This window comes from Filicampus tigris, chromosome 19, assembly GCF_054856515.1.
Source record: "Filicampus tigris isolate MCC_2025a chromosome 19, RoL_Ftig_1.0, whole genome shotgun sequence".
In the NCBI taxonomy this organism is placed as follows: domain Eukaryota; kingdom Metazoa; phylum Chordata; class Actinopteri; order Syngnathiformes; family Syngnathidae; genus Filicampus; species Filicampus tigris.
Window position 1 is genome coordinate 1,250,001 of NC_141235.1, and position 113,647 is coordinate 1,363,647.

At 47.5% G+C, this 113,647-nt stretch overlaps 3 protein-coding genes across 6 annotated transcripts in view; all 3 read right to left on the minus strand.

The window, feature by feature from the left end:
• kat6b (K(lysine) acetyltransferase 6B) overlaps positions 1-24,170 on the minus strand; it is a 29,745-nt gene extending 5,575 nt beyond the window's left edge. Inside the window, exons 1-15 of one of the 3 annotated variants that reach the window (XM_086017357.1) lie at positions 23,976-24,170; positions 20,687-21,550; positions 12,434-12,542; positions 11,375-11,490; positions 10,633-10,714; positions 10,126-10,255; positions 9,085-10,049; positions 7,198-7,319; positions 6,496-6,608; positions 6,250-6,391; positions 5,953-6,114; positions 5,011-5,104; positions 2,969-3,200; positions 1,944-2,103; positions 838-1,110 (exon numbers count right to left, since the gene is read on the minus strand). In XM_086017357.1, coding sequence (XP_085873483.1) covers positions 838-1,110; positions 1,944-2,103; positions 2,969-3,200; positions 5,011-5,104; positions 5,953-6,114; positions 6,250-6,391; positions 6,496-6,608; positions 7,198-7,319; positions 9,085-10,049; positions 10,126-10,255; positions 10,633-10,714; positions 11,375-11,490; positions 12,434-12,542; positions 20,687-21,307 — 3,321 coding nt within the window. In that variant the 5' untranslated portion in view covers positions 21,308-21,550; positions 23,976-24,170. Of the gene's footprint in view, positions 1-837; positions 1,111-1,943; positions 2,104-2,968; positions 3,201-5,010; positions 5,105-5,952; positions 6,115-6,249; positions 6,392-6,495; positions 6,609-7,197; positions 7,320-9,084; positions 10,050-10,125; positions 10,256-10,632; positions 10,715-11,374; positions 11,491-12,433; positions 12,543-20,686; positions 21,551-22,903; positions 23,918-23,975 lie in introns of those variants that run through there. The other 2 variants (XM_086017356.1, XM_086017358.1) reach the window with 2 other exon arrangements.
• A 2,281-nt stretch (positions 24,171-26,451) lies between these two features.
• Positions 26,452-90,155, minus strand: LOC147128764 (adenosine kinase-like). 2 transcript variants are annotated; one of them, XM_086017363.1, is made up of 11 exons: positions 89,974-90,155; positions 88,236-88,310; positions 88,080-88,133; positions 79,945-80,023; positions 62,713-62,885; positions 61,593-61,701; positions 38,842-39,012; positions 33,640-33,675; positions 32,286-32,400; positions 26,873-26,959; positions 26,452-26,727 (listed from the first exon to the last, which is right to left on the minus strand). In XM_086017363.1, the coding sequence occupies exons 1-11, from the start codon at positions 90,021-90,023 to the stop codon at positions 26,603-26,605; spliced, it is 1,074 nt and encodes a 357-aa protein (XP_085873489.1). In that variant the 5' UTR covers positions 90,024-90,155; the 3' UTR covers positions 26,452-26,602. The 2 variants fall into 2 exon arrangements, with proteins under 2 accessions (XP_085873489.1, XP_085873488.1); XM_086017362.1 differs by lacking the exon at positions 89,974-90,155 and adding an exon at positions 88,932-89,083.
• Positions 90,156-90,917: 762 nt separating this feature from the next.
• LOC147128765 (vinculin) lies at positions 90,918-111,245 on the minus strand. Its single transcript, XM_086017003.1, has 21 exons — positions 110,895-111,245; positions 102,452-102,522; positions 100,503-100,653; positions 100,323-100,431; positions 99,950-100,072; positions 99,722-99,882; positions 97,984-98,074; positions 97,754-97,901; positions 97,354-97,507; positions 97,083-97,258; positions 96,409-96,599; positions 96,132-96,331; positions 95,797-95,925; positions 95,449-95,598; positions 95,253-95,361; positions 94,299-94,601; positions 94,110-94,234; positions 93,844-94,029; positions 93,196-93,399; positions 92,954-93,058; positions 90,918-92,488 (listed from the first exon to the last, which is right to left on the minus strand). The coding sequence occupies exons 1-21, from the start codon at positions 111,060-111,062 to the stop codon at positions 92,342-92,344; spliced, it is 3,201 nt and encodes a 1,066-aa protein (XP_085873129.1). The 5' UTR covers positions 111,063-111,245; the 3' UTR covers positions 90,918-92,341.
• Positions 111,246-113,647: the final 2,402 nt, after the last annotated feature.

The window sequence follows — 113,647 nt, forward strand, 5'->3', positions numbered from 1 at the left end:
TTTTCAAAAGCCTTGAGATTATTGTCGGTTCAACGCTTTGAAATCGAATGTTTGTCGTTTCAAATTGGCACTAATCCGTTTGTGTATGGAGTAGTCTGATGGAAAATACGCATCTTATTCAATACTTTTGATTGGTCACGTGCGTGTCTTCACTGAACAAAATCGAACTGAAATGCAAAACAGTTGTCGGTGTTCCTTTTTTCAATGAATTGAAAGCAAACTCATTCATAAAATTCTCTAATTAAATGGATGTAAGTTTTAAGAGTCCCTCCACAATGAAATAGCTCTTTGCCATCTTTAAAAACGTACGCACATTTTGCGGGATCTTGCATGTGCAAAAAATCATTTCTGAAAGTACCTCGGATTGCTGACTTGACGTTTTTCTAAAACGTGTTTACTTGGCTTCATGATACTTTTGTTTTTGCCAATTCATATAGTCTCTCATCTGGTGGGGACGAGCGCCATACAAAAAAAGGATGGAAACGGTTTTGCCACGCGACCAACTCGGAAGTCACCCGCGATCGGCTGACAGGCTGCGTTGGAGGTTCAAACGTGCGCAGTGTGGACACCAGCAGTGAACACACCAGCAGTGAACACAAGCTATTATCCACAGCTGCAGGCAGCGCGGAGAGGCTCCGGATGACAGCGGGACTGAATTCATGAATATTTACCCCAACTTTCATCTCGCCCGAGCGCGCCGCACGCTCGCTAGCGATATTTGAGGACGCGCACTCGATCCCACGGCAGGCGATCACCGTGAAACTCCCACTTGGGGGAGCATCTGATGTGAAAGCAGCGCCGGTCCTAGCGACGGCAAACAACCAAAGAAAAAGTCACCTTTCTCTTGGCCGCCAGCACGGCGTGCGCCTTTGTGAGGACGGGCGGCGAGCCGTCCGAGTCCAGGTCATGGTCCGCTTGGTCCTCGTGGTCGCTGACGTTTGGCGGCGGCAGGGCGCGTCGGCTCCACGACGGAGCGTGGCGCCGTTCGTACGTCCTGTAGGGCACCTTGCAGTGCATCTTGGTGAGCGTCTGTCTGCGGCCGTGAGGCGCCGCGTGGCTTCCTCGCTCCTCCTTCGCCCAGCAGCTGGCCTGCGCCTTCAGACGCTCAGCCTGCGAACGGACGCAAAAACAAGACATGGCCATCGGTAGGGCTGTGCAATTAATCGAAATTCAATTACAATTACTACACTCCACCATTACAAAATTGGCATAATGATTATTGATATGCATCTATACACTCTGTTTACACAAGGAAATTATACTTGAATTCATACATTTGCACCTTCTTAAAAAAAAATCATAATAACTAATTATATCAATTTAGTTTGGTCCAAAAGGAACTTACATTACTATCGTGTTTCAAAGAAATGTATTTGTCCATTTAAACATGTTCTTGTTTTGTAACAGAAAAGAAATGATCGTGATTTCAATTATTGCCAAAATAATTGTGATTCATATTTTTTTTCATAATCGAGCAGCCTTAGGCCTTAGCGACAACTGGACGCCTGGCAGCTTGTACAGTAAACCGTTAGCAACTTTTGCTCGGACATAAAGTGACGAAAGATGCACCTATTGGTAGTGACGAAAGATGCACCTATTGGTATATTTATGTGTGTGCAATGATACGTGTAAAGTGTCTATCTGTATAAGTCGGGTTTTAACTGCTGACAGGCAAATCTTAGTGGAGGGGGTGTTGATTAATTGCAGATTTTTTGCCGTCTCCTCATAGTATGAGCGCGAGATCCAGCTTTCAGACCTGATGTTATCCCATCATTGAAAGAGTGCAAATAAAGTGCTGTCAAATGCGCTCAAGTGATTTACAGCAATGTTGACGGCGAGTGCGCGCCGCCTGCTCCTGGCCTCCATTTGAACTCGGCAGCTCATCATGCAAATATTCGCGGCGGCGGGCCAGCGTAAACACGGCGTCCGAGCGGGGGACCTACATCCATCCCCGCCTCCCGCCCCTCCTCGGACAGGACGGCGTTGAGCGAGGCGGAGCGCGTCCAGCGCAGGGCGTCGGGGTCCACCTGGTGACGACGCGGCTCGGCCCGCAGCCTCTCCATGTGCCGGTGGATCAGGCGCTCTCGTCGGATCAGCACCACCCTGAATGGCGGACAACAAAGCCCGTCGCCTCAGTCCTTCACAATGCCAGACTAGTCGGCGCTTGCCGTAGTGCACTTCACTTTTCGCAGTCTCAACGTGTCGCAGGTTTTGAAATTGGACATAACTCATTTTGCTGATTTCCGGTCTCTACTGTAATTTGTGTTTTAATGTATTGCTTTCACTCTCTTTGAGGTTGTATTATTAAATTATGTTAAATGCAAAGTGCTTTGTTACAGTTGTAGCTGTTGTGAAATGCGCTATATTAATGAAAGTTGTATTGTATTGTTCAATGCACATTTTAAAATTCTCAAGAAAGAGAATGTCCACATTTGGGATCATTTCCCACAAAAAAAAAAAAAAGTGTAACACATCTAATGCAAACAAGAATTGACTTACACAACTGCCCGTCTACTGTGAAGCAAATATCGTTTGCCAATTTCATATAGCCTACAAGAGCAACTTTACTAATAAAATAAACGCGCAACAAATACATTCTTGCACTAGCTGCACAGACAAAACGTACGGCTGGAGGAACACAACTGTAGTTTTCGGACAAAATATGTTCTTACTGTGTGAAGACGATATCACGTTAATATTCAGCCAGGGATAATATCAGGATACACTGATATGCATATTAAAGGAAAAAAACAAGAAAAGATATACTTGAATACACACTGTCCAAATGTCTGAATTTGCACAGGAGCAGGTGCTGCTGTCCTTGAGGGTGCCTAACCTGACTTACTTTGGTCAATATTCCACCGCGCTTAATGGATACGCCGTTAAAAATACCCGCCGGCCTGGATAAGTCAGACGACGCACACGAGGGAGCCAACGCCAGCCCGGCGGCGGCGGCGAGAAAACTGACCGTCCATCCTGTCTGTCAATCATGCCGAGGTGCTGCAGAGTGGCGGCGATGTCGTGCGGACACATCCCCGTGGCCCTGCTTATGCCTCTCACGCTGACGCGTTTATCCGGCTGCCGATAAAGGTACTCCAGGATGACACTTTTCCAATACGCCAGGTAGGATAAGCGACCCAGATCTGACAGCGGCTTCTCGGGGGAGCCGGCTTGTCCTTCTTGCCTGGTGAGAAGGTAACCTAAAAAAAAAAGAAAAAAAATAGAAGAAATACATGCTGTAGTCAAGCGAGAAGCAGTTTATGTCAGCTTGCATTTCAGTCGTCGCGAGGAAGTGACATTGCGCCCTGCTTGGGGTTTCACCTTCAAATAGTCAAAGAGAAGCAATCAGTTCTCCTCTCCTGCAAAAGCGCCGACGGATGCCAGCGGGAGGGAAATAAAGATGTGACAAAACACAGCGAGCTTTCAAAGAGACTGCCTGAGCGACGATAACGAGCCTAGCCAAGAACAACAAATATGGAAGCGCGTGTAATTAGTTTCACGGCAGCCCGCCCCCTCCTTCCCGCGACAAGGGTCATCCGTTACGAAGTGCACGGAATTAATTAACACTTTTTACGGCGCGCGCCCACCACCGAGAAGCAAACAAGCAAATCTGATGGACAAACACACAGCGCGTCATGCTTGAGTCAGGATGAAAATACGCATCACGGGAGGATTCATCACACTTGCTTTTAATGGAGACATATTATGCACTTTTCCCACAAGTGGAAAGAGATTGAATAACACGTGACATGCTTTTGTCAAGATACCCCAAGGACGAAGGATTGCAGGCATACAGTGCCAGTGCCTTGAGATACAAGTTGAATTCATTTTGTGACCACCATTGCAACTCAAGTCATCTTTTTACATTGAAATAAATGCAAATGCCATTAATCTGCTCGAGCCGCCACACGAAAAAAAGGCAAAAACATTTTTTACAATGCTTCCTTCGATAACTATATAATATTGTGCTTTCTAAAAACATATGGTGATGACACATTGCAATAGAAAATGAAGAATGAACCAGTTTTGACACACTATGCTTGAAGTCAGTGGACGTTGACTTATGATTTCGCAACAGTGAAGCGGCAGAAGGGATTTGGCAAAATGGGCAGAAAAGGAACAATCTACTTTGTTGTTTCCCACCGGATGGGTGGCCGCGCGCTCCGACGATTTGGATGCAAACAATAAAAAGTTAATTTCCCATAATATGTCTCCTTTCTAAACAAACGACTACACAGCCCTGGGATCTTAAAAACGTCCCCTCGGTACAATCCCACCAAAGGGAAAACGCGTTCGTCCAAACAACTCGGCGGCTACGTCTTCCAACAAAGTCCTGGCGGAGTTGAGAATTCAGCTGCGTTCAATCTCCCTTAATCCTCCCCGTCTTTGTTACCGCCGCGCTCTCAATATCACAGTGTGTGTCTCAATGGCTCCCCAAAGTGAGCAGGAAATCAAATGCGCCATTATCCGTCCGCCTTATCCTCCGTGAATCAATTCTTGAAGATCGCACCAAGGGAAGGTCTTGTGTTCCACAATTTCTATTTTGGCAGTGACTCCTTGACTGCACCAAACCCCGAAAATATAGTCACAGACACACCAACGCGCAAAAAAATCATTATCATTGGCTGTATTTCACAGTTTAAAACGGTTCCCGCTTGTCTAAATCCAATAACGCTCACAGATCAAGAATCGTAACACCCTGTTATAAATCGCGTTGAAATCAGGAAAAACAGATGACACTTTCCCCACCACTGCAGTGGTGTGGGGAAAAAAAGGAAAAAGGCAAGTCTAAAAGTCAATTTGGCATAATACCGTGTGACCGCTTAAATAATGTTTGCCGTTCCTTCCTTTAATCGTGTTGACGAGCGCTCTCGATTAGGCCACTTGAAAGCAGACAGCAGCACCTTGCCACCAGCGACACGTTGCCCACTTAAGCGGCTGAAAATGCCTTCTGTTCCAAAAAAGAGACTGATGGCGGAGGCGGGGAAAATGGAGCCTTGAGTAACTTACTGAAATCAATCAGGAAGCGTCCAAATCCTTGCCGTTGGTACTGAGGCATGATCATGATGCAGGAGACGTTGTACTTCTGCTGGCAAAGCTTTTCCTGCAGGACGGGAAGGAGAAAGGGATCAAGTGTGTCAGAGAGCTGCGCTCCAGCCGGCGCGATTTACCGCGCCTGCCGTTGTCCTTGCCCGTGACGCCGCCGCTTCCTTAACACACGGCCAAAAGATTTCCATACAAAGATGAAAATGCCTTCGAAATGTCACCTTTTTTCGGGGGGCCGTGGAAGTGTATCACGCCGCATGTCAGTGCACCTCACCAGACCTCATTTCAGCTGGCATGAAATGATTAACTGCTTTTCTGAGTATTCAGGGGTTTTTTTTTCCTTGGGATTTCTGCACCCTTTTGTGACACGTTCCCGAAACAAGGACAATGGGAGGACACCAGACACTTTTTAGTCCAGAATTGCTTCTGTTTAACGCTGTTACTTTTATTTTGACAGGGCCGGGCGATGTGCATTTCAAATAAAACTATTAACTATTAACGAATAAGGTTTGGGGTTTGATCCGATACTAGACCCTTTGCTAATAGAAAAACCGCAACAGAAGGGATAAATGACAAGGTGTCCAGACACACTTATAGCAGGCACCCTCAACTGTCTCATGCTGGCCTGTTAGTTTGGGTTTCAAGGGCTTTGCTGGAACTACGTTGGAATATCCACCTCGGGGATCAATGCAGATATATAATCATATCGAGAGTTGCTTCAAATTGTGTTTGGGAACTTTGAGAAAACAACGCCAATCCCAGAAGGAAGAAAAGAGTTGAGATTGTTTTCAATCACCAGAGAAAAATGGATGAATTGACATCGACAAAAAGGCCAAATTGCCCAACGCACATAATTGATTAGGATGGGAAATGTGACATGACACAAATGTGCGTGGAATTGCTTACCTTGGAGAAGTAGCCCACGAGATGACAGCCCTTGTGGTCGTTCTTTGTGAGGATGTAGAAGAGGAAGGGCTCCACGTCGTAATACAAGGTCTTGTGATCCAGGAAAAGCTTGGCTAACAGGCAGAGGTTTTGGCAGAACAGTTTGCTGACATTTCCATCAACCTAAGCGGCGCGGAAAAAGAGCAAGAGGACACTCCAGAGTCAATTTTTTTTTTTCCCTCCCTCCCGCCCTCCGCCGCCCACAAATCTCGCGCGGCGTGCGCTTCTTGCTTCATTGCTGCAAAAGGCAAGGCTGACCTCAAAGACGGAGAGGCCGTCCTTTCGGTAGATCTCATTGGCCGGCGGGTGGAACCAGCCGCACTTCTTTGTGTGCCTCTGGAGAATGTTTTTGCTTCTCATGTACTTCAGACAGAACTCGCACAGGTAAAGCTTTTGTAATCTGGCAAAAAGGACAACAACAAAAACAACGGGAGGAACGCTGCGGTTTTGTACCGACACCCCGGCCACAAAATTGACGGAAATGACGGAAAGAAGAAGACATACCTTGAGTATTCGGGCGGGTACGGTGACGAATACCAGGTTTGCACTTCGTACTTCCCAAATTCAATAACGGCAGGACATCGTGTGGCGTCCGAGTTCGTTTGACATCCTGTTCTCTGTGAACAAAAGCAACAACAGAAAAAAGGGGAAAAAAAGGCTTAATGACGGTATTCTACTGCACATTTATTTGGAACATTCTTCCTGTTATGTCATAAAGCCACTCAAAATGTTATTTTCTGCTAACAACCCAAGATAATGAGGAGATCAATAAAAGCCCACGACAAGACACACACATTAGCTCCTCGGTTAGCATTTAGCGCAAATTGTATATTTTCGGAGCATTTCTTTTATTTCCCTTTATATAAAGGTGACGATGATGCTCACAACTAGCAGCTGAACGTATGAAAATGAAGAGCAAATATGAGGCCGCTTGTCCAGTTGTGAGTCTTAGCTTGAAGAAAACCATGAGCGCCTCCTAGGAGCGAATGCCGTTTTAAGGCTAAAGACAACGTATACAAATACATCAGAGGAGGTCATCAAACCTCACAAGGTTCACATGAAATGTCAACAGTCTCTTTTGAAATACAAATCAAATCAAATATGTGCTATTGCGGTGAGAAATAATACGTTCATGTTCAGCACAAGTGGAAAGCCAAAGTTGACCTCCGAACGCCGCGAGCGAAACCCCAAAGTACTTCCACTCACCTGCGCGGCGACTTCTCGGACGCTGGCGAACGTCTCCACGTCCTCGCGGGTCACGTGCTCTCCGGACATGGCCGCCGAGTTGGGGCGGGCTTCTTGCTTCGGCCGCAGCTCCCCGTTGTGGCCTATTAGGCGGCACAATCAAGCCGTAATGAATCATCCCCTCACTGCATTCTATGCAAATGCGCATCGAAAGTGCCGCACGGCCCGGGTGTCTCGGGAGGAAATGTTGCTAATGTATCATCTTTGCATGTTTATGTGTGAGGGAGGTGGGCGGGGGGGGGTGTTAGTGGTTGGGTTGAAATCCCTAATGGAATGAAGTGAAACTAAATCACTCTAATTGCATAACGGCTTTCATGTGCTTAGTCATCCTCCGAGACCCGCCGAATTACGAAGCAGAGTCGGCGCGAAGGCGGCGCGGGAATGGACGCCGACGCCGGAGAGCGGGCGGGGCGTCGTCGCCGGGGACACGTCGTGACTTAACCGCCCAGTCCGAAGCTACGTGTCAAGTGGGAGGGATTTGTCATTAAGACGCACTATTACGGCGCAAAGCACCGAAACGGCAGAGTTAGTAAGACAACAAGCTCCCTGGAAAAGTCACCTGAGAGACGTGCGTTGACGTTTCATTGGATGGTGGGGGGGCCGTCTATTTGGGTCGGCGCATTTTTGAAATAGGACCACAGTTTCATTCAACTTTAGGTGACGGAATTAACTCATTCACTGCCATTGACATTTTTATTTGCCTTTTCACAGTCCAGCCGTTCAGTCCCGGCAATTTATTTATATTTTTTTCAAAAATTAGGGTAAAAGAGGTGAATGAGTTAATAATAAATCAAGTTTATTTTTTCAGGAATCAACTTTCTTTTGCGGCTTCTTTAATTCAAAGTGCGTCGCTTCTGGTGTGCACTGTTTGCACTAACAACATAGCTGGAGTTAGTTTGCAAAATGGGGGTCAGCGTCGCCAATGAGCAAATTTGCCAAGAAGCGATGAGCGACTTTTCCAAAGGCACGATACCCGTTTCTACGTTGCAAAAGCAGCGATTTGTCGACGTATTGCACATTTTTGCGTCAAAACCGCAAATATTTTGCACTTGCTTCTCCTATGCAAGCGTACGCGAGAAAAGAGCACAAGGGAGCTGGGGGGGGGGGGGGAGTAGCAGTGTTGACATTAACATTTTCTAAAACCGAACAGGAAAAAAAACGCTTTACATGCTTTGGCCGGAACTGCTGTTTTGGTTAGCAACAGGTGGGATTAGCAGTTATCATTTTGTGAGAGAAGAATGTTGAATTCTATGAACTGCAGTAACTACAGTTAGCAAACTGTTTTTTGTCCCCCCCCCCCCCCCCCGAGGCAGGCGTTTATTACCCGGCAACTAATTGGGACACTATTAGATGTACGGTATTTATGAGTGCCGTTTGTATGCTACTTTGTTGGTGAATTAGCGTTTAAAAATCCCGACTCTTGAGCGAGGGTGAAGAATAAGGTTGCAGCAGTGGCTTAAAGTCATCCTGTCATGTGCGCGAGTCAGCCCACGTGGCTGACTCACTGGCTTCATGACTAGTGTGAGCCAAGACGAGGGCGCGGATGAGGAAGAGCGCAGATGCGATGACGGCGGCCCCGACGTGACAATGCGGGGGGTGGGAGTGGGTTCAAGGACAGAGCGGGGGACGACATGGAGGGAGGGGGAGTTAGTGGGCCATGCATCATGGAGGACGGAAGCCACGTCAACTCCGCAGCCAAGTTAGGAAAGTCAAAACGGATTGAGATTAGTCAGTCGGAGGCTCGTCGGGAAGACAAATCATAATTGCAAGCGTTGAAAAGAAAGTCAAGAAGAAGCGTTAAAAGTGTGGAGGCGCAGGCCTGGGCTGGCGCCGGGGAGCCTTGCTTACCATGATTACTCTCTGGCTTAACTCTTCCGTGTGTCAAGTCTCCCTTCCCTGGCGAGGGGGCTCCCTTCGGGGGGCTCACTTTATACCTCAGCCTGCCTAGCGTCCTGCGTTTTTTAAGGAAGGGGTTGCGCTTGAAATGGCTGAGCAACTTAAAGGCGTGTCCTCTGGGTCGGCCCGGCCCGGTCGACGTGGAGCTGAGGCGCTTTTGACTAAACTCGTTCTTTCGGTGGCACTGGGGCGGCGCTTTGGACGCGTGCGGCGAGTCCCGCCTTTGCCGCGCGTCCCGCCTTTGCTTGGGCGGCGCGTAGCACGCTAGCCTCTTTTTCCGCGACTGTCCCTGAGTGGCGTAAATGTGCGAGAGTCCGTCAAACAGTCCCTTGAGCTGGCTGCTATTGCAGAGGCTGCCCAGGGAGGGAACGCTCGACTGGCTGGAAGAGCTCTGGGGCGAGTTAGCCGACGTGGAGCCGGCGGACGCCTGCGAGGGCGGGCTAAATCCCGGCGATGTCGGGGCGGCGGCGCCGGCGGCGGGGGGGAGTGCGGACGGGGCCGCTGCCTTGTGACCGGCGGCCGCGCCTAACCGTTTGTCGGCGGGCGACTCGGCGGCCGCTACGGCTCGCGAGCGACGCCCCACCGGGGAAGGGGTGAAGAATTTGGAAAGGCCGTCGATGAGCCCTTTGGTTTTCTTGTTAACGCCGAGCGCGGCTGGCGTGGCGAAGGAGGGCGTGAGGAGGGGAGTGACGGTGGTGACGACGGCGGCGGAGGACGAGGAGGAGGAGGAGGAGGAGGAGGAGGAGGTGGGGGTTGGGATGGTGAATTGGGTGGCGTCCGGAACAGCCGAGCTGCCTCTGGCGTCCTTCGCCGATGCGGCATGACGGGATGGTTTACACGCGCTAAACTTCGGATCCCTACCGGGTGACCCCCTTCCTCCGAGCGCCACCGTGGAACCATCCGCGGCGCTTAGACACCTACAAGCAGACGGCCGAGGTTCAGAAAGCGCTCGAGAGACACAGCCGCCGCGCCGGCCGACTTGCGCGCACATACGTTGCTTGCGCGAGCTTATTCCGGGGCCTCCCGACGGGCTTTGCGTATCGCCGTTTGATCTCATCGGCTTTTCTGTGCAGCAGCTTCTTCCCGTTCTCCTTGGGCCTGCAGACCTGGCACAGCCACGTTCCTGGAGGGCATCCAAGCGCACACACACACGCACACATCATGTCGGGGGTGGGTTTATCAACTCCGAGGACAAACAGTCCCTTCTTTTGATTTTTTGGGGAAACATTTCCTTGAGCTGGCCGGCATCCGCTCGGCTCACAATGACAATCAATTACTCAGCACAAAGGCGGAAATCCATACGGGACACAATGGCTCCGTTCTGCGCGTCCACTTAAATCGACTTCCAAGTCAGCCACGTATGAAGTGCACGACTACAGTGGGCGCGTTACTCGGCCCCGGGCGCCGTACTGCTCAGCCCCTCCCCCAGGGGAAGCCGCCATCGCCGGACGCGCGCGAGCAGCGAGCAGCGAGCAGCCAATGTGCCGGTCGGCACCTCACCTTGAGGCATTCTGGAAATGGCCGGCTCGCAGCACTCCATGTGGAAGCCCCGGTCACACGAATCGCAGAACAGCATCTGGTCCTGTAAGGAAGAGCGCACGCGTGTGAGGCGGGCGGGACGCCGTCCGTGCCTTCAAAGTGGGGCAAAGCAACCGGTGGCGGCAGAGGAGACAATCGGGACGGTAAGCTCGTGATCGACAAGACCCAAATGACATGAGAAGGTGGAAATATTATGTAAAAGGAGGGAAACTGACTTTTTAATGCGTGTACAAACAGCCTCAAGAGCACCCATCAAGAGTGAAATCAAGCAACCGAGTCCATTTTTTTTGCCAGCCCTTGCGACCAATCTTCTACCTAATTCAAATAATTAGCCCGCACTCATAGTTTCCCCACCAATGACCTGGCAGCTCGCGTGGCACATGTTCCAGAGCCAAAGGGCCACTTTCAGGCAGCGACCAAAGCATTAGCATATCGAAACCAAAAGGTAAGCAGACCTGCAGTGTTGGCACTTTTTAAAACATAATCTAACAATCTAAACTACTAATCTTAAATCTACTCATGTCAACTTTCAAAACATGTAGCTGCACACTCAATAGCGGTTTTCTGAAGTTCTCCAGCGGGGAGAGTGTCTTTTGACATCACAGCAACGTGGAAGTCACTAGGCGTCACGGCACAGGTTGTGTTCGACTTTGGAGGTTTGGCTGCGAGGATGGACTCGACGGCGTTCGGCGGGCGTACTTACTGCGTTTTTGCCCTGTATTCGGCAGGAACTGCAGGTTTTGCACTCGATGCACTGCCAGCGTAATCGCTTCACGTGGGAGGTCAACTCGGGCGAGAACTTCAGACACGACGGATGTCCTGGAGGAGCAATTGAAAACGGCGTCAATGTTGCAATCGCCGCTTGCTGTTTAAATATTAACGCGGCGGCCAGCCCTGAAAACCAATGACTGGCATCCGTGGCACGCACGCATGGCTTTTTTTCTCGACCCTTTCCTGCCACAGTCGGCGTGGCGTGTAAAAGCAGTCTGATCAAAACATGCCTAATTACAGGTAATCTGTCAGAAAGCGCCTCATCATTCTTGTAAAGCGCGGCCACCGTTTGTGTACGCTTAATGAAAACCACCTCGACGCCAGTTAGTCAAATTTGCGCCGTAAAAATGTCACGCCGGCAACGATCCCTTGCGGCATTTAAAATAATTGCTCAGACATGGCGCTAGGCATGTAAACGCCTTATTTGCTGTTTGAAAAAAAGTGCTGATCTTTCATCCCGCGCGTGCGTATGAGAGCAATGGAAATCATTCAAATCGAGCCGCCCGATTTAAACGTCAGACAGACTTCGGGGTGGCAAAAGAGGACGTTTTCCACTCGCAGACCGTCCATGCGAGAAAACGGGGGCAATGGCTTCAATGGCCATTTTAGCCTCAAGTTGAAATATAGCTTTGTCGGTCAAAAAGATGACGTTACTCGAGCTAAATTGCTTGCGAGGGAGGCGAAACGGCAGTAATTTACGGTCGACGGTTAAAAAAATAGATGTGCTAGAAATTTAAACAGTAAACATGATTGAGGGGCCGGCTAATTGACTTCTCTGCTGCTTGGATTATTGACACTGTGCTACTTATTGTCTACAAACAGTCAAAAAAAAAGGACAATGAATCGAATGGCTCGAGAGAGCCTACAGGGGACCTCCGCTGAAATGATGCGCCTCGACGTGAGCCATCGAGGCGCCGGTCCATAATCCTTTACGGCCGCTATCGATTTTACAATCCGACGCTTTAGCGATATGTTGCAAGTGTGGACTTACCGCTGCTCCCGCAGTCGGCGCAAGAAAGAAGCTCCTCCGGACGCTTGTCTCGGTTGGACTCTTTTGTGCCCAGACAGAAACTGCATATTGGGATGGGGTCCACCCGCAGCTGAGCGGAAACACAAACAGACAAACTGTTCAAGATCGGCGGGTGCAAAACGGTGCGTTTGTTTGGTCAGGATATCTTCGACATCAATCTCAAGGCATAGTTGAACTATCACAGTGACATGCCCTAAAGTCAAAGTGGGCCAACCCAAAAGTCCTCAGCAACGCTTGATGATTCAAACAATACCTCAAAACTGACACTAGGTGGCAGTATTGCACAACAAGCTGCGAATTCGCAAACTTGTTTTTTTTGTTGGTAGTCTAAACCCCAAAAAAACCGAATCGCTTGGGCGCCATTTTGTGGCATCTAATTCGAACAGACATCGGTTGACTTTTCTTTCCACTTGTTTGACAAGTCAACAGAGTTACAATGTTATTTAGAACACAGGCCTGGAACATTAGAATTCAATAACTCACTTCAAAATAAAAATCAAACTGTATGAAGATTCACTGCACGCAGAGTGAAATAGCATCTCCAGCGCTCCCACAGCCATTTTTTAATTCCATGTACAGTGGAGTTGCACACGTGAGCCGTGTGGGCACACACACACACACCATAGGTGAAACGTGTGTTGCAATCACTGCTTTTGCAATATAGAAACGGCCGGCGTGTCTTTGGAAATGCTCAGCGAAATTGACTTTGTGATTGCCTTCCACTGGGCTCCTTTCTTGTCATACACACACCCCCAAAAGAAAAAAACAAACTGAAAACGATTCCACTCACGGTGTCTCAGTGGGAATTGAAGTCTTATAAACTTGCTTCAGTCCGCTGTTAGCGCAAGCAAAAGCGCGTAAGCGTGGACCTGCTTAAAACTACGGAAGCTTATAAAAAAAAAAAAAAAAATGTCCAGAGCATTAAATGAATGAATCACCCATCCTGAACCTGTACATGTTGGTCATGGCCACAAGATGATGCAAAACCACCACCGATTTACACACAGGATAATCTTGTGGACTGTTTTCAAGCTAAGCACCATAAGAGCGGTCTCTATCGAGTTTGCAGGGGGGGTGCTGGGGGGGGGGGGGGGTTGGTAGTAAAAATCACCCCCAAAAATGCCTATCAAATTGAGGCATTGGTTCTATACTACTCGTGAAAAACCCAAATCAAAGTCTTCCATCTGTTCAGCACAATAGACAATTGCAAGAACGACAAATGCAAGGCCGCCCGGTGGGAGACGACAAAACAACTCCTGTTATCCCTTCCATCCAAGTGGCCCTGTGATCTTAGTCAAAGTAGTCCGAGGGCTTAATCCGATTCTTCTTAAGGGTTTCTACCCGAGACCAAGAGGATTAATGAGCGTATGATCAAATTACCGCGCGAGTACAGCGTGCAGTCGAAAACGCTGCCCTTCCTGCAAGCCGACGTGACGTTTTGCATAGCCACTGTTGGGTTCCGAATGGGATTCCCCCCATTACAAAACGACAAGACCTTTAAAAAGACACCAAAAAAAAAAAAAGAAAGAAAGAAAAACGTGATGCCATCGGTAAAGCCCCTGGAGGATCATTAAAGCAAGTGCTGCCGTCCGGCCCGGCCGGCTTGTGAACAACTGGCAGATATGATCTTTACTTAAGGCTGCGCCGATGCTATCTCATCACGGCTCTGTCAATCGAGCTTCAAACGGCCACTCGGGGGACGCGCAAACAGTTGTCGCTTGCTGTGAAGCACATCCTTGTGACCACCTCCTGACCTACGGATGAATGTTGTTTTCCCCTCCATCCGACAAGAGATACATGACAGGAGCGCTCTTTCAAAACGCGCTGCGCCCCCTGGGGGGAGGCGGGAGGGGGGAGGGGGGGGTCGGTACGGGTTAGCAGGCATACAGTGAGGATGTTGTCCTTGTCGAAGGCTTCCGTGTCAATTAGATGCTGAGTGTGTTGGGGGGAGGTGTTTGCTCCCGCGTCAATGATGACTCTATTTTCCAGCCGGCCTGGTCAATATTTGACAGCGGGCTCCCGCACCGGAGGCGGACGGGAAAGAAAATGGAGCGACTCGCACCTTGAGAATGTCCCTCGGAGGCAAAAAAAAAAAAACAAAAAAAAAAAAACAAGTCGATCCCTGCCAGCTTGTGCACAATTTATGAAATGCGCTACATGCATAAAATTGTATTGTATTGCATTGTATTGAAAACTCAAGCTCAATATCTGTTGAACTCCAGCCATCCGCGCTGGTGAAAACAGATGCGGTACCTTATTGTTTTTGAGATACGCCGTTACGCTTGAAGGGCTTTTGAAAAGCACGGCGTCCCTTCAAAGCGCTAGCAAAGTACCGACACGTGCTCAGGAAGTTTGTAGAGCATAGACGTCAAATTCTGCTTCACTGTTTGGTTTTGGTTCTGGAAGTCTTCTAAAGAAAGCAGTGTCGTATTTTCCCCAACCTTCATTGAGCCAAGACACCCACCAAAATCTCACCAAACACCGCCAAGCAACAACGTCATCCAAAGTATAAATATTGAAATGAGGATGTCGTTGGAATTGACTCACACGGTTGCAACGGGATCGCCCAAATGGCACACTTTTGGTTCGCCTGGACATCCCCTTAGTAAAACTTGTGTAAAATGCTCATTTTCTGTGGTATTATTGTCAAATTTGAAATGGCATTGGAGGAGCCTTTGAGCTGTAAGCCTGTTGTGTTATTTAGTCCACCACGCTAATAGAAAATTTTCCAGGCGGATTTTTTGGAAATGCCTTCTTTTGTGTATTCAAACTTCCATAATTCAGTGCCAGTAGCACTTAAAAAGATTCTGACAGTTGAGGAGAAAAAAATCAAAGTGTTATCTTCAAAAAAAGACCAAAACTATGCTGATACTCCAAATGGTTTAAGTACAGCTTCAGTTTTACTTTGGGTGCACCTTTTTAGGCGTTCCGGTAAAAATGCCAGGAGAATTGCAACGGGATAAGCAATTAAATCCACTTGTTTTTAGCCATCTGAGGGGGCGGCCATTTTGTCACTTGCTGTCGACTGAAAATGACATCACGACTCAGCTCAGCTTCAGAAAACAGGTGAGCCGCGATCGGTCGTTACCTGAGCAACTGTGATGTCATTTTCGGTCGACAGCAAGTGACAAAATGGCCGCCCCCTCAGATGGCTAAAAATGGGGGGATTTTGCTGCTTAACTCATATTTCATATTAATCATATTGCCTCGTTTCAACTAGAGGGCCTGCACGGAACATGCTCTTGAAAAAATAGGTTTACACTTTAAAGTACGCAGTTAATTAAACAGCTACTGCATACTCCAAAACAACCACACACTCCTGATTAAGATCTGTTGATTTAATCAGACAAAGATGTTTTTGTTCTTGGCCATTCTTGAGTTGCTTTATAAATTATAGTCTTTGCCCCCCAAGCTCCTGCCCGAAAAAAATCCAAAGTACCATCCAATGTTAATAACAACAAGATGTCTGTCATCTTAACTAGCAACAGAAACCACTGACAACAAAGACTTCCATTGATTTGTGCTAAAAAGACATTCCGCGCCAAGAGCTCATAACATCTTCACAATGCACAACTTTAATCATCTGCGACAGAAATTCAAAGCTAATGCTAAAAGTCAAAGCTAACGCTAAAAGTCAAAACAAACGCCGAAGACTGATTTGAGTCAATGCTGTTCCACGCAAGTCCTGAATGTCGATGCCAAGTCCGTCTCACACTGAGAACCGGATCATTGCCGTAGTCTACCGACCAGAATGCTAACACTAACAACAACAACAAGGCAATGTGCTTCCATACCACTGAATCAAGCTCGACCTCCGTTGAAAACCCAACAAAATGCACGCAGCCCTCCGTTTACGAGGGTCCCCACATACGACATTTTAAGACTACATACGTAGTGCAGCGTAAGAATACGTTTTGTATTTTTATGTGCAGCGTGACAAGTGGCCACCATGTCTGTGGAATTAGCACTTCAAAAGCCTCCTTAATCTTACGTAACAAATACATCCAAGAAAAAAAAAAAACAAGTAGATGACCTACTTATTCTACTGTCCACACTTCTCTTCACGCAGGGCAAGTGACGCCATTGAAAACGTCACAATCATTTTAACGCATCGACTTAAGAGAACCTGTTCGGGATTTCGGACTGTACGAGATTATTGGAGGATATTTTCAAATGAAACTTGTCAGACAATCGGAGAGTGGGTTGTCCGACTATTACGTAAAACGAAAAGGTCAAGAACGTTCCACAAAAAGATCCCCCCCCACCACCACCACACACAGAAAACTCAATTTTCTACAAAATTTCCAAATTCTTACTGCATCGTACTAAGGTCCTATGCGGCCCTTCCAGAATCATTTTAGATAGCTAAGACGTATTTGTCCGAAATATGGACTGTAGTCCCGACTTTACTAATGTGTTAGCATAGCTTCACGAGAGAAATTTGCCTTAAGTCTTGCCATTAGACTGTAAACCGAAGATCCCGCCAGTAGACAAAGGTACGTGCAGACCCTGATTCCCGCGTACAAAATGGTAAGCTGTTGGCCATATGACACATCGCAAACCGGGAATCAGGCTTCGGGCATTTGCAAATAAAGCCTTATTTGCATATGCCCGGTTTTAGAAGCTCTGCCTTCCAACAGTGCGTACAAATCGCTCTGCTCTGAATTAGTGTCGGCTATGTTTTTCCGTCTGCTTTGCTGTTGTCAAAAAAAAAAAAAAGAAAAATCTTTAGCGTATGACATAATCCGCCTCAAGACGGGAGCACAAAGAACCTTTAGGAGCTTTTCCATCTGCACTTGCAGGCCAGTCTGCACACCACCTGTGTTTGGCCCGCAGGATCCGCCCTTGGTAGACAACTCGCTTGCGAGGTTTATAGAGCAGGAATAAATGCCTACCGACGGGGCAGAACCACCCTTAAAAATGGTCAGCGCGGCGCACCAAAAGGCTGCAGTGGGAGCTTTGGATTCAAGACAACTACGAGAGGAGACAACAAGTGCGGATGCGAGAACATTTTCTGACAACAGTATCTATCATCTTCACGATCCCGAGTGACAAGACCTGGTCCCGGCACAAGGAATTATTCCTGGTAACGGCATTTCACATCAAGCAAAAGGAGAAAACGGCGCTGATGATTTTCTCGGGCAGTCTAAATTAAGTACATGACAGGAAATGGTGGCGCATGAAAAGAGCAGGCTGTCCTGAGTGAGGGGGTGGGGCTCGATTAGAACGCTGCTGGTGGAAAGAGAGCTCAAGTGGTTGCATAACACAGCGGGGGGAGAAAAGAAAAAAAAAAAAATCCAATTCCTCGCCTTTGTTCCTGGCACAGTCTCTTCATACTCTTCTAAACTCTGAGGCAACGCTGCTCTTTTGCACCGGCAAAGTACCTGTTTTTCTCAACACATAACACAGCCACTGTGAGGCTGCTGGAGTCTCAGCAGTTTCAAGTGCAAAGGTAAACCTTGGCCGGGCTTGGTGATGTCAACAACAACAACAAAAAAAAAAAAGGTTACAAATGGAAAGCAGCTGCAAGAAGTTAGAACCATCTCTTTCTATGGTCAACTAAATATGTATTTATTTGATTTTAGAGGCGGGGGGAGGGGGCAGGGAATGGGGGGTGCCCGACCACAGACGCAGTCACAGAGATGTGACTGCAGAATTGGAGGTGTCGCTTCCTGATTATTCACTGCGAAACTGGCGAGGAACGAGGCGACATCCCTATAAACACACAAAATCTTGACACCGCCGCTCATCCCGAAAAAGGGAGAAAAAAAAATGCTTACCGCTTAATTCAGTTTCTATGGCAGCGACAAACCCTGAATTTGTACTAGTGCTGCAGCTATCAAATATTTTCAGCATTAAGCATGCGACCGATTATCTCATCAATGAATGTGAGAAAAATGCATATTTCATTTTTAAACACGACGTTGAATGACAGCGTAAGGCTTTAAAAGGCGGGTCCTGGCCTGGTGAGTGATGTGGGCGTCTGCAAATGAGAGTGTAGAGTTGGCTTTTTTTTTTTTCTCTCTTTTTTTTTTTTTTAACTGTCTGCTTGTTAAGTTGTACGGTGAGCTTGAGTGACAAAGGCTCCTTGAAATAAAATGCATTATTATTGTTGTCATGAAGTCACAAATCGGGGCGATCAAGTGGATGTTTGTTTACTTACTGCACCTTCAGTAACGCGATTGAAAGCAAACCTGTGGCCATGTCTGTCTTGACCATTTGTTTACAGTTTTAAAAAAATGCGGAGGTTACAAATGTCACGCAAAGAACGAGTTTGATCAAGATGTCGCGGTTAAGTCTGTGCTTCCGATTTTTTTGTTTGATTGCTAAACATTTCTCACTGAGAAGGCTTTTTTAATACAAATATTCATGAATCATGACTTTCAATAAAAAAGAAAAATCAACTCTACACAATCATACTTTGCCGTTTCTCGCATTAATTAACGTCCAGCAGCGGTTTAAATGTCTTCTACTTCCATTTGTTTGACGGTCTGCAACCGTGGCAAACGCACGCTAGCGACAACCCAAGGACTTGAGCGGAAGAGCAATTGCCAGCAAGAGAATAAGCACGGCGCCTCTCCATGCCTTTGTCCGGCATTTGTTTTCACTTGTTAGCTTTGAGTGTCGGGCAGCGAGCCGTCATTTAAGGCAATGTTCTTGTCAGACGTGCCGAAAGCGAGAACCCAGCAGTGCTAGACGGCATCGTGCCGCATGCTGTCGACCACCCCCGAGGCGCTAAATGCAGGGGAAACAATGCGCCCTGCAGGAATTGAGCACAATCCTTTAGTGGCCCTTGGGGCTGGATTCAATTTAAACACCGCGGAAAACGCACAACGTGCAAATGCACTCGAGCTTGCACTTCTCCACAAACTAGCCTCCACAGTTGATTTCAAATTGGTCAAAACAATATTATGTCTTAGTACATACTCTTTGAGGCACATTAGCGCTTCGCCATGCCCCAAAACACGTACTTGATATGTATTCACTGCTCCTCACAAGACGGCCGACCACATCCTTTGTGGGTCACTTTGGCCGCGCTTATGTAACATGTGGGAAGCCTACAGCAAAGTGCCTACCACACAAGTGCAGCAGGACTTCCTGGCTATTGGTGCGCTCTTGTTATGATGATGACGAAGATGATGATCAGGCCCAGCAACAGCAATAAACATCGGCGCAATTAGACTTTTTAGTCAATATTTTAACACGAACGCAACAAAATGCATTCCGGGGTCCTACGAGGTCCACATACGTTGCTACATTCCAGAAAAAGTATGACTAATCCTTTGGGACTTATCATGAGAGAAGCAAAATGCCAGCTCAACAAAAGCGCTTTTGGTGGTTTGCGCAGCCACTTGTTGCCGGGCAGAATTCATGGGGCTCAATCTTAACCATCCCGGGGAGAAAGGAAGCAATTCCAATGTCATGCCCACCAGGATATAGCAAGAAAATTAGATGTCTTTGGATTGGGGGGGTGGGACAAAATAGCACTAGAGACGCTATCATTATCAATTCCGGTCACTAAGTATTGTGTAATCAATTGATGTACCAAACAATCCTCAAAGAACCGTTTGACCTTCCTTCGTCGGTACGGACACACACCGATACCAAAATAATGACGACAACGAAGGACATTCTCGCCATCGTTAGAATTACTTTTAGAAATGCAAGATGCAGATTCAGTTCGCTTTTGTTGTTTTATCCTTTACCACTTGTGGAGGCATTACAATGTTTTCCAACTAGCGAGGGCTATATAAAATAAGATAACATTGCTACCTTGTGTTGGCCATCGTCGACGTACAGTTGTGGGGTGCATCGGTTCTGATTTGCAGTCGACACATTGTACTTCATCTTTTTTTTCCAATGATGCTCAACTTTGGACTGTCATTCAGGCATTCACTCTTTTGCCCTGGCTCGTCATCACTGCACCAATTCTCACTAGGCGGATTGGTGCTCACTACAAAAGTAATCTTAGTCCAAGTGCAAAATAAACACATGATCACAGCAGAGATTTTGGATCGACTTTTTTTTGCCATCAAACTAAGTTATTTGAGCCAATTGTTTGACAACAGTAATATCTATGAAAAACTCAGCTAGGTCTTTCATGCACACTTTTGGAATCTGGAAACGTCATCTGTCGGTATCGTAAAGAGAGTACGGCCTGAGTATCCATTCTAGCCGCCGGTCGACATCAACACAAAAGTCACGCAAGTATACCTGCTCTCGCTCATGGGGTAGGAGCGTCGCCGACATCAAGAGCAAAGGGCCGGCCATCGGAAACCTGGGCGTCCTGCCCTCGGGCCCGCCACGCCCTCCGAGCTGGTAGCGCGGGCCGTTTTTGAACAGCCTGCCGCTGTTGACCGAGCGCTTGGCCGCCAGCCGCAAGCGCTGGCGGAAGGCCGGGTTGTCGGCCGCCTCGGCCAGGTCGTCCTGGTTCCTCAGGTACCTCTCGATGTTCTTGAGCGAGGAGCCGTGCGTGTCGTCCAGGCCCTCTATGGCCCTGCGCAGGATCTTATTCCAATCCAGGTGGCGCAGATCGCCGGAACTCCACATAGATTCCTTTGACGGCACGGGCGAGGCGGGAGGCGGGATGGACCCGGCTCTCCCGGCGCTCCCCGGGTCCTTGTACGAGGCGCTCCCCTTGTTGGTAACCTTGAGAATAGAGCCATCGTGAACGCTTAAATCCAACTGCTCCAGGACCGTCTTCCGGTCCAGTCCGTGCGACGTGCCCACCGCGTGGGAAATCCTCTCCTCCGAGGGCCGCTGCTTCTGCCTCTTGATTTTCTGTATGGCCTCCAGAATCCACTCCGTGTACAGAGGGTTGGCGAGTTTCACCATGGTTGGACCGGGAGACTCACAAAAACGCCATCCATGCGGAATCCCGCCTGCTGCCAAGCGCCAAAGGGTACATCCACATCCTTTGGCGAGGTTAAAAAAAAAAAAAAAAAAAAAAGGTACGTTCCACAGAGACGTCCAAAATGGCTCGTCGAATCCGGGCTATTAGACGGCCGACGTTCGAGGGGAAAAGTTGCCACTGAAAAATTCCACAACCTGGAACTGACCTTGATGTTGCCCCTAAATCTGGCAGAAAAACACATTTGGTGATTATATGGCATTTAGGAATAGCCTATAAACTAGACAGAGACACCTGGTTAGCCATGGATTTAATAATGAGCTCTAAACAATGATTATTGCGAGGAACATTATTACTGTTACCGACAAACAATTGTAATACAGTATGACACCAATTCTAAGTCAGACACGGAGGGAATTTTGTATGTGTTAGTACAATGACTCTCGGTATGGGGAAAAACTATCCTCCGAAAAGCATCTGCTTCAAATGGTCACTGATAGGCCAGAAAAAAGAAATTGAAGCATAAATGTGACAAAGTAGTGTTTACACTTTACATGATCTTCCTGGATTTAAAATGAGCCTGCAGTAAGGTCAATGAGTCATACTGATCCATTTAATATTTAATGAAGGACATTTGAAAATGCAATTACAAGTAGTTTTGTGGTGTGAGATTTCTACTTTGATTAAGCAGTGCAATCAACAAGATCAGTGTTCACTTCAAACATTTGCAATTTGGTATTTGAATTCATGCAAAGGTGATTTTCCGACTGGTGGTAGGCGGAATCCATGTAGTGGTATGCGAAAGAATCACTGCCAATTACAGTTCAGTTGTGTTTAACTTCTAAACATTAGCATTTATCTATAACAACTTGTTTATTATGAACCTGTATGTAGTTACTATTTTTGACGTGTGTATTTTCAGTGAATCGTTACTGAAGTACAGTTTTATTTTCCTGTATTTAAACGCAGTGCTAATATTCAAACAGTGTATGCTACAGTGGCTAAATAAATAAAAATAATATTAATACATATTGATACATTGTGTAAAACGCTTTCGACAACAAATGATAAACAATAAATAGAGACTTTCCCTCCAAAAAATAACGCTGGAAAATTATTGTTGTTACTGATAAATGAACGTAAGAGGAGCTTTAAAACCAGTATGGCAGGAAATTCCTAATCTGGAATAACTTCATAAACCAGACACGTTTGCGTATAGGGCAGAAAAGAAACTCTTGGGTCAAACGCCTGCTTCTAGTTTGGCTTTTCTGACACAACACAAACACGACAAACTTCGCGGGCCACACAAGTGCCACTCGAACGTTGTCACGGACGTCCGACAACGGCACAGAAATGACGACGACCAAGTCGACAAGGTGGACATTCGGCGCGCCGAGCTGCCCCGCGCGACACTTTTTCTCGTCTTTTCTTTTCTTTTCTTTTCTTTCTTTCTTTTGACAGCTCAATGGCCGCCACAGCAAAGTGCTCAACGCCATCCATCCGCACAATCGATGCTGGCTCCCTTGACAGCTGACGGCCAAACCCCTCAACAAAACACAACAACCCCGCCAGTAACAAACCTTGTGCTCCAAGTCAGTGCGAGCTGGATAATAAAAATAATAAAATAAAATATTTAAAAAATACACACACCACAGGACAGACTGTGCTCTACAGAATGCCAGCAGCGTTCAAAAGTGGCGTCACCTAAACAGTCGCCATTTTGTTCCACTGTTGTAGTTTACGGCGAATCCGACATGACGCTGATTACAATCCAATGGAGTCTCATTAAAGCTCGCCGACACTAATGTGCCCTCCCCTAACAACTTCATTATTGGCTGGGAACGGACCACATCCGATCGCTGATTTGATCGAGCGCCTGTCAATCTTCACTCGTCCGCCGGTGCCATTGGCTGGCCGAGCTGTCACTTCCCAGGCGCTCGACCCGCCCTCTTAAGGTGGCTCGGCAGTCGTGTCCGCACCATTTACCGTCGACAACCGGGAAAACGTTTTTATTCACACGCCTATTTATTTTCTTCACTCGAACGTGGACGCCGAGGGGACGCCGTTGCTATTTGACACCGCGTTACATCCGAACAAGGGCAATATTTTGCTCAAACATCATCATTAAGGCCGTTCCACCTTACGGACACATTCCTCCTTGAAACAGTTGGTCGCGCTTGAAAGTGGCTCGTTTATTTTTTACGCTCTTCAATGATTCATTACGGCGATCTATCATGGCGTAAACGCCGATAAAAAGTGGGACGCCGATCCAAGGTGGCGCGTTTAACGACTCCTAAGGGAGGAGGGGGTAAAATAAAAACGTGTGAAGGCTCGTCGCGAAGGCGACCACCAGCAGCAGCAGAAGCGGCACCTCCACCTACCGCCTCCCTTTTGAGTCTTTCCCCACCGTTAATTCCCCCGACAATTCCCCATAAACGCCTCGTTAAGCGATTTGAAAAAAAAAAAAAAAAAAAACACACGGCCGCTTGTGTGTTTTCTGATCGTTCTTGCGATGACAGCGAACGTCCGGCGCGGCGTACGTTGCGCAACGAAGGCACGCACCAGCCGTGTTTTATCGCCATTAAAGTCGCAAATGAGCCCCGCAGCCCAAATAGTGGAGAGTTGCATGCAAAGAGACAACATCGTTTTTACCTCCTCAAGTTTGCCAGAGTGCTCTCGTCTCCATGATGGTGACGTGATGACAAAAAGATGCCCAAGAAGGAGACGAAGACATAATCCGAGATGCCGAGCTCGCCGCGTGGAGAGCAGCTGATAACAACTAATTGAAAGGTTAATCTACATAGCAGCCTGTGACAAAATGGTACCCTCCCCCTCCTCCTCCATTCCTCCCTCCCTGCCTGCCTCCCTCCCTCCCTCCATCCCTCCTCCTCCCCACCCCTCCTTCCTTTTTCTTCAGTGGAGTGCTTCACATATATTACACTGTAGGTACTCACCTGCACAATCCATTGAGCGCAAATGCTCAAGTTGGATGTGAAAAGGACAAGATGTTGACTTCCTTCCAACATTTTGACACTCTAAAGGAGTAGTTCCTAAAAGTTTGTACACCAAGTACTGTACCTCCTAAAAATAACAAACTGGACTATTCAAATACCACCATCATGACCAATTAATGACCAGCCATTACAACACGGTAGCATAGTATGCATAAGCATTCATCCCTCCCCCCCAAAAATGACAAAAGATTTCGTTGGTTAATTGGAATCAAAAATCACATTTTTGTGAGGAGGGAAACAACAAATATTCCCAAATTGTGGGGGCCCTCCAAGAGGTGGACGAGTTTAAAAAGTTGTCAAGGCGAATCAAAGCTTCATCACCGGAATTGATCATAAATTCATCATTTATCACCCAAAACCTGCCTCACCTAGTAAATCTTTGGAATGACATACACTTTATCCAAGAGGAGACTTAGGGCCATGAGAAAAAAATATCTGCTATGTCAAAAATAAATAAACAAATAAATGAGCATTATTATGTTTTGAAGCAATTCCACGGAGTGGGGGACACGTTTTATCCAGGAGGAGACTACGGGCCGGCCTGTGCCGCTTTATTTGCGTTTGCATGTGTGGCGTTTGGCGGCCAGCGTTTGTCACGTTTCCACAGTGCTGCCGCCACGTCGTCCAAACGTGCGTGCGTGCTAATTGTCCGCCAATGGGACGTGTGGCCGCCGCCGGTGGGGGGCAGGTGGACTCAAAGAATAGAAGCGGGCGGGCGGGCCGCTGCGTTTCGCAATGAACGGGGGCCCCGGCGCCTCCTCCATCATTTCAATTGGTCGAGCATGTGCCACCGACCGATGCGGTCTGCCCGCATCCATCCCCCGAGCCCACCGTGACACCCCCCGCCCTGTACCCCGCCCGCCCCCCTCTCTCAATCCTTGCCAACTTCCACTGCTGCCCATCTGCTGAGGGAAAAAAAAAAAAATCAGTGGCCAGAATCTCTCTTTCTATTACAACTTGCATGTCATGATCATAATGCACATCATTTGTTTGCCAAATCAACTTTCCCCATTGAAATGAATGCAAATGCCAAGAATCCGTTTTGAGTTCCCCATAAACACCAAAAATGTTCGGTAATATGTTTTTTTAATAGTGAAAGTAAGCTTTGCACAGTTGTCCATTACAGCTGTAAAAACATATTCGTTTTAAAACGTTTGGGGAAATAACGATAACTGGAGCATTGATTGTAATCTGTACATAACAACAATGGCTCAGCTGCTCGCGTTTTGCTCCTTGACCGAGCGAGGCGAAAAGTTCCGCGGAGAAAGTGAGAGAGGTGTGGAGAGAAAAAAGCTGCTTTGGCTTTCATTGTCATGACTTCATCATGTCTGCCTCCCTTTTTTGTGCTTGTCTTTTGCCATCTGTCATCTTGAGGGAGGCCAACGAGCCAGCTGCCATGTGAGTGGACATCTTGCCCAATCACAAATGCGCAAACACCCCCGACTGCCCCCCCCCACCCCCAACATCCCCCGTTTCATTCAGGGCGCATCTGTGTGGAAGAAGCAGGTTGGCTTTTTTGGCGGGAGTAACACAGGAGTAACATGTTAAGATAGGAGGAGTGATGTAAAATGTGAGTATATATATGCATATACATATATATATATATATATATATATATATATGCATATACATACATATATATATGCATATACATACATATATATATATATATATATATATATATATACACATATATTAATGTACATATATACACACAGTGTATACATATATACACACATATATCCTCTTATTTTCCATCCATGAGTAACAATTTCTTGTCAGTACAATAATTGAATTTAATTCTATTTTTCGAAACCAAAATGTTTTTTCCATGTATATTTTTGAACACGTTTTTAACCCATTCATTGCCAGCTCAGTGAAAATGGATTTTTGACATCTATAGTCGACAATGACAGCGGATAAGTCAAACTGTAATCCAAATGACTTGAATTATCAAAACAGGAATTTTCTTGCGACATCTCTGAATCTGAGTAAAAAAGACCAAAAGGTCATCGAACTCGAATTAGTTGAAATTCTCCAAAATTACATTCAAACGGGTATCGTATTTAAATTTTTTTTGTTTGCTACCTAAAAAGTTTGACAAGAGAGTAGAATTTTCTTGACGCTGGTAAAAACAGACGTTTATTGGCACTTGCTTCCGGGATGCTCACTGTGAGTAGAAAAAAAAACCCCCAAAACAACGTACATAAAATGCCAGGGCACCATTCGTGCATGAGCGCCTTCGGGAGAAGGTGCGCGACGCGCCTAGTGAAAGTCGGGCTTCTCCGGGAAGGTGCATCCGACTCGTCGGATGATGACGTTGGCGGCGTAGTGTCCCGCTCGGATGCACTCCTCCAGGGGATGTTCCTGCACCAACGCCGACAGGAACCCTTCGGCGACCACACAATGACCAACAAGTAAATAGCGGGCCGCGATTGGCGCACCCCCGCCCTCCGATGCACACTCTCGAAAAAGAACAGAAATACACTGAAATGCTTTTTTCCCCCCCCCCCCCTTTTCTTTTCCCCAGCGTACCTCCGACAAAGGCGTCTCCAGCTCCGTTTGTGTCCACGATGTGGTTCTGGTCGATGTCCACGACGGGGAACATGGTCACCTTGTCCCCTGCAAATGAGACACAAAAAAAGTTGAGCTGGACTCGCTTGGAGGTGCACGGTGACAATTAGTCAGTCAGAACAATCAAACAAAATGACATGGAAGGTGGATTTTTTATTTTATTTTTTTTTCTGCCACCCGCAAGTCCGCGTGAGGTCACGGTGGTGAAAATGTTCCCAGACTGAACAAGCCGCCGTACCGAGGCAAAATTTGTGTCGTTTTCCTGCGGGGCAAAATACACAACAACACGACACAATGTTCTTAAACAAACACAATAATCTCATTCTATTAGCAGTCAGGCGCTGCGGATTAATCACACTGTTAACGTCCTTTTTTTTTTTTTTTTTTTTCCAGGGACACTGATGATAAAGAGCTGAAAACACGAGGAGCGGGCCGATTAGTGGCGTGACGCAGCCCTCTCCGAATCATTTGGACAAAACAAATGCCACGCTAGTAACGACACGCAAACCAGACGCACGAGACGCTTTTGATGCTCCCAGTGGATTTTGGCAAGAATATCCTCAGAGTGGCTGCCTGCGTCAAATTGTGAACTCCAGATCTTCTCTTCATTTATCGATAGGCTGTCTGAAATTAAGAAACGGATGAGTCATCATCACTACTTGATAGTATTTAGTAGCAAGTACAAGTGGAACCTTGGTTTTTGCCTGCACTAGGCTTCACTTTTCAGCTTTGTTTTCATGCCAAAAACAAAAAACGTGGCTATTCATTTCCTGGAATCAAAGCATATTTTGTAAATTGTGTATAAAGGGCTCAATCAAAACAAAGGCGTATTCCACAATGCAAGCTTTTATTAACAACCGCTATGCAACATTCAGGTAAGACATCCTGTCAAAAGTCAAGCCTTCAAAATAAAAGCGCACGTTGTCGGCCACACTCCAAAATAGTTTGAGCACAACCACGCGGCCAAATCAAGGGTGGTGAAATTGTTATCATCACACTACAGGGCTTTTATTTTGAGGACTTGACTTTTGACAGATTTGGAATCACAGTACCGGTACTTCCTATCGGAAATATCGCGTTGGATTTTGTACGATTTTCTTTGCGTCAGACTTTCTGGAACGGATTAATCGTGAAAAACGGGGCTCTGCTCATTTTTTTTTTCCGAGCAGGGCGATTTTTGTTCAAGGCGCAAAACAGGTTGCACGGGTCACGACGGGATATCATAGCTGGTCAGGAGAGCTCAGTTTCACTGTTCGAACAATGTCCAACTGGCCCGCTTTCGACACGTACGCCGTAACAACGGAGAGGAAACGAGCGCCGGCTCATTGTGTGTCTTTTGCCGCTAATGGCCTCATTACAGCTCTTGTGTGGCGCCGATTCCAATTGAGAAGCTCTTTCAACAGGAGTCTCTTTGAAATTAGTATCAATTAAGCCCTTTATTAGCCAGCATTCTTTTCAAAAGCGCCAACCGGCGGAGAACAAAACGGCTGAATGTGCAGATGAGGCGAGCGGCCAGCGCGCCGAGGATTTGATCAAGTCTTTGACGCCAACATCAGCAAAAAATTGCCAGCGTGCTCCGCCTACGTGAGCGCGTCTGCTTCCGACCGGGGCTCAATTGGGCAAATCCCAAAAGCACTCGGAATCCGTCCAAAATGGTTGCAGGGTTCAAATACTTTGGGATTTCGCATTATACTTTTTGTTTGTTTCTCCCGGTTACATGTCATTCGTTTGTTAGGTTTGTTCGTTTAGATTAGTTATTTTTTCGAAAAAAGGCTTTTTTTTTTGTTTTAGTATTCATTTTTATTTGTTGCGCGAAAAAAAAAAAAAAAAATAAAAAAAAAGGACACAAATTATTGTGTAATAAAGTCAAGTAAAGCTCAATTTTATTCTGTACGCACAAAGCTCAAGACCAAAAGGAATATATCTGGAATGAAGGCTCAATGTTTTTCATTGAAGTCATTTTTTGTCTGGAATGCCAATCACGTCGCAAAACTTGAGGGTCATATTCATTTGGCTTTGTCATGATCATGTCATGGTAATTTGGATTCCGCGAGGCATCCCCGCCGTACGTTGTGGCGCTCCCGTGCGAGTGCAACAACACGTGAGAAAGTTGTTGTTTGTTTGAAACGCTTCCCGTTGCGCGGCGGCCCCCAAAAATGCAAACGCGGCGAGAGGATGAAAGCGCCTCGTTGGCAGAGGCCGAACGTTGGGAAGCCAGTCGACATTGGATACGCTACAAGCGTCAACTTGAAAACATTACACATGCCTGTATTTAGCGCAACCGCCGGCACGGGGAACGTGGCCAACGCGTTATCCTTAAACGCAAGACATGAAAGCAAACGTTTCAACGTGCCGCGCCAGGACGGCTTTTTTTTTTTTTTTGCCGTAATTGATTTTGGCTAATAGGATGCACGCAACATAAACATCCTTCTGCCCCTTCAATCCGAGCGGACGCGGCGGCCGACCGACAACTAACGTTGAGCCCTCCTAAACATCGTAACGGTCTCCTTGATCATGTAAAAAAATGCACGTCCAATTTGTCAACACGGGATAGGTCTAATTTCTTCTGATTAAAAATAAATAAATAAATAAATAAATAAATAAATAAAAAACATAAAGCCAAACAAGTACTTACAGTTTTTACACACACAAAAAAAATGCGTGGCTGCCGTAAATGCTCTCTGTGTAATTTTTAAGCACTGTAACATCAATGCTAACTTCCATTAGCCCATCTTATGTTAGCATGAAGCTAATGGACTATTTCGAGTGATGTGGTTTGAGTGAACATTTTGGTTTATAAATATTATTGAAGTTGTTTTTTCGCTTATCGACTTGAAGTGGAAATCTCTTTTTTTTTTTTTTTTTTTTGTCAACTAATTCCCCCTGGATCCATTTCAATCCCAGCAAGCCAGTTATACGTTGTTTCATCTGATGTATCAGTCGAAGGGCAGCTGCATGCTAATTGCTTGCTTTTTATTGTTGGTTTTCTTTAGCCTGTTCGGCGGCCGCCAGACAAACAAGACTCGTCCGCACGTTTGGCTTGACACGGGTCAAAACGATGTTAAAACGACAAAATCATGTTACGCTAGATTTGATCAAGTAGTTCAGCGACAACAAGGCCGCCAGCTCGTTTACAAAAGCGCCGTCAAGTGTTGCCAACTTGGCCATTTGGGTGACTTTAGCGACAACGTTTTTTGCAAAAACGCAACTAGTGAGTTGAATTTCAGAATCAGAATCAGAATGAGACAACATGAGCAGGGATTATTTGCACACTCTTTTCTGTATGACAAGAAAGAAGCCCGGTGGAAGGCAACTGCAGAGTAAAAGTCGCCTGAAGTTACATTTTTATTATGTAAATTGTTTAAAAAAAAAAAAACAATCAAAGCGTTTTTGGTATCAATGAAATAAAAACGAAATTTGTTTTGAAGTGGTGTCATTATCTCTTTACAACGAGGGGGAAAATCGTTTGAAATTGGAAATCGCCGATTTGACATAACGAGTCAGGTGGAAGGAAGCACTTATTTTCTCATTATCCGCAATGAAAAACAACTTGCTCATCATCACACTCGTTTGCTTTTTCTATTGGCGAAGGGGAATCGATTCAAATTGGAAATCGGACATTTTATCCTAAAGCCATAATGTCTCGCCCCAGACAGAAGGGGACACGATTTCCAAGAGGAAGCGCGTCTTTTCTTATCGGTAAAGAAAAACAACGGTGGCATTTGCTTTTCCGTCAAGCTAAGCGGGGGCGATTCAAATCAGAAATCGGATTGTATTTGGTTGTTTTTTAAAAAATCTGAGACTATTTTTAGGCAGGACCCAGCCCAACTTCCCGGTCGCTCGTCTGACTTGCTCCTTTGGCATGATCTCATTTTTCAGATGACGTTCATGCAACTCAAATCCCAAATTGCCGGCTCGTAAAAAAACAAATCGGCGTGTCCAAAAGGCGACACGGCGGTTACGCCCGTTGCCGGAACAATTACGGACGCCTTCACCTTTCTTTTATCCCGAGCGAAAAGGGCAGACGGACGATAAAAGAGAAAATATGCTGGTGAAAAAAAAAGTGGAATCAAAGACAATGAATGTAGCAGAAAGCGTGCCGAGCGAGTGTGGCGCTAGCGGGTATCCGGCGGGGGGCGGGGGGGCGGATGATGTGATGGAGTCCTTACCTGAGGCCAGCGAACGCAAATAAAAAGCGCAAGGGCAGCAAGGAGAGCAGCCCGCAAGGCCAAACGCTCCCACCGGTAATCACTAAGCATTGTTTCTGACAGGTAGGGTTTCAAATGAAGGTTTCGAGACAGAAGTCGGGCTTTAAATAAGGCTTCAAAGTGCAGGACAGGCTTTCAAATTACCGTCAGCATTGTTGTACGCACTTTCCACGTATGTTAAAGTGGCAGCTGTTTGAAGGTCTCCAATGACCGTGGTGGCATTGATGCTAATTTCTGTTAGCCCACCATCAAGCTAGTTGACTTGAGAATTATCGGCCTTGGTTGACCAGTTTGGGATTGATCTATACAATTTGTAATTTTTATGCGTCACTCCAGCAAGGGATGGGGTTATAAAGTAGGGCTTCAAATCAGGGTTACGAGGGTCAAATAAGGGTCTCGAAGAAGGGTTAGGGTTTTGAGCCAGAGGTAGGGTTTCAAGCAAAGTTTTGGTTTCACAGTATAGTTTTGAATTTGGGTTACTGTTTTGAAACCAGGATTAGGGTTTCAAACGAGGGTTTTAAACCTTGCCTTGAGTAGGGGTTTCAATTTAGTGTTTGGGTTTAGGGTTTCAAAGTAGGGTTTCAAGCCAGGATGGCTTTCAAGACTGAGTTGAGGTTTCAAACTAGTTTTAGGGTTTCCAGCTTGAAAACGAGGAAGGTTTGAAAGCAGCCCAGCAGAGGAGAAGAAGCCTTAGAAAAAAAAAAAGCGTCTGGCGTGCGTCCAAGTTGCAAGTACTTCACAAATCAATGCCTGCCCGTTGATCTGTTCTGTCCCGGTTTTTTTTGTGTTTTTTTTCTTGGACATCTGGCGTCAATACTGGAGCTTCACTTCAAAGTCGAGGAGGCCCGATGGAGATGGCCTCTTCCATGTCGGCCATCTTTTGAGGCCGCGACGCCACACGCGAGTCATGGACGCACAACCGGAAGAGGGGGGGCGTCCCGACATGGGGGGAGGGCCTGCAGGAACATTTACTGAATGGACTCAAGGATTCCGACAAACGCCTTTGGGAAATATCACAGATGGACAGATGTGCGGCACAAATCCCAAGGAGAAACTTTACTGCAAGGACAAAAGTGTTGGGACAAACTGGAAGGGAAAATGTTGGATGCGCGGGACCAGTTTTGTCTCCCGGCCTTCAACGCGTCGCAGAGTCGGCAAAAGCCTACCGGTGGTCGCCACGGTGTCGTCCTTGCCCTGCGTGAAGACCACCACCCTCGGCCTGGCCGGGTTGTCCTTGGGCAGGTTTTTGGTCAGCCTGGCGATCTCACCGACGTCGTCCGTCTGCAAACAAAACGCCGTTCTCGATTTTACAAGGCCAGCGAAGCAGCGGGAATTCTATCGAGCGCGCTGGATCAATATGAGGAAACGATCGCACAAGCTTGCGCCTGTCAGTGTCGCTTTATGATCTTTATTATTTATTAACTCCCGGTGATGTACAAGCGGGGTGTGATGGAGCACCCCCAACGCAGCCGGGGAGTCCTCCCAAAAAAAAAAAAAAAAAATCTTGTGTACGAGCGCACTTTGCCACCTCTGAACACTTTCCGACCGTCATTTAATCAGGCCCGAGGGGTCCGCCGAGGCCGGAGAAAAGTGGGTGTAACGCTCTAAGTAAGTGTTAATGGTGAGGTTCATGCCGAGGCTGTTTGTGAGCCAAGGTAAGGAGATGGGAGGGGGGGTGGGGTTGAAAAAAAGAAAATAGCAATTTGTCAGCGTGAGTGCATATAATCACAAGCACTCCCCCAGACGGCCGAGGCAAAAGCACACGAGGCTTTGGCACGTTGTCGCCCTTCACTTTTATGTGCTCAACATAAAAAGAGGTGCTGGACTCAGGTTGAAGGTGCTAAGAGGCACCGGGCAAGACAGGCCAACAGGCAATCGCAGGTGACGCGCAGCTTAAAAACAGAATCCGAAAATCAAAAATTCTGGACAATCACATCCATTTGGAGGGACGCAAAGTTATCGGCTGCAACCAGGGGAGGCCAACTCAGGTCATTATTCTGACGCCAATGGCGAATATGCGTCAGTAGAACCCTACACCATCATTGCTTCTATTTTGGTCAAGGAAAACCAGGAACAACTTCTCCAAAAAGGAAGATAATATCACCCCCAAAAAACATAAAAGCGTGCAAAAAAAAAAAAACCCCAGAGTGGTTTCTACGTGTGCTTCTCAAAGTAGCTTGTAAATGCTCGGGTATCGCACGCCATCGCGCTTTGGCGACCCGACGGGCCCGCGGCGGCTTCCCTAAAGGCTTTTCAAATAAAATTCAATAAATAACATCTGTACACGATGTCGGGCGAGCAAGAGTGCACGGAGAGAGGGAGAGAGAGAGAGAGAGAGGCAGCTGAACAAAGAAACCATGACGACTGCCCCATTGCCATGGCAACAGCAGCAAGGCCCGGCGAGTGTAATAGCGCATCAATCACTGTCCAAAAAAGAACTTCACTATCAGCAGAAATCACCAAGAAAGTAGCAAGCGTTAGCACGTTAGCGTGCTAGCGCGCTGCTCGCGGACAACTCACCTGGAAGCCCAGCTGCTTTCCGAAGGCGGCCGCCTCCTGAAAGCCAGAAAGAGAAACACAAAACGACAACAAATGAAAAGAAGGGAAATATAGACAAACATTATGGTCAATATGGATAAGATACGTTTTGCAACGCAATGGCGCAAAGCCGAATTGCGCAAACTGTTGCGGGTCAAACTTGATGTGCCAGAAAAAAAGGAACGACATCTTTGAAAATAAGCGTCAAAAATATATTTTGAGAGACAAAGCCATCTTTAACTAAAATTTGCTGTTAACCAGTGTTATCATCTGAAATAAATATACAAGATAAAATGCAATAAACAATCAAATCCAGTATAATCAATGAAAATAACTACACTGGATTGTGGCTACTTGCAGTGGAACTGCAATTATTGTGTACTATACTAAAAACAATGAAATGAACATAAATGAAAGTCAACGAAAAAAAATACACAACAGTATCTAATAATAGAAATGGATTTATTATTGTAGGCGTTATTTTCCCGACAGTCTAACGTGGACAATGAGTGCATGTAATTACGTGACCATAAGAATATTGAGGCTACATAGGGGGTCATAAATCTCACATTATGGCCCATAAAGAGCAAGCTCACATTAAGGAGCTTGTCGCACCCATTTTTGATGGCCTCGGACGCGCGTGCGTGCCTTTCACATGTCACGCAGGCCGTTTTGGGATGTTGCGCTCGACAGCTTTGCCGCGGCGCGCCGCCGCAGCTGTCGCCGCGACGCCGACGACTTCAAGTGACATCTGGGCACCGGTCGCCGGCCAAAGCGGCGCAGCGATTTTTTTCGCCGGGCCAAAGCGGGTTTGGTAACGAGGCGGCGCGCAGCCAAAGTGGGCTCAGGAACCGTCAGAATGTGCGGCGAGAATGTTGCCGCTCTCAGAGGATTAAACAGTCCAAGGGCTATTTTTAGAGCGCTTAAGCTAATAATCCACACTCGGCAATTTCATGCACAGACAAATGAGAGAGCACAGCGCAAATGCGCCACTTTTCATCTTCACTTGCCAACAAAGTGTGCTGCAATTGATCAAAAAAAAAAAAAAAAAAATGCAAGCGGAAGGAGACATGCTCACAAACACCCAAATATAAGCGTGCCCTTGCCCCGTCACTTCAGAACACCCCTGCGGCGGCGGCGACCCGGCTCGCCATCCATCTCGGTCGGCCTGACTGCCACAAGGGCAGCGGTGGGGGAGGGGCGGGCGTTAAACACCCGCAAACATGTGCAGTGAGAAACTGGCCGACGGCAATTACGGGACAGGGGTGCGCAGAAAGGGAGGTTGCGATGAGCGGCGTTAACCTTAGCCTGCTGGGACCTTGCGCCGTTGAGGCAGAATGTCGCTCCCGTGGCCTTATCAGCGCTAAAGGCCTCTGTCGCCCATCTCGCCTCGCGCTCGGACGCGAGGTCAGAGTGCGACGGTGGCCGTTATCTCCCTCAAGGAAGTTTGCCGATATCCAGTTGCTCGACAGGCTTTCTACCGTTTCACTTATACGGTGTAAACGTGCAGCTTTCAGAAAATTCAGCCCCAAAGGCAGTTTCACTGGGCAACGGGACATTTGGTGGACACGTCTATCATGCGCGGAGGACCCTCAAAAAAGGCTCAAGAACCCAAGCACAAAAAGACACGATGAGTACATCATTTTGCTTCCAAGTCGTGCTGAAGTCGAAATTTACATTCAGTGGTGGTCGCGGCATTTTGGAAGATTCACGCCAGTTTTACTTTCCGACATGAAATTTGACAAGTAGGCCCACAAATGTTTGAGTGATGTCTACCAACTGAAGCTATGTACAGGCGGGCCTCGGCTTACGAACGCGTCGCATTCCTACGTTGGTGATGTAACCCAAATTTCCACGTGAATCCGAATTAAGGCTTTAATACACCCTTAATCTCGCAATAAATATCCGACTCGCCATTCGGGCTCATTTCCAGGGCTCCTTCAAAGTGGAACTCTGCGATTTGATCGATTTGTGATCACATTGGAAACACTCACACTCAACAGATGGACGATGCTAAATTGTGAGCGATTGACGCGGTCGTCATTGCGCAGAGCACGTCAGCACCTTTCGTGACTTCTATTCGAGGAAGAGTCCACCGACCTGCCTCCGGCTTCCCTCGGCAACTTTTTGAACTCGATCAGGGAGATGGCGCTTGTCGATTGCGCTTTTGACGGCCTGCCAGTCGTCTCCCAAGCACGCCGGCGCCAGCGAAGCCCCGCAAACGTCAAAAGCTGGGAACGCAATTGACAAAAGGAACGCGCAGCCGCCAACTCGGTGAGGATAAGAGGATTGCGGGAGCGAGCGGCCAAACTCCGAGCGCCGGTAATTAGGACTGGAGGGTATCTCGCGATGCCCGCCGGAAAAACACCAGCGTCAGCGCCATGGCGGTATCTCCTCTTCCATCCGCCGTTTTGCTTCCAGGACCGGCGTGGCCAAGCGTAGGGATTGTTTTTGTACTTTCCCCGGTTGGCGTTCTGAAAATATCCAAATTCCCACATGGCTGGGCTTCAAACAAGGCCAAGTCAAAGAAACACTCCAATTTTAATGAGTTGCAATGTTTCAGTGACGTGAGCGCCGTCACTGCAGTTTTCCTTGTTGAGGCCCCGAAACGACAAAATTCACAGATCAAGGCGGTGAAAAATAAAGACGCCATTTTATTGTGTCTTGACGTTAAAACAAGAAACAGTTCATTTTTCTCACTGGTGGTGGGAAATGTCCACATTTCCCGTTCTAGGGCCAAAATGAGGAAAAAGCAAACCAGTAATTGTTGCCAGTAATTGTTGCGGGTTGCATTGTAGCACCCCCCAGGAGGCCCCTTCCATTTAGCAAATGATTCCGGCTAATATGCAGCGTGACTCATCTGTCTCCGGAAGTGTACGTCACAGCAAAGGTGAGCGTCGGGGTGACTCATGACGGCGAAAGCGAGCGAGCGCCGCTTCGATTCGAGGTGTGCGGCCCCCGCGTCTTTGCCCGCGTCCAATGACACCTTGCCATCGCTCTGCCGATTGGCCATTTAGTCCACTCGCACGGCTCCGTACGGCAACGTGGCCTGCTTGGCTTGGGCTGCGGCCGAGCTGTGAAGGGGGCAGCGGACAACAGCTTGAACGCGACCGCCGCTCCCTCATGTTTTGCAACGCCGCTAAATGCCCATTCAACCTTTTCGCTCGCCTATCGTGTAGCCCATTCAAATCACGGTAACTTCAGTCGGCTGAAAATGACATCGCAACTGCTGAGCCGTGATTGGTTGTTACCTGAGCATCTGTGATGTCATTTTCAGCTGACAGAAGTGACAAAATGGCCGCCCCAGATGCCTAAAAAGGGGTGGGTTTTGCTGCTTAACTCTTATTCCACAACCGCATTATTGGTCATCAGAATGCCGCGTTTCAACTAGTAGGGGGCCTGCTGGGAACATATTGTTGAAAAAAACGTGTTTGGCTTGATTTCCCCTTTAAGTTTGTGTCATTATTGATTGTAATTTCATTGGAGGAGGCTTGCTGTAGTGGCTAAAGTCGTGCGCAAAAGACAAAGCCAAATTTGGAAAGCAAACGTCTATATTCCCACAGCATTTTTAAAAAGTCCAAGGGAAGCTGATCGTTATTATTATTGTTGATTACTTCTTATTTCAAAATAAGAAACAGGTCAAATTCATTTTGTACCTTCCCATGGGAACGGAGATGAGTCATCATGTGCACACTCCTCATATGTCTTGTGGGATTATCATAGCGCATGCACACAAGAACGCCGGCGGATTTGAAATGAGATGTTTCAGGCAATGGGGTCAAAAGTCAAAATGTTTTTGGTTAATGAGTGAAACGACTTTACAGTGCATCCCCAAAGGAGCGCAGATCGAGATACAGTAAATGGCATGCAGACATTACCAGTGAGCGCTTAAAAGCCCAATCAGTCAGGGAGATTAATTCGGTAATGACGGCCGGGTTGCTCTTAAATAGCGCGACGCAAAGCCGAGCGTGATGCTGCCATCGCCGCTGCCCTTCTTTTATGCGCGTCTTTATCTCCTACGCTCAAGAGAGCCCGTTGGTAAATCGCGGCTAATTTTATCGCCGCTAATCATTGCTCTCGTCGGGGGCCGTATTAACTGCTGCCATTAAAAAAAAAAAAAAAAAGTGCAATCGATGGTTGTTTCGGTGTCAGGTGGTCAAAAGGCGGGAGGAGTCAATTAAAGTTGGGTTATTACACGACATGTTAGCGAGCTTAAACTAGGCGCCCTCACTATCCTCCCATGTCGTAAATCTCAAATCTACAAGTGGCAAAAAAATAAATAAATAAAATAAGGAAGTCAAGTCTCGTCCCCACTAAATGTCAAACTCGTCTCGTAATGTAAATATTTGTGTTAGGTCAAGTCATACAATCTTGCTCAGTCATATTCACACATGAATTATTTGCACTTGCGTTAATTAGCTGTACAAACACATGCATGCTAAGAGTTTTTTTTTTTTTTTTTTTAACGCTCCGGATCCAGTCTTTGTAAGGTCTATTATTTTATTGTCCTCTCAAGCGCCCTCAAGTTGAGTTCATGTTACTTGTCTTTTTTGGTTTGAAGTGCAACGTCAATAGTTAGGTTGCGTTTGTTTTTCTTGGAAAGTCCAACATCAAGAGTTTAGTCTTGTAGTCCAGGTCATGCCCGGCCAGCCCTTTTGTCTGTCACTCAACAAAGTGCGCAACGGGAGGTCTGGGACTGGACCGGACAAGCGGAGGGAGGCCAACAGGAGTCAAAAAAAGAGCGCAGACGGACATTCGCGGTGGGCTCGAGGCGTCCGACGGCTGCGTATCGGCTCTGTTTGCCGCCGTTTGCTCTTATTTTGGATTCCCGGAGAACGAGTGCTGACAGAGTGTTCTGCCGGTAATCCGTCTACAAACACGCGATTATTAGCCCGAATCATTAAAGTCAATAATAACTGGAAGTGTAAGAGAACTTCTTGAGGCAAACGCTTACAGTAGCCACGAATGCAAAACACACAGCGTTTGCAAAACACACACACACACACACACACACATACCTCAATGCAATTAGGGAAATTGCCATAAACTAAGCCATAAATCTGTGTTTTCGTTCAGATGTCACACTAGAGTTGAGATTGGACTTTTTTTGCCACACTAACTTGGAATGTCGCGGTTCAGACTTCGCACATAAGCGACTTACAAAAAGTAGCAGTCGGGACTTACCGTCTCGTTGCCAAACAGGATGTCCACGTAGGGCATGAGCTCCATCATGGCGGCGTTGAAAAACTGACAGATGAAAGGCGCCGACAGGTTCACGCAGAAGAGTTTGTTGTTTTCCGAGGCGTGCTTGGCCACCTTGAGCATGGACGCCGGAGACACGGTCAGGAAAAAGCCCTGAAAACAACACCCGCCGCAAAAAAATGGACTTTCGCATTTCAAAAATTCACTTGCAACGCATTAAGAGCATGAGAGTAAAACCTTGACTGCTCCAAAATGTGTTGTTCCATATACAAATGTTAGTAGGTTGCTGTTGTTTTTGCATTTTTGCCGCTGAGACTCTTGTCCAGCGTTATCAAGCAACCTTTTTTTATGAACCAAGGACTTCATCTCAACCCGTGTTCCGTCTGTTTGTGCTGAGCACTGAGCGACAATGTCGACTGCTGCATTAGCTTCTTGTGCTAGCAACTAGCACGGCAAAATCGTGCAACTTTCGGCGTGTCCGAACGTCAACTTTTCACAAACTACGAACGAGGACACTGACCTATTCTTAGCTGTATTTGCGCTACATCACTCGTGACGGCATAGCTTTAGCATTAGCTTCGTGCACTTTCTAGCGAGCTGCCCCCCAACCACACACACACTGTTGGTCAAATTCCAAATTGTAGCTTTTTGGCTCGTCCAAAGTTTTTGGTATTACCCGTTGTGGCATGACTGGCGAGCGTAACACATTCCAGCATGGCTGCCGCCAACCAAAACACTTTAAACTGCTAATTTGCGGCTTTGAGGGCGGAATGATTGAATCTGAATAAGCGCTTTTGGAGCACAAAGGAGGGGAGGGAGGACAGTGGTGAGGAAGGGGGAGAGTCAATTTGGAGCAAACCCTGTGGTGGGGAAACAACGCGCTCGTATCCGATGATGGGCGAACAAAAGTCTCGTCTGGACTCCCCTTACTCGGAAACAAGAGAAGCATGCTTGGCCATTGTGTGAATGAATACAAATCGGGTAAGAAAACACCTTTGCGTTTCAGGTGGAAACCCGACACGGGGCGCACAGAAGCGCTGCTCTCCTTTGATACGGATCTGCGTAACCTTGTTTTCCAGCCGCAAGCTGCTCTGCAGAACCGGGGCACCCCAAAAAAAAGAGAAGGAAAAAAAAAAGAAGAAGGAAGTTTCAGATGATCCATTTAATCCGGCTACTTTCTCTGGGGCTCATTAAAGCCCCATGACATCGGCGACTGAGCACTCAATTAAAAGGGACAAGGTAAGACGACACAGTCGCTTTGGCGGCGGACAAAGGCGCTCGAGTGAAGAGCCGTGATGGCGCGGGGGCCGTCTGCCTCCGGGCAAAAGGAAACGCCGAAGGTGGCAAGCCGCACTGCGTCCAGCCGCCGTCCCGACGTCGTGGGCCAGACATTCTCTTCCGACACGAGCGCTTCCAAATCAAAGGAGGCGGAGTGAGAAAAACTTTGAGACGCTCACTGCGGTGCGGCCACGAGTGGCTTCGCCTCTGCCAGGACCATGACGCCACCTTTCCCCTCAAGTTAAGAGTGGAAATGACCCGAAAGAGCATCCCAGTGATGGATGGGAAGGCTGCATTTGAAGGACCGCGGATATTTGAAATGTTTTTGTTTTAGGAAAGAGCAACGATCGATACGTTCTTTTCTTTTTTTCTTTTTCAGGACGTTACAACTTCAATAGTTTGTTTTCTTTTCCAAACAGTTCAAGTTTAACGGTCTCAAACGTTTTCTTTGATAGGGAAGTGGAACTTCAATGGTTTGTCTTCTCTTTAGGCAAAGGTCAGTGCAATAGTTTGCCTTCTTTTTTGAGCCAAGTACAACATCAATAGCTTGACTTCTTTATAGGAAAGTGCAACATCATTTTGGCCTCTGCTCCTGCAAGTTGGAGCCAATATCGTCAGAGTTTCGCCTTGGTCGTCAAGGTAACGAAATCTGAACTCGCCACTGGCCCGCCACCGTTTGGGACCGAATATGCAGTCGCTCACTTGCGTGAGACACGAGAGAAGGGGTGTGTGCGCTTTCATTCTTGATTCTTGGATTCTTTTTACAAAAGCGCGGCACAGACATGCAATTAGGAACTTTTTTAAATTGTAAAAAGAAATGCATATCCAACACAGAAGGCATTGGACAAGATGGCTTGATTTGGAATTATGAGCCAGGGCTGAAGTCCAAAAAACGAAGAAGGTTGCCGTTGTCCCACTTTTAACTGAAAAACACTTTGGCCAGCTAAAGTGAAAATGTCATAACAGTAAGTATTTTCTTCAGGGCGACCCTTTTTTTTTTTTTTTTTTTATAGCGAAAGCAAAAACTGCCCAGCGGAACGTTATCATTGTGCAATGGGAATCCAAGATGTCTTGATTCCCAAGTGCCTGCCTTTCAAATGAAGGGAGTAGCGCAGCAATCCCGTTCGGCAAAGTCCCCCAGCCCGAGCGCCAAAGGCAAATAAGCATCTGGCCCGGCGGTGAAACGGAAGACGCTCAAGTCTTTAGTGGTGCGGCCGGGGCACGGGATGGAGTGGCGACGATGCCGGGGGGTCTGCTTTCGCAGGTGCCAGGGAATGAGGACAAGTGCGATAAGAAAAAAAAAAAGAGGAGAAAGAGAACGGATGGAAGACTTTGCTCCCAGTGGGAGAAGTCAAATTGTTGTGGCAGCGGCTCGCCATTGTGTGGGTGTGTGCGCTTGATGGGTGCTTGGCTGTGATGGATGGTGAGGTGTCACCCGGCTTAAAATACAAGTGGACGGCGGAACGGTGGGGGAAAAAAAAAAAAATCTACTTTAAGAAGGACACTTCGGGGAAAGTACGATTTTATTCCCCCACAACTCCCCCTCACTGAAGTTCTCTTCATTCCACAGCCTGGAGAGATTTCCAGTATATTTAGCGGCAGCTGGGCAAAAAGCATAGTTGCACTTGCTGTGTTGTGCAAATCTTGTACAAAAAAAAAACGTAACTGCGACTATCTCACATCTTGTCACCCCAAAGAAATCACTGCTGAGTCCATTTCAATGCTGTTGCAATCCAAAACAGCAGTACAGCAAAAGTCTCTCAGAGGAGATACTCGGCTTATTATTGCGGTAACCCATAATATCATTTCATTAAATTTAAAACAATATTAGTTAAAAAAACCAAAAAACATTTATATATTTTATATTTGAAAACTGACTTCATTTAATAGGCAAAATATTGTTCAATAAGATAACAGCATCTCACTGTCCAATATTCATAGTCCGAGTGGGACTAAATAACGATATCGGGATGTATCCGATCACTTATCTCTAACTGCACGGAAATGGTACTACTGATATTTTGCACCACCCACTGCAGCATAAAATTAAAAGCAAAGGTGAACGCTTTGGCGATGCGGAGCATTCGGACGTCTTTTACACGGCCGCCGATAACGTCTGCGTCTTGGTCTTGCTTCCCGGCTGCCGTCCAGGCGTCGCGTTCCGCTCCAGCTTATCGGATCACTTGGAAATTCATCCACTGCTGCCAAAGGGCACTTGAGGGCGAAGACGATTGCAGCCCAAGGCATACGGGCGGGCCTTTCGCTTTGCCATCTCATGCGGCAACACATTTGGGATTTAACAACCTGGGCGCGCTTCTTTAACTAACTGCTTTATCTTTTCCTAAAAAGCAGACGTAAAGAGGCGGGAGCTCAGGAATGATGAGGGATCGCACCCGGTCAAGGTTATCCTGATAAGAAGGGAGAGTATTTTGCGAAGGGGAGTTTAGGGACCAAGCCCCGTTGCATAACCCCTCACCCCGAACCCAATTGTTATTTTTTTTTTTTTTTACAACTGCCTGTATTAATATCCTGAACATTAAATATACGCCCCAACTATGATCCTAAGACAAAGATGATGTAAAAAACACCAATTAGTAAAAAACAAACAAACAGGCGACGTCATGGTGAAAAGGTACTGCGACACTGCATCAAAAAGGAAGTCCAGTCGCCCGTGATGATCACGGTGACCCGGCCAGGACAAAATGGCTTAGAAGCAGCATCGGCGCTGCGTCGTCCTTGTGTGCCACGTTGCACTTAATTAGCATTTTACTGCCAGCGGCTCGCTCTCCTTCAGTGACTCTGAAGGGGAAACGTCAAGTGCACAAACAGACACTCGTGGAGACACACGCTGAGAGAAAATGCCAGATATTGCAATGCATCCTATCTTGACTACTTCGGGTCCAAAATCAGTACTGTGGTACAAAATATCAACGTGGATATGTACGGTATCGTTAGCTCCCACGGTACAATATCGAAACCGGCGGTGGGGCGACACGGCAAAATGCATCATTAGCTTTCATGGCGCAATATGGACATGCGGGATAGAGAAAAAATATCAATGTTGGTTACTAGCATCATAGAGCATCGTGAGAGCTTACGCTACAGTATCGATACTCGGGGTTGGATACGGATACCAATATGCGCCATATCGTTAACTTTCACGGTGCATTACTGACATAAGGGATTTGATTAAAAATAGCAATATTGGTCTTTTTCATATCGTTAGTGCTCAAGGCACAGTCTCCATGCTAGGGTGGGACAGAGCTTTCACAGTACAATATTGATATAATTCATTGCCTGGTACTGTACCGACGCTTAAGACAAAATATCGAGATGTATTTCTAGCCGTCACGGAACAGGATCAAAGTGAAGGGCTGGGACAACAAATGCTGTTTCGTTAGCCCTCAAAGTACGATGCTTTGACATTGATAAACATGGGAGTGTATTTCAATTCCTAATCAAACCATATCGGAACGTATCGTAGTGTTGGATCACGCAGTACCGCATCGATACTGGCAATGGGACGTGACGGCAACTCTTAAATCACTTGACATCACTTTTGGGAAATACATCTGCAGTTGAGTGAATAATCACCCCGGGTTTCTGGTTTCCGAGAATATTTGCAAAAAGGTGCTACTGCGATGGATACCAACGAGTCGAGCGGGGGTCACTTGAGGTTGAACGCCGCGACGGAGCGGCGGGAGACAGTGGTCCAGTGTTCGCCGCCGGCCCGGCGAAAGCCGGCGCAGCGGCTCGGAAAATTACAGGTAATTGGCCGAGCCGTCGAATCCAGTTTGGCTTCGCCCGAGAGCCTAAAATAACAAAGCTGTGATTGCTCCGAGGCCCCAAAGAGTTAATTTGATACACATTTCTTACACCCACCTTGAAATGTACTAGCGCTGGGTGAGAGCCCCTCTTTCCCTCTGCACCCCCCCTCCCCCTCCCCCTCTTGCAAATACTCTCCATCTGTCAGATTACGCTGAAGCAACGGGAGAAAGGGGGGCCTTGCACAAGATTGTGTGAAGGCTGTCAAACTCCACGCAGGCCTAATAAGACACTCGGACTGTTTGCGTTTGCATCCAAGACGATGTGGCGTTACACATAATTGGCGGTGGGCCACATGCTTCAGCAGCTGAACAAAGGAGGGTCTTTTCCTCACCTGATTGACCGATGGACGTCCACCACCTCGAAACTTGACACCCCCCCCAATTTCCCCCCCGAGTTTGCTCAAGAAGCTGCTCATTAAAGAGTCGTGAAGAGGTGGTGATGTCACAGGATTGACTTGTGAGGGTACGAGCATGGTTTGCCCCATTTTGAGGGGCTTTCCCACACGCAAAGTGAACATTTTTAATAGCCATGTCTATCATGAGTGGACGCAGAGAAAATTCTCAAGAAGTCAAGCCGGGAAACAGAGAGCGTGGGCCATTTTGCTTCCAATTGGCCAAAGCAAACATTGGGCAAACCTGTCCTAGAGATTTTGCGCCACGGCTACTAAAATCGGACCCACGTTTACAATGCGGCGCAGGGTTGACTGTGAGATCCCTTTTTGGCAGCAATCAATGGTAGTCACTGTAAAAATCAGATTGGAATCGAGTGCTTTGCCAAATAGTGAGCCGCGACTTGATAAACGCTCGTGAGCGCACGCCTAGTTCCAAACACTTTACGAGAGTAGACCTGCTGTAAAGCAGCACATTTCCTACAAGGCATTTGACGATGGGCTCCCGAAAAAAATGATTAAATTCCGCCAAAGTCACGCTGAGGTTTTCGACCCCGCTGACACTAACAGCATGTTTTACACTCACAACAAGCAGCAACTGCGGCTCCGGAGAGAGCGAGCGGGAGGAAAAAGAGAAAAATCGATTGCCCGCAGGCGAGAAGTGTGAACTTTCATACCCTAAGTCCAATTTCCTTGAAAGCGGCGGGCCCTAAATCACATCAAGCCGAGGCGATGCAGCTGTGGAATTATGCAAAAGACACATTTGACTGTGCGCAAACTCTCAGGCGGAGAAAAGTTGAGGCTTGTTTATTTAGCGCAGATTGTTTTGGGGGAATATTCCAGCCCAAGAGGGGCTGAGACAGAGCACGGCTAATTGTCATCGAGTTTGCGTTTGGTATTTATGCCATTTACTTCCTCCCCTCCATAAAAGCGGTCAAATATTTGTGGCGGAGTGTTCCCTCCCGCTCGAGAGTGCGGCGCGCGGGCGGGCCAAAGAAAATTCGGCATCCGGCGACGGTTCGCGCAATCTTCGGCTTGGAGGCGCCAGGCTGCTGTGCCAAAGACGCTGAAGGCAGAATATTGAAAGTTAGATGAAACAGTTGCAGGTTAAGGAGGTCGTCTCAAATGCTCTCTGTCTGGATTTCAAGTCATCAGACGCCACAACGTTTTTTTGTTGTTTTAAGTTTTACAAGTGAAAAACGGAGGAAAAAACAAAAAAAATCTGTGAAGAGGCAAATGTATCCTTTCATTTGATATAAATCAGCCCCGATAAATGACACAGAAAAAGAGCCCAACAAAACAAAAATCAGCCTCCCTCACTTAGCCCACGTGTTGAGCCTGGCCGCCACATGAAAAATGTCCACTTAAGGAGAAAAATCACCTCCCATAAAAGCCGGTGTGAGGAGCAGGGAGGTGCAAGGTTGCCTCCTAATTGCGGCAGAAGAGAGAAGCCACGTCGGAGTAAACAAAGTCTGATCGATGGCGGGGATTATATCGAGAACAGAGCCTTTGGTCTTTGGCCAAGGCGAGCGCAAACACACTCAGAACAAGGTGGCGGGGGGGGAGGGGGCGAGGGGCGGGAGTCAAAATAGCTGAGGCAAGGAGCTGGTTGAGTTAAAAGCATTATACATCACAAGGAAAGGGGGGCCGGACGGAGTGCAGCGTGTGACCACGTATGACACGCAGTCAACTTTTTTCACGTCTTGCTTATTTGGATCTGACGGAGGAGCCATGAGAGAGCCGCGCTTCAGGTCAGGCCACATTCCCAACTGCATTCTCCACTGCTGCGGTTCGCAAACATCTTACCACACAAACAAAAAAAAAAGAAAAAAAAAAAAAAATCCCACTAAGCGCTCAATCTACCGCCAATATGACCAACAATAAAAATCAGCAATGTTGTCGGCCGAAGTTTTGCTCCTAAAACAATTTAAAGTCCCTGTAATGTGAAAATAAATTGTCTCGGAAACTTGACACACCACAGAGAAGGGTTGAGTGTTCTGGCAAATTTGAATGAGGGAAAAAAAAAAAAAAAAAAAAAAGCCAAGTGCATAAAACGGGGCTTCAAAATCACCAAAAATCAAGACATTGTGCTTTGCAACAACGAGGCACTCTAAAGTGGCAATGCCAGCGCAAAGCTGTACACACACCGGTTATCAAATCAGACTTCAGTTTTTTGTCTTTCCAACCTCACTTTCACTTTCTCTCAGTCCTGTGCGCGCACTCACAGCCAACGATGAGGCGCTCTAAAGTGGCCACACCAGCGGACAGGGAAAACGCATTTCAAGGTGTAGGCACCGCATGTGCGTTTGTGTATTTAATGGACTGCTAATTTGAAAAAAAGAACATTTTGTTTTTATTTTAATTTTTTTAAAACTAAAAACATGTTCTTGAATGTTGTCGTAAGCCACACTAACATGACGCGCATTCGAACAACACCGCGCCCAAATCTAGGCCAATGGAAAAAGTCTACTTTGGCCTGTCGCGTGCACGAGCCGGGCGGCCTTAAACAAGCCGCACGTAAATCACCAGCGTAATGCACCGGCAGAGAGTCTCCTTGAACCGCTGCGATTTGATTATAAAAGAGGTTAAACAAACGTCATCGTCAATCTGTCATGTTTTTAAGAGGACGGGCCGCGGCCATTTTATATCCGGCCAGCGGCCACTTACAAATTGCCGCATCGCTTACGTCTTTTGTTGACCATCCGAGCTCAGTCACGACTGCCTCCCAAGGACAAACAGTCCGTTGATGGGTTTTCAGCGTTAGCGTTTCCTCATTGATCCCTCGTGAAAGAATTAAGCAGGTAAACACCACATTTGGCGCTCGACGTACGGACACCGGTGACGCAAACGCCCTCTTCACAACACGCGCCATCAAAAATAAAAAGTTGGGTATAATCTGCAATTATTCTACTAGACTAGCCATTTACATACTTCATTTCGCAACCCCCCCCTGCTCAAACATTCCGACAGAGTCGCCGGGGTCTTCTTCCATCTTTCCACCAGACAGCGCAAGAAGACGAAAACGATATGAATGCAAAATGGAAGCGCAGAAATGGAGCAGGAGACATCAACCAAAATGTTGTCTGTCTTTGATTGCACTGGGCCGAGTGCCAACAGTTTTAATGAGGGCCGCGCGCAAAGATATTTTGGTGTATGTGCGCGTGCCCAAATCCTCGCAATTATATCGGATTGCAGCACGTCGAGTACTGAGGATGTGCTGACCTAATTCCAAAGACTGCGACCACCTCCGGGGAGGAGGATGTTGTTATTTTGGGGGCATTTTAACTCTTGATCATTCAATGAGTTGGAATGTCAACGTGAAAGCTTACTCGGCGCGCACGCACACACACACACACACACTTCTCATTTCAGTAGCGATGGAGGCATCGGGGCAGAAAGCGCAATTTGGATGCATGCTTTGAATGGGGAGAAAGTAGCACCATCTGCTGGAAAAGCAGAAAAATGCTCAACTAAAAGTGAAACGTTAAAAGGTTGGCCTTGGTTGATAAAAAGAATACAATCAGTTTCAGTGGCCTCGACATGTTCTGTTTTGAGCAGCTTTAGGCCAATTCAATCGGCGTAGATGTCATTTGTAAAATTGGAGAGAAAACACAGGAGTTGGGTCACCTGAAACAAAGAAAAAGAAAACACCTATTTTCAATAGTAATCAACGAGGCATGAAAGACAAACGTTCGATGAGTAGCTTTGCCCTTTCATGCCAAAGGAAAAACAAATGAGTGGAAATGAGCCTTTATTCACCCATGGAAACACGAAATGCAGCCTTAATTGACTCTTGTTTATATTCCATCATCGGCAGTTGAGTAATACGGCGGTGCCGTTTAGCATCAATATTGTCTCCTCGACTGCTCTCCGCTACATAATTAATAGGCGCGCTGACACCACGCGGATGGGATATGAAACGACTATCAGGAGGTAAAGACGTGTAAAAATAGCTTTTTCAAAAACGGCAGACGCATTTTGCATGAGCTGCAGCCGAGCTCCGCGGCCACGTTTCACTTTCAGACAGTCCAAAAAAAGGGCCCCGAATTGCATATTCGCTCGCTCCATTTACGCACAAGCCCAACCTTTGGAGCTTGCCGCGAAAAGCATGCTTGCCAATTACGGGAAAGTGCTGTGTGGGATTCTGCTCCGCTGTAAAATGTACGCTTGTAAACAACTTTACTAATGCACAACCGCCAGTAGATGGCATCGCTGCCCTAGTAGCTTTTTTCGACTGCCGATTATCAGGGGACGGAAACAAGGCAGAATCCAACTTTTTGCCCTGACGAAAGGACAGCGTCTACTCTTTGGTTTGGCCCTGACAAAACGATTGTGAAACAGGCTCGGTGTAGAGCACAGCTCGGAACGCTATTTGAAGTGCGCAAGACTGCAATTTCAAGCCTTGGTGGAGGCATGTGGTGGGTTTCCTCGCGCGGCGCACGCCAACCGCCACCTGCCGCGTGTTTACTTGCCACGGCGCCTCCTCGCAGGGAGGAAACGCACACTCCGGTTACATTGTCACATGTCGGCGTGACACTGCCGCACATCTCGCGCTTGAAGATGCAAAAATGTGTCGGACACATGCGAGCAACCACCCGGCGGGAGGCTCTGCCGACGCACCGGCGATACCGCTGCTCACTGCACGCATTTGTTGTTTTTTTTTCCCACCGGGGATGCGGAATCATTGAATTAGCAATTGAGTTAACGACAGAAACGAGGGGGAGATTTTCAAACCGTATACATGGAAAATGATCCAGTAGACGTCTCACATGCGTTTTTCTGTCACTGTGCTCGTAACTCTGACGTCTCTGTCTTAACTTTCCTCATTGGAACCAACAGCGCTATTTTTTTCGTCGAGAGCGTTTATGTTGATATTCCGAATTGAAGAAGACGACTGATTACGTTACTTTCAAATCGACTACGTACGACGGAGGATGATTAGAAATGGTCGCGCCTTTTTAATTTTTGTCTTTCAAGTTGTATGGTTAGTTTGTCTTTTTTCCCTCCTGACATTTGCGTGTCTCGCAGAGGAGAAGGTTTTCTTGATCCGTGCCACATGCCAGAGAAAGGTCCTGTGAGGATTACATTGGCTAAGCCCTTATCACTCCGGGAAATTGACTGCAAAGTGCTCCGAGCCCAAAATCAAAGGAACGTGTTATTCTTTTCAACTTCCTCCCCGCTCGTGGAGAAAACTTATTTCGTGTTCGCCACTCGACTTTTGGGCTGGCTGGAATTTGTCTTGCGGAAAATGGAAAGGCAGGTGATGTGGACCAAAGGGAGGGAGGGAGGGAGGGAGGGAGTGAGTGAGCGGGGCCGGTGCGCGTTGTTGAACGTCCTGGCCAAAAGGTTTCTTATTTGGATAGGACAGCGCCATGGCGATGGCTCCGAGAGGCTCCCCAGGCTTTTGTCCAGAGTGCAAAGTGATCAGCACGTCTACGAGTGGGGGAAAAAAAAAAAGAAATCTTTGCAATGATGAGCTAATACGGCGGGGATGAAATATTGTGAGCAACCGTATCGTCCAGCGTCAATACACATATCCAATTGTCCGATACGGGTGGCAAGAATGATCAATGTACACTAAGAGGCTTGAAGATTTTCTCCCAGGAGGCTGCGAGAAAACACAAGTGTCAAATATTATTATGGCTGAGAACAAAATATTGATACTGCGCTGTTCAGCATCATTTTCTCTTGCGATACAATGAATATGGGCGATTGTAAACACTTGTCTGAGTAAAGGCCGAGGGTCAGGGTCCAAATGCATCACAATTATTGGGTTTCCCGCACGGTAATTGGGCGGCGAGTTTGACGGTGAAGCGAGCGTGTCATGTGGCCTGCGGGGAGACGGCGGCCATTAGCCGCAGGACACCCCCTTGATTGAGTAACGCGGCCGAGGAAAAAGCAGCCGGCGCTTGGACGAGCCCGATCAATAGGCTTTGATCTGGCGGAATGCAAATAGCAAGGGCGCTCGCTGGCACGGCGGGATGATGCCACATGACTTATTCCGGCGCCATTCAATGTCACCATTAGCCTTTCTTACCGTGTCAAAAGCGCTCAATAAAAGGGCATTATTTCTGAAAGGACAAGCGCTGCGTTAATCCTTTTATGCCGCTTTCAGCGGGATAGTCTCGCGTAGCCCATATGAAAAGCGCAACGTGTCAAGAGCAAGATGACTCGGCCTGATAGCGCGCCGTCAACCGTATGGCCCGACTGCCAAAATGGAACACAGCCCGCTGTGCAGTCCTGCGTCGTGTGGTTAACCTCAATTTATTTTATTTATTTCTTTTTTCAAAATCATGTCATGGTACTTAATTAACTCTAGAAAAGTGCAACGTTTTACATTTATTATAAACGTGTAGCCTCATTATTTCATTTTTAAAAACGTATAAACATTTTACCCCCACTATCACGAAAATCCGCCGCATCTCACTTTCATTATTATTTTGCTTAACCCCTTTTTCAGAAGGGGAGGAAACAATCGATTAAAATTGTATTTTTGTGAAAACAACTATCGATATTATTTGAAGGCAAAATTGCCAAGCACTGCGATATAGTTTAAAACTGGAACATGAACTTGATCAAATATACATGAAGTCGTATTCTTTCCAGCGTTGGCTTTTTGGATGCAAATCCTCATCCATCCGCCCAGCGTCCTTAACTCAATCCCAAATGTACTTTTGCCGTAACAAATCCGCCTTGGCAGACGCCGTCATGTCGGCAGTGCGGGTGACGGGCGGACGGGCCGTCAACATGGCTCCTCCTTTCCTCCCGAGGTGAGCAATCAGCACGTTGCGATGGATGCCTGCCAGCGTCCAAACAAGCCCCGCAGTCTGTTGCGCACGATAAACAAACCAATTAGAGGGGAGGCGTGTTATTTCTCCGGCAGTGATGGGAAATAATCAATTTGCTCTTGTTACTATGAGGGATGAAAAACGAATGTCGGAATTAGAAGAGAGGAGGAAGTGAATTGATTAACGAAAGCAGGGCTGGCAACCTACAGCCCGTGGGACATTTTTTTTTTTTTTTTTTCACTTCTTAATGTGACATCTGTCAAATACGCGGAGGACACGTTTGACAGCCACTGGACAAAATCTCGAGGACGAGTTTACTTTTGAAGGGAAAGCGCGCCAAAAAAAATCCTCTTCGATGGAAAATGACAGCCTTCCTGTCACTTTTCTGGCATGGCATTTTTTTGTTGTCTACTCAAGATACAATACAATACAATTTATATAGCGCATTTCACAATAAAAGCCTGTGGTGCATGTATTAATAAATAGAGACATAAATAATATATCAATAAAATATGAATAAGTAAAGCCAATAAATTGACATAAAACACTATTTACAATTGACACCGGAAAAGAGCCAAATTTTGCATTGCAAAGTGAAAGGCTTCAGAGGCGGAATGTTCCCAAAATGTCGAGGAGAAATTCGTTCCACGGGAAAGCCGAAAAAAAAAAAACTAAAATGGCTGCTTCGAAGCAAAATGGCAGACTTCCATGGTCATTTTTTGTGGGTCAACTCGTGATAGCCATGCCCACCAAAATGAAGTTGCTAAGTCAAATTGGCTTCAGGGGCAACATTTTGTCAATAATCATGGCGGGCACAATCCAAGAAGAGGCCATTTTGTGCTTGTTTATGAGCGGGAGGGCCCTTTATTCAACCTAATAATAACATCACAGCGCATCACATGGTGGCATAAATTTAGCATGTGGCTCCAAGGTCTTTCATCAACTGAAATGGCCACTGATTCAAGAAATAAATAGCAATGCCAAGCTAACCACTCGTAATTAATCTGTGCAAAAGCAAGGTTTCCCCCCCCCCCCCCCGTTAGTTGTGTGGTTTTTTTTAGCCTCCTCCCCTCGCTCGCAGGGTGACATGCCCTTCTTGGCATGAGTCAGCTTACATCTTCTGACAATCAACGGCCGGCGGGCTTTGTCAAAAGGGGGCCGTTGTTATTGTTTTGATTGCCCGCCGCCACCCCTCCCCCCCATCTGTGATTGCGCCACAGCATCTGCGACAAAGGCACGCACATGTGGAGCATCAAAAAGGACCGGAGGTCTGCTTTTTATTTACAGCGGCCGACAGTCTTGTTTGGCGGGATGCGGTCGGTCGTGATGTTCGAGCAGGCGGGCGCTAACGGCAATGTCCCGCGGACGTGCAGATGCTCTGGCAAACAATTCAACACCCCCCTTGCCGCCTTTGCCCTCGAGGCTCTGGGCACCGGCGTAACCAATGGCACAAGAGTCAAGAGTGCTGAGAGGAGTTCTGGAGACTTATTGCATATTTCTGCCCAAATGCGGCGCAGTGGAGATGACCTTTAGTCATGTTCTGATCTGGCTGAGTTATTAAAATGAGTTTTTGTCAATCTGCGACTTATCAAACTTTTGCCCCCCCCCCCTTGAAAATCAAAAAAGCGATACCTGCCAATTTTGCGTCATCCATCCATGTCGTGGACATGGTTCAACTTTGGAAGCAACCGTTCAAAATATAACAACAACTTTGGAAGGAAATGGGCAACATGAGCCGAAATTGGACACTCGGAACTAAAATGGCAGCCTTGCTGTGTCTTCTCAGGATGGATTCTGGAGACTTTTTTTTTGCCAGTCTACACTAGTCAATTATACACAATATATCGGTCCCTGTTCATCTGTAAAACATCCAATGTCAAGAGCTCACCCTAATTTTGCTCCCTGCTCACCATGCATACCACCACCTGCAAGTTCTGTTCCCGTTTTATTTAACTGCACTTGCTCGTTTCAATGTTGTGAACCTTTGATTCGACGCACTGTATTATGTGCAGATGTGTGTGCGCCTGCTCTTATTTTGCTGCCAGGTTGGCATTGCAAATGAGAATCTGTTTTCAATTGCCTTACCTAGACGTGCCATGGTTAACTCAATAAAAATAAAATACACAAGCCTCCCAAATGTCACGTTGCTAAGCGAAACTGGTTTCTAAATGTTTGTGGTTTCACGCCTGTGACTCAAACCGAGTTTTTGAGGATGGCGAAGCCCTGAAAACGGCTTACAAAGAATAATAACGACAAAGAAGCAAGCCTTTTAACGAGAGCCTTCGTACGGCATGCCGGGGCTCTCGTAAAAAGTGCCAGAGAGCCAACGAGGCCACACGTGTAAAATAGATCACTGGCAACTTGTTAGTATTGTGTAGCGGGAGGCCAGCACAGAAGAAAAAGTAGGTTAAGATGTGATTTCATGTGTGGCTGAACATTTTGACACTTTCCAGACAGTCCAAATGCTCCACGACAAGAACCTGTGAAGCCTCCCAAGCTGCGAGGAACAAACGTCTCGAGGAAACAATCTCTCAGTTGATCAGATTAACCATTTAGTAGGAACACGAAATAAGGCTAGACGGCAGGGGTGGCGCAGGTTTTTTTTTTTTCTAGGAGGGGCCGTTTCAAATTTTATCCATTCAACAAGTGGGAGAATCGACACAAAACTTCAAGGAACAATATTGTGCGGCATTTTGTAATCGGAAAATCAGATGACGTCTGGTGAAGCCTAGCAAATTATTTGGGGCCACTGTGCAGTCCATTTCCAGGCTGCGTGAAAGCGGCTACACAAAACCGAAGCGAGGAAGAAAAGTGTCCAAGTGCCGCAAGTGGCAAGACCATTTGAGTGAATTACCAACAGAGGCGCAGCGTACAAACTGAGCAGGTCAAGAACCACACTTTTCATACGTCAAAGATTATTGATGTACGAAAAAAACAACTCAACCCGATATGAAGAATTAGCAACCAGTGGTCTGCACCATCTTTCCCTGCGCTAGCTTGTTAGCTGCAACTCGTAACTGCTGCGGAGCAAGTTAGCTCAGCACCTAGCAATCCCCGGTTGTTCCCGATCAGCCGGCGAAGCAGAGAAAATGGCTGACTGACTGACCCGGTTAATAGGTTTCACTCTCAAACAACTTTCCTCGATTTGTATTATTTCAACCGCTGTATTAATGATTCAATTTTACGAGTTGTAGGTTTCGGAGCCAGCTGTCCCAAGACTTCCACCTGTTGAAGGTTTGCCTAAATTTGTAAGGCAAGCGTGTGTGTAGATCCACAGTGTTCTCATCCCACCGGGAAGTAGGGGGAAAAAAGAAAAGAAAAAAAAAAAAAAAAAAAAAAAACACCCGAGGCGCTATATTTAGTCACATGGTGGCATGTGAGCAGTCGCCATGACAACAGAGCAAAAAATGTCATCCTCCTCCACTCAAGATGCATTCAAAGACGTCAGGGGAAAAAGGTTAAGAGGTATAGAAGTCCGCTCAAACTTGACTGCCGTTAACAAAGCAAAGTCAAGTCAAAGTACCGCCGTGTAATGAGGGGCTACGCAAAGTCGATGGAGCGCGAACGCGCCGGTTGTAAACATTACGACGACGCGATCGCTTCTCCTCAAAAGCCGACGAGAAAGAAAGTCAATGAAAAGTATTGGCAGCGGAGAATGGAGGGAGGCCAAACTGGCAGCGGGGCTCTCGTGACAAAACGGAAACACAAAGCGGGAACGTTAAGAAGAAGAGGGGGGAAAAAAAAAAAAGAGGGGGAGGAAAAAAAAAAGGGGGGGGTGTAATCACAAGTTCAACATCTGGCAAGCACACACGCACGTTATGGTCAGGATGACCCACATAAATCAACATATGGCCGCGGCCAAAAGAATGTATTTAATGATGCACTCCAAGTACTTTTAGTTTTTTGAGTGTTGCCTTGTTAAATGTATTTTCACAAGCAAACATGAGATGAATAACGTCCGATTTTATTATTCGACTGCTTTTGTGCAGCACAATAAAAACACGCATTCATTGTGCTCGCTCGAGTCGTCGTCTTTGTTGAATTTGTTTTTTTTCATTGTTTGCCCAAAACGTTAAAAAATGACGAGGGCGATTATGCTGTTAGGCGAACAACATACCGCCTGACCGCGGCACCGCACGCGCCTTTCGAGAATATTTGCAAACCGTACGACATTTCGGGCGTTCCGGCGTCTCGGTCCCAACTGCATCCGCTGATATCGATTCAGTCGAGGCTCGGGCGGCGTAATAAAAAAAAAAAAAAAAAAAACACACGGCCCGGCACTCTTTTTGCCCAGGAGACGCGCTATCCTCAAACTGCGCCCAGTGAATCTTAATCAGGCACTCAGCCCGCTCGAGCAGGTTCGCCACACTCCCTGGTGAGAGTATCAACACATGGCCATCAGGCAACATTCGCCGCCGCAAAGTGGCTATTTATTTTCCCTCGCCTCCGTATTACTCGGCAAATAATTACTCAAGTCTATTCAATTAAAGCTCGCGCCAACGGCGGTTGGGCGGGCGGACGCGGGCCGACACCGAGGCAATGAGAGTTGCCGATGGCGACCGAGGGAGGGCGACGAGGCGAGGGCAAAGCAAAGAAAAAACGACGGTCATCCGGGGTGAAGGAGGACAGCCGGGTTGAAGCGCAAGTCTTTGAAGCAATGGAAACAATCATACGAACAAGAGCCCCAAACATAAAAGCCGCCACGCCGCGCATTGAAGCATTTTCCTCCCCGGTGGATCAAATGATGGCGCTGGCAACGACAAGAGGCAAAAGCCGAGCTGAAAGTGCTTCCCATGCAGGATTGATCAACGATATTGCTCAAGCAAACGCAGATGCGGATGGGAGCGCTGGTGCCACGCCCATGTTGCTCGGAGTGCCAAAAGGCCATGTCGTCAACAACAGTGCCACTCCTTTCATGTTTCTTTCCTTTGGACTTGACTTGATGATTGACTGGCGCATTTTCTCACTTTGTTGTGGTGATGGTGAACCATTATGGCCCCCCCCCCCCTTTTTTTTTTTATTTACTTCTGTGGTGAAGGACAGTTTGTCCATTTTTTTGTTTTCACATTTTACTTCTGTGATGCAGTTATGACGTCTCTTATTTTGGTTTGACTTTTGTAATGATGGATACTTAGCGCTATTTTCTGCTTTCTTGGTTTTACTTGTGTGAAGACAGACATCCGATTTTGCCCCACGTTTTGGTTTTAAGATGATAGACAGTTGGGACAGTTTATTTGCTTATTTTAACAACTAACACCTTTTCTCATTTTGAAGTTTTGCTTGTGTTTTGAACAGACATTTTCTCCTGTTACTTCTGTGACCGAGGACAGTTTTCACATATTCGAACGGTTCCGCTTTACTTGATGTGATCGCTGTGAAGACATTTTTTTTTTTGTTTGGCTTCTATAATGCTGGAACCAGACCATATTTTCTTGTTCCTTCGTTTTGCTTCTGTGGTGGATACAATTTCTCTTTTTTTTTTTTTTACTCCTGCAATGATGGACAGTAACAACATTTGGCTTTTTTCCTATTTACTTCCTCAAGACAGCCTATCTCTCCATTTTTGTTTTGCTCTTGCGAGAGTCAGTATTCAGATGAGATGCAAAGCAGCATAGCAAACGCAGAATAAATGTGTCTGCTCTAATGGATATACGGCAATATCGTAAAAAAAAAAATCGTATAGGCACAGCAAAAATGATGACTATAACGGACAAAAGCTATGACAAATATGAACATATTAGACGGCGGAGGCGGGCGTTTATTTACTGAGGTTGACGCCTATTAGGGAGGATGCGTTCCGGAATAATAGTAAACCATGTTAGCTGACACATACTTGAATTGAAATAGTAATAAATCAAGCAGTACACACGCTGTACTTAAGTGGAGGATGCCAGCCACCCCCGCAGGCCTCCACCATACTCCCGACAGCTCATTACCACTCAATTAGGCAGGTGTGGCCCAAGCGCGCACCCACGACGGCAGCGCTCCCGCACGCGTGTTCAACACTGGCGGAGAGTGAACGCCTCTTTTTAGACTTGATTGAAATTCCGTAATTGGCCACACGTGCCGATTTATCAGGATGCCGTCGCCGTGCATTCGGCAAGACGTGTGCAGGCAATTAAGGAATGATGTCAGCCTGAGTCTCCAGTGAGGCGGCGCTGACCTGGTGGGCTTTGCCAGTGAAGGACCAAATGCAGAGCTATCACAATATCCGTACGGGAATGATGATGGGATTCAGTATCCGCATCACGCCTGTCCACTAGGGGTCAGACGGAATATCGGTACGGTATCGTTTTGGCTTACAACACAGCATTGATACACAAGCGACCAATGACTCAACAATCGAGGTGGGACAAAATATCAATAGTAGGGTGGCGCCAGCGTATGTTTTTTTTGTTGTTGGGATATGACCAATGACGGTGGAGCTAAATATCATTTGATGGTATCGTTTGCTCTAACTAGACTGTATTGATCCACAAAGGCCAAATATTGATATTGTGCCAAAATAGCATTATAATGACGCTTCATGTTGTCCAAAAGTGTATTGTTTACTCTTGTGACGCAGTGCCCGTATCATGACTGCCTGATAGAGGTGAGAAAAGGGGAGAAGAAAACACAATTGTGATGCTTTGTCTCATGTTCGTTTGCGATTCAGTCATGAAGGAGTGCAGAAACTCAAGTTCAATATTTTGGGTCAATTGGCGGGAATTCGCCTCGAACCGAATCATCTCGCTCGAAAAATTAGTCCAACCTGGCGCACGCCACTTGTTGCGCCCCCCCCCCAAAAAAACGATTGCAGAGATTTTGAATGCCTCCGAGCAGCTTGCACAAACAAACACACACACACACGAGGGGAATGTTGACCATTGGGAGAGACGATTTGAACGGAGATGAAACGATGTACAAATGTATTTAATAAGCCTGGCCACAAGTCCAACTTGGCATGTAAATGCGGCGGGGATTCGCTTTTGGTGGGCGAGCGGCATTGTAACTGATCGCCTGCAAACAAAGCGGGGACACAGCCAGTTTTTGCCCCCCACCCCCACCATTTTTTCCCCTCCCACCCTTCCCTTCCCTGGCTGTATTTTAGCCTTGTGTTCCCGCCCAGGCAACATGGAAGAACCAGTGTGTGATATTGATTTTAACCGATCCTACAGTCATAACATTGATATTTAAAGCACTTTAATACAAACCGTATGACAAGCAAAAAACATTTTGAACATTCCGATGACAATATGTGCCACCACTAACAAACCGTGCGAGCACTGACACTCGGAAAACGATATTTTTTATATTATCTATTTTACTTCATCTCAATATTTATTGACACTTAATGAATGCAAGGTTATCAATACCGCACCACAAGAAAACGATACCTGACATCATGACATCGACATTTCACCCCACCCTGATTGGACATTGGTCATAAAATGGATAATTCACACTTCATTATTTGTCCCTTAGTCTATAATATGGATCTCGATATCGGTTGTTTTCTCTTCACTCCTTCCTCCCGCCTTTCCCCTCCCAAGCTGAATTTTGTCTGGTGATCCCTCCTGGGCAACGTGTAAGGACAAGGGGGAGTTGAAGGGGGGAGCTGAAGTGGGGGGGAGGGAGGGTGTCTTTGCACAGACTGGCGCAGCGTGGCAAGGGAGAAGGAAGAGGCAGGAGGAAAAGCTGTGCCGGAGACAAACAGCTCAAGGTCAGCGTGAGGACGCCGGCCCGAGTTCGGACCAGCCGAGGTTGCTCATCGTTCTCCCGCTTGCCACTTAACCGGTTGGTTTGCAGGCTTCAGGCGCACCTCCCACTTTGATTTCATTTGGGGTTTATTTTGTGTGTGGGGGAGACTAATTGCAGGGGTTGGCAAGGCAGAATAACAACGTGTGCACGTGTGCGAGTGAATAAGGTCGAATGGAGCCTTTTCCCTTCAGTGAGAGCAAAAAACAACAATGTAAAAAAATGAAATCAAAATAATCGAGAAAAAAAGTCAAGACTATTTTGAAATCAGCCTCAAAAAAGGTGCAGGGGCACCAAATCAAAATTGCTGTTGTAGACTGCTGTTATTTTTAGAATGGAGCGTTCTACCAATGATGCCATTGATGAATGGAGTATTTGTAGAAATATTGATTTTATATTATTAAACAACAATAACATGCACAGCTCAGGTGCAATATTGATATTTTGTCCTCCGATCGCCCCCCCAAACCCCTCCGCCCCCATAGAGGTCATTATATCTGCATGATATTTGACGCGTGTATCGATAGTGTATCGCAAGAAAAAAAAAACGATAGGCTACATCCTGATATCGGACTGCCGTGATACCAACAACAACAAGTGAAAACAAAAGTACAAAGCGCAATATTGAGGAGTAGTTGCGTGCAAACGGTAGTGCCGGTTATCGATTGGTTTTCTTGACTCCAAAGCTGCCGCGTTGGCTCATCGGCGGTCCGAACGATCCGCAGCGAGGACGTTTACCTTGCGACTCCACTCGAATTTTGTGACGTGTTGAAAACAAAGCTTGCGTCCTTGTCCCGCATGGACACTGTTGATGTTTTGCTAGCGAGCCGTCGCTTAGCTGCCGTCGGAGTGGGGGCCAGTTGGCCGAGGCCCGCGTCTCCTCCATCTATCCTTGGCTGCGTTCGGACCATCTGCGCCCGCCGCTAATTAACGGGGTCTTTTTACAGCCAATTGCCGTGCTCGTCTAACGCCCCGCCTCTCCATCATCATCCCGTACGTGAGCGGAAGGTGGACTTTGTTTTTTTGTTTTTTCAAATACATACATCGTTATGCTGTTGGTTTTGTATCTGTGCCTGCACATAGCGGGCAGGTTGATTCAAAGCGGCAAGCTGAAGGATGCGCCCAGAGAGTGGAGATCATATTACAGGGCAAAGCGCTCAGCGGTAAGGAAAACAAGCTGCTGGTGATGCTGCCGAGTGGATAAAAGAAGAACATGGAAAAGGGGCGGTGGGGGGGGTGTTGGCATTGAGAGGAAGGACAGGAGGGAGGGAGGCAAACTGGGCCAGCATGAACACATCATCCCGAGCAATTAGAGTCACTCACACAATCCGTCAATACATCAGCCTCCCTGTCTGAGGCCGACTGCACGGCCGCCGCCAAAGAGCAATATCGTCACGTCTCGTATTGTTTGATCTCGCACCGCAGCATCCATTTCATTCGAGAAAAACGCCAATATCGGCTTGGTTCAAGCATCCCGTAATCGGTCTGGCGGGCGTGGGATGGAACAGCCGTAGTGGGTGGTCGCATATCGTTTGCTTTTAGGATACAGGTGTCAAATGACGATCTGACGTTTTCTGCCACACGACAGAAATGGACCAGGCAAAACCATCTCCTTTTGTCTCCCGATCCAGTCTGGACGCACACCCGTCAAATGTGGATATTATGCCTGTCAGTCTGCACTCAGTTAGTGACTGAATGCCGGGAGCTATAGAGTCCACCCCCCAGCCCCCCTCCCTTCCCATCCTCTCCCGCCTTTATTAGTCTTTGTGCAATGCTTTGCCTAAGGAGCCACATTTCCTAGCAACAGCCTGCCACCGAGCGTTTGGCAGAGCTTCAACATTCTCTCTCTTTGTGGGAAACGCCGGCGCTGCCTGCCTGCCTGCCCGCTCGCTCGCTCGCTCGCTGGCTGGCTGGCTGGCTTCACTTCCGCCACCAGCCATGAGGAGGAGGAGGATGATGAGGATGAAGGTGATGATGATCCTTTGATCCAATCGCAGCAAGGTGGCGGCAGCTGGCGCCGCGCGAGTCGATCATAGAACAAAAACCAGGCGAGCGCGCGTGTCGTGATGATTTCAGACAAGGAGTTGTTCAAACAGCCATTTGAGGCCCACCCCCGCCCCCGCAATTCAAATCTCACGGAAGCTTAAACCCCCCCCCCCCCATCCCAGGACCATTTGGCTCAGCTGCCAATTGACAGAGATTGTGCTGTGCTTGCTAATGAGACGTCCAGGCTAAAAGGAGGGAGGGCACCTTGTTGGAACAAAAAAAAAAAAAAAAAACTTTTCTCTGACAGCGCCGATAGCCAATCTGTGATATGGATATTATATCGCGATTGAGATGGCCCAGACGAAATATCAAAAGAATTCTCCTGTAAATCGGTCGCCGTCTCAATTTCCCTTTTGACTTGCTTATTACGCAACAAGCGCAGTCCGGACAAAGCGGGAGGAACGCGGTGCTCTTTGCTGATTGTTTTCCAGGCTCGGCTGGGCGACCAGCGGGAACGCGGCGACCTCTCCAAGGCAGACATCAAAGAAAACGCAGATCCGCGCCAATGGGGAGGAAAACCCCGAAGAGGAGAAAATCATTTGACACTTGAGCGGCGCTCCAGGAAGGCCACGAACGACACGCCGACGGCGAGCGGCGCCGCGATGCTGTCGCCCTGCTAAAAAGCGCCCGGCTGGCCCGCCTGGCCCGGTGGCAACGTTGAGACTCACTGCGATGTAGTAGACTTTGGCTTTGGTGACCAGCTCCCAGTTGCTGTCCAGGTCCAGGTGTTGCTCCTTCTTGTAGCATTGCGCTGCAGCCAGGTTGGCCACCAGGGACCTGCGCGCCGCCGTGCATATCATTACAAACAATCTCAATTGTGCTCATTTGGCAACATTCAATGTGTGGCGGCCATGCATGCAAAGTACATATTTTGCATATTCACAGATGATGTTGGGTGCATCATAAATGATCATGACATTCTGCATCACTGTCAATCAAATGATATTTCCCACCACTGGCGGAGCTAGAAGGGGGGCTGTGGGGGAACTGACACCCCCCCCCCGCCTGAAATTTGCTTGCACCACCCCAATGTGCTATGCTTTGGGTACATTCTGATCGTTTTTTTTTTTCATATTTGCTCTTGTTCTCAGAGAACATATGCTGAACGTTCATCAGCGTTTTCTCAAGAATTTTGGGGGTTGGTAAGAAAAATAGTTTTTGTGTTCTAAGGCAAAACGATACAGATCCAATCTGATGCATTCTGCTCATGTAATACGAGTGTTTGCATGGCTAGCGGTGAGCTCGCAACGCGGAAACGCATCAAGGCGTGGTGGGTGCCCCCCCCCCCAAAAAATAGCAGCAGCACATCATGACCACTTGAGTGGCGAGCGCTGATGGTGGCGTTTAGTTGGGAGTGGCGGATATAAAAGGGAGGCAGGTGGCATCCTCTTAACACGGGCCATTAGCTAGCAGCCCCTCCAAAGCGGCCTCTTGATGAGCGCCTATCAAAGTGAGTGCAACAATCAGAGAGAGCGACTTGATGAGAGCAGGTGCCGCAACACAAAGCGCTCGCTGCCTCGCCAAACATCGCAGGAATTGCAACCGAGGAATCGGACGCGGGCAGGCAAAATTGCAGCCGTTTCTTTTCATGGGGATTCGGCGGAAACTGGGGAGCAGCCCATCATGAAAATGTTGGCTTGCTGGACCTCCATCTTTCACCCCCCTATAACTTGAAATGGATACACAAGTATTCAAACTACAAGTGCGCCTTTTGTATTCTGTTTTGAGCTTTTGTGTCACACGTGTTGACAAGTTGAAGCGTCGGCGGCGGCGTTGGCGCCAACTGACCGGTTGTCGCCGGTGATGCAGGCGGCGCAGGTGCCGGTGGGCTCCTCGCTCTGCTCGTAGTAGCGGGCGTCCACGTGCGCCTCCTCCGCCTTGGTCTTCAGGATCTCGCCGAAGCGGTCGGTGCCTATGCAGCCGAAGAAGGTGGCCACCTTGTGGGGCTTCTGGATCATCCACTGCGGCGGCCCAAAAAACAACAACAACAACAACAACAACGTTAAGCAGCGCCGGCGACGACGCGTTCGAGGGCCATCGTAAACGAGACGACTGGGCACAAAGGAGCTGCTGTCGTCGGCGAGCTGCCGCCTTCAAAGCAGCCTCGTCTCATCTTGTTTACGCAAGTGGCAGAATTCAAGGCCTCGTCCTCGCTTACACAAACACCCGCTGCACCTCAATGTTAACCTTTCTTTTTTTTTTTTTACACACACTTGTGATGTGACATTTTAGTCTCATTGGCAACACTGAAGCCTTGCAAGAGTGTCTTAAAGCGAAAGTCGACCCAAACATATTTTTTTGTGTGTTCCCAGCAGGCCCACTAGTTGAAACACGGCATTCTGATTCATTTTGCGTTTGTGGAATAAGTGCTAATCCACTCGTTTTTAGCCATCTCCGGGGGCGGCCATTTTGTCACTTCTGTCGACTGAAAATGACATCACGACTGCTCACAACGACCAATCACGGCTGACCTGTTTTCTGAATCGTAGTCGTGATTGGGCCTTTGAAGTCTCATGAAATTTGTCAAAGTATTTTGGCATTTACTTCATTTTTATTTGATTTTTTTTATTTTTTTTATGATTACATTGTGATTTTGAGGTAGTTTTCACACCACACCAGAAGCGAGCACGTGAATGTGGTTTGAATGGACGGACGGGGCAGGTGGACAGAGTGCTTCCGTCTCTCGGGCCGATGCCACCCGTGCACTTGTCCGCTCCCTCCGCTCCCCATAAACGTGCGCGCGCAAATTAGCGGAGAAAGCCAACACGCGTGCACCCGTCTCGGTCTTCCTCCTACTGCTGCTCTAACCTTCTTTGCTGCGGGCGCCTCGCACTTATCAAGGTCAGCGGCTGGGGTACACGTCAGGTCCAATCCGATTCCGCCGCGGCCGCGATGAGCCCAAGGTTAGGCCGTAAATAACGACATGTGCCGGCCACTCAGGTGGGAATACGTGACGGTCGCAAAAAAGCCGCCCCGCCAACGTCCCTCTGATGACAGCGCGGTGAATCACAGCGGTGCCCTTCTTCATCTCCTCCTCCTCCTCTTCCTCTCTCTCTATGACCCTGGGCTGCACTCTCGCTGCCAACTCAGCTTGTCATTTTGCAGGGTCGTTAACAGGCACACATACACTAACATGCGCATGAGTACGCGGTGCGCCCACGCAGAGAAAAAGCCTGACAAACACACGAGCACGCGCGCGCGCGCACACACACGCAGAGATTCCAAACACCTTTGCTTTTTGCCAGAAGCTGCCTTCCTACACTAATAAAAACAAAGCAGCAATAGATAAGAAGGAATTGTCTGCAAAGCTATACGTACGCTTGTTTCCACCCTGGAGACAAGCCATCTCCATTCACAGATTACGTGTGATAATAACGCTGCTTTTTAGGCTTTCAAAAGGCTCGCAAAATGACGGGTAAATTTCCACGGGAAGTGAAGAGAGGCAGTTTTTGGACGTATTCCAAAGTGGAAAGCCGCCATGGGGAACCGAGTGGGAATTCGGGATCATTTCACGGGAAGGGATCACGTTCAAGCACGAGTGTCAACACTTGGTTTTGTCATAAGCAGACATGCAAGCGCAACTGAGAGCTTTTCTCCTTGCACACATGCAAGGACATTACGAGCAACCTCCAATTTGGCAAATTCCTGGTTTATGCCCACGGATGCCCATTCATTCCCACAGAACGTTTAAAAATTCCTGCAATTTTATCAGGCTTGCTACGATTTGGCGGATGATTACCCTCCACTCAACTATCTCGGACAATCTCGATTCTTGACTCGATTTATTCACAATTAATGTGAAATCTGGGCCCGTTCAGTTTTTCCCCCCGTATAAACGGCAACAGGTGGATACACAAGCGAAATGAACCTTTGTTCACGAAACATTATTGCCGCACATCGACGAGCAACCGTATAAGTGTAATTAATCATTTTCAGACGGATGAAGTGAATTGTCTCATTTCCTGCAGTGGCGCACTGCAGCACAGTGGCTGGTTGGGCATCGTTGGCTTCAAGCGTCATGGCGGTCAAGAGGATTCAACCTGCAGTGCGGACCGCTTCACTAAAGCCCAACGTTTTTTCCAAGAACAATCTGTGCACCTCAGACACGCCGCCCCCGTAGGGCTCGTCTCATCTGCTGCTTCGTTTGACCGGCGCGGCCCGCCTGGCTAATGAAGTCGCCTGCATGCGCGTTGGCCCGTCCCCGCCTGGGGCCTTGCGCTATAATTGGGCTTGTGACAAAGCGTGAATAGCCGGGAAGCAGGATTGCTTGACCTCTGGCTGACTTGACCCCCTGGCCGCGTTATGCTGCGATGCTAAGCGATTGTCTGCGGGGTATTTATTAGAGGAGGAAGCAGGGGTGGAATCGATTCGTCGACATTACTATTCCGCTTCAACGTTCGATGCCATCGTTGAAAAAAATAATAATAAAAAATGGAATGATATGGTCTCTGGCTGTAGCAGATTTTCGCCGATCGTGTGTTCTGTCTGGAGCGAAACTCAGCGTATCCACTTTGGGATGTTTCCTTTGGAGATTCTTCTCATGTCAAATATGTGCCTTGGCTCAATAACGGTTGGCAAACCTACTTCTTTCAGCGATGATATTGCTTTTGTATGTAGATGCCGCCATAATGGTCTCACTTCCAGTCCCCCCCCCCTCGCCCCCCCCCCCCGGGGCCAATGCGCTCTCTGCCAGTTGCCGGGAATCATTTCTGCACTATTAATGACGCAATTCTCACGCAATGAAAGGAGGTTGAGGGAAGAGTGGCAAACAAAGCGGCGCTTTCTGGAGGTGGCCGGGAAGGCCCGGCGGGCGCCTCTCCAAGCTTCCGATGTTTCAAAATGAAAAACCTTTCTGCTCACCAGGAGCCTCTTTAGAAGGAGAGCTACTGATGTGTACATTTCCCATTGGGTGAGAAGCAGGCTATACCCTCGACTGGTCGCCCGGGCGACACCTGCACTGTTAGCTTTCGTGTTTCAAAAGGCATTTCTGATGATTGCTTCTGTTTTCATTTGGAATTCAGGGTTGTTTATTGTGCTTTCAGTCAAATGTTTATCTTAAGGCTTCATTCCGTATCATCAAAACGGAGCCAGGGTGCATTTCGCTGCACGTCTCAAGTAAAGTAAGCCCGCGTGAAAGGATGTCAGGCCTATTTTTTGCACATAAAATGCAGTTGCCGGATGGGCAGCGGGCCTGTTTAGCCATCCAAAATGTGCTGTCACACACACGCTGTGGGTGCGCATGTTTGCCAATTTGCGAATCAACTTTTATTGAGGAGAATCATAGTTTGGGTTGTAGTTAGCGTTTGAATGAATAATACGGGCAAAATCCTTCCGCCAATGTGGAAACGACTTTAACAGGCGGTCCCCACATCCAACGCTCGGGTGCACACGAGCGAGTGCGTGGGAAGGGATCTTTAATATATCGTCTGCACCTTAACCTGTACACTTGACTTTGACAATTCGGCTTCGGATACGATTGGTCCTGCGGGTCCAGGCTGAAAAAAAAAACGAAAAAAAAAAAACCATCCTGCTATCGAGTTGCGGGCGTCTTTATGTCCTCTGCAGACTTCGGCGGATGGAAATATCAGCGAGGAGCTTCTCGACTTACATTTTGTCTGCACAGGTAAGCAGAAAAAAAAGAAGAGAGAGAAAAAAAAAAGCTCTTAGCTGCTGTCTGACCTTGAGCCGGACGCCATTCAATCAGACTGCTTTCTGCGCATTGCAAGGAGAGTTGATTCAACGAATTAAACAGGCTGTACATTAATAAGTCATCCTGTCACATTGAAACGCTCCTTATGAATGTTTGTGACTATTCATATATATAATATACAAATTCTTAAATACGTTTTTTTTTTTTTTTTCTTTTCTTATGAAAAATAACTTGGTAAACAGTATTTCTCAAGTGTTTGTAATCTCCTTTTGGAATTATGTGGACATGTCTCCGGCAGAGTTCCTGCCAGGTTCGAGAGCAGAGCGATGAAAGGCCGGTTTACCTCTCATCCATCCATTTTCTCTCTTATCTATCCGGCAGGTCTTCTTGTATGTTTTCCTGACAGCTTACGGCGAGAGGCTCGAGGAGCGACGCCTCGAAAAACTTTGGATTTATCGCTCCGATAACCTTCCACATTCCTTTTGGCTGGTGCCGACGCGCCAGACAACGCCGCCGGAGCCATCCATCATTCACCCCAGCCCCCCCTAAGTCCTACTCCCCCCCACCCGCCCGCGTGTGAGCCGCCGGTGATAAATTATCCGATGCCCCGTCTCTCGTGAAAAATAAGGCAGTTAATGCCAAACCATAAAGAAGGGGATTCGCATCATCACTTCGAGCGGCTAATAAACAGCGAGATGCGATATTACAAGGAATGCGTCGTAACTCTGCTCTCGTTAACGCGGCGCCGGACTCCGCCGGTAAATCAGCGCACTTGAGCAAAACAAATGGAGCAACATCTTTACATCGGCGAGAGGCTCAATCCATCAGCGGGCAAACAAAGACAAATGTCATCTTGAAGACGGCAGCGACATCATCACTCGAGTGGCTTTCTGAGGCCTTTTTCCGGGGCGCTGCCCTCTACAAAAGGCTACAAACGAATACTCTGCCTTCAACGTTAGTTTTGCAGCCGTAAAGCACACCGGTGAATAAGGGGATGCCGCGATATCTACAAGTACCATTTCTAGTTAGGTCAGTCGATGCATGAATAAATAATACATTTGGTTGACATTTTTCATGTTAAAAACTAAATTGTTCATTTCTTTCATGTGCATGTTTTTCCATATTTCACATTTTTGTTTTTTTTTTTGGTGCATTTTTGTAAATTTGCTACACATTTTGTACCTTTTAAAAAGTTTACAACTAGGTTTTACATTTTGTGTTGCAAAAAACACTGGTAGATGTTTTAAATGGGATGAAGGTTGAAAAAAATGGTATGTTCACAGTTTTAAATGTTTATTTTATTGCATTCAATTTAAAAAAAAAAAGTGTATAGGTACTTGTTTTGCATTTGGTAATATTTGAAAAAAAATTGCTAATTATTTTCCATTAATTTTTTTTCACATTTTGTCAATTAAAAAAATGTATTCCCCTACGTGTTTCTTCTTTAAAAAAAAGTTTTTCCGCACAATTTGTGCATTCATTTGTTTAATTCTAATATTTCACATTTGCTTCTTAATCTTTTAAAATTCACAGAGACTTTACATTGTTGACAATCCTCCACTTGTTCACATTTTCAAAACAGCTATGCAGTTGTTTCGTAATTTGTATATTTGCGTAAAACCTCCACCAGGCCCCGCCTCTTAAAGCCACATGCATGTACACAGACACAATACGCATAGTATTATCTGTGCACATTTTCACGATGCTTTCAAAAAAAATGATTTAATCGCGTTAAATGTCTTTGCAGAGACATTTTTTGTATTGCAATTTTTTTTTTTTTTTTTGCCTATTGCAGGTGTGTCTGGAACGCAGCCCCCCCACACCGTCCGCTAACTAAACCGGGGCGAGGAGACAAGGAAAGGTAAGCCTGTGTTTTGTTTCCTACTCGTGCGCCAACTTTGGTGAAAATCCACGGCGCGGTCAACCGAGACCTCCGCGGCAGCCGTAACACAAGCGTGCCTGCAAGACTTTCTCCCAGCGCTCACCACTTGAGCGGCTTCCAGTCAACACAGTAATGTTAGATCCTGCTTGCTGCAGGTGGACACTCTCAGGAGGGGAACCCCCGTTTTGCTCCGCCAGCCCTTGTGCTCCGAGTATCGCCGCCCTTTTTTCCCCCCTCGGCGGAAGGTTCGAAAGGCACATTCGGACGGCGCTATAAATCAAAATCTCGATTTTCAGCCGGCCGCACTTTCCCGGGAAGGCCTGCAATAACAATGTCATCCGACTCGGCCTGGTTGCCATTAATGCGCTTGGCCGGCGTCCACGCGGCCGATGCGGGCCCCGCCCCGCGTGTCGTGTGTGTTTTACAAAAGCCCACGAGAGCGATGGAAACGTGATTGAAGCGTTATACGCCCGGCCTGTTACGCCAAGGGCAGCGCGTTTCCAAAAAAAAACAGCGCCGCCGGCCACACACAACACCCGCCGAGCCAACGGCGCGAACGCTGCTACGGCTTTGTCGACGGCCAGAAGAAGACAACGCGCTCCAGTTTAACGGAACCCGAGTGACTAATGTGATTGCTATTTAGATTATTGCTCTGCGCGCCAGCGAGGCCGCCCCTCTGCCAGAAAGTGAATTTGATCTAATTCATGTGTGCTCTCCCATTAGAGCGAGCGCTGGAAAACTTGAAGAAGGGCGCACAGGGCCAAGAGTGATTGACCCAGCTGCCCTCTTTCGTGGCTGCAGAGGCGCTTTGGTAACGTCGACTACAACAACAGACCTCCTCCAAATTCTGGACAATCCTATCGTTAGCTTCACGGACATTAAAAGTGGCAAATGATTTCAGGAGGAACAAGAGAAACCCCTTCACACTTCCTCCTCAAGCCTGAGCCGAAACCGCCACCCGCTAAGAGCATCCCGTCGCTGTCGGGTTGCTAAATTGGCAAATAAGGCGTAAAACGGCGTGGGGACACGCCAATAGTATCGATTTCGGAAACAATATGAACGTGACCGTATCGGGTCATGGCACCCGTCTGCCTAAGAGAGAGGATATCCTATCCCGAAAACATACGCTTGAAACATGACCTCCAACCATGACGACAACAAACCTGAGGCCAAAGACGAACCCTACCTTAATACTTGACCTGAAAACACAGCCTTCAACCCTACCCTGGTTGAGGTTTAAAACCCGTCCTCTACTTGGAACCCAATCAATCCCCAACGCCAAACTTAAACCACCTAATCTACCTGAACCTTAAATTTAACCTTAGCTCCAACCTACTGAACACCATCTTAACCCAAACGAAAACCTTCAGCCTGCATCCAACACTGAAATGAAAAATCAAGCAGGCTCCCTTCAGTGACACGACCGAGCACAATTCAGATAGATTTCATTTTTTTACTAAACTACTAGAGATGAAATCTTTACGGACAAATTTGAGTTAGGTACGATTTTCATGTGACTTTGACGTGAACTACATTTGGAATGTAAATAATACAATGACTTTTTTGTTTTCTTCCAAACAACGCGTCCTGTAACTAGCCTTATACTGTACAAGGCTTGGACGTCAACCCTGCCCCGAACTGAAACCTGACCTCAAGCCCGAAGAACCACGAAAACAAGACGCTCTTGGCAAAGGCAAAAACAATACAAATCAGATGTTTGTCTCTCCGCCAATTTATGGCGGCGAGAAACAGTGCGAGCCTGTTTTCAGCACACAAATGGACCGTAAAGTGCACATTTTTTCATTATTTTCTTTGGTGCAGCGGCGCCTCCTGTTGGCTTTGGCAGCCGGACGCCGACTCGCTGGCCCGCACCGCAGCTCTTCAAGAGAAGAAGCGAGGTCGCGCCGCTCCAAGTGCTGCGGAAATCTCTCCTAAAAGGTCAATCAACGTCGGCGGGAGGACGATGGAGGAAAGAGCGCCGCGGGAGCGGCGTACGAGACGACAAATCCTCCGTGGGCCGTTACTCTCCGGCCGCGCTCCAAGCGGCGGTGAAGCGTTACGAGCGAGGCGCTGCTGTTTTCTCCGTTTGTGGAAAATGCAGTAAGTCACACAGCGGAGCTCAACACAAATATTTGTGAAACGTGCCAAGAGGCTCACTGGAAGAAATGCACCTTGGCGTTTATGATCACAAACTTGCAAATGTCAAAGTGGAGACAAAAATAAATAAATTGGTGTGGGGGGGGGGGTGAAAGGTCATTTAGCAAAACTGCCCTTGTCCTTTGTATCGTTCTTATTCGAATACGGAAAATAGCACTCTATAATTAATTATAAACATTTCCGCGGGCAGTGTATTACAGTCATGCAGGCAAACAAAGAAGAGTTTCAAAACTACTACTATTATCTCAGTAATTAGCAGGAACATGCGCTGTTTTTTGCAGATGATAAAAAAAAAATATATGCCTGTAAGTATTGTGATATTGTCTGTTTACATGTGTCAATGCACCGTTTGTTGCTCAAAGTTTTCTAACACCCTAACTAGCGATGCTATTTATCAGCATATCTATGGCAGTTTGAATTGAGTGCTAGCATTATGCTAGCTGAAAGCAAAGCTGTCAAGACATTGGAAATATTAAATAATTCAAACATAGTTGTTTTAACACAAAAAATATCTTGAATGGAAAAAAAAATATATCAATAAATACTTTTTTTTTTATCCAATAAATGAGCAATTTTTTTCCCCAATTCAAATGGATTGATTTGTGTTTTTTGGTGTATTATTGGTGAAATGTCATTCTGTATTTGAACCACCTCTTTGATGTTTTAATCATATTCAATAAATGATCATATTCATTTTGAATCGTATATTTTAAAGTTTTGTCTGCTGACTATATCGATTTGTAGGACTATTTTATTGTCGTTACTTATTGGAATAGAGCAGCCCACCTCTGTCATGCATTGCACGTTGTTATCATGATTTCCTTTGACATGGAATAATAATCGTTGCATCGGCTTTGGCCGATGGTCGCCGAACACCAAGACGACGTTCTAATCACGGACGACGGGGAAAACGGCCCCGGGTTGCTTTTCTCGTCTTTCTGCGAGAGCCGTCACGCAAAATTGCAAACAGCTGCCAGCCGCGGCACTGCAGAAACGCCAAAGCAGCACTTTGTGACTGGCACGGGGAAGTTACACCCACTTTGCAATAACATGTTTAGCTGCAGCGGGCGGGCGGGGGGGGGGGGGGGGGGCGGGGGGGGGGGGCGCGCGGAGGGGGATGGGCGGGCGGCGGACGCCACGCACACCTCGCATCACTCAAAAGAGGCCAAACAAAAGTCTATGGAAACGCCAATGAATCGTCTGAGGCCAAGGTGACACCGATTAATACTGATTTACATGTCGCGCATGGATGCGCGTGATTGTACAGCATCGTATTTTAGGCTGCTCATTCATTCATCACATGAGGTACTTTCAATCAGAGGATTCCTTGTTTTTATTCAACTGGGGCTGGAAATGAAGACAAATTGTTCACTGTCACAGCCATATCCAGGATAAATGTATTGCGCTAGCACAATCTTGTGGCGTGTTCCGATGTTGAAGTGAGGAGAGGAGCGTCATTTAGTTTGGCAACTGAAACCTCTGCTAGAGTGGACCGCAATTCTTTTTCTCCAAATCTGTTTTCTAGGGGCTTTTGGGCAAATGCATGATTCTATCTATTATTGTCAAAAATACACAAAAAGAATTCTTGCACGTAATGTTAGTTTGTTCAGCAGTTTGTGCCGTCCTTGAACTGTCTTTTTTTTATGCAAGGGAGCCCTTTGCATTGGGGAGGGAGAAAAAGACAAAATCACAGTAGGTGGTTATTTTGTCGTTTGTGGACCTTTTATCATCATTATGATTACTATATATTATTATATTTATAGTATTATTATTTACTGAACTGTCATTTTTGCGGTGTCGTTCCCCCTACATCATGGAAGTTGAACATCCCTGAGTCATGCCATAGCTTTGTCTAATACCAAAAAAAGCGCATTGCCGCCATCTTGTGACGTCTGCAGGCAATTATAAACCTTGTTGGGTGGATGTCAATTAGTGGCGATTGTTGCCAATTCCACAATTTATTTCATTGTGTCACTTTCAACGTGTCGTGGAAAATATTCAACGCAGGCGCATTTTTCAACTTGACAGTCGGGCTTGAAGCGGCCCAACTGCGACGGCGGCCGTTCTCCGTCTGCCTGCGAAAGGCAAAGCGCCCACTTCCCCGAGCGACTTGTAAACGTGTGCTATTTTCATGGCGTAATAGTCGCCGTGACAAAATTCATTATGCTCAAAGGTCTGTTTGCTCTGCGAGTGTTCTGTTTATGTACAGTACATTAGTGCCATATGGAGCCATGCGCGTGGAAATAGTCCACGCTGGCCGCAGATGGTGGGATGCAAACATACTCGCATACAGATTTGTGTTTGCAAATCTTCTGCTATCTCCAAGAGAAAGGACAGAGAGAGCATTCTTTTATGGCGAGTGTTGCAAGATGACTTTCAAATGACATTTGGGGATCCTAAGTCCAATAATGTGCCAAGTATATTTAGAAAGTAGATTACGGGCTTCGAGCAGTGTTTCTCAAGCCTAAATGAGCCGAGGCACATATTTAAAAAGGAGCAAAATTTCACAGTGCACCACCAAACAATGTGGGATGAATCTTAACTGGATATTGCAAATGATGACGGAGGGTACACAAAGGGGTCCCGTTCCTACGGCAACAAGTTTGGGAGCATTGGCATTTCAAATGGAGACCCCAAAAAGTTGGGGTGGGGTTGAAATGGGGATAAACCTATGATGAGTATTTTTCACGGAAAACAGGAACAAAAAGCAAATATCAAATTCACTCATTCATCGATGAATTTATGTGTCTTTTCAAAGCCCAGGAACGTATTTATTTGTTTTTTTATTTGTTGAATAGGCGAATGCGCGAGTATGCGGGGGATCAACTGTACTAAATAAACGGACACGCGAGATGAGCTTGGTCAAGGGAAGAATGAAAGACTGAAGCGGGTGTGTGACTGCGAGGATGCCGAGGCCTCGCCTCGAGACGGATGACGACGTGCCCGTAATTGAGGCTTTGAAGCGCTGAGTGATTGGGCAGCGTCTCAGTTTCTGTGGTAACAGCTCGAGCGGAGGAATGGCCCGCCGAACGCAAGCCTCCCTTTGGCTCTTCCTCCACTCTGGATCTCTCTTTTTTTTTTTTCCCCTCCCTGCGTCTTCTCACTCTCCCGCCCACTCGGTGCTGAAGAGGCTGTCACGGCGCTTCGCCTTTTGTTGTGGAGAGGCGAGCACAACGTGTCCTAGTTTAAGACAGCCGGCCTGCCCAAACCCAAACCATAGATTGAAATCTTAATCTGAAATCCTACTCTGAGTTCAAAGCCTAAATTGAAAACCTAACCCTGGTTTTAAAGCCTAACCCTGGCGTTAACCTCAAACCCTAATTTGAAACCCTAATATCCAATTTGTGAGCCTCACATCAAAACAATCGCCTGCGACTGTTGACTGACTTTGCGTACGAACATGGCCGACAACTGCGCTGATTAGCGTCGCCATCTCATCAGACAGCCACTCAGTCAGGCGTGAAGATGACCAAGGCGCCGATTATTAAAAAAAAATCTCACAGTGCTAAATTCAAACTCTACTTATCTTAATTGGCGGGGAGATGCGAATGGTGGGAACCGAATGGGCCTGCTTTGACACGAGAGGCTGTCACCATCCTCGCCGCCAGCGCAGGCGACAACGACACCCTCGTTGTCGTGCTCTGGTTAGCGTTTATTGCGGCCGACAAAGCAGCCGACGGCTCATCGGCAGCCGCTAATCCCGCGGGGGCTGCTTGACGTCGAAAGGGCGACATTCCCAATGCGCTCGGCGAATTGTGACCACTGTGAACACTGGCAGGTACGCAATCGCATTTTGTGTGCGTGTGACGTGGCACGACTCGCACGGTTGGCATTGCAACGGGGCCGAGTTCGAATCTCATCAAAGTGCAGCGCTGCTGTTAGCGCAAAGACGCGCAAATTTGAAACACGAACTTTGGCTTCAAAAACCCTAACTCTGCTTTGGAATGCTTTTGATCGAAACCCTACTTTGTAACCCTCACCTTGGCTCCACAGCCCCAGTTCAAATCCAAAAGCAGGCGTCAAACCGTCAACCTTATTTGAAAGGAAAATGCAAGAACTAAGAGCAAGTTCACCAAATTAAAAAGAGAAAACAAACACTCGAGAATTGATTCGAAGTGGTTTCCCGTTTGAAACACGAGTTGGTTTACCTCACAGTGTCAGGAGAAGGACAAAGAAAAAAGAAAAAAAAAAAAAATCAAAGACATTAGTTGCTTGCTGACGAGCATCTTTGCGGTGTCATGTTAACTTTTCAAGCACCTGACAACTGCAAGTTGAACACATTGTTGTGAAACGCGCAATTTGCTCGCTAATTTTGGAAGAGTCTGTTGCCACCGATTCCGGTAATTGGAGTCGCTTCGCTTTGGTAGAGCGGCTCCCATTTCTCCCGAGGTTGGCACAGCCGGCTAATTACATCACGCGGCGTGACACAGACATTTCGGAGACGTCAAGAAAATGAGATCCCCACTTTGGAACCGCGCTTGCCGATTGCCTTTGACCACTTTTCTGGCTAAGCTGCTTTTGAAAGGCGGCTTTCGCAACAAAAGCTGCTCTTGGACGCGACGTTGGGAGTTCGCACTTGTGTCTCAATTTGACAACAAAATCCAGCCGGGACTGAAAACGCCGGAGTAGCCTTTTCGCCTGGTAGTACAAAGACATGACGGCTCTGATGAGTCTGGGGAAAGCAAAGGCCTTCCCGGTATTGCGTCGTGGCCACGTTCAACAATCTTGCTCAGTTATCAACAAAGCAACGTTTCCGCGGCAGGTTGTTTAACGCGACCGGTCCGTGCCCCGGTGACCGCGCGATCAATGCGTGGGCGGAGGGGGGGGCGGGGGGTCGGATGGTTTTAAAATGGAGTCCAAGAGCTCGGGTGAGAGAGCTGTAACTCAAGAGGCTTTGCTCACCGATCAAGAGACTTGCGCTATTTCCTGCGGCTGTTACAGGCCAAAGCACAAAAATAAACGTTGCTTTACTGAACGCTCGCCGGAGTCAAATACACCCCCCCGGCCCCCCGGAAGCCATTGCCCCCCCCCCTTGCTCCTTGCTCCTATGACTGCTGCTCGGCTCGCCCTCCAGCAAAAGTAAAAGGTTGGCACTTTTTGTGCAAAGGAGCCATTTGTTCAGGTGAAAAGGAAACTTGCATGGTAAGCAGAAGCCGGACAGTAGCGGGTGGTGGGAGATGGAGGGCGGGGGCGGTTGGGGGGGAGGGGGATCCCACATTAATCACATGGACTCAACATCGCGAGCATGTTCATTGAAGAATAATTGCCGAGGGGTTTTATGTAGCGTTATGTACTCTCTCTCGCCGTGAGGTAGAAGCGGGCGGCGGAGAACGGGGATAATAGAGTAAGAGGATCATATTCAAATGTTTGCCGCTTCAACCTTTAACTCGGAGCTTAACCCCGACCTCGGATAGTAATCGCAAGTTAATTGCCTGCTGATCTGAGGAAAGGGCGGGGCGGGGGGGGGGGGGGGCAGGACCTACGCAGCTACAATGAAAGAGTTGCCACTTTTACGGGTTCACAATACAATACAACTTTATTTATGTGTATGTCAAATCTGAGCATTGAGTTACCTGCCGAGAAGTAGCTTTTGCACAATTTCCATCTGAAAGTTTCAGTTCGTAACTCAGTGAGCATTGCAACTAAAAGTGCCTGAGCTAGTGAGTGAAGCCACGCGGCCCCATTAAACTTGGCGCCGCCCCCAAAGAGTTGCCGTCAGCGGGGCAGGTAATGAGCCTCTGGTCATCCTTTTTCTGAGTTTGTTTAAAAGCTTCAGTAAGAATAGAAGCAGCACAGCCGCCCCCCGCACCCCCCCCCATCCCGCGGATCCGCTCAAGAAAGTGGCACGTCTTGTGAGTGTCAAGCCGCTAAGTTGAGCTGCCGCTGTTGCCGCCATAAACCCGCTGGGAGAGCTCGGAATAATCCCGCCAATGTTAATGATGCAATTTATATGTGAGGGCGAAGCGCCGTTTTGGCAGAGTCTTTCCGACTCAACGGGCCGCAACAACCCGCCGCCCCGCCCCCACCCTCGCTAGTTGGGAGGGCGGCGGCGGCGTGGGCGGAGGATGTCAGGAGCACCGCTAAGTGCCATGACTATTTGTGTCTGGCTGTCACTCGACTGCGCCTTTTTCTTCCCCGCGCTCACCGACGCGTTTTCCATCCGGCCCGGTCGGGTCTGAAACGACTCAAAAGCAACTTCTGCCGGGTTTTACTTGATAAACAAAACAGCTGTTGATTAAGTTGAACAGGCGCGGTGTTCTGTTCCAGACGCACCCCTTGTCAGGTTTTCCATCTGAACCCAAAAAAAAAAAAAAAAAACTCATTTGGGTTTCATTTATTGCCTGGCACGCCGCGACAACTCGCTCAACTTTTGAACTCGCGAGGGAGAAACGGTGACGGTAATTGCAGGCCGGTCTTTGTTTCCTAAAGAGAAGGAAAAAAATGATGGTTTTAAACCCAAATATTGAAATGTGTTTTCTCCTCTCTTGTTGCTAGGCGACACTTGAGCCACAGAAGGAGAGAAATGTGACCAATAAATTCTACTGTCAGCTATACTCAGTAAAATCGAAAAAAAAACAAGCCCACGGCAGCCCCTCAATGCGCGTCGGCGACTGTGGCTCTCCTTGCCTACATGTGAGGGCATTACGGTACCTGGATCGCAGCGATCACTGCCAACAGCCTCTCAAAATCGCCACACTCTCCCCTTCATCTCCTCTTCTTTGTGGCCGTCTATTTATTCCTTGACAATCACGCCATGTTTTTGTGGTTCAAAGAAAAAAAAAAAATGAACACAGTTCACGTGGTGTTTTATTGCTCCGCGTGTGGCCAAGAAATCGCAGACTGTAATTTGATTGCGATGGTCCACTTCAGTCGCTTTTGGCCGCCTCGCTCGGCGGGCCTAACGTGCCGTCAAATCATAAACTTGAATCTTTTCTCGCAAGCACGCGCTTGAGAAGCCGCAGTAACCGAAAGACTCGCGAGGGTTTTAATGGGCTCGGCCGCTGCTAACGTTGATGAAGGCGCAAGGTCGGCGCTCGTAGGAAGACCTCAGCCACCAATACCGAACGTCCAGTCACAAAGAATGTCGGCGCTAACACGAGTCATTAGCTAGAAGTAATAATAAAAAGGCCTAATGGCTTCTCCTTTTTTTTTTTTTTTTTTAAGTGGGCAAAAGCTCGTCCTACGCCGGCGGTTGGCAACACAAAAGCTCCACTCTTTCTCCTGCGGCGGTCGTCGTCGTCGTGGCTAAGTGTTACCAGGCGCAGGAATTTCTTCATTTAGCCCGTCACTGCTCTTTATTTATTGAACGGAATGAGCTGTAAAAGCCAAACATTAGGTCATGGCGTATTTTCACCCGGAGATATAAGTCAATGAGACATCAAACCTTCTGTTTCCTAAAGCGGAGCCGCTGCAGTGTGGGATTTTGTTTTTCTGCTTTTGAAATCAAACTTTCAACAGCGCACATGCCTTTCCAATTAGGAGCTCCGAAGCCTGGGCCCCCGTTCAGCCCCCCTGCAATTGACCAGGTCTGAGGAAATGTTAAACAGGCATCATAACCATAACAGAGACGGCGTCCCCCCCCGCCACCCCTTCTTCCTTCCAAACGGTAATTAAGACATCGCTGCAAACGGATGATACGGACTGCGAAGGCTGCAGAAAAATCGGAATAAATCACAAAAAGCCTCATCACTTAGTGACACGTTAACAGCGCCGCCAAAGTCATTTGTCTTTTTGTTGAAAGTCTGTTTGGCAAATGAGGCAATGAGGCCGATTTGTTGGGGATTCCAATGAAAACACCCAATTTGCAGACGCACTTCCCCGGCAGAGGCAATCGCTCCAAAAGCTGCGGCGGGTCCGACAACATGGACGCTTTCAATGCAAGCTCAGTGAGGCCAACTGAGACTTATCCGTCCGTCTAAGCTTGCGTTGGGTCAATTCTCATTTAACCGAATCCGATTCCCACCGATCGGGCCTCTTCCTAAGGCCCGGCCGGCTTCAGGTTTTCCTTGATCCCCGACTTGGACGCAGCGGCGCTATTTAACCCCCGTTCCAACCTCTGACGAAGCGCTCCAGTCGGCGTGTCGATCATTGATCCGTGTGGGGGTGCTCCGGCGTCGGCCGAGATTTTGTCAAGTCGTCTAAAAGCGCTCATCCGGTTGTGAATTGCTGGTTTCAAATAGAAGAGCAACTCGAAGGTGTGGCTGGTGGGCGTGGGAGGGAAACACTCACTGGCCATCTTTCCTCGGGAGGAAGCTCTGCAGCGTTGGAGCGGGCCGCGCCATGCCGATGGAGGAGCAACCGAGTTGACTTGGCTAAAAGGGGAGCATGTCCAATTTCTCCCATGAGGACAATTTGCGCCTGATTTGACAGCGGAGCTTGTAACGTACTTCCCGAGCGGGGCGTCTTGGCTGAGCTCGTTCTCGATTCCACTGTCAATGTCATTCTCTTCACGTTCGCAAGGAAGTGGAGGGACGCTTCGGCGGTCAACTCCCAACTTTTGGGGGGGGTGAAATGTGCAAGCGTCGAGATTGGGCCTTTCGTCAAGAGCTTAGACCTCCATCTTGGTCTGTGAGGGGGTACACCTACTCAGTCGCCGACTGGAGGCCAACCTCAACTCTGTCAGTTTCTATCCATTTCGTCTGTCGACTGAAAATGACATCGCAGTCGAGCGACTGCGATGTCATTTTCAGTCGACAAATGGGCGCAAAATGGCCGCCCCCTGAGATGGACAAAAACGGGTGCATTTTGCTATAGTCCATAAACGCAATATTCATCAGAATGCCCTGTTTCAACTAGCGTAGAAAATATTCTTGAGAAAAATATGTTTGGGTTGACTTCCTCTTGAAAATTGATGAAAACTAGAAAAAAAAAACTTGATGTACACAGCTAACATACAAACTCCTGCATATGAATACCAAGTGCAAGCATTATAAAGAAAATAAGCGCGCACACACGCACACACACAATGAGAGTCCCAATTAGCATTTGGCCTCATTTGACCTCATTTTCAGCAGGTTGCTTCTGTTGACTCCAAGCAGAGCAGAGTGAGCATCGGCGCACCAGGAGATGCTATGAATTATCTTCTCCCAACTCCGACAGCCAGTCAAGATTTGGACAAGCAGCAATTTCTTTGACGTAGCCACCCACCTCAGCGAACATTTGCCTGATGAAATTTATTGTGACACGCCAATTGCGTCGCAGCTGGTAATTTCTCTCTCTAATTGACGCGTCTCGGGGAAATTGGGCCAAGGAGATAATAGCCCAAATATTATGAAAGGCTTTTCTTTCTCTATTTGACACCTCTGATAAATGGCACAGACAAAGGACTAACCTGGGCGATTTTCACAGAGTTCTGCGTGGAACCGCCGGCGTGATATTCAACTTCTTTCCTCTTGACAATTTCTTCAAATCTTTAAAAGAAAGCACAATTTGAAAGGTGTCTCTTTTTTTTTTTTTATGTTCAAGGATGATCATATAACTTTGCACGCACAAAAAGAGAAAAGAATTTCAAAACACTTCACATACAACAATAGATGGTTAACTACCGTTCACAGTATTCAAAATAGAAGAGAAGTTTAAAAAGAAGACATACACACGGTTAAAAGCTTCAAAGATTGTAAAAAAAAAAAAAAAAACAAGTTAAAAATCCTTTATTCAGCGTTGCCGCCTGCTCTTGGTGTTTTTGTCTGACACTGAAGAGAAAAAGTGTGTCCTACGACATCCCACAGCCGCCGGTGCACCTTCAAAGGTTTGTTGAACAAACGCAAGGAAAGTATAAACACAAAAGCACATTCACACACTTGCTGCTACGGCCTCAAACGACGCCAAGGAAGTCCATGTGCGGACTGGCTAGCGTGAGCTAACAAACGTCCAGCGGAACACTTCAATCGATCCCGTATCTTTGCAAAGCCATTTTTAAATGAGGAGCGCCGATGCGCCGCCGCAAGGTACTCGTCTTGTCTGGGGAACCGCAAACGGGAATAATGTGCATTCTTCACGCCGGGACTGACGCCTGCGTAAACGCGTCCACCCCATTCCCGAAAAGGAAGACCGCCCGCTTGGAGACGAATTTGCAATCCGCCGACAAACGGGCCGAGTCGCCGCGAGAATTCCACCTTCGGTGACGCGAGCGTGGAAGAGAAGCTCAATCACAAGCGTGGCCGCTTGCATAAACAAAGCGCTACGCGGTGTCAAGCGGCATTCCCATTTGAGGATCATTTTACACGGGAGGTGAGACGTATTCCGAGGTTTGGAATTCCGCGGCCGGGACCGATAAACATCGGCTTGGAACGGCAAACGCGTGGCGCACAGGTGCGCTTTCAACCGCTTGATTGAACACACTGTGAGCAAATAAACGCATGCATGACAAGCGCATTCCCAAACAAGCTGCTCCGGCCTCCGAAGGGGGCCTCACAAAACTTTGTCCAGTCTCAGACCGACGTTTGGAGGTGCGGTGAATTTGGCGGGCTCACTGTTGACATGACTGCAGCTGGATTCCTGAAGCATTTATTTTGCACGACGCAAAGTCTCCCCCTCAAAAGCGCAGTCGCTGGATTTCTTTGCCCTGCGTCCATGCCGCTCACGTTTCGGTGTGAACGGAACATTTCGCTGTGCTTTGGGGCTCCTCCTACTTGACTCAACTACACCATCCTGTCGTCTGTTACACAGCCGGCGAGGCAGCTGCCATTTCAATTATAATAGCAATAATCGGCCGCGGCTTGCTCGTCAAAATGTCATCCGATGGCGGTGCGCACTCTGGCCATGTTTTAATGTAGCGCGGCGAGAGTTTTGAGCCGCTGTGAAAGTAACCTTTGCGGCTTCAAAGAGAGTCTTCATATCATGTCTCCGGGCGGTCCAAGGCGACCGGGATATGTTGCGAAAAACTTTACATGCAAGTGGAAAATAAGCTAGCCGGGCGGTGGGGTGGAAATCCACCCCGAGACACCTGTTATGACTCCTCCACAAAGGAGGAATTAAAAAGCACGGTGGGTGTTTAGAACATGAAGGCAGCCAAAGGACTTCAGAAGTCATTTCAAATCAGCTTCTGAGGAGTTCACCCCCACCCCGCTTCCCGTATGCCCCCTCCTTCCTGGAAGTATTCGCTCCACCTTTCAGAGCAGATAGCACGGGGGGGGGGGGGGCCGGCATGGGGGCCCCGAAAATCCCAGAAGGGAGCAGCTGCCTGGAGCCCTTTCCGCCCGCAAACAAAATGTGAGCCCACAGCAGCGGCGGGCGGCGTCAACCGCCTCCCTTTGGCCATTTACGGAGAGAAAAGCCCTTCGCGATCTGCTGAGCCAGTGGCAGGAGAGGGAGGGGGAGGAAAAAAAAAAAAAAATAGAAGGGATTGTTTTGGACAAAATGTCCTCAGCCACTAAAGTGTGCTTACACAAGCACGAAGCCGGTGGGGCTCTCTTGACGAGACATTTCAGCTATGCAGTCAGACATTCCGCTGAAGGAGAGTTGCCCCAACGGCGCGGGGCCAACAATTCCTTGGCAAATGGCTTTCTGATTCAAAGAGGCTCTCGCCCAGCTGCGGGTTTGGAGTGACTCACAGATCCCTGTAGATGGCAGCGTTCAGTCGCTTTGGAGACGAGATCAGCACCGGTTTTGACAAGAAGATAAAGATTAGAAGGCGGCTCTCGGCTTGTCAACTTGATTGAGGAAGGCCATGTAAAAAAGACACTGACGTTCAACTCCTGCCTGTGAATATATTATTATCTTTCCATGTTGAGCACAGCAGCCCCCCCCCCAAAAAAAAGCTAATTTTCTCAGCTTTCTTCCTCAGAAATTGGTCATTTGGGAGATACTAACCCACGTTCTACTGCTGATGACCGAAGAATGGAAAACAAGCTTTTTTGAGTCTTTGGGAGTCTCGGTGCGTCCCACAAGACAATATTCTGTGGCTCTTGAAAGATGAGTCAAAGTGCTGTCAAAGAGCTGGCAACACGGGCAACTCTGCTTTGGAAACAGCTGGCAGCAAATCAGTTCAAGGCACACATCCAAAACGCAAATACTACAGTACGTACCGTCATTAGCGTTTATAAAATAACTTGACTTGCGGTTTGTTCAGATGAAATTTCTTGCCTCCCGGTGGACTGCCGTGATTTGAATTTGTCCCTCTCGTGAACCCGTAATATCAGTGAGCTCACACGTTAAATCACGAGGTGGGGCTCCCAAGGACTGGCTTGTTTACATTCCCGTCATTGCCGCCCAACTGCCACAGCTTCCCATCAAAGGCAAACACGAGAGCATCCAAAAGTACTTTAAGTGCCTTAAAGTGACTCATGACTTCCTCTTCAGTCTGATCCCGAGCACCCCCCCGAAAAAATAAGACGAGTAGATTATTTACATGAGGCAATAATTCAAGACTTGCTCCTCTTAAGATCTTCCACCGAGAGGCGAGACGAGCCCCATTTAAGTCCATTTCTCTTCGCGGGCCTTTATGATGTTAAGCCCATCTCGATACGACCGGATGAGTGGCCGACAATCCCCGTCGAGTGCCGACAGGTCTCGTTTAATCAATGGCTCGACCGGATCGGGGCGCTCGGGAGGGCTGAAGCGCCTGCAAGAGTGCTTGAGCGCGCCGGGGCTCATTTTTCTCTGACGATCACGCCGGCGCCGCCCGTCCTGATTTAATCGCCTCGCTCACTTTGAAACAAATCGCCGGGACGGGGGACCATCAAAAAGCTTCTCTTCCATCACTGCTCGAGAGGCCACCGGGGGGGGGGGGGGCGCATTCGCTTGGCCGCCATGGCCCATTCATGAGGGGGAGGGGCAATTAGCTCTGTCTTAACGAGAGCAAGCGGACACTCTTGGGCTCAGTTCACACACAAAAAAAAACCGATATGTCCAATTGGTTGGCCTTTGATGTACCTTGACAAGTTGAATTCATTCCAGGAACAAGCCAATCTCACCCACCGGTGCCAAAATTAATCAACCGCGAATCGATGACCAACAGACAACTATTTTAATAATCGAGTAATCGCTAAGAGCTTGTTGACAAGGACAAGTTTGTCTTTGAAGGGGCGGCTGGAAATGAGCAAAATGTCGCCAAGTTGATTTTGAGACGACTTTGTGGGGATCACAGCAATGTGTCTGCCTGACGGGGGGGCCTCAGAGAAATCCCCGTCCCGGGATTGGAGACGAGTCCCACGGCTGATGAGAATCCCCCCCCCCCCCCCCCCCCAATCGGCATGTGCGTCGCTAGCCGACATTCCGTGGCAGTCTGGAGGCCCGATGCGCCGTAATTGTTTCCATAGGTCAGGCTGACAGGCGGGGAAAGAAAAAAGTGCTTGAAAGGTAGATGGAAGAGAGGGCGAGGCGCATTGTATGCTTTTATTTTTTTTCCTCGCTCCAATTAAATTGTTTGTCAAAGCCTTGGTGAGGGGGTTCGGCAGTTTATCCGTTTCAAAATCGATATGCCAGACAGCCCCATTCATTACTGGCCGGTGCCGCACTCCTCAAGGTTGAGCCTTATCTTTTCTTATTTCCAATCAATAATTATCTTCTCGTCCTTTAGAAAAACAAGTGCTTTTTTTTCTCTTCTTCTTCTTTTTTAAAGGGGAAGTCAACCCAAACATTCCATGCAGGCCCACTAGTTGAAACGAGGCATTCCCCTTTAATTCAAAGCCGCCCAGTATCTGAAGTGGCAGAGGTGGGAATCCTCAAGTCGATTTTCCAGGGATCTGTACTAGGGCCTTTGTATTTGTGCAAAATCTTGACTTTTGCTACTTCCGACATTTGGAAATAGATAGCTGTACTTTAATTCCAAAGCCAGCGAGGACGATGAACGCAGACTGAAAGGGGCGTTCTTACTAACGAGGAGTTGAAAAAAAGCAGCAGCTCAGCGCGCAAATGAGTCATGAGCGGAGGCCTCGGCGACGCGCTCTAATCGAGAGCGGGATGAGCGCCCGTTCGCCAAAAGCATCGGCACATTGTTGGGCTATGGCGGACGATTTGGCGAAATCCCCATTGAGCGCGAGAAAACAAGGCCCGATTACCTCCAGCTTTTGGGGGCACAATTAATTAACGAGTGCGCAATTACACGGCCGTGATGGGGGCCTAATTGCAGTACAATGTTGCAATGACAAATGTGCAGCCTTGATTTTGGTTTTTGTGCTTTTTTTCCTTTTTTTTCTGAAAAGCTCCATTCCGTTGGCGTTAGTGTGAGGACTGCGTGCACCCAATGAGGCGGCACTCACACGTATCGCTTCCTGTCACCGTTTTTTTTTTTTTTTTTTTTTTTTCTTTTCTTGCCTTTCCTTGCACCGCAGAGGGCGGGCGGCGTTGTTTGTCACAGTGCGACAGTGGCGGAAAAGAGGAAGGGGCGGGCGGCTGAGCGGAAGGACGCCAGGAAGCTTCTGGCATTTTTTTCCTCCCGAGGATTGAGACTTAAAGCAGAGGAGACGTTCTGCTTATCTCGGAGGTCGGCCGTCCAGGGTCCCCCCCCCCCCTCCCCCCACCGTGGGGCGCATATGGCCCCGTGTGAACTCGCCCACATCACCCCCAAACAGCAGCCCACCAGAACTACATTCGCCTGCCCGTTTAAAGAGAGAGGCTGCTGCCATCCGTGGCTTTTCCTGTGTGGCTGCTGGAGGGTGGGAGGGGGGGTTGCATCAAAGATAGCTAAAAATAGCCCTGAGCATGCTTGTTTTTTGTCTCTGAATGAAGCACAGTTTAATGCAGCAGCTGAGACACCCACATATTAATTATCAAATGCTCTTTAAAAGCGAGCATCCAAGCAAAGGATTGGCAAGGAGGGGGGGGGGGGGGTGGAGTGGGGGAGCGGGCTTGGTGGATCATGTTTGGTGCACCACCTGCTGGCCGCCAACACATGTCGAACTAGAACATAATCGCCCCCTCCCCCGCCTTGCCATTGCATCAGCCTTAGCCGCTCTCATGCTCCACTTTTGTACTGACATTCATTCAAAACTTTCCAAGCATCAAAGGCGGGACAACGGACATGTGTCCCGTCCTCGTGGAGCGTCCAGCAAGCTCCTCCCACGAAAGGTGGCCTTGGATTCGGTTGGATCTTTTTTTTGACATTGCGGGTACAATAGAATGCACTCCGTCCTGTACTAAACTGCGCCTTCCTTGTTGGCGTTTTGTATTTCCAAAAATGATGATTGAATTCATTCTCAAATTGTCTCGCTGCAGCCTTGACAAGCGTACCGAAATGTGGCGACGCGACAGACATTCCGTCGTCGCGAGACTGACAAGCGAGGCTGGATGACGTCCAGAAGTCCAAAGCGGACAACCTGGATGTGTCGATTTTCGGCCTTTTTCAAGCAATCTGAAGCCAGCAAGAGGCACTCGAAAAGTGCCGTTGGCTCAACTTTTGACGAGGCGACTGCAATGAAACGCTGTCGTGAACCCAAACGTCCTTCCTTGCCCTCTGAACGCCCGAAAAACAAACGCGACCCGGGCGGGGGGGGCGGTCCTCAGGTGTCCACACACCCAGTCGAGCATGAGAGCATCCTGTCAAGTGGTGGTATCGCCCGGAGGGGGCGGGGTGGGGGGGGCCGTGCAACAATGGCCATCGCCTCTGATCGGCGTATCCCAAAAAAAAACAAAAATTTGTTATGAATCACAGCAAAGCACTTTTTTTCTCGCAGTTATAAGGTCTGACCAAATGAAGCTCCTCCACTCACTTCAACCTAGTTGGGCCTTCAAAGACTGGAGGCAAGCTGAGCTGAGGACGTCACCCACAGCCAGAATTTTTTTTGCCATGCCCTCTTTGTTGCTTCCCCTCCCGGTAGGCCGATTGAGTGCGAGCGGCTGGGGGGGGGGGTTGCGCGCGACGTTCTCACGCCAGTCGCGGAGGCCCCTCCGCTCATCTACCGTGTGGCGCGAAGATGATGCGTGCGTGCGTGCGTGCGTGCGTGCGTGCGTGCGTCTCAACATTGCGCACCCCCTCCTCGGGAACACCTCCCCTTGTTCCCTCCGCCAGCTTGCTAACGTGGCTTGAATTATTCATGCGGCAGAGAGGCTCACGCACGCCATATAATGAGCAGTTTGCAATTGTGGCGCGGCGGCGGCTAATCCGCCTTTAGCGCAGAGGAAGAAGAAGATTGATGAACTTAATTGCTGCGAGCGAAAAACCTCTGCAAAGACCAGTCAACAATTCATTATCATTGAATGGAGGGGTTTTAAAAAGCACCCCCCCACACACACACTGCTTCTGATCAATAGCAGTAATATGTTGTTGGTTGTTTTTTTTGTTTTGTTTTTTAGAGTGTTGCCGAATGCTCCGCGCCTCCCTGGAATCGCGTGTTTGCCCACATTGTAATCTCCTGCAGAAAGGAGGCGGGCGTTCACCGCGATGACATGTTATTTCCTGCCGAGGCTCCTTGGAAAGCCGGCGGGAGGCCGAGGAGGAGCAACTGCAGGCGACTGTTGCCTCCTGGTGGACACCAAAGAGGGAAAAGCGCTCGCTGCCCAAGCAAACAGCTGATCAGCTGATGTCCGCCGTCAATCCTTGAAAGCAATCGCCGTACGTGATCGTTTCCGTCTGTTCACCTTTCAGAGGTCTTTTTTTTTTTTCTTCCATATAATTGGTCATTTATACCAAAAGTTAAACTCTACATCTTTGTATGAAGCTAGTGAAGCTGTTCAAGTGTAAAAATAATTCACTTCAAACCAATTTGGTATTTGGGTGCTCAGTGTGTGGCGTCCACGTAACAAGGGTAACACCGAGTGGACCACACGGGGAGACAGCCCTTCAACAATCTCATGCGAAGAGTTCACAAGTTCACTTTTGGACCACACGGGGAGACAGCCCTTCAACAATCTCATGCGAAGAGTTCACAAGTTCACTTTTGCACTTACAAGTCACACTCGTGTTGCATGATTTCTGAGAACAAGCCTTATCTGGGTTCAGTGCAGATGAGACGGCAGCAGCCGCAAGTGACGTCAAGGTGAAAACGTCTCCGGTCGACGACTGCGACTGACATATTGGACGGCATATTGGCGTGGGCTCCCGTCGTGCGTGCTACAGATGGCGAGGCTTTTCCGCGCGGGCGCCACGTGAACCCAGACAGACTCCCCAAAGCGGCGCCATCTGCACTCTCCCCCGAGCGGAGACGCCGGCCAGGGACTGAGAGTCAGCGCTGGTGTCATGTGAGCAACACGCGTGTTTACCTGTCACGGGCCACCTCGTCATGTGTAGTTCATGCAAAACACCGATGTTTAAGACGCATCGACGATTTGTGAAAAAGACAGTTACAAATACATTTCTGACTTGAAAATACATTTGTAACGACTTTTGAAGCAACATTTCATTGTTGGCTGCACCCTCGTGTTGCCAAATAGTGGGCGTGTCATGTTGAGGGCTAATATACCACGTGGCTATTTTAGGCTTGGGGATGAATGACCAGCGTGAGCCCTTATTTGGCTCCAACACACATGCTTAACATTGAGTATTATTGATTTATGCGTGTATTTATTATATATTATTGTTCTACTCACAAGGCCTTGTGTTTGCCCTCAGCAAGGATCTGGTCATTGGGCTTCAGTCCGTACCTTAGTCAAGACAAATACACAAAGTAGTAGACAGCAGTTTTGTGTCATTAGTCACAGATAGTTGCAGATATGACAGGAATTACACAAGATTGTCACACTTACTTATCGAGGAAGTCTTTGTCCACCACTGCGGAAATGTCCAGCAGGGGATTGCCCATCCCGAAAAGTGTGTTTTCACTGGGGTGTCAGGGGGGGGGAATGTGTTGTAACAACAGTTGTAACAATGTAGCTTTTTTCTTGTTTTTAATTCAGAGACAACATTTTCTATTGTATTGTGATTGTTGATGATTATTAGGCGGTTATGACTATGGTGAGCATTTGTAGAGTCCAAAAAGATTTGATACATGGGTTAGAATTGCATGGCCCAAAAGATGGAATATTCTTTTGATTTTTTTTATTTTTATTATTTGGACAGTTTTTAGGGAACATTTTGTTTACATAAAATCCCTTTATGGCCCACTTGATGAAATTTGCCCCCTGATGGGTTTGCCCACAAGCCGCAGGTTGCCCGCCTCAGTAGATTGCCATATGTGCTATCTGTGGTCAAAGTCTCTCCTGTCACGATAACATGTTAACCAACCTTCAGCACAAACTGACTGTCTAGTGTAAAAAGTGACATACTGCACAAAAAAACAGATTTGAAGAACGAGCGAAAATAGTTCGGACTTGACAGAATGTGACACGTTCTTCATTCTGATTCATGGCCAAAAATGAGTTCGGTCAATCAAGTTACACCGTCCTGTAACCGCCAACGTTTCTTTTTACATCTCAGAATGGGTGTCACAAGTGCTGTCTTACCTTGGAGCTGGCATAACTGTCCGAAAATGTGAATTTTAGGAGGCGAGAGGAACTTGGACTTTCTGCAACGTGCTTTTTGGAATACAGGAAGTTCGGCTGTCTCATTGGAAATGATTGGTCTGATTTGATTGGCTAGCGCATAAACGAAGGCGGAACTTACGCGACTTCTTGGCAAATGATTGGCTATGAAGTCCAGAAAATTATGCGTTTGTTGTAAATCGGACTGGACAGCACACGTGTGCGGTCAAGCGGGATTCCGTTTTCAATATACAGTACAACAATAAAAAAAAAAAAAAAAAAAGAAAAAAGGTCATTATTTAACTTTCCTGAAAAAATATGACACGACAAGAGAATAAGTTGTAAAAACGCGTTACTTAATGTCACACCTCTTGATATTTTATTCAACGGGTGTAGAGACTTGAACGTCTCATTTTCCTAAAAGTTAACCCTCTATTTACCTATGGGCTCCAATTTACTGTAAAGCATGATTAAGGTGTTTATTGGTGACAAAACAAATGGAACGTCATATCAGATGACATACAAAATAATAAAAGATTTTTTTTTGTATTGTGTCATATTAATACAGTATGCATTTCTACAGTGGCGAAAGTGCTGATGTTGGAACAATTATACAGAAGTGTGACATGACGAAAGTGCTGACTCGTAGTTAAATGCTCAAATCTGAAACTTATCGTCATTTTAAAGAAATTCCGAATTCAAAATTAAGGTCGAATCCACGGCAGATTAGTATTATGGTTTCTTTTTTTTCTTTTTTACTTTACAATAACACATAAATAATTTACTGTAAAGCATGATTAAGGTGTTTATTGGTGACAAAGCAAATGGAACGTCATATCCGCCGTCTGGGGGGTTAGCGGCAATTAGCATGTGCCCTGTCCATGTGGACGACGCTAACCGCGGCGTGAGAAGTGTCTGTTGGCCGGCTCTTCAACATGAACCGCGGCGACTCCGACTGTAGTACTGTAGTGGCTAGCTAGCTACGTGTGCTAACAGCACACGAGCTCTCAAGAAAAACACTTACCTCAACGCTATTTGCCTCCATTTGGACGGGTTCGGGTCGACGTGGGACATGGCTGCTTCAATGAACTTCTTTGATGTTGCTGTGGAGGTTGAAGATGCAGAAAGAGCTCGTGATGACACACAAGTACACACCGCAGCTTCCTCTTGAAATGATGCAGATCGTGCCAAATTCACTGGGGGGGAGGAGATTCCAATCGGACTGTGACTTTCTCTTACGGTTAAAACGAGCAAGAAAGTCGTCAATTAATAAAATATTACTTTGCAAATTGTTTTCTGTAGTAAAAAAAAATTTTTTTTCCTAAAAATCAGTGTGCTTTGTGTGTGGGGGGGGGGTGTATATTTCATCTCAGGAAGATGACTCGTCTCTCAAAAAAATATATTTTCATCCTATTTTTCTTGCAAAAATAAAATCCTTTGAATAAAAAAGCGTACTCCTATAATATTGCAGTTATTCTAAAAGTGAAAAAAAAAACGTATTTCTCTCGCCCCCAAAAAGTTTAATTTAGCAATTTTCTCCCTGAAACAATACCACTTTTTGGGCCAAAATCATTTTTCTTAAAAAATGCAAAAACATGTCTTGAAAAGTTCAACATAAAATACCATTAGGTTTTTTTCTGAAAAATAAAACTTTTTTTTTTTTTTACTCTAGTCAAATTGTATTTATAAATATGTAAGAAACATTTAACCAAAAATTACAACTATTTTTGCAATGTTTCTGTTCTGCTGTAATGTTTCTTTGGAAAAATCAAACATGAGAAATAGTCATTACTCAGAAAAATTGCACATTTAAAAAAAAAAAAAAAAAAATCAAAAAATTTGACCCATACTTTTGTGGGCATTTTTTTTTAACAAATGGTTATTTATATTCATACATTTAGCTATTAAGTAGTACACAGTATTTGGTTGAATTTTCTGACTAACAGGCAACAAATGACCAAACATCACTCAAGTGCTATAAAATTCTTTATTACAAAAAAAAAAAAAAAATGGTGAACGATGGCAGGGCCGATCGTCACCACTGGAGTATGCTTGGCATGATTCAGACACTCTACTCGTAAGCACACCTCAGTAGGGTATTTGCATAGCGAGGCGGGTTTTGTGTGCAAATATGAATATCTGAGAATGTGTCAATTGCAAAGTCTGTTCCAAAGGCACATTGGCGGTCGTTTTTTGTTGCGTATGGTGACACTGTGCTTCTTCCTACCTGGCAAAAATTACTGTCCAAGATTGTGTGGATAGTTTTTGTCCGAATTTCTATAGCGCAAGCGTGTTAATCTCTACACAACGCAAGTGAAGCATCTGAACAACAGACTTTGGCTGAGGAAATTTGCTAATGACATTGCTATGTAAAACCAACAACAACAACAAAAGGGCAGTGTTGCTTTTGTACACTTGTGATTATACAGCAAGTAGTGTAAACCAGTAAGCCCCAACCACTGTGCCAATGATCCAATTGGTCCAAAACTTCGATGCTACTTTCCATTAGCCTGTCTATGGCGTTTTGCATTAGATGTTAGCATTACGCTAGCAGGTCTTAGCTCATACACAATTTGGTTCAACAGTTTGGTGTTGAAATGTTTGATGTTGTTTAATTCTCGTTCGTTTGTATGTTTAACTGGGGCTATTCTGAGTAGTTTGAAGGTTTGTAATTACCTTGGCTAATTTCTGTTAGCGTGGCTATGGTGTTTGGCATTATATGTTAGCATTAAGGTAGCAGACTTGAGTTCATAAATGGTTTTGTTTGAACATTTTGGTGTTAAAATGTACAACGTTGAATCATATTTTTGTAAATTTTACAGTAAATGCACTGCATGAATTTTTATACCTTAGTTTGTTGGGTGGTGTGCCAAAAGTGTTTTTTTTTTTTTTTTTTTTTGCGTGAAATATGTGCCTTCTCAATAAAGGTTGGGAAACACAAAATATGTGTGGACCAAAATCTGCAAGTAATTGAGGGACCCCATCCCCCGAAAAAGGTTTATGATTGCTGCCTATATATGCAGCACGACGGCAGCAAACCACAACTTTGGTCTAAAAGCAGCTCGTCAACCCGCTTCAACTTTCCCTGGTGGCGAAGAAATACTTTGATCTTAAAAATCTGCAAATCTGGCAAATATGCATGTGGTTCACTGTCGAGTACCTCGCGGGGGTGAGACGCGATTATCAGTACGACGATGTCAAGAGTACAGCAAAAGAAATCTCTGTTCTAAGAAACGCAATTTCTAATCCAAATATATACTGTAAATTCCCGGGATTTGTCAACACATTTTGTACACACGTTCACAGTCCGAACGGAAAGCCCATTGGGGCTTTTTCGGGCCATTGAGTGGGGGGCCTGGGTCCTCCGGTCCTCCGGTCCTCCGGTCTTCTTTCTACTGGTACCAAGGCGTCTTGCGGACCCAGTGGAGGGTGAAGCCGGCGTCCGTGCGGATTTTGATGGACGCCGCCTCGGCCTCGCGCACCGTCTCCTTGACGGACTGCATCAGGTTCTGAGCGTTGTGGACCAGCATCTCGGTCGCCTGGCGGGAGGACGAGATACGGCAAGACACGATATCTTCACATTAGGATTACATGACAGTTTGGGATTAAATCGTAGTTACTTTTTATTTCGTTGGGACTTTTATTGTTTCACTTCAGTTCCTTTTTAGGGCAAGTTTATTTTTTATTTTTGGAAAATGCTTCATTTTGGTTTATTTTGTAATATTTTCAAAAATATGGAGTATGTTGAGTGCAAGATTTCCAAAAAAAAAAAAGGTCACTAGGTAAACTAAAGTACAATTCTCAAACAACTGACCTAGCTACGGATGTACAGCAACGGCAAAATAAATACATTTAAAGTGAACCTCAAACGCTCATGTACATGTATGCACACTTTTGCTATTATAGTTAGCTTTAGTTACTTTTATAGACATAAGATTCAAGATAGTTAGTCACATGAAAGAATGACTGGAGAAAATTTTACAAAAAGGTAAATAGCCCCTCACCTGTTCCGACTCCTCCTCGCTGATGTTGGTGCGACCCAACATGGTGGCCTTGACCGTGGACAGGATCTTGAGTTGGGTGCTGATGGTGGGAATGCGTTCGCACACCTGCAGTTGAGGTAAGAAAGTCACTTAGACCGACCGGAGCAAACCTCGGTCGATTGATTTGAAGGCAAAGCGTGGACGCGAAAACGCTTGTTTTCGTGTCCGCGACGCGCTGTTGGTCGTGCGCGCCGGCTGGTGACCTGGAGCAGGTTGGTGCGGATGCGCTTGTCGGTGCACTGCTTGGCCACCTCCTTGGCGAGCCGCGTGACCTCGTCCGAGGCCTTGGCGATGTCCTTGGCGCACTGGATGAGGGCGCGCTTGTTGCCGCTGCCGCCGCGCACCAGCCGCGACATCTCGGCCATCAGCAGGGCCATCCGCTTGGCCGCGCCGATGATGTCGTTACCCTGCGCCGCAAGCACAACAACAACAACAACGACGACGTCACGTGGCGGTCGGCCTCCGCGTCTATTTTCCAGTTCAGTATGTATGTATTTTCTGATATTATTTGAATTGTATTTTTCTTCCCGATTTTTGCAGTAAGATATTGAGCATTTTTCTGAGTATGTATTTTTCTGATACTACCGCCGTACTTATTTGTTGAATTGTTCTTATTATTTTTCTTATATCCTGTCTAAATATCAATTTTCTTTGAACACTAGTGTGTTTGTGGTTTAGTATTTTCTACTACTATTTTTATATTTGCCCCCATAAATCTCAATCATTGTATCCCCTCATTTGTTTCCACGTCTGTATTTTTTTTTCCAGTATTTAAATGATATGCGATATTGCTGATATTGTATTTTTGGGTCTAATTTCAGTTTAGGCGTTTTTGTAAGGCTGGTCGGCACCTTGCTGGACCACTTGCGGGCCTCGTCGTGGAGCTGCCTGGCGGCCACCATCATGGGCTCGTTGACCATGTCGCCGGCCTTCTGCTCGGGAAACTCCTCGTCCTTCTCCTCCGGCGGCGGCGGCCTGGGCGGAGGAACCTCGCCTTCGGGAAGCGGAGGTTTGGGTGGAGCCGGCTCGTCGTTAAGCTGCGGGCCGCGCAAACATTCCCGGCCTATTAGTCTTGTCGCCTCCATTGATTTCCGTCGATTGGTCCGGACCGACTTACGTTGAGTTGCTCCAAATCGGGAGGCGGCGGCGGGAAGTCGGGCTCCTGAGGTTGGAACGCCTCCCTGACCTTGGCGACCGCACCGAGAATCTTGTAACCCGAGTCCAGGAAGCCCTTGCGAAGATCTGCGGGGAAAGGCATTTTCAAAACGTCGGCCCAAGAAGTGGGCGGCGGCGGCGGCGGCCGTACTGGGATCGTTGATGTTGCCGGCCACGGCTTTGGCGTCCATGACCATGGGCGAGATGGTCTGACTGAGCTGGTCGGACGCCGCCTTGAGCGCCTCGCGGAATTTGGGGTCCTCCGAGTTCTCCACCTCGCGCTTGGCCACCAGGAGGATGCGGTTGGCCCGGCGGGCGATGCTGGTGGCGCCGGCCACCAGCATCTGCGGCTGCTGCATGTCCATGGCCACGCGGCACTTGTCCAGGTCCTTCTTGATGGCCTCCTCCGACGCGTCCAGCAGGGACTTGGTGTCGATGGCCTCGTCCACCAGACCTAAAAAAAAACATTAGGCGGCCTTTGCTCTCCATCACTTCGTCGTTGGACATTGGGACGGCAACTATTTTGACCAAATTATTTTTCGACAATTATTGCATTTTTTGCTGAAGATTTCTCATTAGGTGTGCAGTTTGAGACTATTTGAATTTTTTTTTCTTAATACATTTTGTATTTTTGTCTCATGTATTATTTTCGATTTTTCTCAGATTTTAAGTTCATATATTTTCTTATATTTGTATGCTAATTACTTTACAATTATATCTAATATTTATGTATTTCATTTAACATGGAGTCCTCAAATATTTTGAGCATTTTGTCGTGACATTTTTTAATTCAATTCTAATATTTGGGGTTCTTCCTAATTAATAAAAAAAACAAAAAAAAAGGTTGAACTTGAATTATTTTCTAATATTTTTGACTAATACATATTTTTCACTGAATATGTTAACATTTTGCCTAATACTTAATATCCAAATATGATTCCATTTCTTTTCCCAAATTGTTTGCATTTCCTTGTAATATTTTGGTTTTTTGTTGTATTACTTACCTGATGTGTTTTTCACCTTATATTTGTATTTTTGGTCATGTTACTGCAAACGAAATATATTTTTTTGGGGGGAGGGGGGGGTCGGCTGCGAGTCCTGGTACCTGTCATCTTCTCCACATTGTCGATCCACTGATTCTTCATGGTCTCGAAATGCTCGTAGGCAGCCTGGTTGCCGGGGTTCCTCAGCAGGATCCTGGCGGCCGACACCACCTGCGCGCAGAGTTCGGGCCGGCCGTCAATTGTCAGCTCAACGACAGTTAGGAAATGAGACTCTGGCGAGCCAGGAGGAGCGGCTACCTGCGGCGTCAGGTCCCTGGTGGACTTGACGGCCGCCTGGATGCCCTCCACCGTGCTCTTGTTGGCCGTGCCCACGGCGGCCGCTTTCTCCGCCGTGGCGCCCAGCCTGTTGGCGTGGTTCTGGAAGTTGGCCGCCCGCTCGTCAAACACCTGCGCGCCGTCCCATTGGACGACAAGTCACAAGGTCAGGCGATTAACGGGACGTTTCACACCGTTTGATGCATTGCAACTACGCTGGCAGAAAAAGAAGGCCAAAAATCAATATCGTTTCTCAGCGGCTCCGCCTTCGGAACGCTCGACGCGTGGCGCGTCGCTGCCAATGTTTCTGGGAGCCCGACGCCGGCTGACCTCGTCCCTGTTGGGCGCGTCCAGGGGCGCGGTGGCGGCCACGGCCAGCAACTTGATGGGCGTGGTGGTGTCGCTGAAGATGTCGGAAACTTCCTGAGTCATCGCCGCCTGCATTTTCCCTTTCAGGTCCTGGCAGGGGACGTGCGGATGTTAGCGTGATTTGATTTTGTATGATTACATACTGTCATTTTTTTCCCAAAGGCTTCTTTATGTTTCAACAGATATTTGTTGCATGCGCCCCAATTGTCTTGTACTTCCGCAGCTAGCCAGCAGAGTGTGCCGTTTGACCGTCTGGGCCCATTGGAGTATTCCCAGCTGCGTTCGTGTCAGCTTACTTTCAGGGCCTCCTGTAGCTGATGGGCGATGGCGCGCGCCTGAGGGGAGTCGCCCTGTCCGCGGGCCGCCAGGTCGGCCAGCTGGGCCATGAGCTGCTCCACCTGCTCGCATTTCTCCAGCAGCTCCTGCCTGTGGGGGCCCGGCAGGGCGTTGGCCAGCCTGCGGCCCTCCGCCACCAGCCCGCGGATGGCCGCCTGGCCTGAGGGCACAGGGTTCAGAAATTCACCGTCGGCGCCATTCTCCGCCGGCGGGAGCGAATAGGACGAGGGCACGGACCCACGCCGTCGTCGTCGACGCTGGGGTTGTCGATCCAGCGCTGGGCCTGCTCGATCTTTCCTTCCAAGTGGACGTCGGCCTTGGCGGGCCGGCTGTTGGCCACGGCTTTGTTGGTCTTGGACTGCAGATTCTGCAGGGCCGTGGCGATCTGTTTGGCCAGGGCCCTGGCTTCGGGGGTGTCGCCTTTTCCTCTGCGGGGCACATGGGCAATCTGCTTGAACTAAAAACAAAACTACAACGTGCAGCACATCAAATCTACCGACAAGTATGTCACGTCTGTCTCTGCCGCTTCCAGACTCCGCCCATCACTCGTTGACTCTTGCCACGACCGCCTTCAATGCCCTAAACGCTTCTCGTCTAGCCGTGTGCTTCCCAAAAGAGAAGACAACTATTGATGTTGCCATTTCCAAAAAGGAAAAAAAAAAAAAAAAAAGCAATTGATGTCGCCCTTTCGTAAAATAAAGACAACTACTTAGTGTATGTGGCACTTTCCCTCAAAATAATACAAACTATTGATATCTCACTTCCCTAAAAAGACGACAACAAATGACAAGAAACTATTCATGTTGGACTGGCCTCAAAAGAACATGTTGCTATTCCACTTTTCTAGAAGCAAAAGAAGGGCAAAGGCCAAGACAAAGGAGCGATGTGAGAAAACCATCCAACGTTCTTACTGTCTCCTGAGGTCCGACAACTTGGCGCTCATGCTGGCGATCTCTGCGACGGAGCGCAGGATGTCATCCCGTTCTTTGGGGTCCTCGCACATGTCCGCGATCTTCTTGGCCTCCACGAGGAGAGCCTTGATGTTGTCCTCGCCCTCCGGAGCGCCGTTGGGGTCGGCCAGCCAGTTCTGCGCCCGCCGGGAAAAGAGAGAAAAGCCGCCGCGTGAACCGACGAGTCGCCTCGCCGGCCGAATGGTTTGTCGGCGAGGGCGCGGCAACCGGCCTGGGCGGCGTCCATTCTCTTGGCGATGGCCTGCTTGGAGTTGGTCATGGCCTCCAGCTTGCGAGCGGCGTTTTCCACCTTGCCGGTCAGGACGTCCAGGCCTTGGGACACCTGCTGGGCCTTCTGCATGGCGGCCGGCGAGGCGCCCTGGCCTCTGGGGTGCAACGCATGGACACGCGCAATCAAGCGCCAGGCACGCCGCTTTTGGCCGCTTTAAGTTCCGACCGGGAGGCTTCACGCTAAAAGCTTTTGTACTCGCATTTTGCTGGACGCAACATTCGCTACGGTACGCAAAGTGCCCATGCAGAAAAATAGGAGGTAACCGAGACAATGTTGCACTTTCCTAACAAAGGCAAAATAGTGCGCGGTGTCAAGGTGTTGCGTTTGAGCCTGTCAGTACCTGGCCCTCATCTCCGACACCTGGTCCGTCATCTGACCCAGAGTCTTGGCGGTCGCCAGAATATCCCTGCGCTCGCGGCCCGCACACAGCTCCCCGACTTTCCCGGCTTCGTCCAGGATCTGCCGGACGGCCTGCTCGCCCGCGTCCCCTGCGGGCACAAGACTGCCATCAGCCGAGCCGTCCGCAACGCCGTCCGTCCGTCCGTCCGTCCGTCCGTCCCACTTTGCTACCTGGCGGGGCGTTGGGATCGCGCAGCCAGTTCTTGGCCTGGGCCATCTTGGAGTCGATGAGCCCCAGGGCTCGTTTCATGGCCTCTGTGTCCTTTGGAGATTGACACAAGGAAGGAAATTGTCATTCGGCTGACCGCGTTGGCCATTTCACGGCGTAACCAATGCGATGAACGCCGGCCGTTTGCGTTCGTGACCTTTTTCGTAACCTTGGTAAACCCCAATCAGGCTACTTGCGGGTGGCACAATGCCAGTGAGCGCCGCTCGGCTGAAAACCGCGAGAAAAACTTTTAACGTTTGCGGCTTCACCACCTCGACAGCTGGCCTGGCCTTTCGAGCTTCTTTCCTCACGCAACTGAAAGGTAACACAGTGGCATGACGGAGGTAGAGAAGATGCCGAAAATCAGCATTCATCTCCACATTTCCACCCCAATTAATCTGCTTTGGTCACATGACTTTGAAGGTTTGCTTTCCTCATGGTGCCCCCCGCAAGTAGACCCGGCGAAAAGGTCTTGACGCCTGCAAACCGCGGATCCGCTGGGGATTGAGTTTTAACACGTGCTCTCGACACACTTGCGCTTGCGATGATAAAGCGGCGCTGCGAGCTTGCCGTGTTAAACGTCCCCACGGTTCATCCGGCGAAGCGACGCCCGTCAAAGTACAACGCACGCCGCCTCTGCTTGCGCACGTCGGCAACAACGGACGTGTCGCCTTGCGGGAGCCAAACGTCCTTGGAACGTCCCGCCAACAGACCGCGGGTGGGGGAGAGTCAAGCGCAAGCAAGTCTCAAGTCTGACCCTTCACGTTTCAAGCAAATCAAAGACAACCATGCGAGTCAAGTCCACACTCGGCAATCGCTTGACTGTCAAAATCAAAACACGCCATCTTGAAAATGCAGATTTTGAAACACAAACAGGCAAGAGTCCAAATCAAGTCACGTCTCGTCAATATTAAGTCAAGTCAAGTGGAGGCTTTCCCAAGTTCCAAGTTCGAAAAATTGCCGACTTAAGCGCGACTCGAGTCGACTTGAGAAAAATCCAAAATCGACAGTCGACAAACAGCAAATTATCATCCACCCATCACCGATTTATTAGCATCCGAACTTCGATCCGCACGCCGGAAAACGAGGGCGTCGCAAAAATCACAAGACGGCACACACACAAAGACACACACACACACACGTCTGAGACATGCACAACCAGTGACAGAGAGAGAGGTGACGCTTACCTTCTACAGAAGGGGGGAGGTGAAGGGAGAAAGGAACAGAAAAAAAAAACAAAAAAAAAGGGAAGAAGAATAACCACATAAATACAAACATTGTTCCGGAAACTGATGGCGAGAAGAGAAATTGAAACAAAAAGGTGAGAAAAGTGTCTTAAGAACGAGCAGTTTGGAGAGCGATAGCAAAGTGGGAAGATGTCGAGCGCGCTCCGATTCCATCAGAGAAAACAGAATTTGGGACAGTCAAGCGCCAAAGGCAGACCAGGTCAAAACGTGCTTTTGTTTTACCCCTCAAACTTATTAAAAGAAATGTTTTGCACAATCTGTCAAGACAAATATTGTGGTGCCTGTGTACATGCAGGTGCCTTTAAGAGGCAGCTTGGCAGGGCGAAGGAATTGATTCAAGCCCTTTAATGCCACTCCCAGTTCAAGCTCATCGAATGAAGGCAATTCCAAGTGGTGCCTTAACGTCTGCTAGCTTACCGCTACAAACGCAAACATGTGGCGGAGTTGGCGGCACCTTGTTCGCCCAGGCGTCCTCGTCCCACGACGTGAGCTGCAGCACTCGGATGATCTCCACGATCTCGGCGCTCATCTTCTCAAAGGTGAAGTTGCGGTTCTTGAGGGCCTCCTCCACGCCCTGGCTGCCCGAGGTCTTGGTGGTCACGAAGATTTTGATACCTGGACAGCGACGCGATCAGACTCCCGAGCAAGAGCGCAAGTGCGGCGGCGGCGGCGGCGGCGGCACCTGAGATGAGGATGGGCAGCAGCTCTTTGACCGTGTTCATGGAGTTGACCAGCATGACGCGGTGCTCCTGGTGAGTCAGCTCCTGCTGCCGCTCGTCGATCATCTTGGCCATCTTGGTCATTCCTGGACATTGTCACACAACCAACCAAACGGCTGATTTACACACAATTGTCAATTGATGTCGGAAGCGTTTGGGTCTTTACGGTGAAGAGGAACCCAGTACGGATAGCCGCACGTCGACATATGAAGACTTTATTTGCACGTTCGATTCCGTGAAGCGCGTTGAGCTAGCTCGCGTCTGAAACGCGCGACAAATAAAAAATAAAGCCGCCGTGCCTCGCCTCCAGAGTGAGAGTATGCTTGCCACCTCTACCTGGTCCAAGATTCTTTGTGTAGGTGATCAGATCCGCCATGGACTCCACCACCTCTGCCACCGTCAGGTACTCCAAGATGCCTTTGCACACCCGGATTATTTTGCGCACCTGCGTTGAAGGCGCGAGAGGACGGTGAGGAAGGTCCGATCGGCGGAACGCGGCCGCGTGCGGCGGGGTACCTCGGCCTCGTCAAAGGTGAGGAGCAGGTCCGAGGTTCCGGAGAGGATGCCCCGAGAGCCGTCGATGAGGTAGTCGCGAGCGGGAACCGAGTACGGGTCGGCTTTCAGCATGGAGGCGGCCTTGACCAGCTTCGTGCAAGCGTTCTCCACTCTGTGTGGAGGACGACATTCCCATTCAGCCTTCTCAGCGGGGCGCCACGCGTACTTTGTGTTCGCAAAGAGTCGGACAGCAATAAATAAGTGCATCAAAGAAATGAACCTCCAGAGATCAAATTCTAATTGTGTGAACGTGCAGAGTGATTTTGTCAAATGTTTCTGTTCTGAGAAAAACGAAAAAAAAAGTCTCACCCTTTCAGGGGTAACAGTTTGTTTGTTTTTGCTTTCAGCTCAGGTCAGCAGTCGTCATCTGCTTTCTGCCACCCAAAGCGCCCTGGCGCCTCTTGTTTACCAACGTCCTTCACATGCTAACTTGAGGAAATGTGTCGACTTTTCTTTGGTGTAGTAAATGTGCTGCAAAAGTATGGCACTCATGACAGTGGGGGGGTGGGGGTGGGGGCGGTGGCTGACAGGAAGCGGACCTCCAGCCCAGTTGGCTCAGACCCAAGTTAACTCTCCGGCTTCCAGGCGGACTAGTCAAACCGCAATCCTAACTGGAGGACATCTATGCCACCTGCGTCTTAGTGTCCCCCAGAAAACTCAAATCAAGAATCAAAAAACGGAGACAAGGCCGCTCAGATGAACGTATGTTTCCACCGTGCCGACTTCCTGCTTTTGCAACGGGGAAGTTTGATGAGTATGAGTAATGACTGCGTGAGTCCAATTGAACGAACACGCTTAACGCGCAACATTAACACATTGTCGACATTGCGTTTGGCGGACCATCAAGGAAGCAAAAGTATAAGCGACGACGATCAGCTCAGCGACCAAACTTGCACGGTGACAATTGAAGCAAAAATAAAACTTGTTACGACAGAAAATGTGTTGAAAGGTGTCATTTATACATCTTTTATTGTTATGGACAGTTGCAGTGAACGCCCGCTATTCGAGCTGAGCATTTTTTTGCTGCGGTGCTGCTTGGTGTTGAGGAGAACCACCGGGTTAAGGTATAAGCATATTCCGAGCCGACGTGTCCTTCAGAGCAACAAGCGTCCGCGAACGGGCCGCCTCCAGGCGCTAAATTTAGCAGGCGGCGACGCATTCCGACACACGCGTTGACGGATGACGACAGGGTGACGACGTGACTCGGAGGCGCCAAATGTGTCGGGCGGGCCAACCTGCGCCTGCCAATGCATTTCATCCCTGACCTTGTGGCAAAGAGGCGGAGGGCTGGGGGGGGGGCTCGGGCTCGGGGGTCTCGAGATGCGTCCCCTGGCTGTGGTGACATGCAGCGGGCGGCAGCTGAGCACTGCTTAATGGTTAAAATCATCTTCCCCACACAAACAAAAAGCCGTCGTTGAGATACTTTTGGACGCAGTGGTGCCTTGACTTGCGACTTTAGTTTGTTCCCTGACTCAATTTACTCGGTTTTCTAATCTAATTAATTAACACTCAAATTAAATGAAATGTTAATTCGTATCTGTGAGTTTGCTGGTGTATGATATGAAAGGGCAGGACCTGGACCGGTGAGTGACGTGGGCGTCACTGAACAAGAATGGAAAGTTGGCTGGCTCTTAACCCGTTAACCCAGTGAGTGACGTGGGTGTCCGTTGTGGCCGTAGCTGATCAAGTATGAATGTGCTCATTACATGTTTGTTTTTTTAACCGTTCACCGTCTTAACAAGCGGCGGCTTTAACTAGAAAAAGGCAGTTGCAAGTGTCGAAGGCCATGCATCCATTATTTCTGCTCTATCGGGCCAAGGCGCAAAGGCACTTAAGATGCCATGTCTGACCTTTGCATGGGCAGTAAGCATTGCGTTTCTGCGGGAGCGACAAAGAGGATGACGACTCACTTGATGAACGCCGGCGGCATGTCCCTTTTCATGATCTGGTCATCTGTGGTTTGGACGGTCTCCTTGCCCACCTGAAACAAAAACAAGACGCCTTCAAACAAAGGACCGCAAAATGGGACCAGGAAGTTGTTCAGCGTAATCAAGTCAATGGGGGACCCAAGACAAACTTTTCAGAAACTACTGGAATCGAAGCTGGTTGAGCAGCGTATACATATCCAAAAATCAGGGCCAATGTAAGCTACTCTGCAACCCTCGAGTCAAAGTAAGCAATGGCCCGATCTCGGAAACATTCTTGTGAGCGATTAGCCTGCCGTATGGGGTGCGTCAAATTGTCAACGGTATTTTAAAACAGCACCATTGTGTACGCTACTTCACACAATATTTGGAAGCAAGTACTGAGGGTCCAGAAACAACCTCCAACTAAGCTGACCACTCCCACCTTGATGACGACACAACAATCTTTGAATGCCCAAAACTTGCATGTGCATCAGTTGAACAACGACATTTCTCAGGACGGGACAAGTCGGGTTGCCAGGCCCCTTGCAGTCGTCATAATGTGTAAAACAGCTGAGGGCAAAAATGACTCACCATCCCCCGCCACCTCCGCAGTGACCTAAGCGCCATGGGGGGATGCAACTCACCCATGTCAAGCTCCTACGGGTGATCGATTACACACATTGGTGCAGGGAAAGGGGGGGGGGGGGGGTCAGGACTGCGTCGCTATTCAACAGGGAGGTCGGTCTACCAACGTCCTCCTAACGTTAGCGATGAGCATGTGACGAGAAGGAAAGTACAATTGTTGCAGTTCAGTGTGATTCTCAACATGTGTCCGTCAGTCCAGTAAAAGTTTCTGGGATTGGGACAGTTTGACCAAATTGGGATGCCAAGTACCTTTTGTTTCACTTGATAACAACTAGAAACCATCACGCTACCAATGTTGCAAGGGTGCAGAAATTTGGTTCCAAACGTTGCCGCGTTCCTGTTGACCTCCCGCTTCCATTTCTACAAGTCCACGGTTGGTGCAGCAAGCTAATTGGGCCTCATTGGATGGTGTTTCCATTGCTCCAAGGCTTAGAACCTAAACTACACGATCTTGTTATCATGCCCCTCGTGCCTTGCAAGAGGTCACGAAGGACTTTGTTGATCCCTAAAGTCTTAATCAAAGAGCCACAGAGGTAAGGGCAAAGCTATCGAAGGCTACTTAGCATGACAAAGGGGCAAAGGATGTAACGCAAGAAGCGTTTGGGCACGCTCACGCTTCCGATCACCCACTGAATGTAAGCCTGTTCCACTGCCACTGTTCCAAACGTCTTGAACTAATATTTGGTTTTAGACGCTTCCAGCACACAACTGCTTTATATAGCGGCCACAAATCTAATCTGCTCATCCTCTGAGTCCAAGTGGACGCCGGTGCCAAATTTGAAGAAAATCCCTTAAGTCATTCCAGATGCGCAGACAACCCAAACACACAAAATGTCCAAGGCTATTAAGAAGCGCGATAGCACATTAGCGCTTGTTCTAAATATGCCTTTGCACCAGATTGTTAGGAGAACGCCACCACTTTGATTGAAGTCAAGTGTAGACACGCATTTGACTGAATGAAGGCGACGGGAATGACTGGTCGCAATGCCGAGTCCAAGACAAGCGTTCAAATAAGGTTGGCTCACACCGCCATAGGTAGAAACTTTAGCAAGTCGAATTCCTCGCACAGGATAAATAGCGATTGACCAGTCAAGAGTGTGCCCTGCCTCTCGCCCAAAAGTTGCCCTTCTCCATCTCTCCTGCGACCCGAATGAGGACAAAGGCAATAGAAAACGGATGAGATGGAAAACGCTGTCCCAGCTGTTGTTGCCAAACACTTTGTGATGCTTGGCACTCTTGACTTAAGCGTCATGGTCAAATTCATGTCATCGTTCTTCATTCTTGTGACCGGGACATGTTGGACCACTTTGCAGGAAGGCCCACGCCAGGCCTCGATCACCTCGTGTGAGCCAATCAAGCAGATCAGTCCAACGCACTAATTCAACGTATCATGTCATCGTGACATGCGGCAATGCTTCTCCAAGTACTCGTGTTTGACGGACGAAATGCTTAATGTCTTCCTGCCACTCCAGATTTGTCCTCAACAGTTGGAAACTCCCACATGGCGCGGCGTTAAACTGACGAGGAAGCGCAGGCGGCCAAGTCAGGAAGACCCGGCAGCTGTCCGCCCTCTCAGCTGTGGGCAGTGCAACACAACCAACAGGGAAAGCCCGCAATCCCCCCCCCCCCCCCAAATGACACAATGTCCAAGGCTACAGGCCGGAACGCAGGATGCCGCGCATTGCACGGTTGCTTGCGTTCAACAGCGTTCAAAGGACACCATATTCGTCGGATCGTGTGTTGAATTCTGCCAGTCCCGTACGACATTTAAATGTTCACAAAACACACAGTGGTCATGCGTTTGATTGAGTGTGGCCAGTAACAACACAGACTGAGAATAATCAGCCAAGCGGCGACACCGTGTACACTATCAATCAAGTCCACAATCACGAAGGCATCTTACGGAAGACTGCAATCAGTAGTTGAACTATTCGACACAAACAAAACACCTTCACATGAGGATCAGCGATAGTATTAGCTAGCCTAGTAGCCAAAATATCACGCGACCAGGACACGGGAGGGAAAAAAATACCCGCGGATAAGTCAAATTGTGAATTCCGAACCACAATTAAGCAAGGCTCCATCTTGAGAGGCTCACGAAAGGCGCAACCATGCCATCACTTTATCCGTCTGTCCTATTTGATTTTCGAGCGGTCGCCTTCGTCACTACTGGAGTGACGTAATTGATAGCGCTTGACAGACGTGATGAAGGCGCTGACCTTGAGAAGGGAAGGGCCCGGCCGTCATCATTCAACGCTGAGTCATCATTGCTCAAAGGCTACCTGATAGCTTACTGAACTCACTGGCTGCTTTTGAAGGGATCTATCGAGAAGGGGGGACGGGGGCTTAGGAGGGCTGGACTACCACCAGCAACAGCAACGCTACTGCTACAACTATCCTACTACCTCTACTACACGTACTACCACTACAAGTCTACAACAACTACTAGAAATAAAGACCTGCAGCTGGATCTTGACTAAAATCTCAGCTTGCCAAAGTCCTCCTTCTCCAACTGCTTCCACCACTCCTCTTTTCTATAACCACCACTTTTGTTTCCTTCCGTCAAAGTGGGAATCAATAACCGAGGATGCTTTCCAGGTCGTTCAGCGAGCCATCTCTCTGGGGACTGACGAAGCATTGTGCTCAAGCTAGCCGCCGTGCGAGAGGCCCGCTCTGTCTGAGCCGCCTTTCATTCCGGCGGCGGACTGATGTTTGTCGTCAACAAAGCCCGTCTGTTCCCAAAGAGAGCGGCCACTTCATCCACGCCGTTACCCCAAGCTTTCCACTCCGGACGCTAAATGCGACTGTGGACCAGTGGCATGCTATCCGCGCAGCCTCCTGCCGGTTGGTCCTCTTGGATGGAATGTTGTTAGTGTAAGCGGCGCGTGTTAGCCGGGGTTGACTTTCAACTTACGATGCCGTAAAAAAATGTTTTAATCGCCGAGCCCTCTTACAACTAGTGAAAGTGGCCTGGTCCTCTTATGGGAAGCCTTTCTGTGGCACATTTTGGGAGTCATTCTCAACATTTGTTGGCCTTCTTCCACACCAAACTTAATCTTCTTACAGAATACAAAAGGTCCTCCCCAGAACCTCTCCAGCAAGTTTATTCGAGGGTGTGAACTGGCGGAATTGAAAGGTAGAAAGGTGTGTCCCTAGACTTGTCCTTCCTGTTCCCAGACTGAAGGAAGACGAGGAAGCGCTTGCCGCTGTTTGCTGTCCATCTGAAAGAGATTCAAGTAACCTCAACAAAGCACCGCTTGTGCTCCAGTTTCCATCTGAAGTAGGACACACGGGACCTTGATTTATGAAAGGTTTGCGCGGGCAAAAACAGGCGCAAACTTGTTTGCAGATGTGGAAGCTGATCCACTAACCTGGTTTGCTTCTGCCAAACGTGCAAAATGTCCTCGCAGGCAGGAGTGTACCGTAAATGCAAACAGATTCATTTCGCAACTGCGGTTATTGCGACTCAGGCAAAATACGAGACGAGGAGGTAAACGTTTTTGAAATGCCAGAAACAAAAACTAGGGCAACATGACGGCTATTCAGCAGTGCAGCTTGGGAGACCGAATGATCTCTGGACTGACATCGTCTCCAGTCACAAGAAGGAGTCATGCCATATGAGCTGTAGCAAAGCTCCTTTCAACGCTGCGTTTTGCTCATTTTAGCGCAATGTGACAATTGGTGCTGGCCTTTCCCAGAGCAGTTTTTGGGGTGTGCTCTTTCAGGTTTCAAACACAGGACGGACAGATAAATCCAATCCTCACGCAGTTCAATCAAACAAAACAAGGCTTGTACACGGTTGCTAGCTTCTCAAAACTTAAAGGTAAAGATTTTGTTTTCTTTCATTAGCACTGACAACTCCATCACTTGAAAGTAGTTGGTCTCAACCACAATTACAAGTGTACATGATTTGATGCGCCAGCTTTTTGGGACCTGCCCTAAAAGATCACAACCTTAGTAGCTCGCGTGTCAGAGTGAGCGTGCAATTTAGAGCTGCTTTTTTGGGGGGAGATTTTGGCAAATCGGGACGGGCCTCTGCATAGCGCAGCGTCTCCAGGGGCGGTTTGAGCCTTGTGATCAGCACAACGCAAACAGGAAGCGGACACTCAAAGGGAACCCCGTGTCACAGGCATTCCTGTCTTGAGCCCAAAGTCTATAAAAAGCAACAATAAAAATGATGCAGTGCAACACGGCTCAAATAGGAGGCTGAAAAAATTCCCTTCCCCGGCGACAATAGCGAGGCTCCTTTTTTTTAGCCGGGCATTCGCTGGCGTGCCATTTACCGCTAAAAGCACATTGCGGCCAGCCGGCCGGCTTGGGGGTTGTTCATATGCGGCTCGCAAGCGACTCATTACTGGCGTGTCGTCGTTGTTACAACATGATAAATATGCTCTGTAAATACGAAGACATTGTGCCCCGTGGCGACAACTCGAGCCTACTTTTTAGCAGGCTTGGACCAACTTGTTAAGAGTCCTCCCAGATTTTGGAAAGGAAGAGCTTCGGGACACACAGAAGTCCTGAATGTCATGAGCAACCAAAGCAAAAGCTCCGGAAGGAAGAAACAGAGATGCAGTCTTGATTATTTGATTAGCTCCCTTGGCAAAGCAGAAGGAGGTCATTTGCTTTGTGTTTATGAAAAAAGACAGTGAGTTGTATGCTTGACTGTGTTTTGTCCTGATCTTGGACCTGATATCCACTCTGCCAACAAATGGAAGCATCCGTCTGCAAATGTCGGGCCTGTTCATTCAACTGCGCTAGAGCTACATTCCAAATTTCATTTTGAGCTGCTTGTTTAAGGGGTTCACCTTCAACCCCCGATCGACCCCCCGCCCCCAAAAGTGAGTAGAGATGCATGCCTGCTCGCCGGGAATTCCTCGCATTCATCTCTCATCAGCATCTGGTTCGTTGTTTCAATCAGAGCAGAAGACAAAAGATTTGCTGGGAAGCTCCGTCTTGATGAAATGGGCTTCAATCAACTTGAGCACCTTTTCTGCTCTCTTAACTGACTCAAAGTTTTGTGACACACTATATTTTTTACCAAAAAAAAAAAGTGTTCTCCTTTGTTTTTGGGCTGGATTTTGACCTAAATCAAAACTGAAAAAAACTTCAAGTTGATAAAAGAATCACAAAAAAAAAAAACAGTATTAGTGGCACTAACTGAGCGTGCCTCGTTGTATCGCCTGATGACTCCATATTCATATTCTGGCGGAGGCAAATTTGGAAACAAATTGTGAATATTACCGCAGGGGGTATTCTTGTGACTGACTTGCACTATCAAACAAGTCGGTTTTATGTCGACAATTTGCCTGGGTAACATTCTCGAGGGTCTGTTGCAAGCGCTCATCCATCAGAATTCACTCACAGGAAGTGTGTGCGCAACATGTGGTTTTCTACGCAACGCTGACAAGCGGGCTAATGACGTGGCCTCGCCCGGAGGATGTCGGCAAACCCTACAATCAGATCAGATGGCAGCTTGCGGCTCCTCGGAGGAGCGCATCACGGACTCTTCGTCTACGTGACAGCTGCGTGGCAAAGATGAACTCAAAAATACATTCGGAATGCGGCGGCGACATTCTGCAAGTGTTCACGTCATCGGCAATCGCGAGAGAGAGCGAGTGCAGGGTTCCCAGTTTCCCTCTGGACTTTGGATGAATCATGAACGCAACCAGATGGCTCGCTACCTTGGAACTGAAGTGACATCATGGCAATATCAATGTTATAGGGTTGCCATGGCAACTGGGAACAGCGAGACTCACTCATCTAGCCGCCAATAAATGAATAAAAAAAATATACGGGAACCACAATCTCGGACTAAACAAATAGACGCTCGGATCATTTTTTCCAGTGCTCGAGTCGGATTCTCAAATGTTGTTCTGTTTGTTAAAGATTTTCTATGTTGTGCTTTTGGTTGTGTGAAGCACATGAAGTTGCCCCGTGTTTGAAATGAGTTCCATAAATAAAGTTGCCAGGCCTTACGATTCACCATTTGCAAACTTTTTTTTAATTTCTATTATTTTTGTGCTCTTTCTGTTACTCCCTAAGATGCCACCTCAACGCCCCTGCCATGCCCTGCCATGTCAGCCTTCAAGCGTTGGCAAATGGCCAATTTAAGCTAGCGGCTAACGGCTTGTAAGGTACAGCAGTGGCCAGCTAACGACAGAGTCAATTGCGATGTGCATTATATATTTACAATCTGAGAGCTTCACTGTATCACTAAGTCAGAAATGTAATATAATGTTGACCATGAAAGTAGTACATTGTTCCCAAGCTATTTTCGGAAAACAGAGACGAGCATTGCGGCGAAAACCCTCCTGTTTGTTGATAGATGCCACAGGAGGGCGACATATGACTACTTTGGTCTGGTAAAAAAAAAAAAAAAAAAAAAAAAGTGAATATGCAAATCGTAAACCGCGAATATAGTATAGTTTCTATGTATTACTGAGTCAAAGAGAAAAGGCTAATAGGAAAGTAGTAATTGGTATTTTGTCTGGGTTTCAAACAGCTGTTTTTAATATCAAATCACATGCAAGCAATTTATTTTTAAAGCTGACATAAGATGTGTTTGAAATTATGTGTATGGTATAATTAGAGGTTTTGGCAGTTCTCAATATTTTTAAGGGGAGTCATCTTGCATTATTTACGCTATTTACGTTCGGGCATGGTCCTAATGACCCAGCGTCTTGATGAAATGGAGGAAAAAAGGAAAGCAGTAACATGTCAAATCAAAAGCATCCCCGCAAACTCTCGCCTGGCTATTATCTGTCCAATTTCAAAGTAGCGACTGTTCAAATGTCTCGAAAACAACCACCAGAAAGAAACTAACCACACACAGGAACTACCCTAATACAGTTTAGAGTATCAACCAAGTGCTTTTCATTTCCTCTTGTGTTTTTTTTTTTTTTTTTTTTACGAGTATATGTTTCGGATGGGCAACAGCTTCCTAATGCGGTTTTGAGGGAAAAACACACAGTTCAGCTGATCAAGGGAAATAATGCCAACTATCCACTGACAGTTTTGGAAACAGACTCTCCAAGTGCCTATCAAGACCTAACAAGAGAGTGCACAATTTTAGTGTTTTTTCATAAACTAACTAAAGCAAAAAAAACACAAAAAAAACAGTTGTTAATTCGTGGTGGAGTGCCCCAGGGCACAACACCAGGCCCCATTTAATTTACATGTACATTTAAAAACAATCCGGGTTGAAGTTACATAGCTAGAAACCCCTATCCTGCATATTTAAGAAACATCTAAAACAGGTCCGATCGAGGACCGGAGTTCGACACCTGTGCCCTAGAGCCATTGCAATAACACATCGGGATTCAGGAATCTCAGTATACTCTTTGTTCATTACTCAATTTGGCCAATTTATCTTTGCTTATCAATTGTCCGAATTGTTGTTATTGCATTTTAATTATTTTAGGGAGAAACTGGTACTTCTTGCCCGGGGCCCCCAGAGGGTACAGATTGGCCCCTGCTGTAGATTTATACTCTTAATTGTGTGTCTTTTATAATCAATTGAACTGACAGCTAGGTGGCTAGCCAGACAGACAGTTTATTATTATCATTATTCTCTCAAATGCATTACAGGTAGTTTCGGTGCACCGACGTGCCACCGTGAAGCTACGGTGGGCAGGAGGGGCCATTCTCAAGGGGAAAAAGGGCGTCAATGCCTTTGCCCGTCAAGTAACTTGAGAGCCGCGTTTCCACCTCTTTGATGCCCACCAGGCGTCTCGCAACGTCCCAAAAAGTTTCTTCGGAGAGTTACAGATAGCCGTCCGGAACAAGTCGGCGGTTGACTCACCCGGACCAGGTTGCTCACCGCCGCCTGCACGGCCGCCACCGGTGCCGTCAAGTCGGGGATCGCCTTGCCATCCACCTCGCCCTCCTCATGCATGATCACCAGATGGGAGATCTGCTGAGCCACCGGCTCCAGGATACTTTCTATGGTCTTCGTGTGAAACACCGGCATGGCGACAAGAGGCTTTCAAACACTGGAGAAGAAAAGGGGGACAAAAGTCAAAGTTCCAAGCACCGGAAGAGGCCGCTTCTCCCAGTCAGACGCCCGCTTTCGAGTGACTTTTTTTCCGCCCCCGTAAACTCGGACACTCGGCGTAAGAACCATCAAACTCCCTTGACTAACTGAAGCAGGTCGACGTCACGTTACGATGCCCCACCCCCTGGCCAATTACAAAGCGGAGAGGGGAGTGTTCCTCGCTTCCCATTGGCCGAGGCGAGCCGTCGCTCAGCATCCCGAGCCTTTCCTTTCCTTTCCTTTCCGCATCCCGTTTGGCGATCCAATTCGGAGAGCTACTGTCCCGAATTACGTAATAGATTCTCATGCCCTAAAAAGGCGAATATGTGTGTGTAGTGTTTGTCACATTCCACACGCGGAAATTCAACCGGTTGGACGTGTTATCACTTTTTATTTTTTGATTTTGACACGCTCCACAGCTGATCACAGCGCAGACCAAACAACATATTACGAAGTAACTTGTCACACATGCCCGAATAAACGACAAGATGATTACAACAAACCGGATGCCATTGAAATAAAATGGTACAATTGTCCTTTTATGGTTAGTTTTAGTTGGCCAAAGTATGCCATTGTGGTTACTTTAGACAGAGAAAAAAAAATCTGGATTTATTAATAATAATTTGTGTTGATCAGAAGCTGGCAGGGTGGTTACACGACACCAAACATTTATTAATAATCATTTGAACTGGTTGGAACATGACATAATGGGTCACTTGAAACAAGAATAATAAAAGACCTGGATTTATTGTCAAAATGTTTAGTTGCCTAGAATTGGCTATCATGGTTAAATTATGCCAAATATTCTGGCTTTGTTATTATTAAAGACAGCAGTATAAACATAATTATGATGATAATAATAATGTATACCATGCTCCATGATGCCAAAAGTAGACCAAATATCCTACATTTATATGGATATTTCACTGAATAGTGTGCAATTTTTAATAATTTGTAAGAATCACTTTTACAGAAACAATATTGATCAAATATTACTAAACCACTGTATTATTCTTAAGTCACCCCCTCACAGAGCAAAATAGAATTTTCAAGAAACAATACACCGCACTGTTTTGATGTATTTATTTACAATTCGCATAATGCAACCTAACAGAATAATTTCTCTGCTTTGTATAGCTGATCATAATTGCCTCTAAACTGTTATTACCAATATAATAAACATAAAATACATTACACCGTGATGATTGGAGCAAACGATCATCCAACCAGCTGACATCACGTTTTTGAAAGTATCGATATGAAAAGCAGCAAAGGAATTTGCAGCGAATTCCACAAAGAGCTGCAAGCTGCAGCGGCTCGTTTCCTAAAAAGGACACGAGAGCCCGAGGACGCAATCGAGCAAGTTTGACGACCTGCGTAAACAAGCCAGGGTATGTTTGCTGGCTATGTTTTCCATCTCCACATTTCCAGGACAGGGTACATTTCGCTCTCACCCCTTGCAATGGGTGCCCCTCCTTGATGCAGTTGCATGTTATCAGTATAAAGTCGCATTTTACTACAACAACAACAACAACAACAACAAAAAGAAAAGTTACGGTGCGGGTGCAGGATATTCTAACTTTGCCCATCACTCCCAAGCGACTTTATGTAGTTAGGATACCCCTTCATCAGCAATCATGGCCGGAGGGGGCTGTGTGTATGCCCCCCCTTCATGTGGATGCTCGGGACCCCCGCCTCGACGGCCCCACCCTTTGCACGCGCCTGCTGAGCAGACAAAAAACAAATTTAAATGAGTGTTTTTATAGGACACGTGTTGAAATATTACAAGTATATAATCCTATTTTCGTCTCTTTCCACCCAGAGCGATAACAACTCTTGTCCAGTCTCAATTTAGACATGAGAGGAGTCCTGCTGTTTTTGTGGTTCTTCCGCTTATTGATGACGAGAAGACCCTCCCCACAGTGGAATGTGTCGAGCTGATGACGGTGGGTGGTCCAAGCAACCCCACCCCCCCCCCAACCCCCAGCAGAGCAGATAAGAAAAGCTTGCATGAAAAGTGAATCAAAGTGCAGTGAAACGAGTGCCATGAAAAGTTCATCGAAGGAAAAGTGAAAAGTCGGCGCCATCTGCTGGACAAAAGAAGGAAACGAACCCAAGTGGTCTTTCGATAATGCGCCGAATGACCACTTGAGGGCACTAAAGTCTTCCTACATTCTTTGAAACGTTATACACGAATAGTTTATTCTTGTAACCTTACAAGTTAGTTTCTTGTATAATACAATTTTACTCTTATCATTAACCTAATCAATATTTTAATTCCACAGAAAAAAAATATTTTATGAATGAATTCTCAGAATGTTACGTATTTTTACTTTTTGTATACTAAAACACGACTTGTTCTTGAAAATAAATCTGACATATTTCGAGTTTATTCTACTCCATTAGTCAAAATGCATCTCGACTTAATGGGACGAGAAGTGGTAAAACTAAAATTGAAACTACTCCCACTGTGTACTTCAGTAGTAGTTCAGATTCTACTGTAAAGTACTTGTAAAACATAT

Excerpts from the sequence above, each read along its gene's own strand:
- LOC147128765 (XM_086017003.1), bottom strand. The coding sequence starts at position 111,062 with ATGCCGGTGTTTCACACGAAGACCATAGAAAGTATCCTGGAGCCGGTG. Across the intron at positions 100,654-102,451 it reads ATGCCGCCGGCGTTCATCAA|AGTGGAGAACGCTTGCACGA; the intron begins GTGAGTCGTCAT and ends TCCTCCACACAG. Across the intron at positions 92,489-92,953 it reads GCGAGGAGGAGTCGGAACAG|GCGACCGAGATGCTGGTCCA; the intron begins GTGAGGGGCTAT and ends TCCTCCCGCCAG.
- LOC147128764 (XM_086017363.1), bottom strand. The coding sequence starts at position 90,023 with ATGTCCCACGTCGACCCGAACCCGTCCAAATGGAGGCAAATAGCGTTG. Across the intron at positions 88,311-89,973 it reads TGGAGGCAAATAGCGTTGAG|TGAAAACACACTTTTCGGGA; the intron begins GTAAGTGTTTTT and ends CTGACACCCCAG. Across the intron at positions 61,702-62,712 it reads TGCATCACCGGCGACAACCG|GTCCCTGGTGGCCAACCTGG; the intron begins GTCAGTTGGCGC and ends GGCGGCGCGCAG.